This window comes from Dermochelys coriacea, chromosome 25 (genome assembly GCF_009764565.3).
Source record: "Dermochelys coriacea isolate rDerCor1 chromosome 25, rDerCor1.pri.v4, whole genome shotgun sequence".
Taxonomy (NCBI): Eukaryota; Metazoa; Chordata; order Testudines; family Dermochelyidae; genus Dermochelys; species Dermochelys coriacea.
Window position 1 is genome coordinate 7699453 of NC_050092.1, and position 110830 is coordinate 7810282.

The following is a 110830-nucleotide window of genomic DNA, read 5'->3' on the forward strand; positions in this document are numbered from 1 at the left end:
GGGCATTGCTGACACATGATGGCATATATCACATTGGTAGATGCGCAGGTGAACGAGCCTCTGATAGTGTGGCTGATGTGATAAGGCCCTATGATGGTGTCCCCTGAATAGATATGTGGACGCAGTTGGCAACGGGCTTTGCTGCAAGGAGAGGTTCCTGGGTTAATGGTTCTGTTGTGTGGTGTGTGGTTGCTGGTGAGTATTTGCTTCAGGTTGGAGGGCTGTCTGTAAGCAAGGACTGGCCTGTCTCCCAAGATCTGTAAGAGTGATGGGTCCTCCTTCAGGATAGATTGTATATCCTTGATGATGCGTTGGAGAGGTTTTAGTTGGGGGCTGAAGGTAATGGCTAGTGGCGTTCTGTTATTTTCTTTGTTGGGCTTGTCCTGTAGTAGGTGACTTCTGGGTACTCTTCTGGCTCTGTCAGTCTGTTTCTTCACTTCATCAGGTGGGTATTGTAGTTGTAAGAATGCATGATAGAGATCTTGTAGGTGTTTGTCTCTGTCTGAGGGGTTGGAGCAAATGCGGTTGTATTGTAGAGCTTGGCTGTAGACAATGGATCATGTGGTGTGGTCTGGATGAAAGCTGAAGGCGTGTAGGTAGGAATAGCGGTCAGTAGGTTTCCGGTAAAGGGTGGTGTTTATGTGACCATCGCTTATTAGCACTGTAGTGTCCAGGAACTGGATCTCTTGTGTGGACTGGTCCAGGCTAAGGTTGATGGTGGGGTGGAAATTGTTGAAATCATGGTGGAATTCCTCAAGGGCTTCTTTTCCATGGGTCCAGATGATGAAGATGTCATCAATGTAGCGCAAGTAGAGTAGGGGCATTAGGGGATGAGAGCTGAGGAAGTGTTGTTCTAAGTCAGCCATAAAAATGTTGGCATACTGTGGGGCCATGCGGGTACCCATAGCAGTGCCACTGATTTGAAGGTATATATTGTCCCCAAATGTGAAATAGTTATGGTGAGGATAAAGTCACAAAGTTCAGCCACCACGTTTGCCGTGACATTATTGGGGATACTGTTCCTGACGGCTTGTAGTCCATCTTTGTGTGGAATGTTGTTGTAGAGGGCTTCTACATCCATAGTGGCCAGGATGGTGTTTTCAGGAACATCACCTATGGATTGTAGTTTCCTCAGGAAGTCAGTGGTGTCTCGAAGATAGCTGGGAATGCTGGTAGCTTAGGGCCTGAGGAGGGACTCTACATAGCCAGACAATCCTGCTGTCAGGGTGCCAATGCCTGACATGATGGGGCGTCCAGGATTTCCAGGTTTATGGATCTTGGGTAGCAGATAGAATACCCCAGGTCAGGGTTCCAGGGGTGCGTCTGTGCAGATTTGTTCTTGTGCTTTTTCAGGCAGTTTCTTGAGCAAATGAAAGTGTGAATGAAAGTGCATTCTGCTTAAAACATTTATCAAGAATACAAGCTAGTCCTGGATGTTGGTTCTGTTTGACACACCATGATTAAATGGAATTAAGCAAATGAATATAATCCTCTAAACACATAATGAAAACAAAATTAATTACCAATGATGTTATCTCTATATGACTCACTTCACCATGATGATTAGATAGAACTGTAGTAGTTTACATCAGTTAATTTTTGTTCAGACTCTTGTATAATAAATTATAACAAGGGTCAGATACTGCTCTTGTTAAAATCAGTGGAAATTTTGCCATTTGTTTAAACTGGAAGGAGAATTGGGTTCTAAGGAAATTCCCAGAAAACTTTGGTGAAAACAAGTTATGACTACGGCTTGTCTACACTGGCAATTAACAGGACTGTAAGTTTCTTGCTCAGAGGTGTGAAAAAACACCCCCTTAAGCGCAGCAAGTTGCAGTGCTGTAAAGCGCCAGTGTAAACTGCTAGGAGATCCCAGCGCTGGTAGCTATGCCCCTCATGGAGGTGGGTTTTTTAGAGCGCTGGGCCGTGACCACACAAGACACGTTAAAGCATTAAACATTAAAGTTGTAGAGCTGTCTATGTATCTTGATTCCTACAAAGTACATAATTAAAATGTATATGTTAAATAAAACAACATAATAAGGAATAAGCAGATTAAAATAGCTGCTTTTCCATTCTTTGGGTAGTTCACTTCCTTTCATTAAAGGTGTAGGCAGTAATACCTTCCTTTCCCTAAAGGAAACTGGGATTCTCTGCTCAGTTTCATCAATTTTACAGTGGTACCATTGACTTGAGTTACCTCAGCATAAAGCAGATGAGAATCAGGACCTCTGAATTAATTTGCAAAGTGCAGTGCAGCCTGAGATGATTCATAACAGCTCCAGACTATAGATAAAACCCATTGTTTCATGTTCTCTGTGTATGTATATAAATCTCCCCACTGTATTTTCCACCAAGTGCATCCAATGAAGTGAGCTATAGCTCACGAAAGCTTATGCTCTAATAAATTTGTTAGTCTCTAAGGTGCCACAAGTACTCCTTTTCTTTTTGTGAATACAGACTAACACGGCTGCTACTCTGAAGACTATAGACTGTACACATTATTTCTTGCTTTGGCCCTGATCCTGCAATGAGCTCTGCATGGGCGGAGTCCTTGTGGAGCCCTGATTAAGTCACAGGGTCTCCGCAGAAGCACAGGCTTGCACCTGTGCTTTGCTCATTGCAGGCTCTCTAGTCTTGTTCTTAAAAACAAGATGCAAATAAGGGTGTTTTAAAAAAAGCACCTCCGTTTCTTGAAGCACTAACCTTTGGCTCACTGTGTTAACGTTTGGTCAGCTGGAAACCCAGGTCTGATCTTGCAATTCCCTAGGCAAGCAAGTAATCCTGATTCGCGGCCACTGATTCATGGATGCTCAAATAAATTTGTTAGTCTCTAAGGTGCCACAAGTCCTCCTTTTCTTTTTGCGGATACAGACTACCACGGCTGCTACTCTGAAACGAGTAATCCTGTGTGAGCTGACCCATTGAAGCCTAAGGAAACAGCTGCGAGAGTGAAGGTTTTCCGGATTGGGCCCCAGCTTGGTCCAGTCCTTCGCTGTAAATCAAAGGAAAAGCCTTTAATTTATCACCCTAAATATACATCTAAAGAGTTCATGAAAAGATAGCACTGCCGATTGCTGGGGGTTGCTTTTATTTTGCGGACTGAATCTTAGAACCCTTATTCTCCTTGAAACCATTGCCCCCTATAGTGCTGCTGTCAGAGCTTTCAAAATGCAGCTGCTGCCAGATGCTCACAATTCAACAGAAGCTGGAATAATTCAGCACTTTGTGTTCCTGTCTGATATTAACCTTCCTTGATTTTTTTGGCCTCTGTGTTTTGTTTTTTGTATCTTTACTGCTGCATTAGCTCCATTTTTTCTGTGCTTATAATCAAAATACCAAGGGGGGTGGTAGTGGGGGGGGAGTCCTCAGAGGCCTGCATTAAATATTGAAGGAGGGGGTGGGGAAGGGAGATGAAAACCTCTGCAGGGAGCCCGTGCTGCGCATGTATTTTCTGCAAGAGGAGGAGGCAGCAGCTACATCTACAGCTAGGGAGGTTCTACTGCAAGCCAAGAGCTCCCAGAGGTGCTGCTTTAGCTGGCTCATGTGGTTTGCTGGCCTGCCAGGAGGGGAGAGCAGGGCTGTTCTGCAGCGCTGCATAAATCATGTGCTAAAGAGAATTATTTTTAGAGCCTCCACTGAAACCTGGCTCTTGGGTGCCTGTGTATATTGCTCTGTCGTGTGCTTCCATTCTCGCAGGCGTCACCTTCGCGAAGATCTTCGTAGGGGGGAGATTTCTGCCTGCGCCCTGGCAGCGGGGGAGGCTTTTAAAATGTCTCCTTGAAATCCACACTGCAGAACTCCTCCCGCTTCGGCAGAATGGCCAGCTCATTGCAGGTGGAGGAATGGGTGGCCCATATTTGTCTAGTTAGGCTCATCGCTGTGGTATCTAAGCATCGATAAAATGAAACGTAGCATCTAATGATCTCCATATTGCCATGGTTTTACTCAGCTCCTTTAAGTGATCTGGTTTTTTCTCCAGAAGACCCAGTGCTGGCCTATCTATTCCTTACTAGAATGGATTAGAGAATTGTGCAAACAAATGCATCTTGCATTGGGCCCTGAAGGATGCAAGCTCATCCTGCTTCCTGGCAGGGCGGGATCCTGGCTCTGTTCTTTCCACAGACTTCAGACGAACTGCAGAAACATTAAAAAGGCAGGCTCCCCTTAAAGTGCATTCACTACTGGCAGAGGCAGGAGCTGCAGAGGGGACGGCTCTCACAACAACTGTGAAATGGCATGAAGGCACAGAGAGGAGATGGTTGCTAGGAGAAAGGAGGAGCTGAAAGAGGGGTAGAGCAAGGCCAAACCAGTGAAGCTGACTGGATCAAATCAGATCCTAAATTGCACAGGGGAGTGGAGTGTCTGAGGGTGGGGCAGTATAGTCCATCACTGAACTGAGCCCACCTGCTTGATTCAGGCTGCGTGGTAACTTTTTTGCATTCAGGATGCATCCCTTTAAAAGATCCACAACAACACTGCACAAAGCCCAATTGTATCAGGGGATGGTCTGGGGATTCACACCCTCCAGGTGAGAAATTCACTCCTAATCCAGAACCTTTCAGAAGTTGCACCTTGCTCAGTATTTAACCATTCTGCAATAAGCTTACTCTGGATGTTTTGATTCCTGTTAAAATGCATCTAAAAAACAAAGTATGACTCAGAAAATACACGCTTATGGCCCCTAAGGCCTGGTCTATACTTAAAAGTTAGGTACTCAGGGATGTGAAAAATTAAGACAACCTAACCCCAAGTGTAGACATGGCTAGGCTGATAGTAGCATCGTCTACACTACGACATGTAGACATGGCCTAAATATCAGCTATCTATCCTGCTCCACCTCATACTTTATTCTGCCCCATTAGCAGCTTCCCTCACAGGATCTCAGAGTTCTTCAAAAACCTCTTCAGATTCATATCTCACACGGGGATAAGTCAGGAGTAACTTCATTGAAGGCAGTGGAGTTACAACCGTGTCAACCTGGTGCCAGAGGAAAATCAGTCATGTTGATTCATGAAGATTCCCCAAGCCCCTGTGCGATAGGGAAGTCGCCTTGTCCCAATTTCACAGATGGGGAAACTGAGGCAGAGAGCGATTAAGTAACTTGCCCACGGTCACACAGTGAGTTAGTGGCAGGATAGAATCCAGGAGGCCCGATTCTCGCTTTCTCCTTCTTTAGAGGATAGATATATTCCCTCTCTTTTATTTATTTTCAATCAGGATAAACAGCATTATGGGATAAGAACTGTATTCCTCTTTTTTCAAACTTCAATAAACTACAATAATAAAAATTAGAGCACAACAAAGTCACTTTGTTTCATAACTACCATGCCAGTCAGCAGTCTCCTGCTGAATTCCTCATACCTCCTCCCCCAGTTTACTTAAGAATGATCACCGACAGCGGTTGGCAGCGCACATGGGTGAGAAAGGGCCAAATTCACTCCTAGTGTAACTCTGGTGGCTTCAGGGGCATTACATCAGAGATTGCTTTGCCCCACTGAGTCTGTCTGGGGGTGTAATTTCTCCCTGTGACATGAGGTGCTTTCAGCTGTTGCAGTTGCCACGGTAACTGTTTGCATTTTTAGCACAAACCCTGGATTTTGCCAGAATTTAAGTTGGGCACCATTGGCCTGATTAATACACCGACCTGTCAGGGAAATTGTTTTCAGTGAATATTTGTAGCTGTTGTCAATGTGCGAAAGTCTCTTGGAAATTTCTCTCTTCCCCAGCAGCACTGGTTACGTGCACACCCTTTGCATGTCTGGGAGCTTATTCTCCTCTAGGTGTGTCTACACTGCAGCTGGGAGGTGTAATTCCTAGGTAGATGTAGGCCTAGGCTATGCTAAAAAGTTTGGTTACGTTGCTCAGAGGCATGAAAAATCTACACCCCTGAATGGCATAGTTAAGCTGACCTCTCCCCCCATGTAGACAGCCCAAGGTCGAGGGAAGAATTCCTACCTTGATGGGAGAGCAGCACTAGCCACCTGAGTACAGCCCCGTCCAAGATCCTAGGTGCACACTCAGGCCGCTAGTTTTGAAGTCAATGACAGTGTTGTTTGCATGAGGACTGAAAAATTGAGCTTTTATAGGCAAATCCCGTCCCTGTGGCCCCTCTCCCTGGAAGCACATTCCCACCGTGCCCGGAGCCAGACTGCCTGGAACCTGAACATAAGGCACATAACTTCTGCGTGCCACAGAGCTCAGCTCCGCGGTGGGCTCCTTGTGCAGCAGATGGAAGGGGAGGAGTGGTGCTGAGCAGGTGGATCAGTGACTATTCCTGTTGGTGGCACATCAGCTACCTTGGCTTTGCAGTCCCAAACTTCAGAGGCAGCAACGGAGTGGCTCCACAGCCTGGGCTGTTGGTGGGGATTCTTCTGTGTGCTCCCCATGGTGACCCCAGTTATTCAGGCGCTGTGCTGAGTTCCATGATTTGCCACTTCCTGAGTAACCAACGCTGCAGACTTTATTTGGGGAGAGCTCAGTCTGGAATTTCCCATGGTCATTTACTGAGGCCAGGTCTGCACGACTCACAGTTATACTGACCTAACTCCCCCCGGGTAGACAGGACTAGGTCAATGGGAGAGATTCTCCTGCCAACCTAGCTACCGCCTCTGGGAGGTGGATTAACTACACCAACGGGAGAAGCACTCCTGTCATGTAAGGGTGTCTTCACTTAACAGCTGCGCTGATGCTGCGCTTTATGTGTAGACCTGCCCTGAGTCCAGAAGCTATTAGAATTAAATGGACTCTACTAGATTTAGACCCCAAATGTATACCTGGAACAAAAGTGGCAGAGGGTATGAGCCATAAAGGGAACAGAAATATTTCCAGGCTGTTTGCAAGCCAGACTTTGCAGCCTGATGCTAATGCATAAGAGGTAGAAAATGAAAAGATTAGAGAAGAGTGGCACTTATCACTCTGTCATCAGTTTCCCATCCACGAAAGGCTCTTGAGCCGGCTTCTCAAGTACCCAGCAGGACCCGACCTGCGTTTGAAAAATCTGGCCACTTCTTTTGTTGTGTAAATGGTAGCTGAGCACCTTTCAAAAACTGTCTGATGCAAACAGGGAAGGTAAATGGTGAAGAGTTAATGAGAGGTTTAAAACCCTTTGTGTTTCCATAATATAAGGCAATAGTTGTTGCACTGCTAAACAATAATAGAATACCATTTATTTAAATAGTTTGGATATTTTCTACATATTCAAATATATTGATTTAAATTAAAACACGGAATACAAAGTGTACAGTGCTTACTTTATATTATTATTTTTGATTACAAATATTTGCACTGTAAAAAACAAAATAAATAGTATTTTTCAATTAACCTAATAAAAGTACTGTAGTGCAATCTCTTTATCATGAAAGTTGAAATTACAAATGTAGAATTATGTACAAATAAAGAACTGCACTCAAAAGTAAAACAATTTAAAACTTTGGAGCCTACAAGGCCACTCAGTCCTACTTCTTGTTCAGCCAATCGCTCAAACAAGTTTGTTTACATTTGCAGGAGATAATGCTGCCCGCTTCTTGTTTACAATTTTACCTGCAAGTAAGAACAGGCATTCGCATGGCACTGTTGTAGCCAGCATCGCAAGATATTTATGTGCCAGATGCACTAAAGATTAATATGTCCTTTCATGCTTCAACCACCATTCCAGAAGACAAGCGTCCATGCTGGTGACGGGTTTCGATAACGATCCAAAGTGGTGCAGACCGATGCATGTTCATTTTCATTATCTAAGTCAGTTGCCACTAGCAGAAGGTTGATTTTTTTTTTTTTTGGTGTGGTTTAGGTTCTGTAGCTTCCGCATCAGTGTTGCTCTTTTAACTCTTCTGAAAGCATGTTCCACACCTCCTCCCTCTCAGATTTTGGAAGGCACTTCAGATTCTTAAACCTTGGGTCAAGTGCTGTAGCTATCTTTAGAAATCTCACATTGATATCTTCTTTGTGTTTTGTCAAATCTGCTGTAAAAGTGTTCTTAAAATGAGCAGTGTGTGATAGGTCATTATCCAAGACTGCTGTAACATGAAATATATGGCAGAATGTGGGTAAAACAGAGCAGGAGACATGCAATTCTTCCCCAAGGAGTTCAGTCACAAATGTAATTAATGCATTTTTTTTAACGAGCATCATCAGCATGGAAGCATGTCCTCTGGAATGGTGACCGAAGCATGAAGGGGCATACAAATATTTAGCATATCTGTCACATAAATACTTTGCAACACTGGCTATAAAAGTGCCATGCGAACGCCTCTTCTCACTTTCAGGTGACACTGTAAATAATAAGCGGGCAGCAATATCTCCCGTAAATGTAAACAAACTTGTTTGTCTGAGTGATTGGCTGAACAAGACATAGGACTGAGTGGACTTGTAGGCTCTGAAGTTTTATATTGTTTTGTTTTGAGTGCAGTTATGTAACAAACAAACAAAAAATTTACTTTTGTAAGTTGCACTTTCTCGATAAAGAGATTGCACTGCAGTACATGTATGAGGTGAATTGAAAAATCCTATTTCTTTTGTTCATCATTTTTACAGTGCAAATATTTGTAATAAAAAATAATAATAGAAAGTGAGCCCTGTACACTTTGTATTCTGCGTTGTAATTGAAATGAATATATTTATTAGAACATATTAGAAAAACAGCCACAAATATTTAATAAATTTCAATTGGTATTCTATTGTTTAACCATGCGATTAAAAGTGTGATTAATCACAATTAATTTTTTTGAGTTAACTGCGATTAATCGACAGCCCTAATACATCTATATCAGTATATGAGTTTTTTGAGCACCTCTTTCACCCTAAATGTCTCAGGCTTTACAGAGCCAGGGCAACGCTCACAGATAGCTAAGGGAGTTACCTACACCAAAAAGTTTGGAAAGGGGCTTCCCTTTGCCCAGGTCTCTCAACCAAATCAACAAAGGAGTGGCTTTGCACAGCTTATGTGCTCAGATAGGTTCCTGAAGCAGCCCAACAAGGAACTGACTCCTTAGGGCATGTCTACACTGCACATTAAGGTGGGATTGTGGCACAGGGAGGCATAACTACACTAACTTTAATTCAGCGTACGCAGGTAAGAATAGTAGTGACGACAAGGCAGCGGGGTTCCGTATGGGCTCTAGCTAGCTCTGTACAGCCCACTGGGGACTCTGGGGACATACGTGGGTTGTGCTAGCCTGTCCCAGGGTCCATGCCACCACGTCTTCATCACTAATGGTAGCTGCGCTGGCTAAATTCAAGCTGGCACAGGTGTGCCTATCTGCACTACAGTTGCACTGTAATTTGTGGTGTCGACGTACCCCTAGTGTAGGCCGAGCCCCAGAGTCCTCCAAACACATGCATCTTGTAGTGTCCAGAAGGATGACCGTTCACCACAACTGGGGCTAGCCCTGCCCCTCGGATCCCCAACAATCCCTGAGCGCCGAGGGGTTTTTCTGGGGGAGTGGCTCCCGGCAGCTGTGGTCCTTCTTCAGGGAGAAAAAGCGAGTGAAAGAGTTAACCTCCTCCCTGCAGTCCGCTAAGCAGGGTGTATACGCACCATCACAGTGCTAGAAGGTCCCTTTCCTGGTAACTACATGCTTCTTCACCCCCACCCCGCCACCCCACAGAGCAGATCTAATTGTCAAAGTGTTTTCAATGGTGGTAGCAGCCAGAGGGCCCATGTTACATTGCCATCAATGGAGCTGAGCTGGAGCACTAGCTGGAGAAGAGGGATAGGCAGGGACTTCAGCCGAGCTGCACCCTTTTACGTCGGGTCTGTATTGAGCTCACACCTTTAATAAAGCACCCTGACGCCTGCTGCAGTTTGGAAAGGGGACTGGCCTGCCTGGTGTTAGGATGAATCTTCCCAACTAGGCTATGAAGACAACAGCTTGTTGTCTTGAACAGAGACTAGACTTTACCCCTTCATCAAAGTGAACTCGCTGGTGAAGAAAGGGGTCACTGCTCAGCAAGGGTAATTGGCTGCTGGAGAGAGTTTTTGCCAAAGCTGGATAATAAACTGCAGGGAGCAGATCCCTGACACCAGCTGAGACTTGGCTGCCATAAAAAAATGACCAGGGTGATCAATCCTCGTGCTTCAGGACATAAATTGATTAACAACTAGGGACAGGAGGGAATCCATCCATGTTACAGAATATGATTGGCCAGGTGCATCTTGTAATATGCTCTGTATAAACTGGCCCTGCCTAGTCCATCATTCAAGCCATATTCAACTGGTGAGCAAAAAAGGCCTAGGCCCTGATCCTCAAATGTATTTAGGGGCCTAACTTCCAATGTCAAGTTAGGCATCTAAATGCCTTTGCGAATCTGGACCTTAGGTCCTGATTCTTCTCTGAATCAGGAGCAACTCCACTAAAGTCGATGGAGTTAGGGCTTTTCTACAGTTAAAATGCTACAGCTGTACTGCTCTCGTGAAGACACTACCTACACCAACAGGATGGTTTCCCGGTCACTGTAAGTGCCCCACCTCCCCGAGAGGCGGTAAGTAGGTTGACGGGATAATTCACTCATTGACCTAGCACTGTCTACACCAAGGGTTAGATCGGTTTAACTGCGTCACTCAGGGGTGTGGATTTTTCACCACCCTGAGTGACGTAATTATCCCGACCTAATTTCCTACTGTAGACCTGGCCTCACTCAGGTTTAAAGAACAGTATAAGGGAAAGAAGACTCCCTTTCTTTTTTCAAGATGAATAAAATATTTCCCCCCACTCTCCCATAACTCAAAACCAGCTGAAAAGATTTTCTTCAAATTTGCCTTTTAAAAAAAAATCAACTCTGGGCTGACCCTAAGCAAAGTTTCAACTCCAAAGATAACTTTTTTGGAAAGTTCTGATCAAGTGAAAACAGAAGGGGTAATAACTGAAATCCAGATGTTACATTAATGCAGAATCCTGCATTCAGGCCCAGATTCTGCAAGTGGACCCACCTGAATAGACCCTTGCACCCATGTACAGCCTGCTGCATGTCCTTGGGAAAGTCTCTCCTCTCTAAAAAAGAAAAGGAGTACTTGTGGCACCTTAGAGACTAACAAATTTATTTGAGCATAAGCTTTCGTGAGCTACAGCTCACTTCATCGGATGCATTCAGCGGAAAAACTTCTCTCTGTGTGTCCATGTTACCATCTGTAAAATGGGACTAAGGATTTTGACCTCCATTGTAAAGCACTAGGGAGTGAGAATTACTATATAAAAGTACTATATAAAAACGGGGGATTGTTTATATATTGACGACATGGGGCTCCCCACAAGCAGGAGTTAGACACCTGAAACCCACTTGACGCCTCTCTGCATGTAATGTAGCTTTTCAAAGCCTGAACTGTTTGCCTCATGGCTGGCATACTGAAGTCAGACTCAGGAGACCTGGGTGCTATTCCTAACTCTATCACTACCCTGTTGGGTGACTTTTCAAATCACATCCCCACTCCGTGCGTCAGTTTCTCCACCTGTGAAATGGGGACACTGATACTGACCTCCTTTGCAAAGCACTTGAATCTCTTCTGGTAAGAAGGGCTGGCTAAGAACTCGGATGAGGATTGTTATTGACTTTCTATGAGATTTAGGCTCCTACACGCATCTGTGACTTTTGCAAACAGACTTGGGTGTTTTCAAACATTCGGCCTAGAATCTTTCACAGGCACAAACTCTCATTGCCTAAATGCCATCTATAGCTGTACAAATCTCCCTCATTGTCCCTAAGGGCTAAAAAAAGAGCGAAAATAAATTTAGTCCTTTCAAGCCCCAATCTTTCAAAGAGTTATGGACATGTTTATGCGCATGGTTAACTTTATACATTGTTAGTAAACCCACTGCAGGACTCCTCACAGTGCATAATGTTAAACATATTCATAAAGACTTTGCAGAAAATCTTGGCCAAGGAGCACTCGTGCCTTTTGTCTAGTTTGCGTGGTTGCCAACGCTTGCAATTTTATTACCAGGTCTCATGATACTTGGTGACTTTCTTAAAGCCCCAGCTCCTGGAAGCAAGTGATTCCATGAACGTCTCAGGGTGTGTCTACGCTGGAAACACTACAGCAGCAGAGTGTCCACCCTGCAGCTGTGCTGCAGTGTAGACACACACTACAGCTACAGAAGGGGTTCTTCCACTGAGGTAGTGAATCCACCTCTCCAAAAGGTGGTAGTTAGGTTAATAGAAGAATTCTTCCATCAACCTAGCAGTGTCTACACCGAGTCTTAGGTTGGCTTTAATTACATTGCACATAATATTAAATATTTCACAGCCCTGAACCATGTAGTTGAGCCAACCTAACTTTGTATTTTAGACCAGCCCTTAGCTCTCTTTTTTTAAAAAAAAAAAAAAGTTCCTAGCCCTTGTGGTTGTGAAAAAAGCCTAAAATCATGACCGGAGTAGAAAAGTTAGAAACCAGAAGACAAATTAAAAGAACCCCAAATATATTATCTTTTGAAATCCCATGATTTTTAAGTCACTCTCATGATATTTTGACTTATGATTGTTGAACACCTAGGGCTGGCACAACAAAGTTTAAATCAAATGCGGCTGGAACAAATATACAAGTTTGAAAACTGCTCACTGTTCAGTAGACAGTTTCTTAAAGGGTGACTTGCAAAGGAAAACAAATTTGAGCTTGTGTCCTTTTATGTTTCTCTGTGATGGGTCAAGGAAGCCTGAAAGGGTTTATTTGTTTTGTAGAGTGGTTTTCTGATTTCACAGAGGTTTTTCTATTTTAATTTGCTAGGATGGGTATGTGTGTCTGGCGGGGAAGGCTGTTTGTTTGTTTTCAAAAACAGGCCAGAAAGAACATTTCAGATGCACTCGAAAGGAATTTCTTAATCTGGCAATATATAATCCAGTTCTGCAGTAAAATTTAGCCTAATCTAAACATAAAAGGTAGCTATAGTGCTCAAAGGTATGAAAAATCCACACTCCTGAGTGCTGTAGCCACGTCAACCTAACCGCCGATGCAGACACAACTAGGTCGACGAAATAATGGTTCCATCAACCTAGCGACCGTTGCTTGAGAAGGTGGATTACCTACATCGACAGGAAACCACTTTCTGTCACTGCAGTCTGCATTTACACTACAGGGCTCCAGCGGCCTAGCTACGGTGCTGGTACTGTGCCTCTGTCATGCCTGTAGGTATAGACATGGCCTTTCTCCAGCCAAACAGGATTAACAAATGTGGGAGTCGCCAAGTCCTACCCTAGTCACAGCAATGAGGCATGTCCTCCGTTCCCCACCACCCCAATCTCCTTAAGGAAATAGGAGATTTACTCCCCACTGCCCCATTCCTCAGAATTGCTTGACTCTTCTTCACTGGGGCTGAGATGGGTTCCGGCTCATGGAACTTGCCTGGGGGACTCAGGCCTTGAGACCTAAATAGAATTAGCGGCAATGGTTTTTCCACACCCCAAACTCCCTAAGACTATTTCCTCCCCCAGAGTGACCTTGTCTTTGGTTTCACAGGCATTGTTCCATCCAGGGTAGCGCTAGCTTGGGGGGTCTTTATAAAGTACATTCCGTTACAGGCTGTCCCACCTAAAATGGGTGTATTATTACTGTTATACTATAACCCAGGATTGTGACTTCAATCCTTGAGGGAGCCATTTAGGGATCTGGGGCAAAAATTGGGGATTGGTCCTGCTTTGAGCAGGGGATTGGACTAGATGACCTCCTGAAGTCCCTTCCAACCCTGATAGTCTATGATTCTATAACATATCCCCCAACAGTGAGTTGGATCAAACCCCTCTGATCCACGTGCAAAGGAGACGCTCCATGTACAAATATCCCTCTGCCCTATAGGAGACGGGATATCAACTACCTCTGTGGCACTTTCCCTTCCCTCCATCCAGACCCTGCAGGACTCACTGCACAAGTCTGGGGTCCTCGCCATGGTAGGAGCCGGAGGATACTGGATGGGTAGGTGTGGTGAAGTGGATGAGCCTGCATGGAAGTTCCTCATCTTCCCACCAGCAGCAGTGAGTAAGGCAGCTCCAGGACTGTACTAGTCTAGGCTGATTCCCTAGTAACATGGCTTCCCAGGAGCCACTCTGCCATGGAGCTGGCTTTGGGAGCACAGCGAGAACACGTAAGAGCTCCTTGAGGATGACGCTGGGAAATTTGCCGTGTTTGAGGGATTATTCCCCCAGCCTTTTCGATGGCAAGGGGCAAACCCCAACCCAGGTGAAATCTCCCCAAAAGGGAGCTCTGGCCCCTCATTCTAAACAACGGGCCTGACCCTGCATCCATAGATGCTGGAACTAGGGGTGCTGGGGGGGGGGTCAGCAGCACCCCCTGCCTTGAAGCGGTTCCCATCACACGCAGGGTGGCGGTTTGGTGCAAGGGCTCTCAGCACCCCACCCCCTGCACACATTGTCCCAGCGCCCCTGCCTGCATCCCTAACTCACCGGAGCAGGATTCTCAGGGGAGCCCAAGGGACAACTCGCCTGAGCAACCCCTAGAGGTGCCCGGGGAGTCCACGGACTCTACACGTTGCACTCGCTACACGACAGCGTTACTCATCAGCCACCCTCGCGGTCCCCCGCCCGCCACGAAGCCGCGAGGCGTCAGCTGGAGATCAAGCGACCGGACACCAGCCGCCGCGATCGGTTTACGGGGCGCGCGCCCGCAAGGCTGTCTGCAGGGCCTGGCAATTAACGGCCATGGTTACGCCGCTGTATTGGGCTAATGATGCATTCATTAAACCGCACGGCACGGCACGGCACGGCACTGCACTGCATTGCATTGCATTGCACCGCCTCCCGCGGGGGCCTCGCACATGGGCCCCCCCCCCCCGGGAAGAGCGCTGAGGGGCAGCGCCCCGGGCCAGGCTTGGCGCGTCCCCCGGCCCTGTCGCTTTAAGCACCCCGAGGCGCCTGGATCGGGGTCAGGGGCGGGGCGCGAGCGCGCGGCAGTGCGCTCGCGCCGGCTGGCGCGCTGGGAGGCGGAGCGCGATTGGATTGGTTCCCCCGTCCTCCCTCGCACCTCCCCACCTTGATGGTCACGTGACTCGGCGGCGGCTCCCGGCGCGCCGGTGGACGCTGGAAGCCAAGATGGCGGCGGAGCTGGTGGAGGCGAAAGTGAGTGAGCGGCCTCCCCCCCCCTCCCCGGCGGGGGGGTGGGGCCGCGGCGGGGGCACGGGGTTCGGCGGGGGCGGCGGCCCCGTTACGCCCGGGCCACGGGGGCCTCAGGAACCTCCCTGCGGGAGCCGCCCCCGGCTCCTGCCTCCTCCACCGGCCCCCCGCGGGGAACCGGCCCGGCCTGCTCGCCGCTCCCCCGCCAGGGCCCTCACCCGCTAGCACCTCGGGGGCCTGGGCCTCCACTAGCCCCGCCTCTGCGGGTCTGAGCCCTCACTCGTTTCCTCGTCCCTCAGCGTAGCGCCGTCCCCTCCCGATCACCGCCCCCCCCCGTCAGCGCCGTCCTGTCCCGATCACCTTCCTCCCCCCCACGTCAGCGCCGTCCCGATCCTGGAGACACGTTTCCCTCCCCCCACCCCCCCGCGTTGGTGCAGTCCTATCCCCGCCATCCTGTCCCTGGGCACCCCCCATCTCCTGGTGACAGTGCCGTCCTGCCTTCCCCCACCCCCAATAATCTTCCCTGGAGGCTTCTCCCTAATCCCCCTCCCTGGTATCAGTGCCATCCTGCCATTCTATTGCTGACCCCAGCATCAGCCCCTTCCTGGTCCTGGAGACTCCACCTGAACCCATGTTAACGCCTTCCTGACCCTCACGACCCCAGAGAGCCCCCATCCCTCTGGTGTCACCACCTTCCCCTCCAGTCCGGAGATCCCTCCCCAATCCCACCAGCATCAGTGCCTTCCTATTCCCGCCAACTCCAGAGTCCATTTGGCTCAGCCCCCTCTCATCCCCATGCTGATTCCTGAGATTTCCTCAGGGCCTTCTCATCACCCCCCAGCCATGCTTCCCCTGCTTTCACTCCTTGTGATTGATACTTAACACGTTCCCCACCTACTGCTGTCTCAGCCTCTTCTCACCCCAACACTGAATCCGAAGATCCCTACCTTACTCCCCCATTTCAGGGCATCATCTTTTATAATTGTCCTGAAAAAATCATTACAACAAGCATGCTGCTCCTCGCACACCTTGGCTTCCCTCCCCACCCGCTGCTTCATCTTCTCTCACTATTGCCTCCTCCATGTAGTCATTGCCTCAGGTCCCTCCTGCAGTTCTCCCATCCTCACTTCTACTTTTCTCATTTTCCCCTTCCTCTGTGACTCCCTCATGCCGCCCCCTTTCCTGTTCCAATCTCAGCTCAGTGGGCTTCAGAGTGAAGAGTTTGCAAGTGCAGTTGTGGGGTGAGTGTGAAGTGATGACAGATGGGTTTCCTCCACTGACATTTTAGGAAATAGTTTTGGAGTGAGGGATGAGTGAACTGTCCAAATATCTCCTGTGGGTCAGATTGTTTACAAACTTTAAACCCCCACCCCTCCATGAAAGCATAAATGACTTATTTTATTGTCTAAATTGAAAGTATGAAGAGGCTTTTAGAGAAGTGAATATGGTGGTGGATAATGAATGGGATCCAGTGCTTTAAAAGTTCTGGAGAAAACCTTGATATGTCTGTAAATCTGCATATACTAGAGGATTCTGTGATGTCTGATGTATTTGGAGATTGTCTAGTGACATGCCGTTTTTTAAAAATATGTTAAGTTGTATTATACTTACAACATACCTTGTGCATAACAAGCCCCTTTGGGGAGAGGAAGACTTGCAGCACAGGTTCCAAGCCTCTCTTTTTATTGAGTCCAGTTCTGCTATGTGATACTGTTCTCTGCATGACTTGGGCTCTTCAGTTCTTGCCTGCCAGTGAGTGGAATCACAGGTGTACTGTCTGTGAAGTAGAACTGTAATCTCTCAGTGCACACAACAGGGCTTTCATGGTAAAGTTCCCATTCTTGCCAGATGCTAAACGCCTCTGAGTGACTTCAGTGATGGTTGAAGATGCTCAGCATCTGGCAGGATTAGGCATTAAGTAATGGAATGACAGGGCAGACCCGGTGAATGCTGTGAATCTAGAACTGGCTGATGTATGGTAGAAGTAAAATGTGGAGAACCCTGTTTTTAAATGTAGGCATAACACTGGCTGACCCTTTCTCCATGTGTTAGCCCTTCCTCATTGATTATTTCCACTCTTCTGAAAGGAAGCATCTTAAAGACTTCTGTGATCTGTTGGCTGGCTGTAGTGAGAATTCATTATCTTCCATGCTCCTTGAACACACACTTTCCTGTCTTTTGTTGCTGCCCAAAGCCTACATCTATATTCATTTTAAAATGAATAATCTCACTAGATAATGAGAACTGCATATTCATACCACCTCACTCTGAGTTAGAGGTGTGAGGTTCTAGACATATGTCTCTGTGCCAAAATAGCCTGTTTTGCTTTTTTATTATTCAAATCTGATAACATCTCTAGACCTGAAATCTGGGTAAATGTAAACTGCAAAAAGCAATTGAGTTAAGCGCTGGTTTATATGCCCAGTACACCAAGAGAACAGGAAATGAGGAGCAATGAGTACATGGCTAACTCCCTTGTCTAGGGTGCAGAGTAGCAGCCGTGTTAGCCTGTATTCGCAAAAAGTAAAGGAGTACTTGTGGCACCTTTATAGACTAACAAATTTATTTGAGCATAAGCTTTCATGAGCTACAGCTCACTTCATCGGATGCATCTAGGGTGCGTATGCAGCCCGCTTTGCTGTAGTATCTAGGCACCACATGATCAGTAATGTATTTATTCTCACAATGCCCCTGTGGGGTATGGACAAGTTCTATTACCCCCATTTTACAAATGGATAAGTGATGCACAGAGACTGAATGACTTGCTCAGGGTCACACCAGAAGCATGTGGTGGAGTAGGGAATTGAATCTGGGTTTCCCAAATCCTAGATTAGATCCCTAACCACTGAACATCTTTCCTTGGTTTGTCAAAGCTTTATCTCTCCACCCCCTCACTTTCTTTTTCTCACTGAAGAGATTCCAGAACACATCACACTACTAAATGTCTCCTTGCACCCAGATGCATTTGGGATGCATTCTAGGCCAGCTTCGGTGAAATAGGAGGTCCAAGGGGATTTCACAGGAAAGGGGAAGAATAAAATGTAAGACGTTAATTCTTCCTGTGGCCTGGTCTACACTTAAAATTTAGGTTGACATAGCTGTGGCAGTCAGGTGAAAACCAACACCCATGAATGCCATACTTATGCCCACCTAACCCCCAGTGTACACACAGCTAACTCAAGGAAAGAATGCTTCCATCAACCTAGCTACCGTCAGTCAGGAATGTCGTGTTCCTGCAGTGACCAAAAACTCCTTCTGTCACTGTAGCTGTGTCTACGTCACAGGTTATGCCAGCAGAGGTAGAGTGCCATAGCTATGCTGCTATAGCCCCCATAGTGTAGATGTGACCTGTGTTGAATTTCACGGCCCACAAATATTGTTAATGAACATTTCTGGATTTAAATCAGTTGCCATTTTCCTTTAAAAGTTGGCTTGTCAATTTTTCCAATGATCAGTAAGAATATTATTTTCAACCTATTTTGGTAAATTAATAATCTGATTTCTGTATGCCTTTTCCATATAATCAGAAAATAAATATGGAAAAACACCTAGTGTGTGTCTGATTCCATCGCCTGCAGCTGGACATGTAGGAGTGTTTTCTGGAAAATTTCCCCTATGTTTTTCACAAACCAGTGAGCAAGCTGCAAGAATAAATGCAAATGTTCAAACATATTTTCAGGGCTTGAAAAACACTTTCTTCACCCTGGGTGTATGTGAAGCTTTTTTTGGCAATGAGGAAGGCCTTAACAATCCATCTGTGCAGAACGTGCTTTAATTTTAATTAATATTATCTCGCTCTTATCCTTATGAAGACAATCTTCCCCGTGTAGATCAATCCTATGTTATCTTTGAGTCTACAGACAGCTCCAGTTCCCTCTGAGCTTCCCCAAGCAGAAGAAAAGTGAAGTTGACAAGACTGGTCAGTTTCAGTGTTGTTCAAAACCTTAGGATCAGCCTTGAAATTGGGAGTTTCATAGTGCTCCCTCAGAGCAGTAAAAGAAGCAGGCACTGGTCCTATTCACAGGAGAGTTGATTGAAGGAAGCAAGGTGTGAGCTGAAGTAGTTGTTAACCCCCAATACACTTGCTTTTCAACAAACTGATGCAAGATATTTAGTGTCCTTGTAATTGCCATTGTTTCCAGTTGTTACCATGAGATTACTTAGTATTTATCACAGATTTTTTCATAGTAATTCAGTGACTAGCTTGTGTCACAGCTTTCCGATCTGTGTATACTGGCTGATGTTCAGTAGGTCTACTGTGTATTCCCATTGCACAAACAGGTGTCTAATGCATGGCACGTTAAATCAGTTGAAAATCAGGTGATCTAAACAGAAGGGTTGGTGTCACTCTTGCAAGTGAATTTTAATCTTTTGAGTTCCAGGGTACAGGCTTTGGAGAGAATTGTCACTTGATCTATTTATAGCTTTAAGAATCTTTTACTTTAATTTTTTACCTTTATTTCCTAGAACATGGTGATGAGTTTCAGAGTCTCAGATCTTCAGATGTTACTGGGTTTTGTTGGCCGGAGTAAGAGTGGACTTAAACACGAGCTGGTCACTAGAGCGTTGCAGCTGGTCCAGTTTGATTGTAGCCCTGAAGTTTTCAAGAAAATTAAAGAGCTCTATGAGACTCGCTATGCTAAGAAGAGCTCTGAACCGGGGCAGCCACAGCAGCACCGACCTCCAGAGGCACTCTCCATACATTCTTCCTATGACCGTGGGAGCACTGTTGCTAGGACTTCTCTTTCCACGCCTAACATTGACTATCCTGCACTCTATGGGAAATACCTTAATGGACTGGGGAGGTTGCCACCCAAAGTTGTAAAGCCTGAAGTACGGCTGGTGAAACTTCCCTTCTATACAACCTTGGATGAACTGCTGAAGCCAACCGAGCTAGGTGAGTCTCTCTCATATATGCAGATACATTAGTAATGCCCAGGACTCCATCTGGGAAGGAACGGTGAAAAAGCATACAAGTTTTGAAATGATGGCAGCAGTTTTGGTGAGCAGTGAGGCCAAATAGTCAAGAGAAAAAGAAAAGCAGTGGGTTCTCTTCTAGTTGATGTGTATTTATTCAGAATATTCCTAGATTAATTTTTTTTTTACCTTTCTTAAAGCAGGAGCTGCAGTTGCTTTGAAAAGTGACTTGAAAGTCTGTCTTGTTTTGCTGTAGCTTTTGTACCCTTCGCTGAAGGTGCTACCTTTTTAACATATTGCATTCTTGTGTACTGAATCATAATCTGTCCTTGCTCTAGCTAATGTAGCAGTATATTAGGAGAGCAGCTGTTTTCTACGTCATTGTCACAACTATGCTAAACTGGAACAGTGGCCCTTTCTATGCTGATACCAGTTAGTTCTATACTTAATCATGGCAGACTTAAAGCTTCCCACAAATAAAGAAAGGTGACTTACTATTTTAATACAAACACATCCCTCTTTTTATTTTTATAAACCTGTCATGCAGTTCTTTATGCACCATACCTTGTGTTTTGAGGAGCAGCTAGAGGAGCTTGGAAGGTGAAAGAAGCAGCTCCTTCCACCTTGAAGCCATGATAACCAGAGTCTGGGTTAGCGTGGTTATGGTTCTAGGTAGTGATGAGCATTGCCATAACTGGCTGTAATGTGTTTTTTGTGTATGGCATAGGCAAAATGTGCCTTTTTGCTATGGCTGTGGCTTCCTTTGCTTTGTGACCCATCAAACTACACCTATCTTCAATGGCCCGTAGAGTAAACATGGTAGCCTTAGGCCTCATTACAAAACGGACCTTGTTCTGAGCAAAATAAAGACTGAACTTGAGGATCTCCCATTGCTGGAAAGACTTGATCCTAATGTGCACAGAGATGAAAGCAGTGGTGATAAATGAAGATAGTGATATCTTACCAAGATGCAGCTAAATGAACTGCTGCAGTGTCTGAACATGGACTGGACGTTTGAAGGCATGTGGGAAGCAGCCATTGCTGAATACCCTTACTAGGCAAAGTGTGGATTTGTTTCTCTAATGTGGACATAAAAGGCGCTTTCTTTAACCATGTTACATGGCTCTGAGAAACCTGCCAGAACACAAATCAGATAATACTTAAACTGTTCTCTTTAATTCGAGAGAACATAAATTTTAGGAACAGGAAACAGCCATCTGGCCTGTGTGCCTGCAATTTCATAATTTCTTAATCCCATCTTCCTGCTGTTTTCATCATAACCCTTCACTCCCTTCCGCCTTCACAAACTAGGCTGGGTATCCCTTGAGGTTATTTATATCCTCTGTTTCAGTTGCCTTCCTTGTTAACTTATTCCATATGTTTATTACTACTTGTGGAGTTCCCCTGTTTACTCTTATTTTCCATATTTCTTAGCTTCTGGACTACTTACCAGTATAAAAAGAAAACTGTATTGACTATATTGTACAGGCTTCAGATGTATGTGATTTGTCTGCATAAGAAGGCAGTACAGACATTAAGGCTGTGATGACTTAAACAGAGTTTTAGAAATTGGTTAATTCAGTTTTGAACACTTTGTGTGCCAGTCCACTGGAAACACAAATGAAATGTAATCTAATATTTTGAAGGGGGAGGAGAAAAGTGAATTTTTTTCAGCTACAACCTCATCTCCTATTTACAGCTCCAAGAAAAAGGAGTGGAAGCATCTACAGATGATAAATATATTTAGCCTGATTGCCAGAGGGTACTGAAGTTTGACAATACATAGAAGTTCTATGTCGGATCAGATCTTTAGTTTGGCTAGATTGGCATCCTATTCCATATGAAAGCTAGAACCTCCTAGAAGTCCTCTTGTTTCCTGTGCATGTTTGACAAATTTTTTCTTTTGATAGGCGTAACTTGTGCTTCGTCTGTGGGACTTGGTGTAGGGCAGCTAGGTGTGGAACAGATGCTCTTTTTAATTCTGATTTATCACTCCAAATCCATACTAAAATATAGATTATTAACATTTCTACTTCACAAAAAGAAAAGGAGTACTTGTGGCACCTTAGAGACTAACAAATTTATTTGAGCATAAGCTTTCGTGAGCTACAACTCACTTCATCGGATGCATTTTACCGACTCTGGAGGTCTGGCATTGGTGGTGGCAGGGAGTACAATTGCTGAATATCATTTAATGGGGAGCAAGCCCAGTGTATGATCCCAGTGTATAAGCTTCAGCATGGCAGAATGTCTGCGATGTACTCTTTCAATTTGGTAACTGGAAATGAGACTAGAGGCATCTCTACTGAGATCTGGTTCTGGACTCTTGCTCTCCTAGTATTAACATTAGCAGAGGTGATTAGATATCTGAGTGGCTAACTTTTTTGTACTTGGCTCAATAAGATTCCGGTTATCATAACCCAAGAACAATGCTCATGGGTGTGCTAGTGAACTATACTCACAAATACACGCTAATAGTTTGTTTTGAAAACTGGCATGTTGACAATTTAACTCCAAGAGTATTAAGTTAAAAATACCAATGCAAAGTTAAATGTCTATGGAGGAGACATATGTTTCTATTATGTAATGTAATGTCTACTTGATGAGACCGAAAAAAGAATAAAGAAGAACAAAGACTTATCAGTTACTTTGGTTTACTTTCTCTTCTTAACTTTACACCTTTTGTTAAAGCAGGGCAACTTCTGTGTGTAGACTAATCCCGAGAGCTATTCTGTAGAAAATTCAGATGCTGCTGGTGGTATGCCATAAAAATACCTGAAACAGATCTGAGATCAAAGACCTATTTCACATGGACATCATAATGTGGTCTGGGTAAATGTCCTGCTACAGAAGACATTTTAAGCATATGTACTGTGATGAGGGAAACCAGGGAACTGTAACTTTGTGTATTAAAGAAGGATCTTTGTTAATCAAAAGCTAATATGTGCTGAGAAACAACAGAGGATTTCTTGCCTCCTTGAAATTATTGCATTGAGATCAAAAGGTGGGCTATATTTAACTAGATTTCTACCATATGTATGCAGTGGTGTTGTAGCCGGGTGGGTCCCAGGGGATATTAGAGAGACAAGGTGCGTGAGGTAGTATCTTTTATTGGGCCAACTTCTGTTGGTTAGAGAGACCAAGCTTTTGAGCTGACACAGAGCTCTTTTGACCTGAAGAAGAGCTCTGTGTAAGCTCGTCTCTCACTAACAGAAGTTAAAAGATATTACATCACCCACCTTGTGTCTCTAGGCAGACATACTTTTCTCTGCAGGAGAGTGTCAGATTACCATGCTTGCAGACAAAAATACAGCTTCAGGTGTTAGGGCGAGGAGACTTGAAGTGTTTTGTGAACCTGGTAACATTCCATATTTGGTAACTACATAAACACACACGTTATACCAATTCAGTTTAATAATGGATTTAATTAAATCATCACAACTTCCTTGTGTGGACACTTCTAAATTGGTTTTAAGATTGTACACGCAGGGTAGTTGTGCTGCTTTAGTTGAATTGGTACAGCTTTTGTGTGTAGACAAGGCCTAAAACTTAGTATTTGCTGACAGGATTTTTTGTAGACTTTCCTAGCTGTACTGTGGCTTTCAATAAATGCCTTGGTTTTTATCAAAGATGAACATGGTTTGGTAATAATGAAATGTAGTGTGGTAGGGAATTTTGGCTGGTTCTCCTGAGGGGAGAGAAGGTGTGACAGGTGCTTATTGTGGATGCAGAGTGCTGTGGTCTTCACTTGGAGGCAGTGCCTGAGGGGGATCTGCTGGTATCATTGTGGGAACAGAGGGCTACATAATCTGCATGTTCCAGCCACTGTCAGAGTAAACTGTATCTCAATTTGCTTGATACCTTTTGATCTACTTGGCAATTTGTATACTGCTTTTTATCTAGCTATGAGTAATAAAATTGCCAGAATATTTCCTCCCCTGTTGAAGATCATGCTCAGTTCCTGTGTATATTCAGTCTGTCTTGGGGTATGTCTGCACTGCAATTAAAAACCTGTGGCTCAGGCTGGCATGGCTCAGTCTAATGGGCTGTTTAATTGCAGCATAGATCGTAGAATATCAGGGTTGGAAGGGACCTCAGGAGGTCATCTAATCCAATACCCTGCTCAAAGCAGGACCAATCCCCAACTAAATCATCCCAGCCAGGGCTTTGTCAAGCCTGACCTTAAAAACTCCTAAGGAAGGAAATTTTACCACCTCTCTAGGTAATCCATGTTCAAGATCAGGCTGGAGCCTGGGTTCTGTCACCTTGAGCTCTGACTCCAGCCCAAGCCTGAACCTCTACACCGAAATTAAACAAACCCCTTAGCCAGAGCTCTGCGAGCCTGAGTCAGCTGGCACAGGCCAGCCACTGGTGTCTAATTGCAGTGTAGACATACCTGTGATGGCTGAGGCAGCTGCATTCTCTTGATTGCAAAACACACATCCTTGCATTGGACATCTGCTGAGAAATCCTCCCAAGAGCATATTTTCAAGCTGTTGCTTCATTTCTCTCTCTGGGCTAGTTCTCAGAGGTGAACAAATTGGAGGATTTATTGATTCACTTTGAGTTAGAATAAACAGTGCCCATCCATATTCCCTGAGAACCCTGCCGTTTACTGTATTTAAAATTATAAAAACAAAATGCAATGGGCTCTCACCCAAGTCCCAGTATGAACTCCACTACCATCCCCTTACATTAGTCAATATGTATTTTCAAAGGTCAGCGAAATGAATGGGCACTGCATCATACTGTGAAAGTCATCAAATCTGGGCTACTTTGGATTGTGGGATAGAAGGACACTTCAAAGCTCTGGCGCTCTTACAGAAACTCCCATGCCAGCAGCCCTTTTTCTCATATATCTAGTGGAGAATCTAGCATTGCCTCCACTGACTACAACTATGGGAGTATGTCGCAGAAAGAGAGATGGTGAGTTAGGTAGTAGGCTCCCAAGCTATTAAATATGATGCACTCATACAACATACAGCTTGGTGTAGGGAAACCCTAAAACTAACTATCATTCTGACAGCAAAGAGCTTTAAGTGATCGTGCTCAGCTGTTCTCAAACTGGCTTGTGGGTTGGCTTCTCAGAATAAGAATCCATTATAATTATATTGGACTAAAATCCTAAAGGGCTATGCCATGTACTTGTGAGCGTTAGAGGTTGTATGTCTTGTCATAAAGTCTGAGATTTGCTGATCTAGCTCAAACTTCATAATTAATTGACTTCTTTATATCTTGCTATCCTGGGGTTTTAACAGAAATTCATCCCAGCAAGTCACAAAAGCCACACAGTTCAGAAAAGCTGTAACTCATGTACCGGGGATAGCTCACTTTCAGAAAAGGTTTTTGGCTGAAACTCGCTTTTGATTAAAAGTGCCCAACTCTTAAGTGTTAATATGATAGAGGTATATAAAATCATGAGTGGTGTGGAGAAAGTGAATAAGGAAAAGTTATTTACTTGTTCCCGTAATATAAGAACTAGGGGCCATCAAATTAAATTAATGGGCAGCAGGTATAAAACAAATAAAAGGAAGTTCTTCACACAGCGTAAACTCAACCTGTGGAACTCCTTGCCTGAGGAGGTTGTGAAGGTTAGCACTATAACAGGGTTTAAAAGAGAATTAGATAAATTTGTGGAGGTTAAGTCCATTAATAGATATTAGCCAGGATGGGTAAGGAATGGTGCCCCTAGCCTCTGTTGTCAGAGGGTGGAGATGGATGGCAGGAGAGAGATCACTTGATCATTACCTGTTAGGTTCACTCCCTCTGGGGCACCTGGCATTGGCCACTATACTGGGCTGGATGGATGGATCTGACCCAGTATGGCCATTCTTATGTTCTAAGTAGTAAATAGTTTTACGTGACTTTTTTTTTTTTTTTTTTTTTGCTGTTGGCCAAGAATGTACTTGGTTGTGCTTTAGCAAAATGACTATGTGGAATTCATCTATGAGTTATTTAATACTTACCGTAAGATTTTGAAAGAGACTAGTGTCTCATGCTTCAGATCATAAACCAGCCTCTAATTGAGATCAGGTAGAATTCTCCCTTAGGACAGATTATCCCATAACAACTTACTGAACAGCTTTCCCCCACTCTCTTCTTCCCCCTGCCCTTCTCTTCTTCCCCCCCCCCCCCCCCCCCGAGACAGACAGACAGACACACACCTTCCTCTGAAGTATCTGATACTGGCCTCTGTTGGTGGAATACTGGAGTAGATGGACCACTGGGCTGACCCAGTTTGTTTGTTTTTTTCTAGCTTCTTTTGGATCAGGAATATCTAAGAGTTCTTCACTCACATCAGTCTCTCGCAGCCTCCTCTGGCTCTCCCAGTAGAGGTATTGACTAGTTATGGGCGAGAGGAGCTGAACTCTTTGCCAGGAAAGATGAGTTGCCCAGCTCCTTCATGGAGAGGAATAAAGAAAGATCAAAGGGACCCATGTGGCTCAGGTCTCTTAATTCTGTTTCCTTTTCTCTTTCAAGGATAGCCCACTAGCTACAGAAGGAAAGGGAGAGTTTTTTGCTTTAGCAGATTCTGCTTTTCTTATGGAGTCGTATTGACCAGAGAGGCTGTTGCTTCTGAAGAAAGCAGTGCTATGTTGCCTCACAGTCATACTTGTTTTCTTCCCCAGCCTTTGGCAGGACTTGTAGCCCATTACATTTGAGTGACAAGGGAAAGAGGTAATCTTGGAGTGACACCTCACCTGTGGTGTCTGCCCGCTGCCATTTGCCATATTGTAGGGGTAGGCCTTTTATGTATTTTGAGGTAGCTGGTATGCTAGATATCTTGCTGCTGGGCAATACTTCGATGAAGAGAGATGATCGTAACCTCAGATGAAATCAGAATCCTACAATGATGATGGGATAAGTGGGGAGACTGCTTGGGTCATGGCTTTGTACTCTCAATCAGGGTACAGGCATTCCTTTTGGAAAAGGTGGCTGCTTTGAAAAAGAAGAGGGATTCTTACAGGGTGGATTGATTTAAAAAAAATCAAAGTAATTTAAATCACCAAGCAGGAAACCTTGATGTGACTCATTGATTTTAATTGTTTTTTATTTGTACTTTTTAGTTAATTTCTGAAGAGGTTGATTCTCACTGGTGTAATTTGGAAACTATTTTTGCTAACCAGAAGGATACCCTGTACACATTTAAGCAATTGTATGAGCTTCATATACATTTATTCAGATTTGTAATTTTGACTTTTTATTACATTAGAAAATGGTGAATGAAATATTTATTTACTAGATTCATTTCTACTTGTAATTTGTGTCGAGCTACATTTGCATGGAAATTGGAATTCAACTGCAAATGCACAAGGCAGCTTTTAAAAATTGTTTTGTTTAGTTTAGTTATTTGCATTTAAAACTAATTTATTAAAGGAAGTATTTGCAGTTGGTGAATTGGTCTCTGGTCACCATGTTGTTCAAGATTTTAGAACTAGTAGATCTTGTCCTCACATCTAGTTTTTATTCATAGATCAAAAGAGATAAACAAGCTTTCCTGCTTTTTCAAATCCCAATCCGTTTTTCAAATTTGAGTGATCTAGTCTTTGAACTGATCTAATCTAATAAACTGAAATGAAGAAGATATTCTTTCTGTACCTGCAGAAGAGGCTATTGCTGCTTAGCACTTTAAGTAACGAGTGCTTAGCCAATGAGATTTGCTGCCTCTAAACTGGTCAGCAACAGAGGATAGGAGGAATATCCCCTCCCTCTTCATTTCCCCTTCCCACCCCCCCATGATGTGGTGTGCAATATACAGGAGGTCAGCCTAGATGATCTGGTGGTCCCTTCTGGCCTTAAGCTCTGACTTCCACCAGTGCCGTGGTTTGGCTTTCTTTAAAATGTCATCAACAAACATGTACTGCTTGAATGTTGTTCAGTGTGAAATATTTTAATAACTTAGAGTAAGGTTAGGCCTTAACATAGCTGTCATAATTTCTATTTTAATTTTAAATAAGCTTGTTTTAAAAAAGAAAAACATGTAATTTGGATTTTTTTATTAACTGGATTAAAAAAGTTAGTTTAATTTTTTTGTCCACTCTGGGTTGTGGCTAACAGTATCTCCTTATCTGTCTACAGATCATTACATTACCAGACCTAAAACTGCACCATTAACTTACTGTATTTGTTGAAAGAAAAGGAGTACTTGTGGCACCTTAGAGACTAACAAATTTATTTGAGCATAAGCTTCTGTGAGCTACAGCTCACTTCATCGGATGCACATTTGTTGACACCTCTTTTCTCTGCCCTTTCCTCTGCCCATCAGCGTTCTGATGCTATCTTATCACCTGATGTTGATGTTAGATTGCTTTTTTCCCCTTTCCTCAGCCAGTCTAATGGTCCTATCTATAAATACTTTCATGTTATGCATTGACATGTGCTTACATTCCCCTCCCCCCGAGTTCTAGTCTTCATGCTGTGATTCCACTCATAATGTGCTCTTATTTTAAAGTATGCACCTGTTGCCTGATTGGGAAATTGAAGGAACATATTAAAAAATGGGTGGGACAGATTCTACCGCGTGTTAGTTGCCTGGGTAACAAAACAGGCAGGCAAGGAGTGAGCCATGCATTTTGATCAATGGTGCAAAGACATTTGTCTCACAAATCTCTCCCTTCATTATCCTACCATGAGAAGGTGCCCTTTTTGGACTATCCATGCATCTCTTTGGCTTTATAGGCGCATCCTCTAAGCCCAGCAGACTTCTTCTTCTCCAGTGCCAATTTAAAGAAACAAATATCGCTCTAAACAAACTGTGGGTGTATTGATAAACAGGAAGTGAAATGAGGGATCGAACACTACTCATTTCAGTAGCACTTGGATGTACATTGGAGTATAAAGTCTCCTCTTTTTCTCCTTCTCTTCAGTCCCACAGAATAACGAGAAGCTTCAGGAGAGTCCGTGCATTTTTGCATTGACGCCAAGACAAGTGGAGCTGATCAGAAATTCCAGGTACTCTGTGCTGTGTATTTTTAAAACCCTGTTAAATGCATAACTTCCCTGACAGACTTCCCTCCATATTGGGTCTCTGTTCTCTGTCTGGTAACATTGCTCACTTGAGAACACCAGCAGACAGGCTTTTCCCCAACATGAGGCCCATAACCATTTTTGGCACCGTCCAATCTGTCTTGGTCTCTATAGGGTTTCCTTCTGGCTAGTGCAATAAATCCCAGTTAGAATAGTAAATTTAGGCAGGGCAAACAGCATGCAATTATTGAGGTCTTGAAACCTCTTTTAAGCCCACAGTGTGAATTGATTTGCAGAATCTTTTTTGAATCACAGGTTAAAAGCTCTACACTTAATGCCATTACATGAGGATTCTTATAATAGCTACCTGAGCAATTATCTTGCACTCTGCCACTAGAACTTCCCATGATAGCCATGTTCCTCTTCAGTGACATAACTTTCAACCCCAGGAGCAAGATGCACCAGTGCGGGAGATAAAGCTTACTCTGCAGCTGCCCTGTGACTCTGCTGCCCTGAGAGATCAGAGTGATGACAAACCTTTTGGGCTTCTGAGTGAAATGTAAAAACTCTGATACAACTTTCCCACAGTAAACAACCGAATAATAATGTCTCAGATTGGGGCGAGCTTCCTTCTTGAATATTTATTTTTAAGTTAAGTGCTCAAATAATATGACAATCTACGTAGTAAGTAAGTAGTGCCAGGAAATGCCATTCAAAGACCAGCAGAGAGGAAACAATATACCAAGACTTGGGCAGATCTTTCAGGATGATCTAACAAAAGACTGCTTTTGTAAGAGTAAGCTCTGTATCGTGAATGTGGAGAAAGGAAAAGCCAGGAATATTTGGATCCGTGAGGGGATTCTCATCACCTGTAGTCTGATTAGAATGTAGCATGCACTCCCTTTAGAGGTTCTAGTGAGCGCCTGACATCAGATGCAGTGCTCATTCGGGGTAGGTCCTGCCTTCTCTGACACCAGCGAGAAGTATCTAAATATGGTCCCTGCTGATGGACTCTTTAAAGCTGTCAGAGTAACTCCTTTTCCTGTAAGCTATGGGCTGAACTCAACCTCCTGAAAACTTTAAACAATTTAAGAGTATGATTGGATTGTGAAACACTTTCACTGTCAAATCCAGGCAAAATTCTGAGTTTAATCTGGGCATAAGTTAGAGTACATCTTGTGCCTGTGTCTAAAACGTTCTAGTAAGAACCCCGTATTCCGCTATGCAACTTTTCTGAAACTAGTTAATATACAGTTTGATAAAGCGAATAGTGTCAACAGGAATATTCTGTTGGTACCCTAATGCTCAGATTCCTTGATTTGAAGGAGCAGTTTTAAGTTTACTAATTGAATGAAGAGGATGTTGTAGGGACATTGTCAGCCTAAGCATAGTGGGGGGCAGAGGGTGGGAATGTTTTACAAAATCTCATCTGTCTGGAAATGTTTCCATGGTCACTTCATATTTTGATGAAGACAGATATTTGTCTTTAAACATTTCTCTTCAATTTTGGAAACCCAAACACCACAACCTTGGTCTAGTGCACGAGAGCTGGAAAAGGAAACTTAACCAGACTGTTCCTATTTTCCAGAACAAGTGAAATCTTAAAAGTAGATGGCACAAACCCTGACAAGTGATTTAAAAAAAAAATCAGTTGTAATAGCTTTAGGTTATTTTGTTGATTGGATAAAGAAGAAAACTGAGGTTTTGTTAAATGAAAGTCTGTTTGTTTGTGTTTTGTTTTACCAGGGAGTTACAAGCCGGTGTGAAATCTGTTCAGGTTGTGCTAAGGTAAGTCTGAATAGCATGAAATTAATTAAACCCATGAGGCAGAAAACTAGGGGAGGGAGATCACTAGCACAACATGGTAACCATTTCAATGCTCTGTGTTCAGTAGCTAAAATAACTGATCACTTTAAGCAAGTCCCTTGTTTGCAAGGATAGCACAAGCATCTACAACATAACTTTCTGCTGCTTTGACCCTCTTGGTGCTCTGCAGATGATGTGAGTTATTGCTTTAATAGAAACCGCTGGTTACATCAAATTCAGCTTCACAGCATAATGCTAAGTCTATATCATGTCCTCAGTAGAGATTCCTGGGTTTATTGGGCTTGGTTTGACCCGATGACAAGCCTAGTTTAGTTTGGCTGGTACTCATAGCTGGCTGCTGTTGAAGTCAATAGTATATATTAGGATAGAGATCTTTTAAATCACATATGGGATGTAGACATTTAAAGGTCACCATTTCTTTCCAGAATCTGCTACACAGACACTAGTTCCCCACAGGAGGATCAGTACCCTCCAAACATCGCAGTAAAAGTGAATCATAGTTACTGCTCAGTGCCGGTAAGTCAACCCAGCCACGAAGTGTCACTTGACAGCACAGGGAGAATGTGTGCAATTTAAATGGTTCTGTGTTTTTCTGGAAATTGTTATCTGGTGTATAAAGAAGGGGAACTACAGTGCTAGAACTGGATTGTTTTGGCTTTGAAGCTCATTATGTAATGGATTTGGTTTGTAGAATGCATTAACAGTAATCTTGCGAAACTGCCATGAAAGTACAGTGTTAACTTCCCTGCTCTTGACTATCACTTGATAATCTTATCCAAAAAAGTTACTATGTGCATGAGTAGAATTTTGCAAGGCTGATGTTCTTGTAGTTGAAAAGAAAAAAATCCACAGCAATGTGTCTGGTAAAATAAAGAGAGAAATGTCTGTCTTTGCTATAGGGCTACTATCCATCCAACAAGCCTGGAGTGGAGCCTAAAAGGCCCTGTCGCCCCATTAACCTCACGCATCTCATGTATCTGTCAGCAGCGACCAATCGAATCACGGTTACATGGGGGAATTATGGAAAGGTAAATGACTGTGTGACTTGGGAAATAAACGAGCATGTGTGTGGAGTGTGCCCTTTCTCCTCATCCTGTCCCTTTCCTTTCTCTTCAGAGTTATTCAGTGGGCCTATACTTAGTGCGGCAAATGACCTCAGCAGAATTGCTGCAGAGGTTGAAAACCATTGGAATCAAACATCCAGAGCTCTGCAAGGCACTCGGTAAGTCCATGTCATTGTTAAAGTTCATGCAGTCGTCATCAGATTGGAAAGGCTGAAAAGTAAGGCTACTAGAAATCTGTGCAGAAACAATTATCAAATTCTATAGAATCGTCCTCTGCAATTCTATAAAAATTGTGAAATTTCTTGTGAAATTTGAGTAACTTTGCTAAGTTGTGTATTAGGCACATTATCAAATTGCCCCAGATCTGTGCAGAGATTTTTGCAGCACTTTTTCTTGTGGCTATACAGATAAATTATGACGACATTCAGTTGGATTTAGAATTCATTCCCAGATCATATTATGGTGAGTGCTGCTGAGGGTCAATGTCATTCTAATGAGAGGTTTTCTGCCTTTGGCTGAATAATTATGAATGTTGCCAGAGCATCTGCAGGATCTCCAGAGGAAATCTCTGGAGCAAAGAACTCTTCTGTGGAGATGCCCTGCTGCCAATTCCCCTGTGTTCAGTTCTTAGGGCTGAGAGCAGGAGTTCACAGCACCGCTTTCAAATGCAATGATAGCCCTTTAGAAAAGAGGAGATCCTTGGTCGAACCCATTCAGATAGATCATGGTATTAGCTAAATGCAGAACCTTGTTGGAAATCTAGGGAAATTACCTTTCAAAGGCAAGGCAAGGCCAGAACATCAGTTCCTAATAGTCCAAGGAATTTACTTAGTCATTCAGTGATTCCAAATTATATTATGACATAATGGCCACAGCACTTAATTCTGTATAAGAGGACAATAAAAAAAAATCATGGTGTGGTATTCTACGCTAACCACAGACTGCACTTACCGGGCTTAGGGGGCACAATTTGAAAAAAGAGTCTATTTAATGTATAGGGGAAAACGCATATTCAGATGTATCAGGTCCTTGTAGCCTGGTCACTAGCTACAAATGACTGATTATATTGAAAAGAGAGAAGTCAACATTCCTTTAGGAGGTGCAGCGTGGCCTAGTTGATAGAACACTGAATTTGGAATCAAGAGACCTGGGTTCTATTCCCAGTTCTGTCACTGGCCTGCTGGGTGACCTTGGGCATGTCACTTTCTGCTCCATGCCTCGGTTTCCTCATTGATAAAATGAGCTAAAGATACTAACTTCCTTTAAGTGCTATGAGATCTACTGATGAAAAGTGCTAGATAAGACTTATTACATTGCAACAGTTCAGCCAAACTCCAGCATCCATTTGTACAACTATCTTTGGGATTTTCTGTGGTCCCAATATATCTTTGTACCTTGCCCCTCGCTCCCGTCCCTGCCCAGGTGTGGTGCAAATGGCCATGCTGATCTCTTCCAACTCAACATTCTGACAGTGGCTTTGGCACAATTGTGCCTAAATAACCAATGGCCCTATGTGATTGATGGACTTCTGCAGAACTGTTGCATGTTTGCTTATGGCAATCTGAGCATAAGGGGAAGGAAAATGGCAACCAGCTAAGTGTTTGGTAGTCACTAATTGTTGTGAGGCTTATGTATCTAGCATATCTGAAGCAGCAGTTGTGGACTGCACTCCCATTTCCCCTAGCCATTAGTGCTATAAATAAAACCATATCCCATCATTCCTCTCTGAGCCCAGCACTTTCCTTTTTCTTGGAACAGGACCTTGGGTAATCAGAATAGAATGGCTCTTCTTTTCAAAACTAGTGCTTACAATATATCCCCTCAAAGTCTGGAATCATCGTGCAAATATTCTACAAACAGGATTTCCTGCCTTCACTGTTCGCAAGCTTGATTTTTGTCATCAACTCAAACTCCAGTGAGATAGTTTAATAAAAACCTTGGCTTCATTTGGCTGGCAGAGGTGGATTACTTTTGTTAAATTCTTAACCCTGGAGTCATCTTTCTTTTGTTTCGTTTCTCTGGTCACTGAGAAATATCATAATGAGAAATACCATCACTCTGGCTTTACAAAAACTCATTTTTTGTGGGCATCCTGAATCTGCCAGATCCAAGTATCTTGTAAACCCTGCTACAATAGCTACCAGTGCATTCGACAGATAGTTTTGGATTCTGATCACCTCTATATTTCATTAAGCACTAACACTGCCCTTAATTCCACTAGCTTCCCAGGGCTGATTTATTGTCCTCTGCATATGTTTCTGTTGACTGCTATAAGAGCATTTTCTGAAATCAGGTACTTAGATGCCTAATTGTGGAGTTGAAAGCCAAAGTTTCATCACCGATTTAAAAAAAATCATGATGCTAGTTAATAGCTCCTAGGATATAGTTGTTCTCATTTCCCATGATCTGCTGGACTGGATGGAAAATGAATTTAGCTGTTTGCAGAATTTAGTGCTTGGTTTTCTCATAAAGCAACACTATACAAACCCACAAGCCATTATGTTTTAGTTGTAAAGCAACATCTCGGCATACAGCTGTTTCTGTTTCAAAATTGCATAAAGATTCTATTTAGAGCTGTTTTATTATGGTCTGAAACAGCCAAGGTAATGCACCCTTACCCAAAGAGAGGAGATGATGGAAATGCAGTAAACCTGTATAAACAGCAGCACTAGTGGCAGCTTTTGTAATGTTTATGGAGTGATTTTGTTTAGGGACAGTATTCTGTTTATTCAGCACCTGTTTGATTAAAAACATGTCCCTCCAAAAGATGTAAATGATTGTCTCCCTGTGGCCTCTGCAGTCATGTAGGCCCCCACATTTCACCTGCCAGCTAGAGTATCATCTTTGATTCTGTCTGCTGTCCCACCAGATTTTTACACTGGTGAGCTTCAGCAGAGCCTGAACTCCCTATCTCCTGTCCTAATGTGTTGATTCCTTCCAAATACGCCTATTCCCTCCTTGGAAAACAGCATTTTGGCTGGACCTCCTGCCTTGCTTGCTCTCTGGCTTTGCACATGTTAATCTCCCAGACGTGACAAAGGCTGCTGCAGTATAGAAACTGGCCAGTGTGCCCGCAACCCAGCTCATTGGTTAGCTCCAGAGTTGCATCCCATTGGGGTCTGGATAGAGCTAGTCTATTCAGCTCAGATGAGACTAGGAGGGTCAGTTGGACTAGGAGTCCAGCTACCTCGCTATCTCTTGTGCTTGCCTCATTATTGCCGTGCATTACTCCGCATTTTACTATGATTTTTTTTTTTTTAAGTTAGCTTGAGTGCCAGGTACTTGTCCAGTATCTGCCCTAAGGTTGCCGTGAAGTGACCTACTACCACCTCCCACCCTGTTGTCCCTGCTCTCCATGGTTGACTGAGTTGCTTGCATATTGCAGAGAATTTACCGAATCCTCCCCTGGCATCAGCAGTTTTTTCCCCACGTGACAATCGCAGAAGCTTGCCTCTTATACTACATGTTATTCCCAGGTTTAAAACTTAATGTTTATTGCTTTAATGTTATCCACTCTTATCTTCCTGAATACAGTAAAAGAGAAATTGCGTTTGGATCCAGACAGTGAAATTGCTACTACAGGTGTTCGAGTCTCTCTCATCTGCCCGGTAAGTTTTTGCACAGCAATCCAGGCTGTTAACATTAGCTCTCCTATTCATCTGTCCAAACGGTCTTTACAGGATAATCATCTTTTTCACCAGAAACATCTAGAAGCAGTTTCTTATGTATTTGCACATGGCATCAGTATCCAATTTTGGAAGGGGAAGCATCTAGTGATGCAATGGTGGGATGGGTCACTGGTCTGTCTGCTCTTGGTCCTGTAGCTGGTGAAGATGCGTCTGTCTGTCCCATGCCGGGCTGAGACCTGTGCACACCTACAGTGCTTCGATGCAGTCTTCTACCTCCAGATGAATGAGAAGAAACCCACTTGGATGTGCCCTGTGTGTGACAAACCAGCACCCTATGACCAGCTAATAATTGACGGGTGAGTTCACACCCTCTTTCCTCTTCTGCCCCTTTGGTTATTCCTCCCCATCCTCTTCCACGTTGGGCTCATGCTCTGATTTTTAAGGCCTTATAGCTGATCCACCTCCATTTCAAAATTATTTTTAAGTTTAAAATATATAATTGCTCCATGGACATGTAAGAGACTAACCTCCCCGTTACTGGTGGTAGTGGGTTTGCGTGAGACTCGGTCATTAGTCTTTGCTTTTTGATTCTGTAGTTTCTCATCAGCTCACTCTGAAACTCATACAACCATATTCATTTTTCATCTTGGTGACCGCAAAAGCTAGGATGCTTTCCTCTTTTCCATGCAGTGATTGTTGATTGTCATTTACACTCCCTAGAGTAAAACTACTTTACACCCTCCTGACAAGACAGGCTGCCTTCGGCATGCACTCCTCTCCCACTCCTTCGTTAAGGGCCTGATCCTGCAAGATGCTGAAGGTGCTCAGTACCTCACAAGCAGTTCTCAGCACGTCATAAGTATGTGCCAACCATTAATCCAGGTGTCATTAGATGCAGAGCTAGCACATCTAAGATGGAGGTATGAATGCAGTTATAAACCAGTGCTCTGTGGGTACATTTTTTTGGATACTCCACCTGCAAACTGTGCAAATAGTGTCTGTAGTGGTAGGCTGCAAACTCCTTAAAGTCCTTAGAAAAAGCTTTGTTGGCAGTTTTTATATTATGAGTTCCTATAAAAGGAACAAGATATGGGGTTGGAATCGTTGTAGTGGTATATTTAGGGTACTTTGGGCACCTTATTTATGAATATCCACACTTTCAAAGGTTTGGGGTTCTTGTAAGCTTAGTTTGGAATTTTCCTGGCTTTTTAGCCATTGTTTTTATGAATATGTTCTTGAAATGATTTTATTTTTACTTTTGATTCTTTTGGTCTGGATTCGTCAAAGCAGCTTAAGGTTGTAGTCTTGCATCGTTCAGTACTAATCCAGGCTCTTCCCTGCCAGTAGATGGAGATAGTACAACAAAGGCGCTTTTATAATGTTCTTCCATGAATAAAAGGGGCTTGTTGGTTCCTGGTTCTAGTAGTTCAGTATCTGCCTCCAATAACCTTACTTTGGTAGGTTCAAAGAACCTCAAGCTGTTAAGAACTGAATCATCTTTGTTATAACATCACACTCGTTGTTTGTGCTGCTTTCTGAGAGGAGCTTTTTGTGAGTAAGCTTTAAGCTTTCAGATGGAAGATCCTGTGTATTGTACCTCTAACAACGTTACGAGGTCTGGTAGCACTCCCCAGCGCTTACTGTGCCTACCATGCTGTTTGTAAGTGTGCCAGTAGGATTCCAAAAAAAGTATCTAAGGTTTGTAGATAGCCCTACTGGGCTCTGATCCAGCCAGTCGAGTTTGGATCACTTTTGTTAAAACAGCATATGAAGGAGGCAGACCAGAGAACCAAGAGCATTATGGTCCACATTGTAGGACAGGAGGGTATTTTGTCACCCCCAAGCTGGGGCAAGGGTCTGAAGCCACAAATTTTAGGAAAAGTCCTTAAAGACTGGCCAACCCCGAACCATCCTCCTCTTTTTGCCCCTTGTGGAGACTGTGTTTAATATATCTGGAGGAGAGTTCTTTCGTTCTGTCGTCTTATGCTGCACAGTGTGTTCTTGTGGGTCTCAAACATTAGAGTGGCGACCCTAAAAGCCCATGCCTTCAGATTGTGAACCGTAGGGGGTTTTTATGCCCTTTGAAAAAACTTGATGAGAGAACAACTGGCCTGTGAGGGGGCATGTCCTACAGATGCAATATTCAGTGTTGGGGTCCACATACCAGTACCAAGCTTTCTCCTTTGGACTAACATGGTGGCCATTTGTACATCAGCCTGGAAGGGAGAAGGCTTCACAGTCTAGCCATACGTGGGCATCTGGCTGAGTCAAAGACAGTCCTTAACCCTTAGCCTGGAAGACCTTTAAGAATGTGAGCTGCTCAAAGATTAATGCTTGATAATAGACCAGCACCTTGGAGGTAATCTGCTTCCGTTGTGCTTCTCTGAACAAGGTTTGATTCAGTGATATTGGAAGATCATATAAAGAAACATGGAGAGATAGAATTGAGTCTTATCAAGAGGATAGTCCTATCCAAGGAATGTCTGCCTCTTATCATTGAGATCTGGTCTCCATATGCAGGACCTGGACAAGAGTCCTCTACAAGAACCACTGAACTAGCTAGTCCTGGCAACAGATGCCACCCTAAACAAGTTACAGACCTGACTAGGATCCCTGATAGCTCCAGGAACATGGCTTTAGATGCTGATCTCCTTAAAGGAGAGCTCAGTAAACTGGCTGCCTGGTCTGCGAAGAGCAAAGTAAGGAACAAAGTGATGAATGCCATTGTTTCTTATGTGAACAAGACAGCGCAGGATTCAGGAAATGGCTAGGCAGCCTGACTATTCACTGAGCTCCTGTGTGGAAATTGCTGACAATAATAAAAATGGTGATGGCGACAAGCTGCAGAGCTCCTGGTTTCTGGGAAATGAACTCCCCCCCTCAGATATCTCAGACCTCCTAATGGGAATTCCCTCAAATATACTGATGGACCCAATCACAAGAGCTCAGATGAATTCTACAAAGGGCAGATGAGTGAGTATTTGTGAACTTCAACCTAGGTTATATATTCCCATGGATTTAGTCATGCAGACAGTACTCGGAGCATCAAGGAATTCATAGTTACTGATCTTCTCTGGCTCTTGGGACCTCGGGTCCGTCTGAAGCAACCTAGGTATAGATTACCTGTTCACTTTGCCCTGTGGCCAATACATAGGCTTAGATTTTTCTTGGTAAACAGTAAAAATTCAAGTTACTGATATGCAAAGTAAGAAAAATGCTTGAGAATTTTATTAGAGTTTGATTTAAAGATATTTACTTTGTATATTTTGATGTTTGTTTTAACAGTCATACAGCTTTAACTTTTTTTTGAATCTCAACATCTACTATCGTTAAATAATTGTTTGACCCCACCTAATTTCCTGAAACTGTGGAAAATTTTAAGCAGATGAAAACGGAAGAAGGTGCTTAAATAGTCTTTGAGATTATCCTTCAAAATTATTAAATAAATTCGGCCAAGCCTACCAATACATACTCCTGGGGGAATTTTGCATCACTGCGTGTGTGCAGAATTCATGTCCCCCGCAGATTTCTTTGCTTCCCCACAGAAAAATGACTTCTGACAGGAAAGCAAAGGGAAGCTGCAAGAGCAGTCATGTTCCACTTCCTGACAGCACAGGCAGATTGGCTCAGATGCCCAGAGCAACCGGTAGAGGCGTAAATCACCGCGGAGAGGGGGGAGGTGGGCAGTTGTGCAAGTGAAAGAGAGAGAGACTCTGTCCCTCTCACTCGCTATTGCAGCATGCTCGGCATGTAGCGGCAGAGCTTGAGGGTGTTTCTGAGGAGGTAGGCATGGGGCAGGCTCAGTCCCCTCAGGCAGAGCAGAATGTAGCAGCCTGCCCGCTTAATGAACTGTTCCCATTGTCTTTGTGAATTCCCCCCAGGTGTATAAAACAGCTGTAAAAGTTTTAAGGCTCCTTCATATTGCCAGAAGGGTGTAAAGGACAGTATCGCCTTTTAAATGCTTATTGTGCTTTCATGATTAGAACTGGTCTAAGTTTTTGGACTGAAAACATTTCCTATCAAAATGTGCTACATGAACTGTTTGCTACTGGACTTTCTGGAGATGGTCAGTAGCCAATGTAAATTGTGAGTTTCATTTCCCAGCCCTCACTTGCTCTTCATTTGCCTATGATGTAACACTGAGCATATATTTGTTGACTAATAACTAGAAATAAAGGGTCAAACCTAGCTACATTACTATTAGGCAAGGGGGTTTGGGTACTTACTCCAGCGCTCCCTACTCCCATTCTCCATCCATTGTATGGTAGTTTAAATAAATTACCAAAATAATTGAAACCAGAGTGATTATATTGCATTATTTTGACAAAATATGCAGATTTTTGCTAAACTTTAAAACATTCTGCACAGAATTCCCCCAGGAGTAAATACAACAGGAACATTTCCCTTTCTCATTTATAGCCTGGCTATGGAGGACTAGCTTATAGAAGAAAGGATGTTCTGGTAGTGCTATCTCCACTGGCAAAGCTTCGTCGTCTTTATTTTAGAGCAGAAAACACTGATGTAGAGAAGATGAACTCGATCTAATCCATGCCTTTGTCACTAATCTGGCATTTCTCTAGACACCTGGACTTGATATTTGTTCAGTTTTTGTAAAATTGGTAGTAATAGTCAGTCTTTAGGAGTAAACTAGAACGGACCATGTTGGAGTCTCATCTGGATGTTGTCCGTTTCAACAAGCAAAGGAACACAACTCATCCAGTAAAGATCCAAAGAAGCTACTGAAGACCAAGCTAGTTGAGGGATCTCATGTAAACCTCCCTGAACCATTTTACATCCTTAAAGTTCTATTTCTAGTATCCATTTTGCTAGGCTAGGAAACTAGAGCTGTCCAGATTCTGTCGTGAATCAAATAGCAGATCCTACTCAATCAGGACAAAGCAGTGCTCAGAATGGTATCACGCTTCAAGGAAACTTCATGAATGGCGTTTCACAAATCAGGTGTTGGTTCACCCTCATATGATAAAGGAAAAACTCCACAGCCTAGGCATTGGTGATGCTTTCTATAATCTGAATTCTAGATGGTTTGTTCCAATAGCTGTTAAACAAGCACCTTCCTGAGACCAGTGATGAGAAACACTTCAACAGTAGTAAAGCAAATGCCAAACCTCTAAGGCACGATGAACCAGAGAGGTAGTCTCTATCTAGTTAGAGGTCCGTCTCCTTGTGATTAGAGATGGGTAAGGTGGCCATCTGGATTCATGCCATCATTTTTGTATTTTCAGAACAATATGGGCTGGGCACAGAAGCTTTTTCTGATGCAGCCTCTAGCAGGAGGACATTGCATGCATTATACTTTCCCCAGAGATTTCAGCACTAGCTTGAGAAGTCCAGCATCTGGACTGATAAAGAGTAAGAAGAGAGGAAGGCCACACTTTCTACCTGACTTTCTTAATCTGGTGGATTACTCTGTCCTTTCATAATGTAATAAACTGAATATATGTGCACAAGTCACCCAGTGTACTATAGATGTGGCATCGTAAGAATATTGTCTGGGGAGCAGCACAAGGGACTTGTCTAATGGTCTAACTTCCCACTTGCAGTGGGGTGGGAATGTGTTCTTCTATAATTTAAAATTTTAAGGATCTGATGGGCTACAGGATGGGGTGTGAGGAGCCGAGTCTTTGGCATAGTGTTCAAATGAGCTCTAATAACTGAGCTGCTATCTCAGTCCACTTCCTAGTGGAAAGTCTTCATTACATAACTACCACCTGTCATAAGTAACAGTAGTTGTCCTCTCCCACTCCATGGGCAGCGTCAACAGAGACCAAGGACTGAATTGAGCATGGAGGCTGCTCTGATTCATGGTTTAAGCCATGTCCGGATGGATTGGGGATGTTGGCACTGCCAGTTCCTGTTGTGTGGGGGGGAAAATAGGACTTGGGTGTAGCAGCTTTTCACTACCAAATTCCCTTCAAACATAAATTTTAGGGGCATTTAAGGTGAGGATCCACCTTAGCGTTCTGTCATCAAAGGTGCTCTGCTGATTGCCTCAAGGTTAACAGATGGCATCATCTTTCCTCTCCAGGCTGCTATCAAAAATATTGACGGAATGCGAGGATGCAGATGAAATAGAATACCTGGTGGATGGATCCTGGTGTCCAATCAAAGCTGAGAAAGAGAGAAGCTGCAGCCCTCAGTGTCCAATATTGGTACTAGGTGGGTGTGTAGTAAGTCGGGCGAATGATTTTAAATGCACTGAAAGATGAACTGTAAAGAACATACACAAATCACTCGATACAACATTAGGAAGCTGGGTCAGTGTTGGAGAGTTGTAGAACACCTTATGAGCTCCACTCAGAATACCATTATAAATCAGCTAATAGGTTCCCCCGTCTTTCTACACAAAGGAGTAAGTAGTATCAGAGAGGTAGTAACTGCACAGTAAGGAGGGGATCATTCTGGTTGGGGTCCTCCAGCCCTTTGAATAAATCCCTAATGGTTGAGTTAGCATTCAGATCAGTTGTTTAGCAAAACTGGGTTATGCCTTCAAAGTGGCATGGAATGAACATCTTTTGTATATTCACTTACGGAATAACCCTGAAATGTTCTGCCTCCACTCGTGGACAGTGGAAGGCCAGACCTTTCCTTAGTGGTGTTTTTACCAACAAATCCATCTGCGTTGTTCTGTAACATCTCTGACTGAAGCAGTCCCTTACTTTTGTGCAAATATTTCCCGAGCAAACACTAATTCTTTGAGTGGCTGCAGATGTGTGTTCCGTTCATGTGTGCGCTTGCCCACAGCACTGAAGCCAAAGAACTCTGCTTGGCAGTACCTGTTGGTGTGGCACTAGTGCCCACTGGCTGCCATAGCCGCTCCCATGGCTATATAGGGGAGGCAGCACCCTGACCCCGCTCAGTTTCTTCTTGCCCGCCCGTGGCTTGAGTTGGAGTGTTCAGTGTGGTGTCTCACCTCACATTCTCCATCGCAGTGTTTATCTGAAAAAAACAAGAAATAGTTAGTTTATTACTACCGTAGGGTTTAGTGTAGTTAGTGTTTTTTTTTTTTTTTTTTTAGCCAGGTGTGACACCTTCTCTGAGTTTTAAGCATTGTCCACTATGTGGAGTAGCTATCCCTACCAGTGATCCCCACACTCAATGTTTATTGTGCCTTGGGGAAGGGCACATTAAGGAAAGATGCTCCATCTGAAAACTCAAGAAGAGAATGCAGGTGTTTAGAGCCTTGCACTTAAATTAGCACCTACTAGAGCAGAACATGAGGCCTGCTTCAGCATAGGGGACTGCCACAGATCATCAGGCCCCTCAGAGAGCACCCGAGCTGGTATGGGCTGCGACTCCACAGTCACACTTGGATTCCTTGCCCAGGAGGAACAGCGATTGTTCTCCTTCCTTTGGAAATCTGAGGAAAAGCTCTCACAAAATGGACTGGAGCCGCTCCAGAGCTTGGAGAGATTCCTCCTCCCCTTCTAAGAAGAATGTATACCAGCACCGTGAGTCTTTCAATATGTGGGATAGAGGTGGACTGTCAACCCACTCTGCAGTATCAATGTGAAACTAGTTAGAGACCATACACTAAACTCTGGTATGGCCTGTGGGGCATCCATTGAGTCCAGTACCAACAACAGTGATGTCATCATGGATGGTTCCCATATTGGCGGTGTATTAGGCAGCAGTGGATTTGCTGTGCCTTTCTGTTCCTGACTCACCACTTGTTCAGGAGCATTTTACAGTGGTGGCTTAGTATTTGGTGTCCTTGATACCACCGGGACTGGCTGCAGGCTGTTGTTGGCTCTGTCAACTGCAGCACCTCATACCCATGGAGCAGGGTTGCAGGTGGCTTTCTGGTCAGCATCTGCACTGGCAAACCCCTCAGTACAATCTTCAGTACCGACAACGATTGCAGCGCTCTCTGACTCTGGGTCTGAGACCAACTTTGGTTTTGGTACCTATGCCAGCTTCGATACCGAGTGGGATGCCTTTATCAGGACTGTAAGTGCCATCTCTTGCAGATGATGCAAGACGTTTACTGGCTTCATCTGGAGTGGCTTCTCCATTACAGTCAGACCACATGGAAGGGTCTTCAGGATCTAGTTAGGAGACATTTCCATCCCTTCACGTTCACAGTACCACTCTGAGGTCACTTTAACTTCTGGGTGATTGCCAGTGGTATGGGGATTGGTACCACTCATGCAGTAGGGATAACTGCACCTGGCCTAGCTTCTACCGGTCACTAATGTCATACCCTATCCAAAGTGGCTTGCTTGGAATCCTTGGGTGGATCCTTATTCTGCAAGGTCCCGATCTTCCACTAAGTCCAGGGCAAGATCACCTGTTCTCTCCCTTTCTGAGCTGCTTGAGCTTCAACCATATACTGACTAAGCTCCCTCTTAATCGGTGCATCCTGGATCCCTTGTTATAGTCATGTATTTCCACTGCTTCCCTCTTCTTCCTTGTCACCAGATGATACTATAGTTCTGGATTCTTCATCTTTGGTACCTGAGGATTTAAAATCCTATCAAGATCTCCTGAGATGAATGGCCTTGATCTTGGCTATTCAAGCTGAGGTTTTTAAGGAGAATAAACAGACATTACTGGATATCTTTCAGCTCTCAGCTCCTAGGAGAGTGGCTCTCATTATAAATGAAGTGATATTAGAGCCTCCCAAATCTGTGAAATCCTCCCCTCCCCCCCGTGTCTCTAACACCCACAGTGTAGTGATAAGAGAAATTATGTTCCTAGGCAAGGTTCCCATGCAAGTGTTTTTTCTCACATCCAGCTCCTGATTCCCTGGTTGTGATCGTGAAAAACGAGAAGTTACAACAGGGGAGATATAAATCCACTCCTCACGTCAGCATCTAAGAGGTTGGACTTGATGGGGTGGGAAGTTTATTCAGTCTCTTCATTACAAATGTGCATTGCCAACCAGCAGAAACTATGACCTAAATATGACTTTGTGAATTGGGACGCTGTGTCCATGTCTACAGATTAGTTATCGGAATCCTTCAGGGAGAGTTTTTAGGCATTTATTGCATAAGGCCATTCAGTGGCCACAACCTCTTTGCAGTCAACATTGGATGTGGCAAATGCTTCATCCAGATTTATGGCCTCAGCTGTAACACTGAGAAGGGCCTCGAGGTTACAGAATTCTGGCATAGCTCCTGAGGTCCAAAAGAGCATAGAGGACTTACCTTTTATGGTCAGTTTTTGCTCTCTAAGAAACTGATACATTGCATTCTTCTGAGGACTTGTACTACTTTCCAGTCATTGGGAATTTTATACCCAGGCCACAAAGAGTCATCATTTTGCGGGGTCAGCAACAGCCCAGCAACATTGTCTGCAGTGATACTTCCAGCTGTTATCCTACCTTGGTAGGCCACAAGACTTCTTCAGAAAAGGGCATAAATCACAGAAAAGACCTGGTTCTAATTTTAACCAACCAGCCTATCCTCCTCCTCCTCCTCCATCTTTGGGCAGGCAGCGTCTTTGACTTGCATATCGAGAGCAGCTTACCAGTTGTGACCATCTCAACTACATCTCAACTACAGTTCAGGGATGGGCTGTCTCACTTCTGTAGTACATGGGAAGCAATAACTACAGACAGATGGGTATTAAGCACTGTGGAGTCAGGTTATTCCATCCAACTTCTGTCTATTTCTCCTTTCCACACCCTTACCCCCATCCCTTTTCACGGACCCATCTCACGAGCCGCTGCTGCTTCAGCAGGTCCAGACCCTGTGCTCTGGGAGCTGTAGAGAAGGTGGTTCCTCTTCATCATGGAAAGGGATTCTACTCCTGGTACTTCCTGATCCCCGTGTCCAAGGGAGGGTTGACACCTATTCTCAGTCTCCATGGTCTCGACAATTACATGAAACGCATAAAATTCCACATGGTTACCCTGGCTACTATTCTCCCCACATTGGATCACGCCATGTGGTTTGCTGTTCTCAATCTTCAGGATGCCTGTTTTCATCCAGCTTATTTTCCCAGACCACAGAAAGTTTCCTAGTCATCAGTCAATCATCAATACACTGGTCTCCACTTTGATCCACTGTCATCAGTCCCACGTGTCTTTAGTGAATGCATGATGATGGTTGTAGTGGCTTATCTCCAATGGAGGGGAATTCATGTCCTCCCATACCTAGACAATTGGCTAGTGAGGGGCAGATCCAAAGAATAAGTCCTCAGTCCTCTTCTGTTCACACTGTACCTCTTTGATTACCTGGGTCTGATTTTGAACACAGCAAAGTAGACATTGATTTTTATGGGGACCCTACTGGACTCTAGGAACTTGAGGGCCTTTCTCCCATGTCAGCGATTCCAAACAATATGATGCCTGTGTGCCTCTGGACCTCTAATCTCAGCCATCAACCCTGGTCCACGTATACCTGAAATTACTAGACCATATGGCCCTGTGCACTTATGTAGTCCAGCACACAAGATTGCATCTTTGTCCTCTTCAGTCATGGTTGAAGTTGGCCTATCACCTGAGTTGCCAGTCATTGGACAGGCTGGTCTGAGTGCTACCAGAGATACTGGTCTTGCTACTGTGGTGGGCTTAACAGAACAATGCCTGTCCTCTACTGACCAGGACTCCAGTCTATAATGCTTCCATAATAGCGCATCTAGGGACATTAAAGGTTCATGATTTGTGATCAGAGACAGAAGCATCTTTTCATATCAACATACTGGAGCTTCGAGCCACTTACGATGCTTGTCCTGCCTTTGGGGATCAGATCAGGGGAGCATACCAACTGACAATACCACCACAATAGTTCATGTGAACAACCAGAGAGAAGCCCGCTCCAACCAGCTTTGCCAGGAAGCAATAGAGTTCTGGGACTTTTGCATCAAAGACCTCATGCTTACAGCCTCACGCTTACCGGCTTCGCAAAATCAGTTGGCCAACCATTTCAGCAGGACTTTCTCCAAGAACCACAAGTGGTCTCTGAAAAGCAGCATGGTGAGGTCCATCCTCAGGGAACAGGGCATCCCTTCAGTAAACCTGTTTGCAACAAAGGACAGTAAAAGTGCCATCAGTTTTGTTCTTGACTAAGACTCAGTCCAGGATCTTTAACCAATGCCTTCCATTTGAATTGGAGATCAGCCCTGATGTATGACTTTTCCCCGTATTCCTCTTATCGCTCAGGTTATCCTCAAACTCTGAAATCAGACCTTGCCAAACTGATATTTATTGTGCTAGCTTGGTCAAGACAAGGTTGGATCTCTAATCTTCTCAATCTGTGTGTCCAACCTCCCAGATCTCTCCATCTCCTTTCCAACCTACTGACTCAGCACCATGGCCAAGTTGCATATCCTGTGCTGAGCTATCTGTACTTCACAGCATGGATGGTTAGATGAAGAGGAAAGGCAGTATTCAGAAGCAGTTTGGAGGGTCCTACTTAGTAGAAAAATCATCTACTAGGACCACCAATTTAGCCCAGTGAAGGTGTTTTTCCATTTGGTCAATATCTAGGGGAATTCAGCTGATGTTCGCTTGTGCTCAGGATGCTTTGGGATTACTTGTTACATCTGAAGTCCTCCCGTCTGCCTCTTAGCTTGTTAAGAGTTCAGTTGACAGCTATCTTGGAATTCCATTTTCCAGTCCAGGGGAAGTTAGTTTTCTCAGACTCCATAACAGTGAGATTTCTGAAAGGTATTGTCCGTCTGTGTGCACCTGTGAAGGAAATGGTCCCATTGTGAGACCTTAATGCTGTACAGGCCACCCTCCTGTGTCCTCCGTTTGAGCCGCTACCAGCTTGCTCTTTGTCTCTCCTTTTTTCTTTCCAAGAAGACCGCCTTTCTTATTGCTATAACATCCACAAGAAGAGTCAGACAACTGCAGGCCCTAATGGTAGGACTTCCATGTACACAGTTCTTCAAAGACAGTGTCCTTCAGGCCACATCTGAAGTTTCTTATCCAAAGTGATTTCACAGTTTCACCATAAGCAGGTAATTTACTAAGCCCCACTCAGATGATCAGTGTCTTCATATGTTCGATGTGAGGCAATGTTTGGCATTTTATATGGAAAGGACTAAACCACTTCAATCATTGCACTGGCCTTTTGTCTTTCATGCGGATCAGATGAAAGGGCACCTGGTCTCAACACATACAATTTCCAGGTGGGAGAACTTCCAGCATTATGACCGCTTATGAAGTAGCCCAAGTGACATCTATCATTTCTCAACAGTGTTTCGATAGGGGACACTTGCAGGGCTGCTGCATGGTCTTCCATACGTACTTTTACTAAACATAATGCTGTTGCGGTGGCATCTAAGTCAGGTGCAAACTTAGGGAAGGCAGGTCTGAAGGCATTGTATGAGTAGATTCAAGCAGTACCAGTAGGAGGTAGGGCTTGGAAAATCATCCGAGTGAAATATACGTCTGCAGCTACTCAAAGAAAAGATGGTTACTTACCTGTAACTGTTCTTGGAGATGTGGGTGCAGACCTATCTTCTGCAACCCGCCCTCTATCGTGTCTGCATCAGAGTCTTCAGTCTTGGATTCTGGTTTCAAAGAACTGAGGGGGGTCAGCGTGGAGCGGCCCATATGTAGCTACGGGAAGGGGCTTTGGGGGCCACAGGGCATGAGCACTGCCCCGATGGGTACTGCTAATCAAAGTTCTCTGGGTGTGTGCACATGTGAGTGGAATAAATGTCTGCACCCACATCCCAAAGAGCAACAGTTACAGTACAGATAAGTAACCATCTTCCTTCCAGGGTGTATGGGCCTTCCTGAGATGCCCCGGAAGTATTCACTTACCCCACTGGATTTTGAAGTAGACGGATTTCCGTACGCAGCCTCCCTAGAAGGAATGTTTTATCTGCCCCTTCTCCAAATACTGTTCAGATATGCAAGCATCCCTCTGGGATTTGCTGTGGTGGTGGTGAAAGAGCTGCCGAGGAATATTAGCCAGTAAGTTTTTTGTCGATGTTCTAATGAAGCCTTTCTTCCCAGGTTCTTCTGATGTGAACGGGCTGTTGCCCACTCCCAATGGTAATGGAGAGAACGGCAAGGTCGCCGCCGACGTTGTGGATTTAACACTGGACAGTTCATCATCTGAGGAAGAGGAGGAGGAAGATGAAGAAGACGACGACGACGATGACGGACCCCAACCGAAACGACGCTGCTCTTACGAGGAAGGTTTAGTTTCTGCCTGCTGACTGCGGAAGTAGCTCTGAATCTCAAAATGGACAGACTTGAATACTCTGGTGCTTACTAAACTGGAGGGGAGGGGAATTTCTCCTTCGCCTCACTTCCCTTCCTCCCTGGTCTCCTCTTGACGTTCCTATTCCAAGTTAACCATTAAAACGAAAAATAAAATCGTTGAGCTGCTTCTTGGTTGGAAAACTGCCCCACTAAACAGCCTGACCCGAGTTCTGCCAGCTCAACCTGACCCGGAGTCTGAAGTAAGGAAAGTGTCTTAAGCCAGGCAGCCAGGATCCAGAGCTAACTGACCTCGGCTGCCATTCAGCATTACAGTGTGAATCGCTGGAGTTCCCCTGAAAATCTACAGGATGGCTAACTCCAGTGCATCTCCAAAGCTGTGTGCATTTTTATTGTCTTGTTAAATAACCATTCCTGATTATCTAAAGTTTTGCTGGACATGTGAATGGGTGGGTTAGGGTGGGAAAGGGAGGGACTTGGGGTGCAGGGGGGAGGTTTATATATCCCAGCAAGGTTAGAGGGTTTTTTAAGGGTGGGGAAAGGAATGAAAGGAAAGAGACTTAAGATTGGAACCGCACTGTTCTAGTTAGGAGCTCCAGCAGCTCTGCACCTCATGTAAAGAGACACATTTTTGAATCCTTTTAATCTAATCTGAAGATAATGTAGAAATTGTGCGTAGTGAATCATTTTAGTTGAGCAGAAGCCATGGGGAGGGTGGGGAGGGTTTGAACCACAAATCTGTTGTATTTTTGAAGTGCAATAACTTGGTGTTTTTGAAGATGAAAAGGGCTGGGCATTCCCTTTTGTAAAGAAGGCTTTGTCTCGGGAATCGGTGCCAGGAGCCTGCAGGACAGCTGACGCCCATCACCTGGACACGTGGCATTGTGTAGGCGTGAGGTGGGGTGGAGGGGATGTATGGCCTTCAAGAAAATGCCAGGTGGGGAAATCTCAGTTTCTAACCAACTACCTCGGTAACTCCAATTCAGGTTTATTTCAGTCATGAAACAGTGCAAAGCCCATCACTGGTACTGCTGACCGCATTCATGTCATGGTGTTTGGAGACTTAGCCAAGGGCTAAGTGGAGCACAGCGACCACGTATTTATGGCCTCTGGACTTTTCCACTTCTTTAAGACTTTGATCCCAGACCCAAAGCTACTGTTAAGCTCTTAATGGCAAAACATTGTTGCTTTTGAGTTTCCGAATGGTAACCTTTTCCTTTGTCTTGTAAAGATTTTTTGGTAACTAAATTGCACACGCCGCTCTGCCTGTTCCTAGTTAAAAGCCTCTGAAGTCTGCATCTCTTTTGCTGACTTTCTCATCTGTGGATGAGAATAAACTTTAGAAGGAAGTTGGCATGTTGACTTTGCCTGTATACCAGGGAAGGGTAGAACTCAAAGTAACTGCCCTTAGTAATGCACTGGACCACCCACCAGCTGAGCAGAGATGCTGTAACCAAGGCCATGCCAGTAGCTTCCAGTTGTGCTGTGTATAGACTTCCCAGCCGCTGGCAAAGGACATTCTCTCCTTTCCAGCCCCACCACCCCTTCTGCTCACACTGTACTCTCTAACCATCGAGCCCAGCTGCGGTGAAAGTACAGACACATGGGGAGCATGGACCCTATTTCATCTCCTATAATTACCTCTTCCCCTAAAGCTTGGGCCTGGAGGAAAGGAGGCAGCTATGTTAACCACAGAACCAAAGTGATGGTGCTTTCCAAAGCACTTCTGATGCATTTAAGAAAAAGTAATGCATTTAAAATACTCCAACTTAAAAGCCATCAAGTTCCACTAGAACTCTTTTAAAATACCCTTTTAAGGACCTACTCTAAAGCATGTAGAAAGAGAGCCGAATACTATCCCATAGAGGCTATTGAGCAGAAAGCTAGACCCTGGCTTTTGGAGCCTTCCCTCTCCAAATTCTCACTGAGACTCGTTGCATGATGTATGAATAGAGCTTTATCCAGTGAGGCAAGTTGTCCCTCAGATTAAGCTGCTTCAAGAAATCGCATGCCCTGCGGTGGTGGGTTATCTCACTCTGCATCCTCTGAGAGCGAGAACTGATCACCTTGGACCGCATGGGCATGTTTGAAGGGAAAAGTCCTTCCTGCAAATCTGTATTCGGCCCAGCAAACAGAAGTGGAGGCATGTTTCTGCCTTTTCTCCCCTCCCTCCCCCCTAAACAAACACTTGCAAAGCTGACTGTGGCAGGGGCACATCAGGCCGGGGCGGGGGGATTGTCAAGAAGCCTCCCTTGCATTTCCTCAGCAGCACCAGCCTGTGAAAACACGATGGTGAAGGAATTGCCCAGGGCCCAGCGCGAGCAATTGAGGGGATGAGGGACGGGAGGGAAAGAGGCAACCCTGAGATCTCGTTAACTCTTCCACCATTTTAGTTCCTTTCCCACAGGAAAACCTTTATTTGTATGGAAGACTTTTTTCCTTTTTCTTTTCTTCTTTTCTTTTTTTGCAAATAAGCAATATGTTTTCAGGTTGAAACAAATAAATAAATAAAACCTTGGTAGAGCTCCAATTGTTTTACTGTATAAAGGGTTTGGCGGCTTGCATCCCCAGCCGCCCAGTAGTGTTACAGTCCAGTTTTTTTCCTAATATTTGTATCCTAATTTAATTGTTTTTAAATTTTGCAGGCCGAGCCACTATTTGGAGACATCATGCTTCTGTTACTGCTTTCTGTTTGGAGTTGGCCAGCTCCTCCTGTACATATGTTTGTTCTTATAGCCTGTTTTTTTTTCTTTTTTTGTAAAGAAGAGGAAAAAAACAAAAGAAAATTATTTTTCTTTCCCTCCGTACACATTCTTCAGCGTTCAGAATTCTAGTGTTTGTTAAATAAAAAGAAAGATTTACATTTAATTCCCAGCTTGTCCTTTTCCGTTGTGTACTTTGGGGTCTCCCTCTTCTGACTGAAGGCATGTCTACCTTACAGCTGCTTCTGCAGTCTACACCAGAGCTGGGCCGTTGGAGTGCCATTATGTGGACCCTGCTTTCCATATATGGACGGAAGGGGTTTTTCCGTTGATGTTGTTAATCCACCTCTTCGAGAGTGAAAGAATTCTTCCGCTGACCTAACTGCGCCTCCACCAAGGGTGAGGTCGGCCTGATGTCGCACTGAGCGAGACGTTTCTCCCAGCACTGAACAACAGAGCTAGGTCGATCTAATTTTTAAGTGTAGAGCGGGCGGGAGAGATGGTGGATTCTCCATTGTGTGGGATCAAGATTGGGAGCCCGATGCCTTGTTACCCAGCGTTGTCAATTACACCAGGGGGAAGTGGGCGTGAATGTTAACATGGTGATTTACTAGCACTTTTAAACTCAGTGAGAAGTCCAGGGCAAGGAAGAATCTGGTGCTCCAGACATCTAAAAGAGATGGTCTGGCTCCACTGTACGTTGGGCTTCATGCAGGAGTCACGGGATGGGATTCTCTGGCCAGTATCATGTTGGTGGCCAGGCTAGATGATCATAATGGTCATCCTTAATCTGTGACTCTCCAGGGGAAGATGGCAGAACCAGACAGGCTGAATGGGGAAGATGTAACATTGCAACTCCTATGCTGTAACTTTGAGTTAATAACTCAATGGTGACGTGGCTGACTTCAGATATGGTTTGTAGCTACACATGATCAATATTCAGAATTGTAGTAGCTTACCACATGCATCCTAAGCAGGAACATGGGTGTCAAATTGGTCACCGCTGCCTTTTTGGCTGTGTGGAGGAGACTCCATTTAACCAGTTTCCTGCTTCTCCCTGCTAGTTCTCGGTGCGGCTGGCAGGGCATCCTAGAATGTGCAGGTGGACTGCCACTCTGTTGGTGCATGTTCCCGGCAGAGGCACTGGGCGATAGCTTCCTACATTTTCACAGACTGCCTGGAGTTAAAACTCAACTGTTCAGAGGCGCTATGGGTCACAAGCTTAGTGGATGTGTGGTTGCCGAATGCATCCGATGAAGTGAGCTGTAGCTCACGAAAGCTTATGCTCAAATAAATTTGTTAGTCTCTAAGGTGCCACAAATACTCATTTTCTTTTTAGGCTTTATACAATGACACATTTATTTCATATAAATGTCTGGAACTTAGATCAGCACCAAAACAGAAGTGGTGCCCTCTTAACATGGATAAGAAACAAAATGGTGCAATCAGCAACAGCCTGTCCTTGGGCACATCCACTGAAACAAAAAGCACGTGGCAGCCAGAATTGTGGAAGGAATTACACAGGACCCAGGGAGGTTGGAGGTTTCCAAACCTTAAGCAGCATGGTCCACTGAACTGGGATTTAAAAGAGCTTTTCCTAGCTCTGCCACTGAACAGCGGTGACACGATCAAGTCACTTCCTTTCTCTGCCTCTTCCCCCTCCCACCCTTTGTTTGACTTGTCCACTTAGATTGTAAGCTCTTTGGAGCAGGGGGCCATTGTGCAAGTAAAAGGCCAAGGGCTTTGGGACCTCTAGGTGTTACTTAATTTAAATAACTCTCTTCTGTCCTGCACAAGTTTTGCTATGTAATCGTCAAAAAATGACTGAGGTTCAGTGAGAGCTCGGCCGATAAGATCCACTAACAGGCAACCCAGCACGAGAACAATAGCGCAGAGGTCTGTCTAAAGCAAAATCCGCCAAGCACTCGACTTCCTGGAAGATGCGGCCCTGCTTAATTCTGCTGCAGGTCTTGAATTCTGGCTTTGAAATGTCTGAGCGATTCCAACAAACTGATAGGCTGGAAATTGGCTTTAAAGTGTTTGGAACGCTGGCCCATCCACCCGCAGACAGTGAGAGACCGCAGCCTCTGGTGGGCTGGTTCCTTGCGGATAACACCAGCTGTCTTAGCTGCTGCAGATAAGGGAGCCTTCCCACGTAACAGTCAGATTCTGGTTTCTCCAAGCGTTCTCTGTAGCGTTAGAGAGAGCATTCAGCCTTTCATTTGGCGAGGAACACAGTTACAGCACCATCTATCAAGCCACTTTTAAAAACCTTCCCTAGAAAGGGCATAAAATCTTCCCATACCAGTAGCCAAAGCCCTGATGCTTGGCTTGAAAGTACAAATTAGCACAAAGAAACCTGGTAAGTTGCACAGAGTTTTTAACGTTCCCGTGCCATACTGTGTCACTGCAGGAGCACATGGATGCTGGGTAAGGGTGGCCCATCCGGGGCCTAAGATCATGAGATTTGGAGGGAATCTTCAAAAGCACCTCAGTGGCTTACGAGCACACGTCCCGTTGGCTTTCGGTGGGATGTGTGCTCCTAAGTCACTATGGGTCTGTCTACATTGCAATTAAACACGTGCAGCTGGCCCTTGCCAGCTGACTCGAGCAGGGGCTGCGGGGCTGTAAAACTGGTGTAGATATGCGGGCTGGAGGCTGAGCTCTGGGCCCCTCCCTCCTCGTGGGGCCCCAGAGCTTGGGCTCCAGCCTGAATGTCCACCTGAAATTTTACAGCCCCACAGCCTGAGCGTGAGTCAGCTGACACGGGCCAGCTACAGGCGTTTCAATGCAGTGTAGACGCATTCCTTCAGCTACCTCTGGTCTCTTCCCAGCACAGGTAGAAGCACATGCACTAGCTTTGCGCAAGCTACCCTGCGAAAAATGGTAGTGTGGCCACAGCACCTTGGGTCACCCATCCAAAATCCTGGATACATGCTTGGGAGCTAGTCTGTGCCACCAGGGCCACCGTGCTATTTTAGCACACTGGCTTGAGGAGAGCTAGCCTGTGTCCGTCTGCCTGAGCTGGGAATTACACCTCCCATCTGCAGTATAGATGTACCCTTAGGGTCTTCTGCAAAAGCCTGGTTCTCATTTACACTAAGGCCCCCTGATACTGTTCTGGTGGTGCAAGAGGGTCTCCCTTTGGGCATAAACGGCTTTGAGTTGAAGTTCAGCAGAACCTTATGTCTAAATGTGAATTGGGCCCTAAGTTCTGAATTGGTTCATACAGTGGAGGAAGGGGAGTTAATTTCTCATACACAAGGCTGACTAGACAGGCCATGTGGGAACCTTGCCAGCTGGTTCTCTTAACCTGTGTATTAAAATACATTGGGATTTTGTCGGTTTAATTTGTATGGGCACTTTAAAATGCCATGCTTCTATCAGACCAAGGCCTGTTCTCTGTTCTGAAGGAGCGTGTCTTTTTGATCACGGCAGGGGGTGGCGTGAGGTGATCTTTCAGTTCTATTTTTAAACAGGTGGCCCTCTCACTCCAACAGGAAAGTAGGAAGGGTGGGAGTGGGGGGGGGTAAGGGTAGAAATTGTCCTTTTGCAAGACAGGCCTAGAAGAAAATGAGAACACAGTAAGTGGGAGGCTGGCTGAGATGAGAGCTCGACACATCATTCAATTGTATAAGAGGCACAAGCCATCCTAAATGCACAAATAGACACATTGGAGTGGACAGACTTTCTAACGCCGAAAGTCAGTATGGTTTCGTATTGACATTCTTGTGGCCACAGGAAGGTTTTAAGAATTCCCAGCTGCTATAACCTCAGTGGTTTAGAGCAATTTTGCTTTTAGTTACTGAGCATCTCACCCCTCTTGCTGTCCTCAGGGTCAAAGATTAAAGGTGCAAGGGCAGTGAGGTACCCAACTTCCATTGATTTGCCGGGCCACTCGGGCATTGAACTCTCATTTGCACCTTTGAAAATCTGGCCCTAACAGCAGCTAGTGCTTGATGATGCAAAATGAGTGGGTCGTTACTTGAATACGTCTTTGCTGGTTTGCCCGCCTAGCGCCTCATTCTTAAGTTGCTGGCTGAGAACGTGAAACTTCTTCCCTTCAAAAGCTTTCGATCCATCCTATGATTCCTTGTGATCAGTTATCCTGTGACCAGTATGAGAAATGTAATTCTTCAGAGATACCCTCACCATGGGATTCCAAGTCTTGAGCTCCTTGTTCACGGCTGAAAAACACCCATTGCTCTCTGATTCTTTGACATCAGAAGTAGCAGCCTGGAGCACAAGACCCCTTGTACACGCTCAAGTGACGCCAGTACCTTGGCTTCTTTTATCAACTTCCCTAGTTGGCTTTTTGCTGATCCTGCTCAGCAATGGAGTTCCACAACTGGTCCTCCAACTCTCCTTTGATACCTTTCCACCCAAGGGAGAAGGCTGATCTTGGGTCCCTTGCTTATGGATCTGCAGCCCCTCTGCAGCAATAGAGCCAGCGAATAAGCGTGATGATGGCTTTCAGGTTTTCTTTTTCAGGAAGATCCACCCTCCTTAAATATCACCCAGCCCTCTTCTGTGTCCTCCCTTGTGTCACTCTAGCAGCTCTCTTCTCTTTGTGAACCCTGGCCTTGCTGGAGAGCTTGGCTCAGAATTCCTCCACCTCGAGAGGATTAATCATTTTATTTATTAGGCTTACGGGCCAAATCCTGCTAAACCCGGGGCTTTGCCAGATAAACAGGCTGCTTTGCAAAGGCAGCCCGTTTGTGAAAACACAATTAGCAAACCCTGTAATCTGCACTAATTATCAGGCAGCACTCAGGAGGTTCATTCCCCTCGGCTCCCGCAGGGGTTCCCTGGCCTCCTGGAAGCCACTCCTTGTGCTGGAGGAGGAGAGGGGGATGAGCTCAGGTGAAACCCCCAGAATTGCCCAGACCATGGAGGAGGCAGAAGCTGGGAGCAGACGCCAACCTGGAGGCTCCTTCACAATTGATTATCTGCTCTTCGCTAAGGGGAAGCCAGCCAGTGGGGAGCGGGAGCCCAGGAGCTGCCGGCCACAGGACACCCCTAGCTCCTCTGAAAGGAAATCAGTGGAGGAGGTGATTCGGGGGAACCCGCCGGTCCCAGAGTCTCTGGATCCGCTGGACAAACCCAACCAGTCTTACATCGCCCTCATTTCCACAGCCATCCTTTCCTCCCCGGGAAAGAAGCTGCTGCTCTCTGATATTTACCAGTGGATCATGGATAACTACCCTTACTTCAAAAATAAGGTGAGTCCCCCCCCCCCTTTGGGCTGGTAGGCTTGCTGGTCCGGGATGAGGGCTGGAGCGGGTCCAGCAGTCCCCAGTGCATTCGCACCCTGGGCTTCAGGCTTTCCAAACCTCTCTAGCTCTGGAGTCGCTCCTTTGGAGCTGCGTTTTGGCCCCTGGCATGTTCCCAAGGGGAGCAGAGCGATTCTATAGAACTTGGTTACACTTTTTCATAAAACCCACCGGCCCCGTCTGAGCCTATTGGCGTGCGGGCTCGCACAGCTGAATCGCAAAGCATTGCTTCTCTCTCTCTCTCTGTTTTCACTGGGATTTTTTTGGGGGCCATGTGGGGGTGGATTTAATTGTCCAATACAAACTTCTCCCTCTTTGGTGAGGAATAGACACGAGATCGCCTGGCCTCTGAAATTAGACCAGCAGAGACAAAGGGCAGTGGGTCAGAACAAGGGAAAACCTCCTCTTTTTGAGGGCAAGTGGAAAGTTCTCAGTTGTTCGCCCTTTCATGCCCCAAACTAGTTGAGTCCCCAGGGTGCTGTATCCTGTTCATTGCTGTTGACTCCTCTTCCTGATTTTCAAACTTGCTCTTTATGAACTGCTGCATGTGAGAGAGGGCAGGGTGGAGGTAACGCTCCCTCTTGCCTTCCGGCCGCTCTGGGTATAATGGATGGAAAAAGTCAGGAAACGTTCAAATGGAACGTCTGCTCTAAACCTCCATTGCTGGGGCTGCGGAGCCAGCAAGGGGGAATGTAAAGGCCCTTTTTCAGCCTGGCGGGAAAATGCAGCAGTTTGAGGTGCAGGTGCAGAGAGAGTCCATAGCTTTCGGGCCTGGAGTGGTGTTGGGTTGGGGTTTGTTTGTTTTCAGGTCAGACTCATCTTTGAAAACAATCTGACTGTGACTGTACTAGGAAAAAAGAAGAGGAGGACTTGTGGCACCTTAGAGACTAACACATTTATTTGAGCATAAGCTTTCGTGAGCTACAGCTCACTTCATCCGATGCATTCCTATGCATTCCAATGCATCCGATGAAGTGAGCTGTAACTCACGAAAGCTTATGCTCAAATAAATGTGTTAGTCTCTAAGGTGCCACAAGCCCTCCTTTTCTTTTTGCGAATATAGACTAACACAGCTGCTACTCTGAAACCTGTACTAGGAAAGTGTCCCCGTCCCTGGGTCATCAGAGTGATTGAGCAAACACAATGAGAATTGTGACGCTGCCATCTGGAGTACGTGGGGGGGATGCTCCTATGTGGGGGAAAGGGGCCTTCAGTTCCGGAGATGGTATTGTTTAGGGCTTCGAGTAGGGTGCAGGGAACCAAGCTGAGGGGCCAACTCATGACTTGCCGTGGGAGTCATTTAAGTGACCCGCAAAGGAGGCAGAAAAACATCCTGCATCTGCCTTTGTTTTTTCCATAAGTTACAACAAAAACCTGCTTGTTCACGTTGCAAAGTGAGAGCTGGTCGTCCCTGGAAGAATTTCTGATGGCAGTGAGGAGAGAGTGAATTTAGCAAAAGCAACATGAGCGGAGAGGCTGCAAGCTGCAGTAACTGAGAGAGGGAAGTGGTTTGTTCCGACGGCTAAAACTCGGGTCATTCGACATTTTTTTTAATTCCAATGCCGAATAAACCATTTGGAGCAGAGACGTCTCTGTTAAAGAGTCACCCAGCAATCGCAAGCACCTCCATCCGCAGCCTTGTTCCAGCAAACCTGGAGAAGAGCAGACCGGATATTTCTAAAGTGGGGGGGGGAAAACACCAGGGGAGGGAAAAACTTCCTTTATCCATTAGAAAGATGTCAGGAGAGTGTAAGTCTCAAGTCCAGAGATGGTAAGGCTTTATTTTTTTAAGTCCTTTTCAGGGCCCCCTCTAACTCGGTTTATCCATCTGTAGAGCTGGGGACATGATGGGACGGTTGAGGGATCCACCGATGGTCTGAGATCCTAGCATGAAAACCGGTCTGGGATCTGGACGATTTGCTGCTCGTGTAGCCGCTGCCTCGCACATGGGCTTTTGCCATGGAGGCTTTATTGCCTGTGCTCCTACCCCGCTTGCCCTTATCTCAATCCCCCGCCTCCCCCCCCATTGACTTTGCAGGAGAAGAGCTGGCGCAACAGCGTCAGGCATAACTTGTCCCTGAACGAATGTTTCATCAAGGCCGGGCGAAGCGACAACGGCAAAGGGCACTTCTGGGCCATCCACCCAGCCAACCTGGAGGACTTCTCCAAGGGCGACTACCACCGGCGCCGAGCCCGGAGGCGCATCCGCAGGTGAGAGGTGGCTCAGGGTGGGGGAGTGGGGCCAGGTGCTCAAATCCTCCGCTTATCCCTCCAGTAACCCCCTCTCTAATGGACTCTTAACCTCTAGCCTGATGACCAGCAGGCATTACTCCCCCTTCAGGGCTAAGACCATTATTCCTGAATCTGATCTTGCCAGACCCCAAATGCTACCCATGTTCTCCTTTACTGGAGCCTGGTCCTGCAGGTGACCTCGTCTCCACCCTTGCTCTAAAAAAGAAAAGGAGGACTTGTGGCACCTTAGAGACTAACAAATTTATTTGAGCATAAGCTTTCGTGAGCTAGGCTCAAATAAATTTGTTAGTCTCTAAGGTGCCACAAGTACTCCTTTTCTTTTTCGTGAATACAGACTAACAGGGCTGCTACTCTGAAACCCTTGCTCTAAAATCATCCTTCTGCTCTTGGAAGGAGAAAAACTGCCACGTCTCCTCTCAGCCAGCTGGGGAGACTAGGCCTGGTGGTGGTTTGTGGTGAGGCATGAAGAGACCAAGTCAGGTCTCCGGGGAAGGCGTTCGCTCAGTGCACGAGGGCTCCTGGCCTCCCGTGTTTACCAAACATTCCTTGGTGCACGAGACCAAGGACCACTGCAGGCTCTCAGCGATTTAATGAAATGCAGCCTCATCCGTTCCTGGCTTCTGGGGCTCCAGCTCTTCTGTGGGCAGGAGATGGATACTGGGGACCTAGGACTCCTGAGTTCAGCTGTGCAGCCGCTAGACCAGTCAGCGTGGGGGGCGCAGTTTCATCTGTACAATGGGCATAAGGCTCACCTCCCTCCCCGTCTGCTGGGAGAGGGCTGATGTCGGGTAAGCGTGTTCGGAGAGGTGCTCAGGTGAAAGATACTAGGGAAGGGAAAATAAGGGTCCCATGGGAAGAGATGGGGGACTATGGAAAATCGGGGCATGTTGGAGAGAGACCCACTTCCAGTCAACCTGGGGAACTCCTTGCCAGAGGATGTTGTGAAGGCCAAGACTATAACAGGGTTCAAAAAAGAACTAGATAAGTTCATGGAGCATAGGTCCCATCAATGGCTATTAGCCAGGATGGGCAGGGGTGGTGTCCCTACCCTCTTTGCCAGCAGCTGGGAATGGGTGACGGGATGGATCACTTGATGATTCCCTGTTCTGTTCATTCTCTCTCTGGGGCACCTGGCATTGGCCGCTGTCAGAGGACAGGATACTGGGCTAGATGGACCTTTGGTCTGACCCTGTATGGCCGCTCTTATGTTCCCTCCTGGGGGCCAATATGAACTCCTGTGCCATTGCGGTGGAAGCTGCAGTAAGGGACGTAGCTGAGACAGCTGCCCTTCTCATGGGGTTGCTGAAGCTGCCCTGCCTTGGCGGGGGTTGGGGGCAACCTTCCCTCCCCTCCATCAGGGCCAACCCACCTGGTGCGCTGGCGAGCTGGCTGCCACGGGAGGCGCGAGCTTCCCCTTCTACAGCCAACTCAGCTGAATCTGCCCCAGGCTGGGAGCAGGGGGCTTTGTCTGACTGTCCTCTCCTTGCCTGATGCAGGATGGCGGTGAACCTGAGCTATTGCCACCCGTACGCCTTCTACGGATTGAGCTGCTGCCCGGGACGTCACTGCCTCTGCTGCCCTCCCTACGCGCACCCTACTGGCCCCAGCCCTTCTGCACATTGCCAGCCTGGATTCCCCCTTCTCCCTCTCTACCCGCCCGCCTCCCAGCGTCACCCCTACCTTCCCACGGGTGCCCACAAAGGCCTGCAGGAGAAGCCGCTCAGCTGGCCTTGGCACAGACCCCACTTCCATCACCCCCTGCAGGCTCATCCGTACCTGTAGCCTCCACTTCTCCAGCCTCCGGGGAGCCTTAGGCCCCCAGGGATCATCCCAGCAAGGAGATCTTTGGGAGCTTTTCCTGGTCTGGGGCATGGCTTTGGAGCAGCCCCTGAGCTGCCTTTGGGGCCCTGTGGCCTGGCCATCTTCCCCCTTTTGAAGAGGGCGGAGGTGGGGAAGTGACCCGGGACTCTTGCCACTCCAGCCCCCGAGTAGCCCCTGCTCCATCTGCCTCCCTATGTACAGCTGTGGAACTGTCCATGCTCATGGCCATACTTGCTCAGCGTCTTTAGCGTTTGAATGCTGACTGGCTGCCCTTCCTCACTGCTTGGGGCTGCTACTTTCTGTGTCTCCCCGTGGTTTTGATTTCAAAAGACAAGAGGCCTACGCAAGACTGAAGTGGCCCTAAAGCTCCGTAGCACCCCACTGCTGTTAAACCATCAAGCAGGCAGGAACCAACCTGCCAGCCACCTACAGGACATCTGTCCACCTCTGTATTGCTCCAGGGGCATGCATGCAATCCTCTCCAGCCCTCCCCTCCTCTCCCCCCGTCCGCTAGGTCTTCTGCAATGCGCCCAGAAGCTCTGCCAGTTCTGGTCTGCGAGCTCCTCAGACTTGGCCACTCCTGCTCTGGGGGCCCAGGCCATCGGTAAAGGGATGCACAGAGCCTTTCGCATGTAGCTCCTGAGCTTAAATGTGGCTCAGCTCAGCAGCTGAGGGTTCGTGGGTGACTGTAAAGTACAGTACTGGTGGGAGGAGATTGGTCCCAGCTGCTCACTGGGCTGGGCATTAACGTGATGATAACCAGTTGTCTGCATCCCACACCACTCTTGTGGGCAACCTCTGGAAACAGGCAAGACTGAATAGGTCGCAGAGTCTCCATTCTCCTGCAGGGCTGGGGCCAGCTGCAGGGCAGTCACATACCAGGATTAGCACCGTGTTGATGCTGAAGATAAAGACAATGTAACCTGCATCCCTTCAGTGTGGTGCTCTGTGCCCCGCTAGGGATGCCTGGCTCAGATAGATATTGATGACCCATCTGCAGCCATGGTGAACGGACATGGGTGCATCAGAGGGGGGTGTGTGAAGAGCCGGAGGTCCCGCATTCAAACCGCTAATGACCCTCCCTGGGCCATGGCCTGATGTTCACAAGCAAAACCATTTTCCAGTTGGGCAACTGATCCGCTCAACGTTGCCTTGTAGGCTAAGCCCAGGGTTAGCCTGGCCCACACTCCCCTATTTAGGGCTGGGACGGAATTTGCACCCCAGCCGGTGCAAACCCAGTCTGCCGGTGGAGCCAGAAGGTATTTACAGAGAGAAGAAGGCAGGGTTCCAATATACAGAAGTGTATTCGTGCGACTGAGGGAACATGGGATGGAAGCACAGCTACCCTTGATGTGCAAAGAACTTCACATAGGAAGGAAAAATCCAATGCACAGCTACAAGCTGGGGAATAACTGGCTAGGTGGCCATGCTGCTGAAAAGGTTACAGTGGATCACAACTTGAACGTGAGTCACCAATGTGATGACAGCTGCGAAAAAGGCCAGTATCAACCTGGGATGGATTAACGGGAGTGTTATGGTGACGTGGGCGGTAATTGTCCTGCTCTCCTCGGCACCGGTGAGGAGCATGGTGTCCAGTTCTGGGCACCACCCTGTAATAAAGATGTGAACGAAGTGGAGAGAGGCTGGTGGAGTGTGAGAAAAGCGAGGGAAGGTTTAGAAAACCTGATTGCTGAGGAAAGGTTAAAAAAATGGCCATGTTTAGTCTTGAGAAAAGATGATGGGGGGTGGGGGGAGACCTACTAAGTCTTCAAATCTGTCCAGGGATGTTATAAAGAGGACAGTGTTTTAAGGGTTTTAAGAACAGGTTGGACAAATCCCTGTCAGGGATGGTCTAGGTTGACTTGGTCCTGCCTCGGTGCAAGGGGCTGGAGTTGATGACCTCTCGGGATCCCTTTGCTCCTCCATTTCTCTGATTCTTCCCATGCCACTTACAACCAAGCTGGGCCCAGCACTCGTTAACGGGCTGCAGAGAACAATCATCAGTGGGCAAGCGGGGACCTAGCAGGCTCTTAATTCCCATGAGACTTTGATGTGGCATTTTGGTTTGAACCAGGTAGTAACGTTCTACTTCTGCCTTGCGTTTTGTCTTGGTGTGTTGGGGTGACCCCTTCCCTGCAGCCACCCAGCCAGCGACCCCCAGCCTCCTCTTGTGTTAATGACTTCAACCCTGGCTGGCTTGTGAAGTCCATCGGGTGGGTTTCTTTGAGGGGTAAGGTCTTGTGCAGCACAAACACTTTGCAGACGTAGCTGGAGTGAAATCGAGCGACCCCCCCCCCCCCCGAGCATGGAAATACACCGCCACACTGCCTCGTATTAAAGCGCTGTCCAAGCATCAATGCTTCAGTGTGAAAGTCTGTTCCTGGGACAGTGCAATGAATCCTCTGGGAATGGCCACTTCCTTTTCTCTCCTGACTTCTAGAAGTGTGCACATGGAGGTTCCTCCCACCCCTCCCCGAAGCCGCTTACACATATGGGGCTTAAAATCTCCTTCTTGCATGGGGGGTGGGGGTATTGCGGTGCTTTGATTGGAAATTCATTTGACTGATGGGATAAGCCTCCATTTTTATTTAAGAACGACCCTGCCCTGATTTCCCCCTGTTAATTGTTCCTGACGCCCTTAATGAAAATCGCAGATCCCTAGCCCTAAGTGGCATTAGCAGCCCTGCTAAGAAAGACGACTTTGCTGGTTTAAGCCCAGCGGCTAAGCCCCCCAAATCTTATAGCGGCCTCGCAAAATAGGAAGCTTATGACACAAACTAATCTTTTAACGTGGTCCGTGCCCTTTGGATTGAGGCTGCTGGGGAAACGCATTTCAACCCCTGGGTCAAATGTACATGTAGGTGCAGGCCCGAGGGCTGCAAGGGGGCTGGTGCATTGAAATTCTCTTTCAAAATGTCCTGCTGCTAGGGCTTTCGGCTGCTAGTTACCTGCCCCTTTCCTGAGCAGATTTTCCATTGCACCTCCCGCAAGCCCTCTTCTTCTTTTCCTCAGAGGGGTAGCCACTGTCTTGGTCCTCTCCGAACATCCTGTGCCCCTCCTGTGAACAAAGAAGGGCCCTTTCCTAGCTCAAGTCCCTCCCCTGCTGCCTCGGGGGGCCCTGGCTTGAGCGTTGAACCTCTAGCAGAGTAAATGTGGCCTGTGCCAGGGTGAGTGGGGGTATGGCTGTAATGTGGGGGTCCGGGCGAACCAGGAAGCGCTATGCTAAAGCAGCAGGAGACGTGAATGGTTTTTATTTAACTAGCAGCTAATGCCTGGATCCCACCCAGCGATGGTCCTGATGCTGAGTTTGTGAGCGTGGGCTCTGCAGGCAGTGGCTGGACGTCCCGGGAATGCTGGGCTCATCCTGATATTTGAGGCTTTATCTTATAGACGCAATTACACCTGCTTCCCTTCCCCCGGAAAAGAAAAGTATCCCGATTTCTCATGCGGGTCCCCCTCACTCTGCAGGTTTGGGGATAGTTTTGTTCTCGACCCTTTAAAGCTGAAGGAAGCCTTGCACATGGTGGTCACCCCACCCTTCCCAGCTGGCTCCATGGGAGGAGGGTCCTGACTTTAGGACGTGGGGGGCGGGGGCAGTCACGACAGAGGCTGAGACTTGCCGCTTTTACTTCCTTACTTGGATGGGGGCCTTTGGGAAACGAGTTTGGGTCTCAAACCAGTCCCCCCATCGCCGCTTTGTGCACCAGCCTCTGCCCTGGGATATTTGGAATTGCACCCTCTGCCCACCCTGGGGAGGGTCCCAGGTGGAGCTGTCCCAGCTTCCCCCAGGTGCTGAGACCTGAAATCAAAGCCCCTCCTGCTTCTACCACAATAGCCCTGGTTGACCCTGACAGCCAGCTGTGCTTCTAACCACGTTGCCACTGGGCAAGCTCTTGAAGGAACAGCCTGGCCCGTGGGCGTGGGATCCAGTGAGAACAAGGCTATGACCACTTGGTAACCAAGGCGCTTGGCAGGGCCAAACCGCGGTTTCCCCCGCATGGGCAGGCACAATGTTCAAACAGGGCTGGGTGCCCCACTCTGTGTCCGGGGGGCAGCCGGGGCCTGTCTCACCCCTGCGGGATGAGCACATGGTCACGTAACTGCCTTCGCGCCAGAACAGTCTTTCCAGCCACTGTCCCTGCTACACCGTGCCAGGCTGTGGTGGGAACGGAGAGCAGCTGTGATGCTGGGGGGGTGGGGAGAGTTGCAGCATCACCCCTGGTGCCTTTGGCTACTGAGGGGGGTGGGGATGCTTAAAGGTGTCTGCCTGTCTCCCTCCAACACCCAGCTTGGGCTGGACTTCCTGGGGCCTGGCAGTATGAGGAAGCACCTTCCCATCCCAAACCTCCAACCTCCCAGGAGGCGGGTCAGTAGCATTGTCCCAGGATACTGGTGGGGAAACTGAGGCAGCGAGCAGGGCAGCGGCTTGTCTAAGGTCAGTGTCAGAGCCCCGGCAGTGCAGGTGGAGCAGAGCTGCTGCGATTGCCCAGGGGTAACACTTGGGTAACACTTCCTGCCCTTGGCCTTTGAACAGCATGTCCGGCCCCCCTCCCACCAGGGAGCCATTTCTCTAGGTAAAGAGCCAGCTCCTGACTCCCCTAACGTAGCCCTGTAGTTGCATAGCCTTCATCTTCTGACCCGCTGAGCCCCACGAGACGGAGGCTGCCTGACCGGGGCATAGGGCCACCTGCTAGCCGCAGGAGAGCTGAGTTCTAATCCCACCGCTGGATCCTTGAGGAATCTGCTCCCCATCCTGCCCCCTTTAGGCTGAATCCCTCGGCCAGGGACTCTCTCGTTCAGTGTCCGTGCAGCGCCCTGCTCTTGGGTGGGGCCTTTGGGTGTTACTGCCCCGCTCCTAATACCAGCAGCCCTGGAGTTCTAGAGACTCTAATCTCTGTGTTCGTGAAGCTGACGATGCAGCACTCAGGAGCTCCCCGGGGCTGGGGCATGTCTCCCCACACTGCACCCTTGAATCTGTAATGCCTCTCTCCTCCCCTTGCCCCTGTGCGGGCGGGCAGAGTTGTAGTCCCCATGGGACAGGACCGACGCACACAGCGCCTATGGCCTAGCTCCTCCATGGGGTCCAATGGGAGTTAGGTGCCTACATACCTTTGAGGATGTGGGTCTAGGCAACCTGCCTAGGGTCACTCAGCAAGGAGACCTAAACCCAGAGGTCCCAAGACCTGGGCTGGCACCAAACCATCTGACTGTCTTTCCTCTCCTGTCTCGCCCGTTCGCGCCCTGCAGCACGTTGTTGGAGTCTCCATTGCTGAGTCTTCCCTCTGGCATGTCTACCCCAGGGCCCAATACACCCAGTGCTTAATTTGTAATGAAAGAGGGGCAATTATTTTACTTTCATAACTGACGCTGCAAGCCCAGAGGTGCCGGGGGGGCTCTGAACGGCCAAGCCCTGACGTGCCGGGGGGGCAGGAGGGGCTCTGAACTGCCAAGCCCAGAGGTGCTGGGGCTTAAGCATTGGCGATGCTGCCTGTGCGAGGCCAGGCTAGTGAGGGGCCAGCTGGGCTCTGGTGCACGTTCCACCCGGGGCAGTTGCTTTGCACCAGCATCTGCCCTTGGCCGCCTCGTGGGAGGGGGGGGCCCGGCATGCTGTTCAAAGGCAAAGGGCAGGAAGTGTTACCCAATCCCACGGGTTTCGCAGGGCCTGCGTTCCTGCTGACTCCCGACCACAGTTATGTAAGCATGACACAGCTGTGTGTCCCACCCCCAGTTCCCCCAGGCCCTGGCGTGGCCTCTCCCAGGGCAAACCCCCACCCGCCCAGGGTTTCCTGTTCTCAGGCAGGCCCCACCTTCGGGCTGGGGGGGGGGGCGAGAACAAGTGGCCAGAGCTGGGCACATGCCATAGCTCCAGGGCCAACTCTGAGGTGGGGGGAAGCGGGGGGGGGGGGCGGCTGCAGCCCTTGGCCGTCCAGGCAAACCTGCTTGTATAGGGACGGGCTTTGGGGGGGGCCCTTAATGCCTATGTAGGCGCTTTAGTTTTTGGGGGGGTCATCCCAACACCCCCAAAGTGCAGGCCACCCAGATTATCTAGCGGCAGCCAGGGTGAGCTGGCCCCTCCGGGTGCAGGGCTTGGTCCAATCCCCTGCCCCCACTGCTGCTCTGAAATAGCCTGGGGGGGGGGACTGAGCTGTGCCAGGCACGGCCCGAGGTGCTGCTGGGCAAAGTGTAAACGCCCCCAGCAGCAGCAGGGCAGCTGCAGGGGCGCCGGAGGGGGGGTAGTGCTGCGTCCCCGGGGAGAGGGCCGTGGAAATGCAGCACCTGGGTTCCCTGCCAGCGATGGGCTCGGCTGCGTGGAGTTCCCCGGCTGTACGATGGCGTGAGCAGCCCACCCCCCCAGCCCAGGTGGATCAGCTGCAGATTTTTAATGCGTGGGGCCCTCAGCCAGCCAGCCAGGGCCGGGCAGACCCCGGGTTAATCAGCACAGCCATGCCTGGCGCACACGCCCTGCCACCCCCCCACAGCCCTCCCCGCTGCCACACTGGGGCTGGCGAGACTGCGCTCCAGGGGGGCGTCAGCTGAACCCAAGACCCCAGCCGTGAGGGGGAGGGGAGCGTGAGTGGCCCGACCCTTGCCAGGGGCAGCACACAACTAGGGGGGGCGGGAAGGGTGCTGGAGCTTCAGGGCGACTCCATCCGTGGGGTAACATGACGCGGGGCAGTGCTCCGAGGCAGGGAGCGGCCTGGCGCGGCTGAGAAACCGGTGCTTGCGTTGGCTGACATAAAGCGGGCGGGTGGGAAAGGGGTGGGCGGGGGCCAGGGATGGGCGGCAGGGCTCCTGGAGCAGAGGAACGAAAGTCAGGCCCCAGGTTCTCGGCCTGGCTGTGGGATTAGTTTCATTTTTGCTCATGGATGTGGCCCTGCCCCCATCCTGTGCATCAGGCCAACGCTGCCCCGGCCTGTTGAGCCTTTATGGCCCGTGGGCCTTCTACAAAAACCACGCCTGACCGCCCTGGGCGGTGTTGCTCCGTCCGTCCCTGCTGTTTTAATGGCTGCCTTAATGCACAGCCCCCCCCCCACTTTTGTGAAGGGCCGGCAGCGGGGCTGCTGACTCCCGGCCCTGGCCCACAGCTGAGCCCCCGGGGGGGGCTCGTTAAGCCCGTGCCATATGCTGCCACGTTCCTGCTGGGCGACAGGTTGCTCTGCGCTCAGCAGCGGATCCGGCCCAGCTCCTTAACACGCTGCACCGGGGGGGGGGGGGGCCTTAGCAGCCGCTCAGGCAGTAAGCTGAGCAAAACGAGGATTACACTCGTGCTTTGTGTTTCTATCCCGGCATCGGCAGCATCACCTCGCATTTCTTGCCAGCGCCGGCAAGCGGCTTAGAGCGCTGAGCGCCGGGAAAGCTCCTTTAAGACAATAAGCAAAGATGGGCCACATTGTGTCACCCAATAAATAAGCAAGAGGCAGGGGTGGGGAGGAACACCTCCCCCCCGCCCCCCTGCCCCGCGTTCCAACCAGCAGAGGCCATCAGCTGCACAGGGCCAGGTACCGGGCACTTGCTGGGTTTATTCCAGCTCCCACCACAAGGAGTCACTGCAGAGCGCGGGGGGGGAGGGGGCTGAGTTGGCATCTCCCAGAGGTCCTTATATTGCCCCGCGCCACCTTCTCCTGCAGCAAAGCCCCCGCCCCCACCTCTGCGGCAGGGCTCGGGGGGAATCAGGGCCTACCCTACTTGCCTCAGGTCACAACACAGACAGGCTGTGGCAGCGCTGGCCTCGCACAGAGACCTCCTGAGCCCCCAGCTCGCACCCTGATCACTGCACCATCCAGCGCGGTGCATCCCCTCCCCGCACGGGCTGCTGGGGGGGGAGAGGAGCCCCTGCCCCTGCTGGGGTCCTGCTGCTTTGGAGCGTCTTAGTGGAAGGGGAGTGGTAGCGGCGGTCCAGCCTCCCTCCTTTGGGGGGAGCTGGTGGAACTGGGCTGGCGAGCCATGTGGGTCAATGGCATTTGATTTCCTTATTTCCCCTGCCTGTCACAGGGCAGAAGCTCTCAGGAGTGGGGTTGCAAAGCTGATTTGTAGGGGAGCAGACGGGAGAGTTCAGAGCTTCTCCAGTCTCAGCCTCCCCCAGCAGGTGCTGGGGTGGGAGGAACGCCCGTGAAGATGCTTCCAGCAGGAGGCACTGCAGGAGCATGGGCTGCGGGGCCCGTTTCCAGCAGGTGGCACTGGGAAAGCTCTGGTTATACAGGGAGCTCTCAGGTGCCCTAGCGCTCGCACAGGGACGGCAGGAACTGGCCGCAAGGGCGTGAGCCACAACTCCCCGTGCAAGCGGAGCCACGTGCAAGTAGTGAATGCCAATGGTCATGAGGAAGCAGCCACGGGAATGAGAGTCGGACACAAGTAAACAGAGCAGATGCCGGAAGTCAGAGAGAAAACAATCTATTAGTGCAAAAATGACCATTTCTCTATTACAGTACAACAGATGGAAAGGAACATACAACTGAGTTCATTTTAGTCCGCAACCAATCCTGAACAAGAGTAGAAAAGAATCAAATGCAGCGTTTCAACAGGCGTCTCCTTACAAGACAGAAAATCCAGGGGACGGGAACGTGGCCTGCCCAGACTTGAAATTAGTGTCGGCTGCCCCAGCCTAGACATCGATTAATAAAAAAAAAAACACCCAGGTCTCCCAGAAAACCAGCCAGGCCTTCTCCAGCCCGCTTCCCTTTGAGCATTAGCAGCTGCCCTGACCATCTGTCACTAGTCAAATCATAAAGGAGACACGACGACTCCAGAGCGACGTGGGGGAGCCCGGAATCGGCCTGAGCCCCGCGTCCCAGGGCAGCCCAGAGAGCATCACCGTTAACTGCCGGCGCTTAGGGCAGACACACTCTGAGGGTAACGGGCCTGGAAAGACGGGTTCAAGGCCATCGGAGAGCCAGTGCAGCTCTCCTCCTCTGCAGTTTGGAGCAGGTACCGCAGTGAAATCTGGCGCTACTGCGATCATCCATTTACAGGAGGGAGCTACTTTATGGGGAGGCGGGGTGGGAGCGTCACTGCTTCAGCATCCCCGGGGTCATTGTCAGTTTCAGCAGGAGATGGGCAGGGCGGGGAAGACACCTGACTTGATTTTTAAATTGTTGTGTCGGCCCCGGCTACTCGAGCCACAAGGTGGGCAAGGTCACATCTTCTATTGGACCAGCGGCTGGTGGGGAGCGAGCCAAGCATCCGAGCCACACAGCTGTGCGGTGGGCCCGACGGCTTGACTTTTTTCCACCATCGGAACTCGGGCCCAGACAAAATGTGACCGCGCTCACCTTGTCGCTTGGGTTTTAAAAGGGTGTTTGCTAGGAAGATGCATTTTTGCTGCTAGATCCTGGGCAAAATGAGTCGGGTTCTTCGCTTATTCTGGGGCTGGGGTGGAGTCATTGGTTGGTTTCTTTCTTCTAGGGTGGGTGGGGAGGGGAATTCGGGCCTGCTGCCGAACTGAGCCAGTTTAAAACAAGTGGATCCACCCCAGGAAGGTGACTGAAAACACTCCCTTCCTGAGCAGACCCTCCAGGACCCTCCTGCTCTCTAGGGGAGAAAAAGCCCAACTGAAGTGAATGGTGAGGCAAGTCCACTCTGGTCTTTAGCCAGGAAGTCAAATGCCTGATTTCCAATCTAAGTGTCACCCCTGTCCCCTTCCCAGGCTCGCTGCCACTGGCCTCTTCCACTCTCCAGTCCTCACTTCCGTGTAAGTTTTTCCTGCAAAAGGACTTTGGGATTCATCTTGGGGCCTGGGATAGAACCAAACTGGCAGGGATCCCTCCATCGTTTCCAATTGCAGGCAGGTTAGACGGTCCCAAACCAAACTAGAACAATTAAAATCAACCCAGGCGGTTAGCTTCTGGGGCGGTGACTTGGTGTTTCCCAGCAGTTAGTACAGGGCAGGACAGATGGGCGTTTGACCCAGGTGTGGGCGGTGAATAATCCCAAACTTCTGTGAATCTATTGGCTCAGTCAGGGCCCTGAGCTCACTAAGGCCTTGTCTATGCTGGCAAAAACTGGTCCATCGACTGCTGTGAGACTCTGCCCAGCCAGGATGGGCACTAAGCGGGTTCCAAAGCCCTCGACCTTTCCCTGCTCGGGCTGGGGGCTGGTTTTGGGGAATTGGCCAGGCCAGGCACACGGTTTGCATTAGAACCCAGCAGACTCCAAGCAGAACCTCAGATGGGACCTAATAGTTCAGGCAAAGTGCTCTGAGTTATTTTGTCACTAGTGCCAGGTAGCTTGGGAGAAACGTGCCTCTCTCCAATACCAGGACTACCAAAGGGCCAGATTCTGATTCTACTCCAGCTTCCAGCCCCAGCCACTGACCTGGTACCACTGGGTAGAGTTTGGCCCCAAAACTTTACCAGCCCCTCCTGGCCTCCGTCCAGCTGGGGTTGGGAATGGGCTGTCTTACCGGGCCAGGACTGAGATCAACACCCCCTATCGCAGAAGGAACCAACCAGGACAGATCCACAGTGCTGTTCAGATCCTGATCCAGGGGAGAACGCTGACAGGAGTGCAGTAGTGGGGAAAAGCCATGCCGGCCACCCGCTTTCCAACACAGGTCGTTTTCACAGTGTAGACCCAGGGCTGGATCCTCAGCTGGCGTAAACCAGCATCGGCCCACTGGCTTCAACTGAGTGATGCGGATTTACATCAGCTGAGGATTGTGCCCCACAGTCTTGGGGACTAATTTTCAGTGGTCTCAGGCACCCACTGGCGTGGTAGGTCTGAAAAGCAGACCTGCCTCCACCCCCACCTACGCTTGGCTTCCTCAGCACTGGGATTTGACTTGCCAGACCCACATCTGGGGCGAATGGGATCAGCTCCCTCATATAAACAGCGCTGGACAGAAAGGAGAGTCCAAAGTGGCTGGTCACTGTGCAACAAGTCACAAGTCCAGCTGCGAGGCGCCCACCAAACAGGACCTGGGTGAGACAGGCAGCTTTCAAAAAGAGCCGTTAGCCAAAGTGCAGTGAGCTTGAGGAGCGGGATGCAGGCAAACGACCAAGCAATGGCCCCATCCAAAGACTCCCCTGCCCTCCTTCAGCAAACAAAGCCAAGAGCATGGATATAAAACCCAAATCTCCATCCTTCTGCCCCCCGCATTTCCCCCAACAGTGTTCCAAGCTCAGCGCTGGGGGGAAAGGAGTAGAAAGAATCCAAGAACAGCAACCTAGTTAACAAAGCTCCAAACCTCCTTCTGCCGGGCTTGATCCTGCACAGCCCAAATCCAAATAAAAGCGAAATCAACAAAAAGGGAAATCAGCTCCAATGAAAACACTTGTCAGAACAATTTCCCCTGACCCGCTGCAGGCCCCTCAGCCGGTGTAAATCGGCTTCACTCCATTCAGTCCAGAGAGCCACAGGTGATTTACGCCAGCTAATGACCAGGATGTGAGGGGTGAGCTTTGTACACCTGGGAGGCATAAGAGGGTTGTTCTCTGCATCTGATCCACTGTCTTGTGGCATCTGCTAGGCCCGTGCACCAGTTCAGCTCAAGGCCACAGCCTGCTGTCATTGCCTGTCTTTGGATCCCAGGGTGACATTCATCCTGGTGCAAAGGAGTTCGTACAAGGCCTCCGGGCCATTAGAGGTGTTAGCCTCTCTGCTCTGGGGTGAACAGCAGCTGCAATGAGGCCTAAACTCTCCCCCCTGAGGAAAGCAGGGGAAAGTACTGGGGCATCATGAGGGATTGGGATTGGAATTGCCATGCATTTGGTGACATGCCAGGAGTGCGCGTGTTAGCTGCTGCCTCTCGCCCCACCAGGATCCTAGCTCGCCTCAAATTTTAGCCCAGAAACTGGCAGTTTTTATATAGCTATAGTTTTTCTTTTCTTCTCTTTTGATTTCAAACAAGTTTAAAAAAAAAACAAAAACTACCCCCACGTTCGTAACGGGCAGATTGTTACATTGCTGTTTGTTGGGGTTTAGTGGTTCTTATATACAAGAAGAAAAAACTGTTGCATTTTTATATTTTTAATATATATCTTTTATTTTTTTTAACGCCCCCAAAAAGTGCATTTTTTTATTATTTTTTTTTCTCGTCTCCCACACTTTATAAAGAACTACCAAAGTTACAATCTATGGAATGTCTTTTCTGTGCTTTTCTTGCCTCGCTCATTACCCAGATACCACACAAAGTAGTTTACACATAAAACTGATGAAACTTGCGAGTGCTTTATATATAGAATTCTTTTTTCTTTGTTTGTTTGTTTATATATAAAGACGCAGGAAATGTGGGCCTATCCTTAGTATTCTCTTTCTTCCTCCTGGTATCAAATCAGATGATTTCTGGGGAGGTGATGGGAGAGTTTAAAATCTACCCACCTCACATTAAAGATTAATCTCTGTGTGTGTGTATATATATATATTAATATATATATATATATATTTTTAGAAAACATAGCTTCAATACAGCATCTCGTTACTTGTCCCAGGCAGTACAAATGCTACCCACATAGGTTCCCAACTAGGAAGCTAAATCTGCTACCTGCTCTTTAAAAAGTGTTCCTCTTTATTTAAATAAAACTTTCATAATAAATCAAAAATATAAATATATATAGATTTTTTTAAATAGTCGAATCAGGCCTCCCGAATGCTCCTCACACCGGCATTTTGAGAATACAGACAGAGCTTTTGGTTTGCTAACCTGACGGATAGGCTCAAGGCGGGGTTATTTCAAGCATCCCAAATGTTGTGGGAGGATGTAGGGACTTACGACGGTTTGTCAATTTCAAGGGACTGTTATGGTTGCTCAGGCTGACCATTCCTGCTTCCAGCCGGCACCCTGTGGCTGAACAATGGTGTAATCTTATTGGAAACAGCCAATCTCAATTTAAAAATACCACGTGACGGAGAATCCACCCATCCCTTGAGGAGCTGTCCCAATGGCTTAATACCTACACTGCTCAGAAACCTCCATGTGCCCCCGCCACACCCCACTCTCCCTCCGGGTTTTCAACCTATCCCCCTCTTCCCTTGGAGCTGGGCTCCGCAGGCTCTGAGGGTAGCTGTGGCTGATGAGAGCTTTGGAAGGGAGAGGATAAAAGGGAGAAAATTCCCTTGCAGCATTAAACAGCAAATGCTAAAGGAAAAGGAGCCCTTTGCATGCAGAAATCAGCCCCCAAGAAATGAGGGAAATGGCTAGGAAAGCCCTCTCCCCATTCCCCAACAGCCTGGGCTCGCCTAGAAACAGCCGCTAGCCTAGCTCCCATGTGCAACAGAACATACTTCCCACTGAGTCTAATGGGTCCCGTTAGTGCAAAGAAACCTCCTGCACCTCTAAGATGCTGCATCCCTCTTTCTTGTTTAAGGCCTGGGGGAAAGTAGAGTCTCTGCCATTTACTCAGATCCCCGCTCTGGGGCAGGTGATTCGAGTTCTGGGTTGGAAGAGCGGGCAGCTTCCTTGGCTGCAACCACACTAGGGCAGACTGGACATGTGATGCTCCCCCATGACAGCGATGGATGGGGGCAGCTGTGCCGCCCCCACCGCATGGTTTTGCTCTGAGATGTGACTCCTTTGTCTCTCCGCCCCCGCCTTCTCCCAAATTCAGAACTGGGGACAGCCCCCGCCCAGCCCAAGCTCTACCTGGGCGTGGTTGGTTTTCCGTTTTTGTAGGCAAAGCTGTCGATTCACACGTGTCCAGCAGAGACTGGGGTAGGGTTTCAGCAAGAAGATGCAGCATCTTTAAAAGGAGCTCAGAGAAGGGGAAGGGGGGGCTAGAGTATGACAAATGGAGAGGAAAATACACCCCACGCTCACGTCAGGCAGCTACCGCAGCACTAGGATCTCGGCCCACCCAACACCTGCTGTTTCATCACCCCCAGGAAGTTCCCCATGCGGGCTGGGGCAGCAGCCAATCGAAGAACGAATCCCGGTCTGTGGGAAAGGGGTCCCATCAGAAATCCTTTCTGCCCCCCCAGAGAGAGCTCTGCAGTGAGGGTGGAGTATACTTTGGTATTGACTGAAGAAATCGCTGGAACTCACGGTTCTGATCTCATCACCGTTAGGCCCGGACACAAACAGGATCTTTTACAACACAGCTGGGCAGCTCTGCCCGTACCTCTCCCCGCCTTCCTTAACCCTTCGCCATGGTCACGGGTTTACATTCACTGGTTTCATGTGGGGAGGGCGGGGGGAGGAGAAGGGAAAAGAAGGGAGGAGATAACAACCTAAAACAACAACAATAGCATTCCCTCAGTGAGTCTGACAGCCTTGGGCGCAACCCAAATCCATGGTTTCCTAGAGCAGAGGTGCAAGCAGAGGTGGCTTCTCTGTATCCCACCATGGCTGGGAGACACGGGACAGTATGTGCGTCTCTGCAGGTTTCCTTCTAGACTGGGGGGGCGGGTCAGAGGCATTGGACAATCTGTGCTTTCCTCCCACAACACTAGAGGGTGATGGGACCACACCAATGTTTTGTCTTTAGTGTCAAAAACCCCAGGCCTGTTTCGGAGCCCACTAACACTGCTGACTTCAAAGGGCGTTCTTCCTGATTGGCACCGGTGTAGAAGCTATGATCCCATGGCTGTGCAATTAGGATCCTTAACTAGCCTCAAAAGCAAGAGAGCTCTCCAATGGCCCCCGTGAAACCCCTACTGCTGATCACCAGGGGGATAAAGCCCCATTTAGGGTGGTTGGACAACCCAGGCATCCCCCCAGTCTAGGGGAACCCACTGTCTGAGACACGCATACCCACACACACAGTTATACCACAACTGAAATTACAGGGTTTGTTTTGTACCAAGAAACGAAGAGAGGCAGTACTAAAAAGTCCACTGTGTTGTCTGTTTGTTTCGTAGGAGTTATGGGTTGGGTTGGGTTTTTTTCCTGAAACGTCATAATTCAGCAGTATCTTTGGCAACACTTTATCACAACCTGAATTTCAAAAGAATAATAATAACCTTAACAACAATAAGAATCAATGCTTATATACAGTATATGATTGGGGAGGTTTTGCATGCACTAGTCTGTTCATCGTCGGTTGGTACATAGAGTAAGACAGGTCAGAAAGTTAAGGCAGAATGTATGTGGAGGCAACGCCTCCCTACACGGAGAAGGGAGAAGATCGGTTGGTTGGTTTTTAGTGCAAACTTATCAAGGCTTGTGCTAAAGTGTTGCCGGCACTCATGTATCAATCAAAGCTCACGCGGCAGCTCCCCGGCTCTCTAATAAAGGTAAAAGCATCTCATATCACATATAAGGTGCGGTATCTCTGTTCAGAAGCCATCGCTGATCTGCCTCCAAACCCACCTCTGCAAAGGGGCCCCCAGGGGACAGGGAGAGGAGGTTCGCTCTGGAGAGAGGACACTGGCAAGGTGTGGGTCAGGGGGCGTGGAGGGCAGCTGTAGTGCCATCCTACATCATGCGGAAGCTGCCCTCTGTTCCTCTGGGGGTAGAAGGATACCCCCTGGCTTGTAGCAGAGATGGATCCCAACCCAAACCACAGACCAGAACGCCGGATCAGCACAGTTAACCGACTGACCGGGGAGTTTTCTGCTCCAGCTCCCCACGGGATCTATCCCAAAGTGTGGGATTGTTCTGCTTTGGGTGGGGGCCCTGGGATTGGAACTGGGATCTGGGCTTTTAATTCAGGCCCCAGCTCTGCTGTGCAGATTTCACAGAGGAAGGGACAGGACTTTTGCCCTTAAGAACAGTCCCGTCCCTGTTTGTTCATTCTCAGAAGCAGAGAGCACCTCCAAAGTGGCTCACCCTGGGATCTCCAAGATGGGGGGTGGGCAGGGTGGGATTGTCAAGGCCCCAGGGCTGCTCTCATTTCTTACAAGGAATCTAGGTGTCTGACTCGCTCTCTCCAACAAGAATCCTGAGACTTTTTTTTTTTCCTGTCCATTTTGGAGGGGGGCGATTCTCCCCTCCCTGAAATGGCAGAAGGAGGTTTGGAGAGAAACACAAGCTTTAAAAGGTGGTGGGGGCAGAGAAGGGGTAACACAAACAAGAAGAGAGATACCACAACTTTTGATTACAATAAAGAACCTCAAGTAACTGTCTATTTACAAGTCCACACTAGTTTTTGCATATGCAATAGGTAGCCAGTGCTAAGCAGAGGTTCATCCCTGGAAGAGGTGGCTTGCCACATCCAGCTAGTGCCCGGGTCATGGGACACTCCACTCCGCTCTCTTTGGGATGGGAAGGCGGGGGCCAGGATTAAGGTGTTTTACAGCATGGAGGAAGAACCCAGCATCTGCGCTGTCGCCAACACGACAGAGAAACTGGGATTGGATTTGGGGCAGCAAGATATTTTCAGAGTCACCCTTAGTTGCCTGCTGCATGGAGACATATGGTCCCTCCTTTGGCTGTACATTTCCGCTGACAGACAGCCTCCAACCCCTGCAGTTTAATAGATGGGACACCTGCTTCCGGCACTAAATGCAACTGACTATTGAGCCATCTTATTAAAATGTATCTCAACTGTCATGGGATCAGAAGAGTCAAAGGTGAAGAGATCTCCTAGGTCATCAATTCCATCCCCTTGAGGGCAGGGCACATTCTCCCAACAGTTTGTCTCCTCGGCACTGATCTTACAGCGCCTCCGAGCCCAGCCTCGTGCTCTGCAAACAGGAGCTAGAGCCTGAAAACAAAGGCACCAGCCCAGAGGTGTCCGTGTCCCCTGGAGCGAGCCCACGTTCAGACACGAGGCCGGGCCTAGGCCCCGGGGGAAACGCTGAGTCAGGAGTGCCAGGTTTTGTATCCCTTTTATTCTCTTCACCCTTGGGGGGGAAAAAAATTCCCTGCTGTGAAATTTTGGGGGGGGGGTTACATTACGCCAGAAGCAGGATGCTCCTGTGAGGCAAAGATCTGGCTACCAGCCGATCGGTTGGTAAAGAAAAGCAGTGGGGGATATTATTTTTGATACTTTGTTTTCTTTGTATTTAATTTGTAAGGTGGGTCTCCCCCCCATTCTGAGCATCTGATTCTGGAATAGTCACTGGGCTCATGGCAAGTGGGGAGGAGGAGGGTTTATGTGCATTATCAAGCCACAAAAGACTCTATCCTGAATTAGATATCAACAAACTGACTTCAAACCTGAATCCCTGCTTCATGCTAGAAACACGTCTACTGCTCTCCAAACAGTGGGGTGGCAGGAGGCAGAGCTGGGAACGCTAGATTTAACTTCAAAGACCGAGTATGCTTTTGGCTTTGAGCTCTATACCCAGGAGACATATCTCATCGTCTACCCAAGCCTGGCTGAGTATCCCTCGGAAAAGAAATGAAATAAGGAAGAACACAGGGGCTGCCCCGTCCCATGGTCCTTTCCCCCTGATCAAGTACATCACCCAGCAGTTCAGACACTTTCTTTCCTCCTTGCTACACAAGCTAAGTTGCTCCTGGGGGCAGGAGGGGCATGGGGGAAGCTGGGAGAGACATCTGGGCTAGCACTGGCTATAAGACATTTAAGAAACAAACAAACAAATTAAAAAAAAAAAAAAGGAAAATAGAAGGAAAAAAATACAAAAACAAAAACACCCATGATTCCTGCCTAATATTCAAGCTTCCGTTTTGTGAAGTGCAATCACTTCTGAGGGGTTTATTTTCAGGTCATGTCACAGAACCTAATTAGCATCCTTCCTCTCATTGGATATCTTTTTGTTTTATTATTCCATGAAATAGACATTGGATTCTGCCTAGGCTGGGGTTTGTTTTGTTTTTTTAATATATATATACACTTTTTTTTCTTACAAAAATAAATTTAGGAATTTTTTTTTAATAATAATTTTTTTTCCATAGAAGTTGGTTTCAACTTGTAAACATGTTTCGCTTTTGCTTTTTAAATTAAGATAAAGTGATTTCGAAGTACCCGTTCCATCGCAAAGTGCTAAGACTTCTTGGTTGTTTTTTTTTATGTTTTTTTAATAATGGTTTTTTAAATTTTTATTGCTTTTTCTGCATTAAATAAACATCCATCTTTCTCTCCCCTACAACCCCCCCGCCCTCCCCCCCCAGTTCACACACTCCCCTCTCACTCCTTCTCCAGTTTACATTCGGCCAAACCTGCTCTCACTTTAAAATTAAAATAAAATCTAAAAAGTGCTTTCAAAATAAAAGGACTAGAATCTCTTTTCATTTTGAACTGTGCATTTAAAAAACAGGAGAATGGCTGAAAGGTGCCCGTTCTAGACTCTGCTAAGCTGGAGGAGCTGGGTAGTACACACCGATATTTACTTTATATCCATATACTTGACTCTATATAGCTGGGGAATAGGGATTGATTGAGACTGACCCATGTAATATGTTTCAGATCACAGGGCTGGGACTGGCTAGGAACAATCAACAACCCTCAGTGTTAAGGCCTTGTCCACATTAGGGCATTGGACCCCTTTACCTGTCCCGGAATAGTTAAAGGGGTACAAACCCTCTACTGTGGATGCAGGTTTACTGGCAGAAAGGTGCTTATACCAGTATTGCTTATTTCCCTTCTCATATCTTTCTACTGGTATCACTGTATCCACAGTAGGCATTGTACTAATATAACTGCATCAGTCAAAAGTCACACCCCTACCTGAAACAGTACAATACTGGTACAAAACCCGTGTGTGGACCAGACCAGATGCCACCTTGGCCCCATTACAGTGGGAGTTATTTACAAGCCACTTTCAAGGTCTTTTTGTGCTAGCAGAGGGTTGTAAAGGCCTTGGTGTAACTGAGCATTAGGCCCTGATCCCGTTCGTTTCAAGGAATCAGTGGCCTGTTTTGGACCAGGTTAGCCTGCGATTCTGATCATCTCACACGTAGGTCACGCCCGCATCGTTTTGGGACTGAAACCGGGTGGAGGGTGGGTGAAGCTTCGGGCACTCTTCTAGTAATCGCAGCAAGGAAAGGATGACGGGGCTTCAGGCGTGGTCAGCCCCGGCGCCCGTCTCCTCCACCCCACCACGTTAGCTCTGTGCACATCCTCCGGGCCAGTCTTTCAGTGCCTGCTATTCAAATAAATAAATTAGGCTTTGCCTCTGCTGGACAGTAAATACATTGGTGCCAGTCTGACGGAGAACCACCCATCCCAGAAGCCTGTGCATTTAATGACCCAGCCTGAGGTCCCCAGAGGAGATAAATTCCAAACCACAACTCCAAAGCCTTAAAGGAGAAGCAGCCCCAGAGTGCTTTTATTTCTACCCCAGCAGCTTCCATCTCCAGAAAGATTCCCCGCACCTTTCAGGGAGACCTTAAATAACCCTTTTTAAAAACAAAAAACAAAAACCCCTCGCTTTTAACTGCTTTTAAGATGCTCTCATCTGATTCCTAATATATTGGGGGTTACCCTGCTTCGAGAGATTCTTTTACTTAATAGAACCAACTAATTAAGTGCTTTGAGATCCTGGGATGAAAGCTGCTATAACAAGTGCTAAGAGCTCAGTCACACAGGCACTGTCCATTCCATGTCACGGTGGCAAAAGACTAAACGCCCCATCCTGTCAGTTACTGATCGTTAACTCTCGGCAGGCCCAAAGATACAGAAGAATCCTGCCACATCCCAGAGGTGGCTCCAGCTTCAGCTCTGGTGGAGGGGAGTATCAGAGAGGCTGACTCATCAGGGAGGACTGAATAATTACTGCATCTTGAAAGGCAAGGTTAGGATTCAGGATGCAACAATCTGATCTAGCAAAATCTACCCTCCGCTCTGCTCCTGTTGGGGCACAATTTGCCAAGCACCGGAGCAGGCGATAAGTCATAAAAGTACAGAACTAGCCCATTCCTGTATCAGAGGTTGCCTGGAATTTTATTAGATTGCTCAGATTCCTGCCCGATTCAGGGTTTTCAGTGTGCTAGGGAGAGAGAAGTTTGGTAGCCATAAGGCTATCTTACTAAAACAGGGCCTTTAATGCTACAACACATTACAAACTATATACATGCAGCACTCGTGGAAATGCAGCCACCTCTGGGGTGGAGGATAAGAGTGAGGCATACAAACGTGCTGCCCAATGGGTGGGTGAGGGGGAAATGTTGGCCAAGGACTCTGCAAACATCCTCAGGAAAAGTGCCCCAAAGATCTTTGCACAGAGCAGAGAGGGCTGCCATTTTTGTCCAAGAGACCCTCACACAGTAACTCCTAAATGGACCAGTGTATCTGTTGAGGAAGGAGTTTGCACCTATCGCAACGTGCACTCCTTAGATCTCAAAGCACTTCCCAAATCTCACACAAAACAGCGTTCGCCTCATTTTACAGCTGAGGAAGCTGCGCCCTGAAGAAGGAAAATGACTTGGCCCGAAGTCACCCAGCAATTCTGTGGCAGAGCCGAGACTGAACGCAGGAGCCCTGCCTCCCAGTAGGGAACAAAGTGCCAATCTAAACCTCCTGGGGAGGGTGACAGTTTCACCTGGCATCTAGGCATTTCAAATGTGATGCTCGGAGCAGCCTTGCAAAATTCTGATCACCTACCCATGTGGCATGAGCAATCATTCTTAAAAAATGAATATGTAAAATATCATCAGTTTCCCCCCCACCCAATTATCATTATAAAAATTGTGCACCAGGTGATTTCAGCCAGCTTTGCTCAGCATCAGGCCAGAAAGGAGCTGAACTCCCTACGGCAGAATCAAATCCCTGATCAACAAAAGACCATCTCAGGCATCAGGAGCTTTCACTTGCCAATGGAGAGAAAGCTGCACTCGATTCTTTCCCATCCAGTCAGACGGAGGCACGAAATGTAGTGACTGCCCAGGAAGAACCCATTTACCTCTTGGAATTTTTCTGGTTTTTTGTTTTTTGTTTTGTTTTTTTTTTAAATAGATGCATCTCTGCCATTTTTTAAAGTGTGTCTGGACACAAAATAAAGCTTTGGATTTGCATGGAAGCTTCTTTCCATGTTAAAGACCAACCTTTCAACCCTCCTCATCTCACACTTCCTAAGCATCTGCCTTCCAACGAAAGGTCCTTAGCTATTAGAGGTGTCCCCACGGGACTGGTTATGGTGGGAAGATTGGAAACATTTTTTATATATATCTATATATATATCTATATATATATATATAGATATATATATATCTTTTTAAAAGGGAGAGAAATATTTTAAAGAGAAATCGGAGGAAAGTACTAACTAGATTTTGTGACACTTTTTTTTTTTGGTTTAGGAGAGTCCTTGTGTGTTACCCTCTGACGACCCCTCCTCTACATTCAATCTTCCTGATGCTTCATTGTTAGAACTATCTTCAAAGTGCTGCTCCTGGCCATTTTTCTGCACGGTGTCCTCCTGTGATTCTTGTCTCTCGCCACCAGCTTCAAAGCTTCCGTCTTCGGGGTTCCCTGTGGGGGCGGGCAGGCCACTCACATCTCTGACCCGGGGCTTGCGCCCCCTTCTGGATGGGATGCCATTGCACCCATCTTTTTTAAGGTGCCTGTGCAAGTGGTCGGATCGGACGAAAGTCTTGAAACAGCTGTCGCACTGGTAAGGCCGCAAGCCAGTGTGCACGCGCATGTGGTTCTTCAAGTCGTAGTTGTGCGCAAAAGCAGCCCCGCATTGCTGGCACAGGTAAGGCTTTTCACCTGTGTGCTTCCTCATGTGAACTTTCAGCTTGTCCTGCCTGCACGGGAGAGAGAGATGGTGTCAGGGAGCGGGGCTGGGATTCTGCGCCTGAACACAGGGTTGCCACACAGGGGGCAGAGCCTTCACCTTTATGCCACCATGTGGCGACCGGGGGAGGGGCAGGGGGAGGAGCCTTCACCCCCACCACACAGCAACCCTCCCACACCCAGACATGCAGCGACTGTGGGGGGGAGGGAGGTTTGGGGGAGCCTTCATTCCCACGCCGCCACATGGCGACACTCCCTCACCCAGACATGTAGCGACCGGGGGGGGACCCTCCCACCCCCAGACCCGCGGCAACTGGGGGAGCCCTGTGCGTTCAGCACCATGATCCCTCGGGGCTGGTTATGCTAAGGACTGGGAGATTTCCCACAGGGAACGAGCTGGCTCAGCCCTGCAAAAATGGGCTATGGAGCCATCCCCTAGCGGAGGGGGCCGCTGCCTGCTGGCCTGCGTGATGCGAGCTGGTGGCCGAGCATCCACATCCCCAAACTCCCCACTAGAGTTAGCCCCATGTGAACTATGTGGTGGCAGTTTCTGCTGCAAGGCTGTGGAGACGGCCCTGTGAATGGGGCCTGGTACGCAGGAATCCAGAGTCACGTGTCCCTACTCGAGCAGAGCACGGGTCCATCCAGCCCAACAGCCTGTCACCTACTGCGGTCAAGATCAGCTGCTTTCGAGAATCGTTCCACAACTCCCCTTCCCCCCCAACAGCTATGGGATACCCTGCCCCGGGGGAAATTTCCTCCCAACCCCTATTAGTTAGGGTCTGGATCATGCTCTGACACGGGAGGATTTAGATCCCTTCCTGTGTCCTTATAACTCCGGCTATCCCCATTCCCCTGGTAAGCGTGAGAGTGTCTGTGAGTGCCAAAAGCCTGGCTCACCAGCACTAATCTTCAGACACAAACCACACATAGAACTTCCTGGAGCAGCCTGCTTATACTGTCGGGGCTTCAGGGCAAGCACAGGTGTTTTGGGCTGTCGTACAGCACACAAACAATGGGGCCCTATCCCATGACTGAGGAACTACCACAACGCTGATCATAAATAAGGAGAATATATCCTGGTGAAAATTATGCTGTGGACTAGAACGAGCCAGCGCAACCTCAGAGCTTTGCTGACCATTTTTCGGAAGAACTGGGGTGCTTGGGATGAGTCAACAACTGGTCTTTGAACAGGCCCCAAAAGGGGAAGAAATCGGCACAGGTTTCGAAAAGGCCACCCTGTAGATTAGCAGTGGGTTAAGTGGTTATTCCGTTGGCTCCCGTTAAAGGAGCACTGTCCAATCGTTTAAGCCAAAAATGTAATCATCATTGGAAAAATAAAAGGTTTTCTTAAAAACTGAATAGTAATAGAATTTTTTAAATGATTTTCCTTTCTTTTATGATTTTCTCCCCAACATTCCTCACTGGGCTAGTGCAGGAAACCCAGAAAGTGAAATCGACTAGAAACTGACCTCAGACTGACTAGCCCTGTGCAATTCTCCAAGCTGAGAGAAGCTCAAAGGAAAACAAACAGTGTGAGTGGTGATGAGCAAACTAGATTATTTCCAAGTGCCCGTTTTATTAGTGTAGGGTGTTCTCAGAGAGGCAGCACTCAGGGGATTAGGGTTGTATCGCCAGTTCTGCTGTTGACCCCAGTCATTTTACCTCTCTGTCCGCCTTGTCTATTTAAACTGTGAGCTCTTTAAGGACTGTCTCTCACTCTGTGTATATAGAGGGCCCAGCATAACCGGATCCCTGATCTGTTAGCAGCTGTCATAGAACGGACAATTTATTATTATTCATTATTATTGTTAGCACAGATAAGGACTTTTATTTTTAACAGATGAGCTTTAACCTGCCCATGTCTCTTTAACGAAGGGAGTGGCGGGGCAGAGCGCGGTGGAAGCTGTAGGAGCCGTGCACAGGAAAGCACATGGTGACTCAGCACCCAGACAGGTTCATGGGAAACCCAGGCTGCAACCCTGGAGGTGGCATCACTCAGGAGGTCAAAGGGAAGGCAGCAGAACCCAACTGCTCTCACCACCTTTGTTTGAAAGGATCAGACTATGGTAAAAAACAAGAGACACAAGGGTTCCTGGGCTAGCTGGACCAACCCCCCAGCCTTCAGGACCCCAAAGGCCTCACGCAGAGCAATGCAACATCTGACAAAGACCAACAGACACAAGTCAGATGAGCAAAGCAGGAGGGGAGCAGGACACCAGTCAGGATTTCTGTCTGGAACCCAAAAAAAGATTTTCCATAACCCTGGCGTTCTCCTGACTTAGCATGTCTGAGGTCAACAAACTGCAGTTTGCAGGGAGTGGAACAGCAGATCTTCATGGGACAGCTGTGACATTGGGTCTGCAATTAAAGGGCATCCTTGCTAATGGGGGGGTGGGGGGTAGAGGGGACATGGTGGGAGACAGCCCAGGCTATAGATGTCCTGATTTCGGGGGTTTCTGTGGCCACATATTGGCTTCCTGGATTTCAGTCTGGAAACTTAGCCTCAGCACATTATGAAACAGCCTTGTTTATAAGTGCAAGCTGGGCTCAGGGCAGTGTGTGAGTGAGTGAGTGTGTGTGAGAGAGAGAGAGACAGACACACACACACAACCACACAGGCGTCCAGCAGGAGGGAGAGATCAAAAAGCGATGAGGTTGCACTGCCTAATCATCAAATCTTTCTCCAAACTCACCCCAGCAAGGCAGGCACTGTGTTCCCACTGGTCTCTACCCCCCCCGCCCCCACACACACACTTTGTAGCTGGTAGGCAGGCAGGATCTAGTAACAGGACAGTGGCTGTCTGCATCTCAACCAGGACATGCCCAGGAGACAAACATCCTCCAGCTTCTCAACAGCACCTCTGAGAAGGAGGTGGGTTGGGTCACATGTGTGTGAGTGCACACTTGTGTGTACAGGTACTGCATGCATACATGCACCTATGCATACCACAGATGCGTTGCTTTCAAGGACTCTGCCTTCTCCCTGCTGGCAGATTCACTGGCAGGGGTGGGAGGCGTCTCTTGCCCGCCGGTCAGGGCCAATGCCTGGCCCACACCAGAGCTAGAGCTGGCCTAGCGGGTTGCAGGAGTGGTACAGCTGGCACCCTAGCCCAGCAGGCCCACTGCATTGTCTGCATGCCACAGCTAACAAACGCAGGGCCCTCTCGCAAGGTAGTTCTCCCCACTGCACTGCCGGGTAGGTCACGGTGCCACATCTGCACGCAGCTTTCCATGCGAATGGGCCAGCCTGCTGCTCGCACTCCAGCAGGTGCTGCTCCCTTTGTTGTCAGTGGCACTCAGGCCCGATCCTGCAAGGGGCTCAGCACCAACTCCTCAGGCTCCCGCTTCAATGGAAATCAAGGGGACTGAGCCTTAGGCACGCAGAGAGCTGGGTGTGATGCATCCTCTCCCCTCGCCCGCTTACTGCTCTCACCCATGAGGCTGCTGCTCCACCTTACCCAGTCACTTCTGATTTACACCAGCAGGGGGCAGATCAGAATCAGGCCCATGAGCTCAGCGTTTACTTGGCTTGATCCTCCCCCCCTCAGACTCCATGCGGGAATCGAACCCCACTGGTGCTCCTGAGTCCAGGACTATTTACGTAAGCAGAAAACAGGCTCAGCGGGCAAGGCTGTTTGGCTTCTTTGTCAGCCAGCCCACGCAATCGCTTGGCACCGGGCGGAGAGATCTGGGTGGAACTCCCGGCCTCACGCTGCAATCAGACGTGAAGACTGAAACGAGGAGGCCTCTTTGTAGCACGTGGACTCAAGTGAACCAGAGGAACTCAAACAATATCCCCTTTCTTCGACACACCCGCGGCAGAGGGAAGCACAGTCAGACCCGCGTTAGGAATGGGGCTGAAACAACCCGTGCCCCTAGGGGGCCACAAAAAGTTGATTTTTAAATTGGAAGGGGGAGGAAGAGAGACAGTCCTGATGCCTTCCTCTCGGAACCAGCATCATCAGGCAGCAGCAGCTCTGCTCAGGGCAGTTTGCAGAGAGAGAAAGTTTGCAGAGGACAGGCCAAATTCTACCTCCAGATATCTTTGAGCAACTCTACGGGCTCTGGATGTTTCAGTCTTTAGACGGGGCCATTTCTAAAGGGTCATCTACATTAAACAGCCCCCACTGGCCAAAGAAAGCGACTCACCCAAGAATGGAAAGGATATGGGGGTGGGAAACTGCTCGGGAATCCAAGCTCCCCCAGATGCCCAGCCTACACTAGTCCCCTTTGCAAATCCCAGGCATGGCCAAGATAAAATCAGTGACTATAGAGATTCGGGGCATTTGACACTGTTGAAGGGCCCCAATTTCCAAAAGGGTGGCTAGCTCAGCACTTTCTAAGTCAGGGTTTCTCAAACCGGGCACCCAAAAAAAAAAAATTAAAAAAAAAAAAATCACTCATCACTTGCCCATCAAAAAGGGAAATGACTCACTGCAGGCGAGGGGGATGGTGCAAGGCTGCCCATGTCCACCCAAGCCGTAAGCAGCCAGCCAGCTTTTGCAATACCACTTCTCCGCCCTTGATGCCCCCCTCTGCCCCTCACCTGGTAAATCGGACTTTGCAGATGTTGCACTCATAGGGTTTCTCGCCTGTGTGGGTGCGGATGTGGCGGGGCAGCTTGCCAGCTCCTTGGATCACCTTGTCACAGATGGGGCACTTCTGGAATGCTTTCGCCCTGATCTTCTTCTCCACCTTCTGGGACCAGGACGGATACACGTCGCTCTCATGAGAGCTGCTGAAGTATTTCAAGTAATAATCCATCACCCCGTCGTCGTCCTTCTGGTCGTCCTCACCCAGCTGCTGCCTTCCCACGGAACTGATCATCTGCTGCAGCAGGGCACTGGCGGCCAGCCCATCCACCTCCCTAGCCTCAGCTTCTTCAGCCTCTGCTCCCCCAGGAACGAAGCTGGGAGAGTTACTGGCTTCCTGCTGGTCCAGGTGACCCCCTGAAGCTGCCTCCTCTTCTCCTTGTGCCGTCAGGCTGTGTCCACTGTAATGTCCGTTCTGGGAAGGTGGGAATAAGGCTCCTGGGGCCTCCTCTTCCTCTCTGTCCAGCCACATGGCATGGTTGCTGTCGGGGTCACCGTCGTTCACCTTTGGTCTTTCGTTTGGGGGGGCTTGTGAGTAGAAGTCCATGCCGTTGCAATCCGGCTCCTTGTCGTCCTCTTGCCCTTGGAAGTTCAGTCTCTGAAGGTCTCTCAAGTCTTGGTTGGTCCATGGAAAGTTGCCTTGGTGGCCGTTGATGGGGTTGCTCTGGAAGAACTCCAGGTACTCTTTTGCTCTGAGATGGTTCCTTTGATCAATTTGATCTACTAAATCCATCTGGTCATTTTTGGCCAGAATCTTCCTGTCTAGGAGATCCGTGCAAACCTCCGTTACCGCCTGGATCTCCAGCAGTTTGGCGGCATTGAGGATCTCATTGACGTTTGAAGTGCTGACGGTCAGGGTCGCGGTGTAAGCGAAATCGAGCAGAGCCGACAGGGCATCCACGCTCACAAAGTCTATCTCGTATACATTTTGCTGGTCCACCACTAACCCTGAGGTGAAGAGCTTCTTGAAGTATTGGCTGCAGGCCGCCAGGACAGAGCGGTGGGTGGGGAACTCCTGACTGTCCACCAAGATGACGACGTCGCACAGCAGCCCGTTGTTCCTCTGCTCGTTCAGGCTGCTCAGGATGTCACTGCTGTGATCGGGGAACGGGATCCCAATGGGGCCGTCCACGCCACCAGCCATTTTCAACACCAAGGGCTGGGAAGAGACGAGAAAAAAAAGCAGGATCAGATCTAGAGCCCTTCATTGCTAAAAGGCGTTCGGACTGTAAAAAGCATCTCCCACCACGGGTCTTATTTATTGTCTGTTGGCCTTTACATGGGGCAATCTATGTGCCAGACACACATGCAGCCTTCATACTAGACACCCAATGCATCCGCCCCAGCCCCCAGGTCCTCTTTGCACTGAACATTTCTATGGTCACAGACTTGGTTGGTGTCTTGCTCCTCCCACCCTGACATCTCCTTCGGAGAGATCCCCTGCTAAGTCGCCCTAGGTCTGAGAAGCAATCGGACAAAAGAAAGAGAGAAACTCATGGCACAATCCACAAAGGATTTGCTGGGGAAGGCGCAAGACAGCTTCAGTGGCTCTAGTGCAATGCCTGGCTCAGGGCACACGCACCTACACGTCCCGCCCTGTGGGAAGGGCACAGACAGCCACGGCACTAAAGAGCACTGGCCTTAGAGACGGGGAAATAACAAAACCTTCCCCAACTTGCTGCCCAAGGCCCCACCGTAGGAGGACGGGCCCAGGTTAGAGACCTGAGGACAGCGGGGATTTAAACGCTTGTGGAATTAGGAGGGTTCCCTGTGGGAGAAGAGAGACAGGATTTGGGCTCGATGGATATGAAGGGGCTTCATTATTGAGGCTGCCGGACACAGACAGACCCAGCTGTTCGCTGGGCCTCCGCGACTCCCCACCCTGTGCTGCCGGCCATCACCACACGGCATCCCCCCAGAGTTGTGGAAGCAGCTGAAGTTTATGCAGCAGAACCGAGGGCGCCAGCCCACTGTAACCCGGCTGAAGTCAGCACAGCAACCTAGCCCAGCTCCTGGAATAGCCACAAGAGCAGCTGGCACAGTGAGCAGAGCGGCCATGGACCCAACGGGTAGTGGAGGTTGAATCCCTCTTGCCCCTATGAATCGTCCCTCTGGTGGAGTTTCTCTCTCTGCTCCAGCCGGGGACTCATGTGGGCACTGTGCTGGCTGGATTTACTCTCCCCCCATGCTGGGAGGTAGGCAGGCATCAGCCCGGCTGACAGGCCCAGCATGGATGAATGGACTTGCCCGAGGTCACGCAGGAAGCATTCGGCCGTACTAGGAATTGAACCCAAGCCTCCCACATTCCCCAGGACAGTGCACGACCCACTGGGCCATCCGTCCTATCCCAGGGGGCCACCGTGCAGCTGAGCAGCGACCCCCATCCCTTTAGCTGCGTTGCCAGTCATAGTGCCCACAGGCTCCACCTCTTTGTTCCTTCTCTGCCCACATGCACTGAACGGAAGCAGGGTGCCCCAGTGGAGCACTTTCCGAAACACCCTCCCCCTTCTCGCCCCACTGCCTGTGCTCCTGCCATGCCAGCTGGACACCCCAGCAGCCTTTGCAGACTGAGTGGAGGGGCTGGGAGTTGGCTGGGATCCCCACCCATCTTAGCTCACACCGGACCCTATAAAACCTCAGGCTGAACCTGTGCCCCTCCAACCTCTTTCCCCAACGAGCCCCACTCTGCCAGTTCATCAGCTGCACTCCCATTCATGGAAGGAAAGAGCCTTGTGACAAAGCTGCTCCTGAAATGTTCAGGAAGCGCTGACAGCGTGCTCGGCTCTGTATAAAGGCCACTGTTCATCTGGCGTGCCAACCTCACACTCGTTATTCTCCAAGCGAAATACTTATTTCTAACATTCTTAATGAGCCCTAGCAGGCAAGCTAGACAAAGCGGCTCTGCTTAACTTCCTATTATGGCTATTCAGACCCTTTCTACTTTCACAAGTGATCTACCAGCCAGGAGTAACGGCAGCGTTTTGGTCTTGTGGTTAAGGCACTAGGCTGGGAATCAGGTGATCCATGTTCAATTCCAACCTCCAGCACAGAGTCCCTGGGCAACCTTGAGCAAGTCACTTCACCTCCCTAGGCCTCAGTTTCCCCATCTGTAAAAAAGGGATAGGGATAATTCCCATCTCCTGCCCTTTGTCCGTGTTGCCTGTTAAGACTGTAAGCTCTTTGGGGCAGGAGTTGGCTCTTGCTAAGTATGTACAGCGCCTGCTACAACAGACCTCCCACCTCAGCAGGTATAATAATACAGTCTAAGTATAATAATACAGTCAATCATAATTAAGGCTAAGATTTAGTCATGAGTCTTTTTGATAAAAGTCATGGACAGAACATGGGCAATAAATGAAAATTCACAGCCCATGACCTGTCCATGACTTTTACAAAAATACCCCTGCCTAAATCTCTACTTCTGGGGCTTGTTGCTCCAGGGGGCTCTGCTGCTCCAGGGGGCCCTGCTCCAGTCCTGGTGTTTGACTGCCCTCCGGCTGCTGCTCCCAGGGACTGCTCTCCGGATGGCCTCCGAGCACCCCTGGGGCTGCTGCTCCAGCCATCCCAGGACTGCTGATGCTCAGCTGATCCCCAGGGCACCCCCAGGACAGCTGCTCAGGTGCTTCCCGGAACTAGCCACACTGGCCGCTGTTCCAGAGGTTCCTGGAGCCAGCTGCCCAGGGACACGCGAGCACCAGCTGGTATGGCTGGACCCGGGACAGCTGCTCAGGTGCTCCCCGGGGCCACCCCCAGGATGACTGCTTGGGCAGTCCCTGGGACCAGCCGCACTGGCGGCTGCTTGTGCAGTCCCCAGAGCCAGCTGTCTGGGGCCCCCCAGAACAGCAGCCAGTGTGGCTGGCTCCAGGACCGCTGCTCAAGCACTCCCCAGGACTGCCCCCGGGACTGCTTCTTGGGCGGTCTGTGGGACCTGCTGCTTACGTGGTCCCCAGAGCCAACTGCCTGGGGCCTCCCAAGTAGCAGCCAAAGCCGCTGGCCCCAGGTCGCTCCAGCAGCAGCCGATACCGCTGGCCGCGGGGTGCCCAAGCAGCAGGAACTAAGGCCCAGAGAAGGGATGTGACCTGTGCAACATGAAATAATGAATCAGTGGCAGAGTCAGGCACAGAACTAACTACACAGGGAAGCAACTGATAGCGCTATGTTATAGCAGCGGTACGCAGCAACAATAGCTATGGTTGTAAAACAGTCTTTTAAGAAAAGTAGGCGTGTGCATGTCTATACTTTCCCAGCAGTGCTTTCAAGTTGAAACTTCCCATGAGTGATCTTAGCCCAAGAGGAGGGGATTTTGTTACACTTTCCTCTGTTTAAAAAACTCCTGCTAGCTTTTTGCTCCCTCAAATAGCTCAAAGACCAGCTCAAACCTCGCCCTGAGGTCCTGCCTAACACCCACATGGGTCAGTCAGGGACAAAATCAAACGGGTCCTCGATGGACATTTTTGGCGTTTGAGAGCGCTTGTCACAACAGACAGACATTCACCAAGGGCTCAATCCTAACGAAACATATCGATTTGAGCAGCAGCAAGGCAGAAACCAGCTTTAAAATCCCAAAGTTGCATGGTGCAAGTGCACCCATCCAAGGAAGCAATTGGGAGTCCCTCCATTCACACTGATGGGAGCTGCTGGAGAAGGACCTTAAGCACATCCATTAGAGGGTAGCCACTAACAGGGATCAGCTGGGCTGTGGTGTCTGACGGCATGTAAAATGCAGACACTTTACAGGGGTTGAAACATCCCCGGCCTGGAAGGAACGGACCCCAGCTGCAAGGGATGAAATATGGTTGCACAAGGTTAAAACTAAGCACAAAATTTGACCTAGATTCTGGGCTCATGGGTTGTTGAGATGAAGTGCAGAGATAAGGGAGGAGGAAAGATGGTTTTGTGGTTAAAGCCCTGGATGGGGACTGAGTAGATGTAGGTTCAATTCCTGGCACTGCCACAGACTCTCTGGGTGATCTTGGGCAAGTCACTTCATTGCTCTGTACCTCATTTCTCCCCTCCCCCCATCTGTAAAATGGGGGTAAATAATTCCTTCCCTTCCTCACAGGCTGCTGTGCAAGGATATGTTTATTAGCAATGGTAAAGTGTTCAAATACTACATAGTACCTAAATAGATGGAACTGGCCTAATTTACAATCATGCAACCCCGCTGACTCACGGGGGCTCACAAATGGGTGACTACGGGCAGAATTCTGCCTTTGAAAATAGGAAGTGCCAAACGTGCAAGACAGACTGCTAGCCCGCTAAGCGAGTGGGTTTTGGTCTGGTCCTAAAAATACAATTTAGAGATTTCCCCAGATTAGATGCTGGAGGGAGGTTCTCCCCCTTTTAGAGAGAATTTGAGTTGGGTAAAGCATTTAGAAGCTTTGGGCAATAATCTTTTGGCCAGCCAGCCTGCAGCACCCCACACAGCTGGGGTGTGTCATGCCCAGCCATAGCTGGGGCACAAGGCAACCATCCAAGCAAGGGTTAATCCCACACAATTTGGGAGCCGGGACAATCGACAGCATAGTGTGGAAATGGTGGCTGGGTCATGAGACTTTCCAGCCTTGACATGAAAAGTGGTACACTTCACAACTTATTCTAGTTGGACAAAATGCCTTTTGTGTTGATCGGTGGTTCAAATGTACAGCAGCTGAGAATGTGAAGGAGCTTAAAAAAACATATACACTTCCTAGCACATCTTCCCCAACCCCCCAGTGAGCATCCTCAGTTATCCTTGAGCAAACAGCTTCTGTATCACAGCAACGCTGGTTAGAAAACTTCAGCCAACAGCACAAAGGCTTTTTACCTTGCCTACCACTTGCTAGGTTCTTCCAAACAGCTGGCAGAAATCACACATACTGTTCCCTTATTCAGGGACTCTGAATGGCAAGGTTATTAAAACATGCAGAGGATTAGTAATGGGATAGGGAGACTTGCACCCATGTCAGGAGCAACTGTAAGACATCATGGAGCAATGGGGTTTTCAGTGACTTGTATGAAATGAGTTTGATGGGTCTCAGTGCAGTGCCTAATGGACAGGTGTGCCGAGGGCTTTTGGGCTATGCACAACTGCCAAGCTGAGGACTGAATGAGCCACAGAGCAGCAACTGACCTAAATCTCCCATGCAGATTTTTCTCCAGTTGAATACAACATTCTACACTCGCTGTCCTAGATTGCGTTGCTAGGTGCTGTTATAAAGACGGTACATTTCACCCCAGAAGGAGCTGCATTTCAGAGGTTCCAAAATTATATCCATGTGTATCAAGGTACAGTGTCAACTTTAAATATAGTCAATTTGAAAAAAGGGTCACACAGTACCCCTTCCCTCAAAGGAGCCATACAACAAGGGAAACTAACTGAAACCTGGTCTACACTAAAAAATTCTACCGACATAGCAGTTGGGGGGGATTTGGGGTTTTTTTTTTATATCAACACAGCTATGCTGGTAAAAGCCTTATTGTAGACAGAGTTATATTGGTATAACTATGTTTAAGTCAGTACAGTTCATGCTGTTCAACACAAACCAGCGTTAGCAATTCAGGTATAAGCATTTTATACCAACCTAACTGCATCCACACTAAAGGTTTTTGCTGGGATAGCTGTACCAGCAAAATTGTTCTTAATGTAGACAGGCCCAGATTCTGCTGGGAAAACAGTGAAAGTGACAACACACAAAGGGATATGAAATGTACAAAGTGGAAGAGAAATACTCCCCACTACTCCCATCTCTTCCTATTTCGATAATCTGAGCTGTTACTTGTAACAGGGAAGTTATTTTCACACAGAAAGGCAATTTTAAGTCCTTTCAGGGCTTGCAGACAAATTAATTAAAAAAAAAGCAGAAACATGACTTGACAACTCACAAATTGTAACTGGTTTATTTAAGACAGATTCCAAAATGATTGCCATTGGAGTCAGCAGTTTATGGGAATTCGGAAAGGTGAGGTTTTGAATTCAAGTGACATGCCCGTGTCATGTCAGGATCAAAGTTTAAATGGTTGATGTCATGCTGTTTAATGACCAGGTTTGCCTGAGGGAAGAGCTTGTTTAATTTTTTCTTGTACTGTCCTGCACTTATTTAAAGTTTAGCTGGATGAAAGGAGGAATCTGATTGGCTAATGAGGGCTCTGAACCATATGGTATAGGCGGATAAGTCACAGGTGGTTGGTTAGCCAGTAAGAGTACTGGATGTTTGCAAAGCATCTTTCTCCTGAAGATCCCAAAACACTTTATAAATAAAATACAGGGCTCCTTCCCCACTGCCAAAATGCCACCAGCTCTTGCAACACATCAGCTGTTTAATAACCATGTTACATAATAGTTTAGGGCTAAATCATCTCACTCGATGAGAGGGACGGACAGCTTCAGGGCCCCATTGTTACTTGGTTTTAAGGAGCAAGTCTTCATAGGAATAACCGCATGGAAGAGCTGAAGGTGCTTGCCATTTGACCCCAGATGTCACACAAGGCCACTGCTTATGTCCTATGGCTCAGGGTACAGCCAGGAGTGCTGCTGAGGATTACTAAAATAACGTTGCTCATTACTGGATCCCTCACTCACCACCAGCTGGAGAAATGGGAATTTCCCCCACTATGAATAGCTCACCCCCATTATAGGTCACACAATGCAAGTCCTTGTCTGTTCAATTTATATTTAGGGAACAGTCATCCTCGTTCCCCCTTCCCACTCATTGTCTGCAGCCCGTGATCTCTTGAGAGAAACGCAGCTCTCAGTCCATTCGGAGCATGAGCCATCTCTGCCGACACCAGTTTCTGCAGCATTATAGGGCAAGCCTGAGCAGATCTCTTCCTGCTTAGGATCCTCCCTAAACTCTGCAGAGGCCTCAAGAACACAGCACAGAGCCAACAGTGGGAAGATGGCAGTCAGGAGGAAATGAAGCATTCCTAAAGTAGGGTGTTTGCCTACTCAATAGCAGCCCGTTTCATCTCTGCCATGCCACCATGTCTCTATTAAAATTCAACCGCTTCCCAAAAGGAATGTGCTGTTGGCAATGTAGTGCCATCAGAGTATCTGAATTATGTGGACCTGCAAAACAAAAGGATGTTCTTGAGATGAAGATCCTGGATGTCAATAGAAACCAATGACATGGTTTAGAATATTAAAAGGCAATTTAGAGCTAGTGCCAAGCACTGGATTGACAGTGTAGGAGGATGAAATGCTCTGTATTAACAGATAAATGGTACCTCCTTAGCAATGAGAGAACTTTTACATCCATTGATCTCAATGGGGGGTAGCATCATTTTCATTTCACTGCTGGGGTAACAGACACAGAGAGAGCGTAAGCGACTTTCCAAAGACAAAGAGCCAGGAACAGAACCATGTCTCCTGACTCCCCATGCTGATTACATTACCTTTTTATCCTGGGTACCCCAGAATGCCCCCCCCAACCCTGTTCTGGAAAAGGTGGGCCTTGGCACTAGTGCCTAGTGTGGCAGTGGCTTTTGTGACATGAACACTTCTCTACTAGGAATCAAAACTGATCACCATGTGCGTCTCAAGTCAGTTGCCGAACAGATGTCAGATGGAAATGACTTTCAGCCACCCCCTCAGATCGACTTGTGAATCTAAAAGCAAAATGCCACACGGGCTATTACTGAACCTCAAAAGGTGCATTTTGTGTTTTCTTTTCCTTACAAACCATTGCCATGTTTGGATCTATGGGACTGCGGCTCTGGGGCCACTAAGCCCAGATTTGTTAACTATGGACTAAGGCTGAAATGGATGAGATGCTGGAGAAGGCACCAGCGTACCTAGATTATGGCAAAAACAGATCAATTTCAATCAAATCATTAAATGACCTGCACTTGTCCTAGGGTCCATCTCATAACCTGCCCCCATTCACCTGCCAGACCCAGGTTTGACCTGCCAGAGATTTGCCTCTTACTGCTGCGGAGAAGAGAACGTCAGGGTAGAAGCAGCAGCAAGACGTACAGGGATACCAGATCCTCATTTTATGACTGCTTTTTATACCAGGTACCTGTTCAAGGGTAAAAGTAAAAAAACATTTTGGATTTTTCTACCACCAATTCTCCAGCCTCTAACTACAAGGAGTTTTGCTTGCTCCCCAATTGTATTTATGGGTCACTTCTTAGCCCAAAGTACTGTACAAGCCATATACTTGGCATGCAGGAACTACCCACTACTGAAATGCAGCCACCTCTGGAATGGGACGTACACAGCACACAACAGTTTACAAAATGAAAAGGTGACTCCCACATCTCATTAAATTCCCCTGGCGGCGTTAGACAGGAAGACTATAGAGTAATTACTCAATCTGAAGTTTGGACAGAAGTTGAATTAATGCCCATTGCTCTTCCAACAAGCGTCGTGGGACGCTTGACCACGAGCGATAAAGAACCTTGGTTTTACTTCACATGAAAAAAATACAAACACCTCCAACAGTGCAGTACCGTGCAGAAGTTCCAGTGATGGCAAGTAACAAGGTAGGTTTTCCTCGGAGCTCTCTTCTCTGAGCATTGACCAAAAAAAGGGGCAAGGCAACATGGAAAAACCTCCTTAAATCGTCAACCATTTCCTAGATCAGAAACGGCTGCATCCTGTGTGTGCCTTCAGAGTAGCCAGTCTAGGGCCGATATATTTGGCAGAGCATCTGAATTGGTCAGGGACATTTGCATCTAAAATTGGCACACACAAAAACTCCAGTCAGTTGTTTTGGCATCTGAATTCGAGTTAGATCTTAAACTCAGGAGGCAGACAGGTCTTGTCCAGTTCCCAGCACTAGGTAAAAACCATCATCAAAAGAACCTCTAGCATTAGGCAAATACCGAGCATCACCACCACCCAGAAGTAAGGGTGGAACTCCTGGAAACACATGGCATTAGCAGGTAATTCAGCAATGCCCTATCAGCCGGGTAAGTTACGGAGAGCTGAGGGAAGGCATCCCAAACCACTGATTTGAAATTTACAAGCCAACCTGTTTACAACAATTTTAGCATTCATATTTTTTCCTTTATTGCTGTGTCAAAGATGAAAACAGCTGAAGGATGACTTAGCAAAGATCCAGCTGACTAGATATACCGACCTACTCCAGGACATGCCAACCAGCCATGTGTGCTGGAGAGGCAGTGCACTGGAGTAGTTAAAGCAGAGAATTGAGAGTCAGGACATCCAACTCCTACTCCCAAATCTGCCACTCAGAGTGTTTACAACCCTGCAATTAAACACCCCTGGCTGGCCCACATCAACTGACTCCAGCTTGCAGGGCTGTAAAGTAGTGGTGTAAACGTTTGGGCTCAGGAGTCCCAGAGCTTGGGCTCCAGTCCAAGCCCAAATATCTCCACCACACTTTTACACCCCTGCAGTGCGAGCCCAAGTCAGCTGACAGAGGCCAGCCACAGGGGTTGAACTGCAGTGTGGACATACCCTAAGTCACTTCTTCCCTCTGTACCTCATCTATCAGACAGACACCTCACCACTCAGTTACCTCAGAACTGGTCTGAGGCACAATTTCAGGCAGAGCTCTTCGAGATACTCAGGTCAAAGGCTCTATTAAGTACAAAGGATTAGGGACAACCCTCCTCCAGCCTCACCCTCCGCCAAACCACTGAAACTTCTGCAAGGAAGAATGTCTATCTTCTTCTCCTCCTCCTCTCTCTGACTAAACAGCGACCTGGATCCGTACTTCCTCCTGCATAGAGCTGGGATTAAACAGGGAGACAATTGCTACCCAGATTGAACTGGCATCAATGGTTCTGTTTGAAAGTAATAAGAGGTTAAAGGGCTGGGATTCCTCATTGTAAGAGAGGAGATTATTAGGGACACTGCACCCCACCAGAAAGAGATTCATTACTTGTCCTTCAGTTTCTGGCACTGTTAAAATGTAAATGCATTTCACATGACGACCCAATAGAGAAAGCCTCTATAAAAGGGGATAATTTCTTCAGTCATATGTAGGCCCCTACCAAATTCACGGCTGTGAAAAACACACCACAGACCGTGAAATCTGATCTTCCCTGTGAAATCTGGTCTTTGTGCATTTTTACCTTATACTATACAGACTTCACAGGGGAGACCATTGCTTCTCAAATTGAGGGTCCTGACCCAAAGAGGGTAATAGTTCGGGCGGCGGTCACAAGGTTATTGTAGTGGGGGTGCAGTATTGCCACCCTTACTTCTGTGCTGCCTTCAGAGCTGGGAGGCCAGCAGCTGCTGGCTGGGTGCCCAGCTCTGAACGCAGCACCCAGCCAGCAGCAGTGCAGAAGTAAGGGTGGCAATACCATACCAGGCCACCCTCACTTCTGCGCTGCTGCCTTCAGAGTTGGGTCAGGACCCCAACAGTTACAACACCATGAAATTTCAGATTTAAATAGCTGAAATCATGAAATTTACTATTTTTAAAATCCTATGACTGTGAAATTGACCAAAATGGACTGTGAATTTGGTAGGGCCCTAGTCATATGGCTATAGAAGATGAGCGAGATAGTCAGAGATTCCAAGGCCAGAAGGGACCACTGGGATAATCCAGTCTGACCTCCTGAATGTAAACAGGCAAGGGAACCCCTCCAAAATAATGTCTAGAGCATACTTTTAGAAAGGCATCCAATCTTGATTCAAAAATGGTCAGTGATGGAAATTCACCATGACCCTTGGTAAATTGTTCCAATGATTAATTACTCTCACCATTAAATATGTCCGCCTGATTTCTAGTCTAAAGTTTGTCAAGCTTCAGCTTCCAGCCACAGAGTCATATTAGACCTTTCTCTGCTAGATGGAATGGAATAGCTCATTATTAAATATTTGTTCCCCATGTTGGTACTTATAGAATATGATCAAGTCACCCCTTAACATTCTCTTTGTTAAGCTAAATAGACCGGATTCATCATCTGATGAGGAGGACAAAAACCACTAGGATTTAGTTTAGAGACTAGAAAAATCAGAGGCAGTGTGATCTAACTGGTAGAGGCCCTGGGCTGGGAGTTAGGAGACTTGGGATCTATTCCTGCTCTGCAACTGACTTGTGTGAACTTGGGCAAGTCACCTCACTTCTTTGCGCCTCTGTTGTCCTCCCTTTGTCTGCCTCCTTTATTTTATTTCTTTGGGGGAGGGGAGGCAGAGACTATCTCTTGCTGCGTGTTTGCACAGTGCCCAGCCCCTCAGGCCTCTAGGCATTACCATAATACAAACAACAACAACAGAAGGGATGAGCGTGAGAATTAAGATTGTGGAGGGTAAAGTGAAAGCTGATCCACTCCTTTTTCTGGCTGTGCCACAAGGCAAGGGGACACCTGACAATGACAACAGGTAAATTCAGAACAAAAAGCAATATCACTCTATGTAGGGCCCTACCCTAGATGTTCTGAACTCTTAGAGAGGAGTGGGAGGTGCTCCATGTATTTCAGGACAAGGCCTACATGGTTTGAATGTTTTGCCATAGAAACAAGAAAAATAGTTGATTATTAAAGGACTGGCTATTATAGTCAACATCCGTGGCCATGCAAACTAACTTGTGGTAATCAAATCTTCCCACTTTATGGCACATCCTGATTACTGCAGGGGTCAGGAAGTACCCACATGTGTTGCATCACACTTGCAGAGTGTATTGGGGCAGTTCACCTTCTGTTGAGGCATCAGGTATTGGTTAACATAGGAAGCAGGACAGTGATTAGATATCAATGGTCTGACCCAGTATGGCACATTGTACATTAAGACAAGGAAACCATTCAGTTAAGGCATAGCAGAAGCAGCAAGCCCTACATGTGGCTAAATACAACCCAGCCCAGCCAGCTAACCTATAGACGGGCAGCACAGGAGACACCAGAGAATGATTCTACGCTATGTCAACACACGGCCGTTTTAACCACTGACATTAAAAAGTAGGGCAAACTTCTGTGTTGCAAGGTTTGTCTTAACTGGTTATTCCACCCAGACCTCCTTGCCAATTTTCTCCTGTGTCATCAGGGATCACATTTAATCTCACAGGAATGTGTCTTGATACATGTATATGTGTAGCAACATAGTCAAGACCTGTGTGCGTACCAAACCTGTTTGCTTGTACACCACAATAGTGCACTATTCAAACAGTCAGACATCAGTGACAATCTCCTCCCATACACGGTTTAATGGGAGGTCTTTTTCCCCCCCACTGCTGGATCAAACTCTCAAGGCCAAGAGCAAATTTATCTGCATGCCTATCACAGCCCAATGGACTTTCTCCTCCCCCTAAGTTGCTCTGGTATTGCCATAAAGAAAACAAACAAACAGATTGTGGTGATTTTAAGATTACTTATTTTTAAGAGGGAAATATTTAAAGTGATGAGAATGCATCACTACAAAACCACAAAAAGAAAAAGGAGTACTTGTGGCACCTTAGAGACTAACAAATTTATTTGAGCATAAGCTTTCGTGAGCTATGCTCAAATAAATTTGTTAGTCTCTAAGGTGCCACAAGTACTCCTTTTCTTTTTGCGAATACAAACTAACACGGCTGCTACTCTGAAACTTGTCATTATACAAAACCACAGTTAGGATAGGATTTTCAAAGACAGCTTTACTTCCTGAAATGTCCAACTCTTACGGTCTCTGGGCACTTAACTCCCTTAGGAAACCTCAGACTTCACCATTTTTGAAAAGGGGGGGGGGGGCGCAAGCAAGGGAGAATGCCTGGAATTGAATTAGTTAAGACACGAGGGCTTCTGTTTTTAAGGGCAGAGTTGAAGCGTTGTGTCTTGTTGGCTCTGTAAACCTGAAGGCAACCAAGCTCTGCACACACAAAAAAAGAGCTAACAAAATTTCAAAGAGCAACACCCGCCACCAAATAGTCTTGGCATCAGTCTGAAGAATCGCCATTAAAAAAATGAAACAGGCTCCAGTGTTAACCCACTCCCCAGCATACCACCTAGGAAGGACTCTCTGACCTCACCTGGCAGGGGGCCATGGAGGGACTCTGGCACATGGTGGGGGAGAGGGGGCGTCAGTCCATAAATTTCCATCTGGACTCAAAGACAGGGTGAGGATACGGGCCTCCGACAGAGGCCATGTTTCTGTTTTAGCTACTTAGAAGTCAGGGCACGAGTAGACACCAGGCATTTGAGGCCATATCCTGCATTCCTTACTCAAGCAGGACTCCCATCATGTAGCCAGAGTTTCTCCCAGAGCGTCAACCTTGGGCAACCTGCAGAACTGGGCACCTCAGGACTAGTCCCCTTCACTCCCAAATTACTTCTTCACAGTCCCATTCTTTATTGTTTTGACTACACATTCTCTTTTCAATTCACGCACCCCTCCCATGACGTCTCGCCCCCACATGATCTCATGCATATTTACTATTCTGTCTTGCAAACAGACATATTCAGGCTAGCTTAGTTATCAAAGCATATCCAAGTTTCCCCACTGCCCTCGGGTTGCAAGGCCCAGTCAATCATCTTCAAAACTGCAACCATTTTACAGCTTCCCTTTTGAGTCTCTACTCCCCTCCACCCTGACCAAAACCCTCCCTCAAATATGTTTCCTTTCCTGCTCCCTCTGGCTTTAGAGTTTAAAGGTCTCATGTCATTCTGATTGCCTCAAAGGCCAATAATTTTTTCCACACCAGGAAGGAAAAAATAAAAAGACAAAGGTTTAGGTTCACTGACAAAGCAAAGCACACAAGGCAGGACCGGCACTTATGTAATGCCTGGTTTGTGGATAAGCAGATAGTTTTGTCTTATTGCATTACTTGAAGTGCAAAAACAAATCCCAGGACTAAGCATGCAATAAAATGAATTCCTAGGAACTCTATCCTGCCATTAACTTTTTTTTCCTCCAGCATAATACTTGACTGTACAGATATGAAGGAAGGGAATGCTGAACAGCACCTCCTGTCCTCTCTACCTGTTGGGGCAGGAGAGTTTGGGTAAGGAGAGAACATCTACCTGTAGCAACAAGCCCAAGCTCCAGTGACTTGCACAGCACTCTACTGGAGATGCATTCAGAAACAGGAGGGGGGGGGGAGAATTGTCTACTTCCTGGTTTCCAGTGCAGAATAGCTGGGTTTGTCAATCAGAACTTTAAGAGCGCAATCAGAATAACAGATGGTGTTAAAATACATTGGGCAGCACTGCTCCACATGCATGATCTGCTGTGAAAGGAGTGTTACGTGCCCTTCCAGAGAATGAGGTATAATTTTGTGGCATTTCAGACCATGACTCTGAGGGGCTTTAAAGAACAGTTGGGATGGAAAGAAAAAATGAAAAAGAAAAGTAGTCATGGAAGTGCTAAACACCCACAGCGAACTCTGGGGCTGTGTGTCATTGGGGACTGAGGATTTACTAGTCCTGTCTGCCACCTGCCGCTATGCTAGAGCACACCAGGAGTCCGTCTCCCACTCCTTGTCATATCAGAGCAGACCACTAGCTCCCCTTGAGTCTTGTCTCCTACCTAAAGCCATACCACAGCAGTCCCGTTAGTACAGTGTCCCACCCCCTGTCATATCAGAGCAGACCCCACTTGTGGTCCTGTCTCCCAAATAGAAGAAAGGCCAAAGCCTAATGCTTCAGAGGAAAGTGAAAAACCACATCATGCACTGGGTCTTTGGGGTGAAATTCTTCTCTGACTCCACAAGTGATCACCCTACGCCCTTCTCCACAAGGACAGATTACTGCCATCTGGACAGCTAAGAACATTATCCAGTCCTTTCTCCAGAATCCAGCCGCAACATTTGGACTTTTGACAGTGCGATGCAAGACTATGTGCAGCATCAAGATACTACTGTATGGGAGTATGAGAAATAAAACAAATTGTCTCAGGTATCTGTATAGAATCCCAATGCCTGTCTGACCTCATTTACTCCCGTTCCGACACCTTATTGGAACTGTTCCCGGATTAGCAGGATGTTCTGAGTTCAGGTACTGAAGGCATGGACACACTACTGACTGGCTGGCAACATGACCAATCAGAAGAGAGTTCTGAACAGAAAAAACACAATCCCATTTCAGATCTAAGGGTCATGGGATTTGGCACAAATATTTCTCACCATCCAAGATGCTAATTTTTTCTCTCAAATATTGCTCATCAAAAGGCTTTTAATTACAAAAACATGCTGGTCTCTCCAAAGTTCAGGATGACTGTTTATTGCTTTGATTAGTAAGTTAACAAGTGGAAGTCTAATTGTCTGTCACAGATGACTTTGCGTTCAATAAACATTAGTATCCTAAGACTGTCACTTTTAATCAAGATTCAATGGCACGTCTCCAACGTTCGGGTTTGATTTTCAAGTTTGCGAGTGCAATTTCACAGGCCTAGATTTCTAAAACAGGCACTTATGTTCGGCTGTTCAATTCTAAACTGGGTTCTAAAATTTGTACTTTGGCACCCAAATAACCACTTAGGTGAACAAAATGCTAATTTAACAGCTTAATGGTAACACTGGCCCAGATTTTCAATGGTACTTAGGCTCCTAACTTCTACTGAAATCAGTGGGAGTTAGGAGCCTAAATACCTTTGAGGATCTGGGCCAGGGTGCCTCAACTTTAGACTTTCTAACTTACTAACAAGCTTTGGGTTCATTGACAAAATGCAGTTACTTATGGCTGCAAAAGGGTAGCCATAAGAAAAAAAAAAAAAAAACCTTTCAGTCTTCAATTCCCATTCATACAGATTAGTACAATACTGGAGTTGTAAAGCACTGGAGGCCTGACATTCAGAGGTTATGGGTAGCCCCAAGTCCAGCCGAAGTCAACGGGATCCTCCAGTGCTCAGCAGATCCCTTAAGAAAAATTAAGTATAGAGTATGGCTAAGTATGATCAGATCCCAGTACCACAATGCAACAAGATGCATTTCTGAGCTCAGAAAAGGCCACACAAAGCCACAGATCAGCATAAAGCACGGAACAACTTTTATCCACCATCTAATTTATTAGAACTCCGGCACTGCAAAACTCTCCCTATGCACAATTAAGGCATGGTGGAAAAATCCCACCACCTCATCCACATTTGGGTTGCGCCGCTGCACTCCCTCTTTTCCCAGAACAAGCCTGAACAACGGCCAGAATGAATATTAAACAGCAATGGCTCCTCTCCAATAACCCGTTCAGAGATTTAAAAAAAAGTTTAAAAACAACATCCATAAGCAAGCTGCTGGAATTGGTAAACCTGCTGCTTTCTCCAAATCAACCCTCATAAATGAGCATAGGTTGCTCCTTCACTCCAAGACAAACTGTAATATTCTGTCACATCTCCTCAACCAAAGTACTAACAAAAAAATCATGGAATTAACTGCTTCTCTGCTGTTGCACTGCAAACCACCACCAATCCTCATCCTTCCACCTGCTTAGACTGTAAACCCTTCAGGGCAGGCATCTTTTCTAACTATTTGTCCATAAAGTGCCTAATACACTTTGGGAACGATATAAATAATACATTTAATGGCAGAAAATTAGCAGAGGGGTGGGTAATCTTGTTAGTTTAACTCAGGAACCAGCTGTAAATCCTGCCAAGAGGCCATTACAGGGAGTCAGGACCATTCGCTGTCCAGGCTGCTGCTTGGAAATAATGGACCCTCCAGGGAACCACTGGGAAGTCTGCTAAAAATGCTGTAGTAAGTAGAAGATGTAGGTAGCCATATTGGTCCTCAATGTGATGCATTTTATTAGACCGAGCAATAGCTAATGCACAAACTTTGGGAGCATAAAGATCCCAGAGAAGAATGACAGAAAGGTCTGACATCTTGTGAACCGTAAGCTACATACAGGTTCAACAAATTCACATTTAACATTTTCCATGATCTCAGTATAAACCCTTACCTACAGAGAACAGACAGCAGCACTCCCATTCCCCAGCTAGCTAGGAACCAGCCTCCAGCTCCAAACCATGGTCACCACAACTCACCCACCTGTTATCTAATGGACCAGCCCCGCAAAAGCTGTGGTTCACGATGGGAAGCGTGCAATGACCTTCAGATATATTTCCTGGCCTCCATGGGAGAGCTTTTTAGACTGGCTCGGGGCCCAAAGCATGGGCTTGATTTATAGCTCCCCGATCCCCAGCTCAAGGATCAGCTGTGGTTTCGGAGGAGGAGGAGGGCCAAGGAAGGCCCTAAACCCTGGCCGAGGGTAGAGAAGTCCCTCGATGCTACTAGCCTGAGCTAGTGATGCCGAACCCTTTACAATACTGGCTTGGTCTCCACATTCCAGCCTCTGCAGCAACTTGCCAGCTTCGAGACTCGAGGGCTGCACCGCTCCAAGGGGGCTGGCAGGGCGGTTTCTCCTCTCGGGACCATTGACTGGCTGAATCTATGCACAGCCAGCCTGATGGGGGGGGGGGGTCCTCCGCAGGGCTCCCCCCTGCAACACGCCAGGGGTGGATGATCCAGCTGCAGCCTGGTGCCACTGCCCGGGGGCGTGAGGCGGCCGGGGGGGGGGGGGGGGCAGGCAGACTGGGAACTGCCTCCCCACGTCTGCTCTGGCTGCCAAGGGAGGGGAGGGGAGAGCAGGCTCCCCTCCCCCCCACCCCCCACTAGGGCGGCCTTGTGCTCCTGGGCGACCTTGGACCCAGCCCCCCAGGGCCCGCACCCAGCTCCCTGCCCTGGGCTGGGCGCCGAGGCCCGGCCCCGCCCCTCCCCCCTCAGCAGGGCGCCAAGCCCCACCGCAATCCGGCCCCCTCCCCGCGGGAGCCTGGCCGCGCGCCACACCCCTCCCCTCCCCGGGCTGCCAGCGACCAATGGAGGCCTGAGCTGGGGGTGGGGGCAGGAGGCCGGGCCTGAGCCCTGCGGCCACCACCCAGGCTTGGGCCTACACTAGGCCCCGCATCCGCGGCCTTTCCTGAGCGCGGGGGCCGGGGACCCCGCCTCCCCCCCGGGCTGGGCTGCCTGTGAACGGGCGGGGGAGGGGCCCGGAAGTGCCGGGGAGGGGGGGGGGGGCGCTGCCCCGCTGGCCGAGCTCCTCTCGGCAGCGCCTCCGCATCCCGCCCCCCACTCTAGCAGTGCTCTCGGTCCGCCATTGGCCAGGCGGAGCCGGGCGGGAAGGAGGGGCGGAGGTCCTCTTCCCATTGGCTCGGCCGCCTGCCCTTCAACACACCTCCCGGCCAGGGTTGGTTGGGAGGTGCCCGGCCTTGCGCGGGGCAACCTGGGAATTGTAGTCCACGGCCCCATTACACCTGCAAGGCCGAGCGGGGCGGGGAAACTACAACTCCCACGAGCCTCCTTTTCCCACCCCTCTGTGCGAGTCTCCCCCCATTTGCTTGCAAGCCCCCCCTCAAAAAAACTCCCCCCCCCAGGAAGCACCAGCCCAGCCAAGTACAACGTATGCACGCAGCAGAGAATGGGGGGGTTGGGGGAACTGCATTAACTGCATGGCCGCAAAGTTATTTGCAGCCCCCCCACCACATTGCAACCCCAGCACCCTGGACCAGCCTTGCTACTGCCAAATGCAGAGAGACAAGCAAGCAGATTAAAAACACCCTCCCTAGAACGTGGAGAAGAAAATGAATCCCCCCCACACGCGCGCGCGCTGCTCACCCTCTGGCCCCTCCCTTTGCACCCCCCCCCTCAGCTGCTATAAATTCTCGGACAACCCCCGTCCATTAAAAAATATCCGGAGGTTTATAAAGTTGGGGGGAGGGGGGGAAGAAAGTAAAACACAAACCAGGGGGAGCGGGGGAAGGGACTTTCCTCCTTCCAAGGCAGCCTCCCTGTTCGAGGTGGGGCTGGGAGGGGGGGGAGGCGTGGGGGGGGGTGAAATGTCCCCTTGATTCAGCACCTCCCCACCCCACCCAAAACGGCCACCAGAGACAGCCCGATCCCCCCGGAGTCTTACCTTGCTGGTCCTGGGGGTGGCGGGGCTGGGGGGGGGTAGGGGGGGGCTCTGCCTGGAGTTTGGAGTCAGTTCCCGGCCAGCTCTCCCTCTCTCTCTCTGGTGTTACTGCCCCTACTGTAACTGTATATGCAAAGCCCCGTATGATGCTGAACTCCCTTCCTGGTTTCTCTAAGGGCAAAGGGGTCCTCCCTTCTCTTAAAGGTGCAGCAGCCTCCCCTCGCCCTCCCCCGGCGGCGAGCCTCAGTGCAAGGGCAACTGAAACAGGCTCTGCCAGTCCCAGCAGACAGAGAGAGAGAGGGCAGGACACCCTCCTGCCCCGGCTCCCCAAGAGATCCAGCCTCAGCCCCACAGGGAGAGGGGATCTGCACCCTTCCCCTGCACCCCTCCCTGGCGGCAATCCCTGTTATCTAACCCAGAGCACACTTGGGGAGAAGGGGGCTGTTGTGTTCCCAGACACACATGCACGTGCTCACACGCGGAAGCCGTTTGTTTGGTCTCAGCTGCTACAGCCTTTCACACACACGCACATACACATATACACACCCCCTGGAAGTTGGGTCATTTTCACTTGAAACGGGCACCGCGGGTCCCATGGCTACAGGCATGGGGAGAGGAGGGCTCCGGTTCCCCATCTCGGCCTCATGCTTCCCGGGCCGCCTTCGCCCAGTCACAGCGGCCGCTCTGTGCCTCAGTTTCCCCCCTGGTTACAGCCTGGAGAGACACCATTGGAAAGTGATGGAGACCGCCGAGTACAATTGGACTGTTACTAATAGTTCCCCTTTAGTGGCTAGAGTGGAGGGCTGGGAATCAGGTAGGGTGACCAGACAGCAAGTGTGAAAAATCAGGACACGGTGTGGGGGGGTATTGGAGCCTATATAAGAAAAAGACCCAAAAATCAGGACTTTGCCTTTAAAATCGGGACATATGGTCACCCTAGAATCAGGACACCTGGGTTCTCCTCCGGGTTCAGCCACTGAGCGACCTTGGATAAGTCACTTCCCTGCTCCGTGCCTCAGTCTCCCCTCCCACCCTTTGTCTGTCTTGTCTATTTAGACGGTAAACTCTTTGGGGCGGGGACTGTCTCTTACTAGATGTCATATTGGGGATTGACACAGTGAGTGGTCCACAGAAAATCAGTTACGCCCATGAGGTAGCCTCAAGCAAACCGTCCAGCTCCAAAAAACGAGAGATGGGAAAGTCCTGTTATGCTACCTAGCCCTGTACCCTGCCCAATTACATTTTATTTACTCGCAGGGTTTTCTATAGTGCCATCAGATCTGGCAAACATTAACCAGTTAATCTTAGAACAGCTCTTTGGTATTAGCACCCCCAGAACAGAGACCGAGTTACCCACACAGGAAGTCTGTGACAGATCCAGGATGTAGTTCCTGGCAGATGTTCCTCATGTCGCTTAATGCTCTGCAAGAAGATGCTCAGACACTAGGGCAATGGGCACGGTATAAGAACCTAGTGAACAGAATAGAGCCAAGACCATCTGTGTCTCAGCCCAGTTAATTGACCTCAATATATTCTTCCCCTGTTAGGAGGTTCCCGTATAAATTTTCAGTCTGCATTCAAGAAACTGTATACTATCTCACCCTTTCAATGAAATCAGAACAACTCATCCTGTATAATCTGTACCCAAAGCTCAGACTGGAAAAAATTAACCAGTGGCACCTACTTGATGCCAAAATGAGACGCCTCGCACAGCAGCTTGTGCAGATGTTCACACTATGATCACCCCCCCTTTCCTGTGATTTTGAGAAAATGCTTAGTACTCGCCCCTCTGAAAATCAGGCCCACGTAAGGTATCTCTAACTGGCACCCCAACACTACTAAAAATCTTGGCCTTGGGTGAATAGTTGACAGATTCTAAGGCCAGAAGGGACCATTGCGATTATCTTGGCCCATCTCTTGCATGCCATAGGCCATAGAACTTACCCCAAAATAATTCCTGTTTGAGCTACAGCAGATCTTTGAGAAAAACACCCAATCCTGCTTTTAAAATGGCCAGTGATGAAGAAACCACCACAAGCCTTAGAAAGCTGGAAAATGGTATGAAATCTGGCCTATGAACTATTAGATGCCTATGTCTGAATGATTGCCCCAGCTCTGTATATGGGGGGAAAAATATAAATCAAATCCTTAGATTGGGGGAGAATCTCAGCTTTCATTTTAAAGTAAGTTTCTAGCTCTGGTGGTTGCAGGAAAAAGCTTGATAACATGATTCCCCTTTATTCACCCCACCTCTCTCCCCCAAAATAGAAGTTCAAAACCTTATTGTCTCGTGTTTGGGGCGGGGGAGTGATTTTTGAATGCTTGGTGTTGGCAAAGTTATAAGTATAGAAATGTTCATCAGTGCTGATCAAGTGGAAGGGGGTAGGAACAGATGAGCCCACGGATGGCTTTTGGCCTTGCTTGGGTACAGCACGATGATAAGCTCAGGACAGGGACATAATGAGCTGGTATGTAAACTTGTTGCTTGTCTCCATAGTCTGATAACCCCTGATAGGGACTCCACCAAAGCACTTTAGGATAACGAGCCCTTTAAGACTAAGGTAGGGGGTCAACTTTTTGCTGTGAAAGCCTTAAAATGTGGGATTCTGCCCCTTTGGAGAATCCAGCTCAGCACAGACCTCCCTAGCTGTTACAAGTGCGTCTGGAAAGATTCAATGTTTATCAGTAAATGTCAATAAACGTCAATTTCACCGCACACTTAATGTTTCCATTAATAACAATAGAAATGTACAGATAGGCAAAGTTAGGACAAAACAGCCTGCAAACTTCTTAGAGTTTGATTCAAGGCTATTTATTTGGTATGTTTTGACACGTGACGTTGACAGTTTGTGTTTGAACATTTTTAAGGCTTTAACTTTTTGAATCACAACATCGATTGTTATTAAATAATTAGTGTCCGATTTCTCCACAACTGTGAAAATTTAAATAGACAAAAATTGGGGGGCAAAAAGATGCTTTACCCCATAATTTTATGCAACTGTGAAAAATTTAAATAGATAAAAATAAATGTTTAAAAACAAACATCAACGTTATCTGTTGAAATTAGGGGAAAAAAAATCAATTCCTGCCAAGCCTGGTTACAAGCAATGCCCCTTTAACGATGTTACATTTCTATAGTTCCACCAAATGCATCCGATGAAGTGAGCTGTAGCTCACGAAAGCTTATGCTCTAATAAATTTGTTAGTCTCTAAGGTGCCACAAGTACTGCTTTTCTTTTTACACTTCTATAGCGCGTTTCATACAGAAGAGTCGCACAACGTAGCTCCCCATAGCACTGCTGGAGTGTCACCACTATTGGTGGGAGGGCTGTCGCCAACTGCTGCACATCACACCATACAAGAGATCATGGGGGTGGAGGGTGGATTTTGGCCAAGGACCCTGGTGATGACCTCTGCTTCTATAAACAATATTCTGGGTACTTTAATGTCACCACAGAATATATGGGGGGGACCTTTGCTTTCCAGATCTCACCTGAAAGATGTGAGTGATTTTTAAAGTCTGTCCCTATGGTAACATTGGTTTCATAGGAGGGGAAAGTGGGCATGTTTAAAATTGTGCACGTGTGTGCACACACACACACACACACTCTCTCTCTCTCTCTCTCTCTCTCTCTGTGACCCAGGGACTTGTTGATGGTGACTGGCAGAGGGCACAGGGGATGCAGAGAGTTTTACAGGGATCCCCTCCTCCAGATATAGGCATATTAGTTCACTAAAGGATAGTATGTAAGGTCTCTATCAAGCTAGTAACCTGCTGACCATCAGAACCATTGCAAAATGTATGTATGGATAATATTTAAGGAATTATGTATCTATATTGAAAATTATGTTCTTAAAGCAGGTAATTAGAAGGTGGCATGTCTCACACATGTTCCTTTCAGGCAGGGGGTAACAGATGCTTATCTCTGTCTGGTCGCATCTGTATTGACTGCTTCACAATGGACGCTTATTTGCAACTGAACCACAAGCTAATCAAGACTGTGAAATCAACAAGAGATTGCAAAATCCTACAGAAAGGAATAATCAGCAAGAGGGCGTCTGGTTTATGAGTGAAGACGGAAGGACTGTTTTGATATATCTGGGGTTGCAGAAAGAGACACTCAGGATTCCTTCACCTAGGAGACAAGCTGGAGTGTGTTTCATCTCATGACCGAAGGATCTCAGCCAGGCCCAGCTGTAAATGGCTGTCAGGACTTTGGGGTGAGCTCGGTTCTGTAAGATGTGAATGTATCTAGTTAAATAAGTCTAGGTTCTAGAATGTGTGTTATGATTTTTCTTTGTGTG

At 47.8% G+C, this 110830-nt stretch overlaps 3 protein-coding genes and 1 long non-coding RNA gene across 8 annotated transcripts; 3 read left to right on the plus strand and 1 right to left on the minus strand.

Annotated features, from left to right (window-relative positions):
• The first annotated feature begins 14912 nt into the window (after positions 1-14912).
• PIAS4 (protein inhibitor of activated STAT 4) lies at positions 14913-51470 on the plus strand. Of its 4 annotated transcripts, XR_006276989.1 has the most exons (12): positions 14919-15060; positions 19522-19951; positions 28839-28923; positions 30685-30726; positions 31191-31281; positions 31665-31793; positions 31882-31987; positions 35364-35437; positions 35654-35814; positions 41505-41635; positions 48393-48844; positions 51248-51470. XR_006276989.1 is itself a non-coding variant. In XM_038384157.2 (11 exons), exons 1-11 carry the CDS (start codon positions 15034-15036, stop codon positions 48596-48598), a joined length of 1482 nt encoding a protein of 493 aa, XP_038240085.1. In that variant the 5' UTR covers positions 14913-15033; the 3' UTR covers positions 48599-51470. The 4 variants fall into 4 exon arrangements, 2 of the variants coding, with proteins under 2 accessions (XP_038240085.1, XP_038240086.1); XM_038384157.2 differs by having other exon boundaries at positions 14913-15060; positions 48393-51470; XR_006276990.1 differs by lacking the exons at positions 48393-48844; positions 51248-51470 and adding an exon at positions 36179-36378 and having other exon boundaries at positions 41505-41637.
• Positions 51471-54777: 3307 nt separating this feature from the next.
• On the plus strand, positions 54778-62993 carry LOC122457466 (hepatocyte nuclear factor 3-gamma-like). The gene is made up of 4 exons (XM_043502598.1): positions 54778-55007; positions 56106-56526; positions 58616-58788; positions 60327-62993. Exons 2-4 carry the CDS (start codon positions 56158-56160, stop codon positions 60610-60612), a joined length of 828 nt encoding a protein of 275 aa, XP_043358533.1. The 5' UTR covers positions 54778-55007; positions 56106-56157; the 3' UTR covers positions 60613-62993.
• Positions 62994-67468: 4475 nt separating this feature from the next.
• Positions 67469-74359, plus strand: LOC122457449. Its single transcript, XR_006276969.1, has 2 exons — positions 67469-69576; positions 70295-74359. It is a non-coding gene; the product is annotated as an uncharacterized LOC122457449 (long non-coding RNA).
• On the minus strand, positions 72605-106775 carry ZBTB7A (zinc finger and BTB domain containing 7A). Of its 2 annotated transcripts, none has more exons than XM_043502452.1 (4): positions 106529-106775; positions 86713-87917; positions 81629-82174; positions 72605-81584 (listed from the first exon to the last, which is right to left on the minus strand). In XM_043502452.1, the coding sequence occupies exons 2-3, from the start codon at positions 87900-87902 to the stop codon at positions 81721-81723; spliced, it is 1644 nt and encodes a 547-aa protein (XP_043358387.1). In that variant the 5' UTR covers positions 87903-87917; positions 106529-106775; the 3' UTR covers positions 72605-81584; positions 81629-81720. The 2 variants fall into 2 exon arrangements, with proteins under 2 accessions (XP_043358387.1, XP_043358386.1); XM_043502451.1 differs by lacking the exon at positions 106529-106775 and adding an exon at positions 104608-105217.
• Positions 106776-110830: the final 4055 nt, after the last annotated feature.

Bases quoted from the DNA above. Each gene is read 5' to 3' on its own strand.
- PIAS4 (XM_038384157.2), top strand. From the start codon at position 15,034: ATGGCGGCGGAGCTGGTGGAGGCGAAA. The intron at 31,282-31,664 runs GTAAGTCAACCC...TCTTTGCTATAG, and splicing joins ATAGTTACTGCTCAGTGCCG to GGCTACTATCCATCCAACAA. The intron at 35,815-41,504 runs GTGAGTTCACAC...TTTCCTCTCCAG, and splicing joins GACCAGCTAATAATTGACGG to GCTGCTATCAAAAATATTGA.
- ZBTB7A (XM_043502452.1), bottom strand. From the start codon at position 87,902: ATGGCTGGTGGCGTGGACGGCCCCATTGGGATCCCGTTCCCCGATCAC. The intron at 82,175-86,712 runs GTGAGGGGCAGA...TCTCCCGTGCAG, and splicing joins TGCAAAGTCCGATTTACCAG to GCAGGACAAGCTGAAAGTTC.
- LOC122457466 (XM_043502598.1), top strand. From the start codon at position 56,158: ATGAGCTCAGGTGAAACCCCCAGAATTGCCCAGACCATGGAGGAGGCA. The intron at 56,527-58,615 runs GTGAGTCCCCCC...TTGACTTTGCAG, and splicing joins ACCCTTACTTCAAAAATAAG to GAGAAGAGCTGGCGCAACAG. The intron at 58,789-60,326 runs GTGAGAGGTGGC...TGCCTGATGCAG, and splicing joins GCCCGGAGGCGCATCCGCAG to GATGGCGGTGAACCTGAGCT.